General features: G+C 45.0%; 6 protein-coding genes across 15 annotated transcripts in view; 2 read left to right on the top strand and 4 right to left on the bottom strand.

Moving 5' to 3' along the window:
• Positions 1-7,109, top strand: part of slc9a5 (solute carrier family 9 member A5) — a 35,048-nt gene extending 27,939 nt beyond the window's left edge. Inside the window, exons 13-16 of the mRNA XM_048263543.1 lie at positions 354-506; positions 3,117-3,195; positions 3,886-4,017; positions 4,328-7,109. Of these exons, the coding sequence (XP_048119500.1) occupies positions 354-506; positions 3,117-3,195; positions 3,886-4,017; positions 4,328-4,899 (936 nt within the window). The 3' untranslated portion in view covers positions 4,900-7,109. The remainder of the gene's footprint in view (positions 1-353; positions 507-3,116; positions 3,196-3,885; positions 4,018-4,327) is intronic.
• Positions 7,110-30,911: 23,802 nt separating this feature from the next.
• Positions 30,912-93,734, top strand: plekhg4 (pleckstrin homology domain containing, family G (with RhoGef domain) member 4). Of its 5 annotated transcripts, none has more exons than XM_048262748.1 (24): positions 30,912-31,060; positions 42,762-42,959; positions 46,928-47,891; positions 52,600-52,779; positions 53,111-53,234; positions 53,431-53,524; positions 56,977-57,063; positions 57,678-57,794; positions 58,147-58,245; positions 61,013-61,161; positions 66,748-66,886; positions 67,450-67,572; positions 68,035-68,226; positions 82,801-83,786; positions 86,780-87,029; positions 88,391-88,480; positions 88,873-89,097; positions 89,596-89,766; positions 90,154-90,334; positions 90,641-90,757; positions 90,881-91,132; positions 91,478-91,674; positions 92,245-92,304; positions 92,511-93,734. In XM_048262748.1, exons 1-23 carry the CDS (start codon positions 31,058-31,060, stop codon positions 92,281-92,283), a joined length of 4,977 nt encoding a protein of 1,658 aa, XP_048118705.1. In that variant the 5' UTR covers positions 30,912-31,057; the 3' UTR covers positions 92,284-92,304; positions 92,511-93,734. The 5 variants fall into 5 exon arrangements, with proteins under 5 accessions (XP_048118705.1, XP_048118704.1, XP_048118703.1 ...); XM_048262747.1 differs by having other exon boundaries at positions 46,928-47,933; XM_048262746.1 differs by having other exon boundaries at positions 46,928-49,232; positions 91,517-91,674.
• On the bottom strand, positions 92,901-101,965 carry LOC125307028 (BTB/POZ domain-containing protein KCTD19-like). 2 transcript variants are annotated; one of them, XM_048262749.1, is made up of 17 exons: positions 101,230-101,965; positions 100,917-101,064; positions 100,337-100,525; positions 99,694-99,816; positions 99,293-99,497; positions 99,056-99,204; positions 98,841-98,956; positions 98,498-98,640; positions 98,319-98,402; positions 96,732-96,840; positions 95,758-96,346; positions 95,340-95,480; positions 95,089-95,133; positions 94,381-94,532; positions 94,014-94,106; positions 93,797-93,913; positions 92,901-93,410 (listed from the first exon to the last, which is right to left on the bottom strand). In XM_048262749.1, exons 1-16 carry the CDS (start codon positions 101,500-101,502, stop codon positions 93,827-93,829), a joined length of 2,646 nt encoding a protein of 881 aa, XP_048118706.1. In that variant the 5' UTR covers positions 101,503-101,965; the 3' UTR covers positions 92,901-93,410; positions 93,797-93,826. The 2 variants fall into 2 exon arrangements, with proteins under 2 accessions (XP_048118706.1, XP_048118707.1); XM_048262750.1 differs by having other exon boundaries at positions 92,901-93,279.
• A 98-nt stretch (positions 101,966-102,063) lies between these two features.
• Positions 102,064-108,725, bottom strand: LOC125307030 (leucine-rich repeat-containing protein 36-like). Of its 4 annotated transcripts, XM_048262755.1 has the most exons (11): positions 108,540-108,725; positions 108,159-108,243; positions 107,907-107,958; positions 107,432-107,818; positions 105,817-105,873; positions 105,557-105,663; positions 103,107-103,266; positions 102,720-102,892; positions 102,532-102,631; positions 102,352-102,463; positions 102,064-102,180 (listed from the first exon to the last, which is right to left on the bottom strand). In XM_048262755.1, the coding sequence occupies exons 2-11, from the start codon at positions 108,219-108,221 to the stop codon at positions 102,075-102,077; spliced, it is 1,317 nt and encodes a 438-aa protein (XP_048118712.1). In that variant the 5' UTR covers positions 108,222-108,243; positions 108,540-108,725; the 3' UTR covers positions 102,064-102,074. The 4 variants fall into 4 exon arrangements, with proteins under 4 accessions (XP_048118712.1, XP_048118710.1, XP_048118713.1 ...); XM_048262753.1 differs by having other exon boundaries at positions 105,557-105,873; XM_048262756.1 differs by having other exon boundaries at positions 102,352-102,456; positions 105,557-105,873.
• A 3,561-nt stretch (positions 108,726-112,286) lies between these two features.
• tppp3 (tubulin polymerization-promoting protein family member 3) lies at positions 112,287-119,476 on the bottom strand. The gene is made up of 4 exons (XM_048262759.1): positions 119,177-119,476; positions 115,366-115,564; positions 115,021-115,174; positions 112,287-113,414 (listed from the first exon to the last, which is right to left on the bottom strand). The coding sequence occupies exons 2-4, from the start codon at positions 115,551-115,553 to the stop codon at positions 113,223-113,225; spliced, it is 534 nt and encodes a 177-aa protein (XP_048118716.1). The 5' UTR covers positions 115,554-115,564; positions 119,177-119,476; the 3' UTR covers positions 112,287-113,222.
• Positions 119,477-128,387: 8,911 nt separating this feature from the next.
• Positions 128,388-142,632, bottom strand: part of zdhhc1 (zinc finger DHHC-type containing 1) — a 17,042-nt gene continuing 2,797 nt past the window's right edge. The window contains exons 5-11 of one of the 2 annotated variants that reach the window (XM_048262752.1): positions 141,591-141,715; positions 140,824-140,979; positions 139,368-139,489; positions 134,633-134,724; positions 131,957-132,065; positions 131,354-131,462; positions 128,388-129,847 (exon numbers count right to left, since the gene is read on the bottom strand). In XM_048262752.1, the coding sequence (XP_048118709.1) occupies positions 129,423-129,847; positions 131,354-131,462; positions 131,957-132,065; positions 134,633-134,724; positions 139,368-139,489; positions 140,824-140,979; positions 141,591-141,715 (1,138 nt within the window). In that variant the 3' untranslated portion in view covers positions 128,388-129,422. Of the gene's footprint in view, positions 129,992-131,353; positions 131,463-131,956; positions 132,066-134,632; positions 134,725-139,367; positions 139,490-140,823; positions 140,980-141,590; positions 141,716-142,632 lie in introns of both variants that reach the window. The other variant, XM_048262751.1, reaches the window with a different exon arrangement.

Below are 142,632 nucleotides of genomic sequence, written 5' to 3'. Positions count from 1 at the left end.
GTAGTATCATGGTCTCTGTCCCTGAATTTCATTCATGACAGTGAAATAAGTATTTTGGCGTTAAGTGTTAGAGCCACTATTGTTTAACAGTGTAACCTTATTATAATAGGCCGTTTTGAGGGGTTTCCATCGAGTCTTTAGCTGTGCACTTCGGTGTTATTCGGGGTTTTTAGAATCAGAATATGAGCTTAATCTGGTTATGGCTGCTGGAATAAGGTGTTGACTCGCACGCAATCGGAAAGACATGACTCTCACACAATTTAAATTTTGTCTAAATAAAGCCTGAATTTGCATGGAAATGTAGTGACTGATACATGCATGATGCATATTCTGCTCTCCCTCCACCTTCCCAGTACCACCAGTCCCATTACAGCCGGCACTTCATGACGGTGGGTGACCAGGAGCGGCAGGACCGCGAGGTCTTCCAGAGGAACATGCGCAGCCGTCTGGAGTCCTTCAAGTCCACACGCTACAAACGCCACAAGAAAGGCTACAGCCAGAAGAAGGTTATTATACATATATATTTATGCATAGATAGAGAGACATATAGGCCATACACACACATACACACAAACACACACACACTCTCTCTCTCTCTCTCTCTCTCTCTCTCTCTCTCACACACACACACACACACATTCATATACATACACGAATGCACAAATATATGTACAGTTAGGAACAAAATGATTCATACCCCTGGCAAATATTTCAGATCATTGTCTTGCTTAAAGGGCCAATGCTATGAGCCCAAGGTTCCCTCAGTGCCTGAGGGATTCCTTCAGAAACTTGATGTAGTTTTTTTTCCTCATGATGCCAATCAGTTTAATATAATGCTAGGCCCTATTGTCTGAAAAACACCCAAAACTAATACATTACTATAGCTATTCTCCAATGTGGGTATGGTGTTTTGGTGGTTGACATTTTCAGCCCATCCCAAGAAAGACCACTTGGATCATCATGGATGCTGATTATGGATCACTTTTCTACAAATATGCATAACTCACCTTAACCTTTATAATGGCACACTGGACAAAGAATTTAGCTTTTGCTGGATTTTTTTGACCCAGGAACATTCCACCCAGGGAGATTGGCATAAAAAAGAAGCATTAAAACTAAACTAACTAAACACTAAAACAAGGGGCTACATTACACACAATTTTAAAAACCTGGTTCATTTTTTCAAAATATAATCACAATTATCCAAACACCACACTCAATTTACATAATTCCTAGATTGTTTGCAAAATGACACACTTCAGTCAAAACATACACACTTCAGTCAAAACATATACACATATTTGTGAAAATGCTGTTAGTTTTCATTTAACCAACACAGTCCTCAATGATCAATGATGATTTTAGGAAATAGCATGTGCTAGATTTTTGGCTATTGTTATGTACAATTTTTTGACATTGTTATGTAAGGGATAATTTAGACAACAAAAAAAAAAAAATAGTGACAAACCCACAACATTCTTCATGATTAGTTTGAGATATAGGGAGAATGCACACAAATAGGCCTATAAACTTACCAAGCACTGCACAACACTGATGCTGCACACTGAATATTTCAAGTACATGTATTTATTTCAATACTTACAGTATTTCTTATCATAATCAGTTACAATAATCAACCAACAATGAAATCATATAAAATCTGTAAACAAATAAAAATTACTGCATGAAGTACATACACTTTGACTCTGAAGAAAAACTAAGCAACAAGAATACTGTAACTATTCATCATCTCTCTGTCTGCCTCTTCCTCTATCTCCTTCTTCTCCTCTTCCTCTACCTGGGCCTCCTCCTCTACTTCCTTCTCCTCTTCCTCTACCTCCTTCATCTCCTCTTTGAGCTCCCCCTCTCATTCTCACTCTTCTTCTTTTTCTAGCTCCTTTCATTTTTGTTGAAGACAGGTGAACTCACCTGCTGCCTTTTATAGCACAACTGAATGCTGGGTTTTCAAATTAGCACATGTGTGCTTCCACAACTGGTGGATGTGATTATCCAATTCGTTCATTGGTGTGGTCATTGGCAATCCGGGGCTTTGTAATGCCAAGGAAGTAACCTCACAATCCTTATCTGTGTCTAAAGTGTGAAAATGTGTGTAGAGTTTTACAAATCACTGTGTGTAATGTTTTGCAAAAAGGATGAAGCAGACATGTGTGTGTAATGTTGTTCAAATCTGTGGAGGTGTTTTTCTCCTTGGAGTAGAATTTTGCAAACTGTGTGGAAATTTTTATTTTAGTGTGTAAACAATCGTAAAAAACTGTACGATTCTGGAGGGAAAGATCAGGCAGTCTGCCTAGAGACCTGTCCCAATTGGCGGCATTGGACCATTAAAACACACAATGATCCTAAACATACAGCCAAACAAGGCAAGAAATGGTTAACAGAGAACAATATCAACATGTTAGAGTGGACCAGTCCAGACCTCAATCCGTCAAAAAAGTGAGCACAAGGCCAAAGAGATGGCACAGAATCGTTTCTGCCTCAAAATCCGGATTGCTACTAAAAAGGTGCGGTCTACAATCATTGTGGAGACATGTATTCACACATTTTCTGTGATTTTCATTATATTCTTCTATGAACCAATCAATCCCTTTCTGGCCTATGGAAGAGAAAGAGAGGGGAGGGGGGGGGGTGTGCACCACTGTGCAGATTCTCTCCTGATGTGAGTTAAGGTCACATTCACAAGGGCAGAGTAAAGACATCATCCTTCGAGCCGTCAAAGGTTGAGGTTTGTCATGACTGATGGGCCGCTTCACAGGATGTTCTCACCGGCTCCCTCTGGCAGAGATTGCTGATAAACACACTCTCCCCTCGCCCACAAACGCACATGTCTCTGCCTGCCTTGTGACTCAAGTGAAGTATCATGTTGTGCACTGTTTTTTTCCCCTTCTCTCTCTCATCACTTCACTTGAGGTATTCCATTATATAACAAAAGCAGCATTATAATTTGCATACTGTAGCACACAGACACTAACAGAATCAACACCAGGAGTGAGGGTAGGATGAGGGTAGAAAACATTTGTGCATGTTTGTTTGTGCATCCTAATGTTCCCTGTTGCAACATCTGGTCGTAAACCTCCTCGTACTGTCTCCCCTCACAGCGCAGAGGCTCAGATGTGAAAGAAAAAGACCAAGAGACTAATGACAAACCCAGACGTAATGTCAGCTGGCAAGACAAAGGTATGCTGTTTAATTGCCTGAGGGTGCTGTCGGGAAGTTCATTAACTGTGTTCCTCTCCAATAAAAACCTTTCTTACCTATGCTTACGTGGGTGTGTGCTCTTCAAGACACTCAGTGTTGTAAAATGTCTTTAGCCATGGTATGGCGGAGTTGAATTATGACCCATAGGTAAACGTGTGTTTATTTCGTTTTGTATATGTATGTTCATTGCATCTTAAGTGAATGCAATGAAAGAACATAGACCTCTGAAGTTCGCCAAAAGCTGCCATCTTTACCCATATAAGGAGATCCGGGTGTTAATTGAAGTCAACTACCTATGGCAAGTTGCATTGCAAGTTAGCTCTGGGGTAGCAAAAATCTAAGTTTGCCGTCTTAACGTACCGCTCAAGATCACAGGAGCCACTAGAAGGCAGAGGACAAAAGTGCGTTGAGCAAAACGTCTGCATTTAGGACATCTTCGTCCCCACGAGAGTTTAACACGTGCGATAATTCAAAAACCCCATGTTATTTTCCCATAGGAAAAATCACAAGATACCGGATCTCAAAGATGGCAGCTTTTTTGTAGGCGAACTTCAGAGGTCTATTCCCATTTCATTTCAAACCATTGTCGATTTCATGTCCTGCTCCTGTACCCCATTCTTTGATATGATGAACATGTACTTCATTTTCTCTAATGTAACCTTCACTCAGACCCAGTGGCTGTGCCCATTGAGCCAGAAGAGAGTAGAGGTGATCCGTCTGAACCTGAGAAGGAGGAGGACGTGGGGATCACTTTTGTTGCTCGCAAGGCTCCCGACACACCAAAGGAGAGACCCAAATCAGGTGAGCACGTCAACAACAACTCAGCAACAGTAAATGAAGATAAGTAATAAAGTGAAGCCATAGCGCCTTAGCTGAGTTTGGAAGTCCGGTGGGTCCTTATCAGAAGTAGCCTACACTCAGTGTTAGCAGAACAGAAAAAACACTGGAGCCCACAGACATATATTTCCTTTATTGAGGGTGCAATGGCTGGAATTTCAATGTTGATACATCTTCTTGAGAGTAAATGAAGTAAATGCAATTAAAAATGTAATAGTGTATTACATATACACACCTGTAAGGGCGCTATATTTATGACTGAATGTTGTTCTAGTCCCTGCTGCACTGGAGGTGTGCCAGAGCCCCTCCGCTGCCCCCCCGTCTCCTACCTGTGCCGAGAGGAACCTGCCCTGGAAGGGTGGGATGGGCACCCTACCTGTATGTGTGTCCATGGAGGCCACAAAGATCATCCCCATAGACCTCCAGCAGGCCTGGAACCAGAGCATCTCCTCGCTGGAGAGCCTGGCCTCCCCACCAGTCCCCGCAGAGCCGCAGCACCCACGCATCAGCGCCCTCTCCAGGCTGGGAGGTCCCATACGCCCATTGTCCGGGGTGGTCCCCTCGACAGGGGTCGGTGTCGGGGAAAGTGCCGCTCCTCCTGCCCCTAATCCGGCCACGGGTGAGTTCCGGTTCCCGGGTGGAGGAGAGGAGGAGGAGGAGGGCACCCTCTCCCAGCAGCAGCAGGAGATGCAGCCGCTCGTGTCGTCCATGCGGCCGCCCCCTCCTCCACCGCCTGCCCCTCCACAAGGCTCAGCTCGCAGGAGGAACCCCTGTGTCTATCTGAGGAATCTGGTGACAACACCACCAGGCCATGAGCCTTACAGTAGAGGGCCGACACAGCTGTAAGGGCCTCTGTCAATACCCTACATATTCTCTTACCAGCTGTCACGCCACTCATTTGATGTATTCTGTTGCTCATGAGGGGGCGTTCTTAACAGCCTTATTGGGCGACACAACAAATCTTAACTTTATTTTGTATGTTAATGATATGCTTCAGATATAAATTTAGACAGTGTTTTTAAACACAGGGCATTGCTGAATGTGAAAGAGCTTATGTTTATAGATGCTTTAAATATTTGTTAGTCTGACAATGCTCAAATACACTGAATGATATCTAGTGTGGAGAGAGCAATCCGTCCATCATGGAAACACTGGCAAAATGTCCTTTCTGCCCTGTTTTATGTACTTGTAAAGTCCATGTCAGCATGTAAGACCACTGGAAAAATGTCTAGACCCTATTACAAATGCCTTATAGGGTGTGCAGATTAAACAATAGCTTAATTTACACTTTCATATACCCCACAGAGAAATAGGACAAAAGAAATTCTGGCAGAAACTCCAATAACTAAATAGCAATACTTAACTGCTTAACTTTATTCTGGATATTGGCATGCCCATCCAAAACAAAACAAAAGCAAAAGGCTGCAGAGATTCAGGCCAGCCAACCCTCACTGTGAAGTCCAAATTCTTGGGATGAAAGCACAGGCGACTCGCTTTTCTTTGCCGGAGATTGAGAGGGACTGGGGTCTCCATGTGACTTGTGCTGCAGGGCAGCCCCAGCAGGCCTGAGTCTTTCAGCTCTTGCGAGGCACAATGCCAGCCAGAGCAATGAAGCATTACGACCCACTCACTTCCTATCTGTGCCGATAAATTGTAAGGATATGAATTGAAAGGAGACAGTACTACCAAAGCTGCACAACCACTCAAATTCAGGCCAGAAAACTGACAGTGTATTTACTACAGTAGTTATGTTGAGGGGCTGTCTGTTTTCCTCATTACTTACAGTTATTACACACACTGGGATAATCAATTAATTCCCCTCTCTCACTAACCAGAAAGTTGCACTTTAAACCAATTCAGTTTGTGCTTCGTGCCTCACTTTTATTTCTAATGTGTTAAACAAACATCCTTATTTTGAAGTATAAGACGTACCTATTTATTTTACTTTGCTGTTTTTCCCCTCTCATGACTTGCTGGGGAAGATTTTTTTGCACAGCTGAAACAAAAAAAGGTAAAATTACAAAAAAATGTTTGAATGACCAAAGTGTGGGGGAAAACAAATTGAATGTTTTTCATGTGCCATTTCTCACTGTCTTATTAAAATGTCTTTTTCTGTGTGTGTTTAGAAGGTAACATATGACGTCATGACTTTTGGTTAGTGTGATTTAACTTTTGGGGATGGAAATAATGTATTGTGCCTATTGTGCCTACGATCAGTGTGTATTTCAAAATCAAGTAATTGAATAGACATATTTTCAGTGCTGCTGTGTGTGCTGTTAGGTGCCCAAAGCAACGTAGGCTACCCATACCCTTAAAGTACATACTTGGCACTAATGTGAGACATCAGTTATGTGTTCTGCAAGTTTATCTTTACAGATGTTCTGTTAAATGAAAGGAATTAAGTTTTTCTAACATTCTTCAAGTTCTTCATACAACTTCAGTTTTGTTGTTTGAATCACTTTTCCATCAGATTTAAGGAATCAGAACAAATTAAAAAAAAAAAAAAATGGTTTCAGCTAGGTCTACTCATTCAAGATTTTCCAAATATCACAGAAATGTGGAACCTTTTTCACCACAGGCTCCAGTTCATGCCTTTGTATTGTGAGTAAATATCCCCATGTAAGAGCCTTCAGGCATGTAGCCATATTCAACATTGTTTAAGTATGCCAACAAAGCTGCTTAATCTCCGCCAAGCATGCAAAATATATGCATTTTTAGAGAATGTGTGGTGCTCGTGCCTTTTTTTAAAGGGATGAAAAGGTTAATAGAGAAGAGGAGGCCTTGTAATATTTGCTGTGCACTGAATAGGCCTACACAGCAGTTCAGCATTGTGCTATATGAGCTTGTCGCAACGAGAATGGTGGATTTGTCAAGTGAAACCAGAGAATGTTTTTATTAATTTAGCTGTTTAGAATTGGCCATATCCCCAATGTCAGTGCTTTGAGTTAGATTTTTAATTGTTTTACAGAAATGAAACGAAGGATTCATTGTAGCCTACCAAATGGAAATACTGGTTGATGTCCAGAAAGAAAATGAATAAAATGTGTCTAAATTAATACTGTCTTGTCTTTATTAGACCTAAACCATTCATCTTGTCATGCTATCATCAAATAATAAAATGAAACCATAAGAAAAACAAAACAATGATAGACAATGTCCTACTAAAATAACTGCCATGGCAGTTGGAGTGTTTGTCAAAATATTTCAAAGCAGCGTTGAGGCCCAAAGGAGAATTTGATGAATAATTTAATGGTCTTCTCCCTCTGTCACTTAGTTTATTCTCAAATCCCAGTGCTGAGGTAGGGCTCCCCTGGTGAAATTCTTAAAAGAGATTTGTGTATTTATGTGCTAATGTGCCATTTATCCTGAAAACCCGTCAGTACCCAGGGGTGATGAGATCATTAGAGGGAAAAACAAATGTTCATTGGACTGTTATTGTGCTTAAAAGTAGGCCTAGCCCTTGTCTTGGGTGTTTTAAATTATCATCATAGTGATTTTGGTCATTGTCTTAATTCATAGGCTATTATAAACAAATAAATACAACAACATTTTGTGCCACTCTTCTGTCTAATTTTCAATCAACACATTGTGTGCATTTGTTTTTCTATAAATAGCCTCATTTGGCAAGAAAACCCAAAGGTGACACTGACAACTAGTGGCGCATAATATCCATTACATTACAATGAATACATGTAATGTAACGTTTGTAAGCCTAACGTTACATTGTTTTTTTTAAAGAGACATCGCGTTCGGGAACATTCAGAGTTCTCCAAATAGTTTTTGGTCGAATTGTAAAAGTTTAGCACTACAACAACCAGGCTTTTTTGTGCCTACCAAGACTGCAGTGAATCTCTGGAAGGTGCTCAAGAGCCTTGGCAGGTAAGTTACAGTAAGGTTAGCAGATAAAGTTAACGTAGTGCTAGCTTGTTATGAAAAGACACCGGATAAATATTTCTAGATCTAAACGGCTTCCCCTTTTGCCTTTGTAACACTTCTGGGCATTCCTATTTTTCCTCGAGGTGAGTACAGCTCTCTTAACCATCCTTAATGTAAAAATTTAATTAATTAAATTTGACTACCCAATTAGCCAACATTAGTGTTAATAGGTAGAAGCTAGCAGCCAAACAGGTTTCAAGCCTGCTACAAATGACAGTAAACCGCCAAAATAATGTAGGACTAGTACTAGCGGTTAGCCAACAACCTCCGTCTTAAAAAATAACAAAGTAAAACCTTATACCACAATACTGGCATTAACAGTTTTGTCAATTTGTAACAACTTAACAGGACCAGTCTCTGGGAAGTGTATGTCTCGCTAGGTCATTAATTTCTGTACTTTAACGTTAGCGGTAACTTAGCTGGCGCCATAACAATGGTGCACATATCTATAGCTAATTAATCTAACATTAGCATCCTTTTTGCTCGTTGGTAACTTTAGCAGTACTTTAACTGGCAGTGCTTTAACTGTCAAGTTTCTTCTTGATGAACACAGGTTACAATAGTTTTTCTGTGTAAGGGTGGTAATTCCAGTGCTATTAAAGGACACCAGGCAACGTTTTCGTGTTAATTAATCATCTTCGTAAGTTGGTATATAGTTAAATGACTCATTACAGGGCGAATGAAGACTCTCTCATCGCCCTACTGCCTGTAAGAAGAATATCCCACTTGCAAGTTCGGTGTATCCTACCCGCCGACCGAAGCAGGATCAGTTTACATCCTGCATACAGCACAGAGGCAGGCTAACGAAACTCTAGCGATTGTTGAAAACGTGTGTATACTGGCAGAACCAGTGAAGAAGCAGCGAACACCCTTGACGGAAGATGCAAAGAAAAGGAAAAAAAGCTTCACACTGAGCAAGGGGGAGTTTCGTAGAGAAAAAGCATCAAGCTTGTCTGGTGTCCCTTTAAATGGCAGATAACCAAATTGTTGCTGTAAGACAGGGCATATGGATGTAAAAAAGTACAGGTGGTGCCTTGATTCAGTGTTTAGGCCTACACTAAATAAGAGAGCTATCCAGGCCTGTCTGCTCGTGTCTGTTCTACAACATTCCTTTCCAGAGTGTATGGGATGCTGTGATGCCTTGAGGCACATGTCTGTACCCTTTCAATGGGAAATGCCTATGATTTTGTTCTTGTCATTTCACTGGAGGCTATGAGTGTTTTGCAATCACCTCGAGGTTTTTGGAGATCACACCACAGGTGGGAGTACTGTTTGTACTGAGGCTAGGAACTGTATGAATGCAACTGGGATTTATGATTCAATCTCTTGGCACCGTATGTGACCATTTTAACAGTGCATTTTAATATCTCAGAATGAATATTATTTCATGATATGGGTCTATTTCTTTTACACACCTCACATGCACCAGATCTAGGCTACATCTGTGTTCTGCTTATAACCATGCTGACCTTTGAGGTAATTAGGCTTGTTGGAGTGCACCAGTTTCACATAGCTTAATAACTGGAAACACAAACACTGGTCTCAGTGTCTCTTCTGAAATTTGTTACAGCTGATTTCTCAGCTGCTTGCTGCAGTTGTTAGGCTAAAACTTCGTTGGTCCATCTAACACACATTTGACTCCTAGGTCAGTTGACCTTGTACCAAATAAGTTTCAAAGCGTGCATAGACTTCATATGGAAGTCATTTTTGCTAGTCTAGCCAAAGGTGGACTGCTTTAAGTGTCAAATTGCGTCCCTCTTGTGTCTGTCTGAACTGTAGGAGTAGAGAGACATCCTAAACGAAACTTCAAGACTGAAGTTTTTTAGTCATTTAGTGCTCATGATCTCTCTCTCTCTCTCTCTCTCTCTCTCTCTCTCTCTCTCTCTCTCTCTCTCTCTCTCTCTGCGGAAACAGGGGCCATGTGAATTTGGAGTAGGAGTATGACCCAGCCCCTTGCTCCAGACACATAGCCCTGTGTTCCCTGAAAAGCCTGGTACACAAATACCAGATGCTGAAACAAAGTTGATTGCAATTAAAAGTGTATGTCTGAAATGTGAGAAGCATATGCAGACCTAAACTGATACGCATCTGTCTGGCTGGTTGTCCATTTCTAAGTTTGAAGTTTTTAAGTTTTACTTAGGGTAATGCATTATTTTTAGTTTTGTGTTTCATCAGTAATTAACCATTCACCATTCATACATTGTTTGTGTAGGTAATAGCACAAAGATGTATTGTTTTGGCCACAGAAAGTACGCTTCTCATTTTTACACAATTGTGCTCCTAAATCTAATGCATTAGGATGCCCAGTTGCTCTTTTAAAAATAGCCTATCTGATCTTAATCCATCCCAAGTATCAAACGCCCTCCCCTTTTCCTCTGTCATAAACTGATTATTAGGCCAAGCAAAGGTTGGCTGCTGCCTATTTATAACCCTCATCTAAATTACATTTAGGCAACTACTTGAAATCTTATATAAAGAGGGAGATTGATTTATCCTAAACTGTGGCTTAGCCTTACTGTTGAAAAGGAACATGTAGCCTAGCCTACGTCTTAATCTACAGGTACTATGGAATGAAAAGGTATACTAGTCTATATCATACACAAAGAATTGTCTGAAGGTAGGCTTACTTTTTTTTTTTAAGCAGAACAATCTCCCCAAAGTGGATGGTGAAAGCATGCAGTAAATTCTTCAGTAACCCATATTTCCCATGCTGTGATTCAAAGGAAGACATTATTTAGTTGTAATTGTATATCAAAGAGACAAATGGTTTTGCTTTTCACTGTATGCCTCATAGAGTGTAGAGTTACAGGCAATTCTTTTGGGAGCCTGGGTCCCCCCACCCCACCAATGCAGACGTCCAAGAATGAGCCTATTCTTTCAGGGCTTAATTGTGACCCAAGCCGCTGTGTGGATTAGAGGTTGCTGTTCACCCATGCGTACTTGTCTCCCCTATTGGCTGGCCAGAAATTGTTCCCCGGGGTGGAAAGCCTGCTCACATTCTTAACGGATGATTTGTATTGTCACAGAGCAGTGGCGCTATCAGATAGTGTTATCTGCGTGCCAGCCCGAGCCCCAAACTTGAGAATGGTAATTTTCCATGCACGTGGTCTGGTCGTCGTGGACCTGCTCGCAGCTCCTTAGCTGGTGCGACGTCTACTAGAGTTAGCTTAATTCTCCATTATGGTGCTCCATTTGTTAACATTGAAGATATGAAATGACAGGCTCACAACGACTTAACAACAAACCTACTATTTCCGTGTGTCAGTTGCTCTCTGGCTTTTTTAATGGGAGCCCATGACCATGTTGGCCTGTGTTACACTTTGGATAATCACCACTTTTCATTTTGTGCCTGGGACCAGTGTGTGCCGGTTGCATGTGACTGCATGCTAGCCTGAAATGTTTTGGTGTGTGTTGTGCAACAGTACCCCTCCACAAAACCATGCCTCCAGCCTTCCACTCACCTTAAGAGGTATTTGGGGTTGTGGGTGGAAGATAGTTGCTGCCACACAAACACACGCACACGCACACACACACACACACACACACACACACACACACACACACACACACACACACAGTCACATGCACTGGAGGGAGTCAGGGAGGTGGAGTTGAAGTCAAAAGCAGAAGGGTACCTCAGAGAGACTACTGATGTAAGGGGGTCACAGACATTTGGACTGCCTGGCGGGGTCATTGGGTCTGTTCCAGGAATACATAAATAAAACGGCATCTTTAAGCTGCTAAATGTGACTTTAGAGGCTTTCTACCTACAAAGCAAACCTTAGCCTTAGACATATTTTAAAGTATAATGGTCTGTATCCAGCCAACAAAAAGTGGGACGGACCTGTAGACTGACCTCAATCTTTACATTACTCTTTCTTTACTTTCATCAATTACTGTGTCTGTGTGAATCCCAAGGGTGGGTTTGAAGGCTGTCCTTGCCAGTTTGCTTCATTAAGTCTGAGTTATATCACTTGCATGAACCTGAGGCTAAGCTTCATTTGCTGACTACACCAATACATTTAGTTTAGAACCGAGCTGCTTGGACTAGAGGTTTTTATTGGACCCTTAAATTGTTGCATTGTTGAGTTTTGAGTAACATATATGCAATTTATTTCACATTGGAAAAAAAATATGGCAAACTGTTTACTTGAGCCAGCCATCATTAATCATTTGGTCAGCCTTGGCTCCCTTACCATGAAAATGTGCTGAGCCGATGCCAACCATGGCACAGGGGCAGAGGGGTGGTGCATTGTTCCTCACAGGTAGGGTGCAGAGAGGGCTTTTTAATGCTTTATTTACGCCCTGCCAAGAGCTCACCACAGCTTGTACATGAATATTTTTCCTGGCCAAAGCAGTGTTTTCAACCATTTTCTAGCAGCGCATTCTCTTTATGTGCTATCCTCTAGAGATTGTTTAATTGGTTTTGACCGTTTTTTTGCAGGAATCAGCTTCTTTTTTCTCTGTCTTTCAGCTCAATTTATTCAGGAGTTCCTCTGGAGAAATATTGAAATCCTGGTTCAAACAGCACTTTTCTCTGCCGCAAAAACTTGAGCCAACTTTCATTTACAGGTAGGGTTCGAAAAAACATTACACACCAAGTCTATACTTTTGTTTTGCAACACACGCATACCTGCGTTCCTAGCCAGGTCATTAAAGGTGAGGCAACAGCAGACTTGTAGATGTTGATGATAATATGTTCTGTCATATTTGTAATGGCTCAAAAACAATAAAACAATTGAATTCCCATGTTATTTATAAATAAGAGGATTTATTTACAACTGTGATGGTGAATGGATTTAGTGTTATATTTTCAATAATGTTGTACCTCCTTTTTGGAGCATTTAATGCATCTGTGTGTCTAAAAAGTTGTTAATATTTATAGATATTAATGAACAAAGACCCCATCGCTATTGTGTGATTTTCCCCCTAAGGGCAGTCCTCTTTCAAAGCTGTCACTTCTGTTTTCTAAGGGGTTAAAAGGCCTGCTGTGGTTAAAGCTAGCTGGGCTTTTCACACAACAACAGGCACACTTTAATTCTTGTTTCTCCGCTGTAATTGGTGTCTTGGGCACAAACACAACTCCAGCTGGTGGGGGCTGGGTGGTGCGTCTTTGTACTCTTTCACTTCAAGGGTCAGTGTGCTTGTCTGTCTTCCTTACTTGTGCTACAACCTGCGAGCTGTTTTAATTACACTGATGTCAGCCCAGCCCAGGAAGGCTTGCGTTGGGTGCAGGCAGATATTACGCCGTAATCCACCAAATCATTGTTTGTCCGACAGATGGACGGAAGGCGGACAAAAGCACAGTGACATGATAGCAGTCGTCTGACAGGGTTGTTACCTAACAGTTATGTTTTCACCTAAGGTGTAATCAGAGGCAGAGGAGAGCTATCACAGCAATGTGAAGAACCTCTCTGGCACTTTACTGACTATGAGATTTTGAGCAGGAGTACAGTCAAACAAACCCCTCCAGGTTTGCGACCGCTTTTGATAGACCTCTCAAACAAATGTACAGGGACATTTGAATACGATTCCCTGCTTAAAATACACATATCTGGCCTTCTTAGTGAAATCAAGGGGACTGTTCTACCTCTGAGATTAATAAATATCTTTGGGCAGCCGCATCATAAAATCACAGTGGTTGGGAGGTCTATACACACATTGACAGAAGTGTCGACTGTCTTGGAATTTGTCTTCCGCTTTGAAAGCCCTTGTTGGCCATTTCAAAGATTTAATGGGCCTGTTCTTTTTTTTCCGCTACAAGAGCGGTCTACAAGCCTCTCGATGACAGGAAAAGGAGTCGTAGTAAATAAATCTGAAGTGTACTGGGCAAACAATCGCATCCCGAGTGGCGTGTGCGAAACCCTCTAGGTCAGCTTTTTTACACAGGCACGTGCACAGATATAGAAATCTAGATATCGTATTGTCTGTTAAGTTCTATTAGGTGGAATACGACAACACGGCTGCCATATTGGGTAGGGCAACACTTACTGGCAAATGAATGGAGGTCAGTGAGGAGCTGCAGATGTTTTGTGTTAAAAAGCCTTATGAATTTCTTATAAATGTATTAACCGATGGCAGATGTTGTTTTGTATTTAAGGGTAGCTACATGACCAAAATGGATCACTCAACACTATTTGCTAGGAGGAAAACATGTTTTTGACTGCTTTATTTCCTTCTCTGACATTTACTGTAACAGTATTCAGAAAAGGTCTCCACTTTGGCAATTTTACTTTAGAGAAACTTTGCTGTGGTAAAATTTTGACATTCTAAGTGATGGAGACATGGTTCATCTCATATTTGAAACCATCAAAACTGCCCAAGCGGAGACCTTTTCAGAAAACTGTTATATGTCAGAGATGGAAATAAAGCAGACAAAAAACATTTTTAGAAGACACAAAGTACGAAGTTAAAACCTTTGTCTTCACATCACTCCAAAAAGGCATATTTCAGCAATTTTGTGCTTTTACATATACGAGTCCCATGCCAAAGTGCTATGATTTGTACACAACCCACAACGTCCGTTTTCTGTCAATTTCCACTCAGAGACCCCTGTTTCCTAATTGACTTCCATTCTTTTACTACTCAGTGTTGCCCTCAGTAAGGTGGCATCATGGCAACACGTACACTCTAGAGACCAATGCGGCATCTAAGTTCTATATCTATAACCACGTGGCTCCTAATGTTACCGGGACTGTTCAACAGCAGGTCTCGTGTACTGAAAATAACAGACAGGAAACATAGAGAGCGCCCCCCCCCCCACACACACACACACACTTTCAACCCACCCACCCGCTCCAGGCCTCTGAGAACCCCCAGCACAGACATTAGTCTCATCTTGGCCCAAGCAGTCATGCTCGCTTCCAGCTAGAGCCACATGTCTGGCGGTATTCGCCTCGCTGGCTCTCGCTTTTATTGTTGTATTCCAGCAAAGCAGTGTGTGTTGTTTTATCCTAGCCTGCAGGTCGGAGCAGGGTTGGTCTGAAGTCAGGTTGACTCAGGAGAGTGATATGAACTGAATGAGATATAATTACGATGTATACGACGGTGTGTGTTTTTTTACAATACAGAGGAAATTCCTGGTCTGTGAAGTGGAGTCGGACTTTGTGTATTTTGTGTCAATCATAATCCACACAAGGACTTGTAGAGAAAGAAGGAAGAATTACTGAGTGAAATCTGCAAGCTGCAGACTGCACAACTGCAATTGTGGAAAGATTGAGTAATATCAAGAGACTGATTTTCCCCTGTAGCACCTCAACCTTTTCTCCATCCTCTGAAATTAGATAGTGAAGCCATGTTAAAGGTACAGTCGATTGTACACAATTTCAAGTCCATATCCTAACATTTTTTGTCACATTCAGCAATCATCTCCTCACGACGCCAGCTGCTCATTCTGTGAGTACACTTTAAAAAAAAAAAAAAAAAGTCTATGTAGGCGGCCCAGGCTCCAAAAATTGAAAGCAAAAAAAGTGTGGGCAGCCTGTCGCCCAAACAAAAACAGTTTTTCTGGGAATACTGAAGGGAGGGGAGAGTTACCTCTCTGGTGTGTTTCATTTGGTCCTTGGTTAAAATATGTACGTTGTTTTGGATAAACACAAACAAACAGAACTTCCTGCACAATTGCTGACTGTACCTTTAAGACACCCTTGTGTCTACTGAAGATGTTCTTTGACATTTTTAACAAACGTTACCCGTGTTCCTCTTGGTCATGCCCTGGTGATTCACCCACGCATGGGCAGCCTTGTGTTTATGTTGCCATTAAGATGCCCTTCAGAAGAAAGTAAACTTGTTTTGCAGGATTTGGTGCTTTTGTTTTTGGCGTTTTTGTTCTATATGATCTTTGTGGTTTTTGGTAGAAAGCACTCCAGAGAGTCAGAAACAGCCCTAAGCTCTACTTATCTGTGTGAGAACCATAGTTCAGTGACATTTTCTGTAAAATAACCAAACATATTACATTCAGATTGGATAGCATACAGTCAGATTGCATAATATGCAATGTAATGTATTGCCATTGTCATGGTTTTAGCCATCTGATAAGGAGCGTTGGCGGGCGAGGACGGTGGAGCTTATGGGGGAACATCTGTTCCTGTCCGTCTACCGTCCCCGACAAGATGTCTCAGATCTCTAGCACTGTAATGGTATGGGAAAGGTTTCTTTTTTTACTTCTGCTTTTTTGTTGTTCCTTTGGCACCGCTCTCCACACCCTGGCAGTAGCCGGTTTCTCCGCTGTGCTCCGTCAATAGCAGCGGAGCTTATTATGCTAAGGATAATGTATCACCAGGTTGCTCCCTAAAATCTCAGAGAGATGTTCTTCCTCTGTAACTTGTTCCAAAGACCACTAACCAAAAAGACCAGAATGAAAAGCATAGTCTGTTCAGTTGGCTGCACCAGAACTTTTCTCAATTGTTTTTTTTTTTTTTTTTGGTGTCTTGGCTTTGGGAGGGGGAGTGTTTTCTCTCCAGCTGTCTCCTGGTCTTGCACAGGATCAGATAGAAAGATTCACGTGCTGGAACAGGCAAGTGGTGCACTGAGTGGGAGTGGGGGTATTGACGCCCTCAGAGAAGAGGAGAGGGGACGGGAGGGAGGGGGAGAGAGAGAGAGAGAGAGAGAGAGAAAGGGGAGGGAGGGAGTGGGGAGAGTGAGAGACAGAGCGAGGAAGGGTGAGAGGTGGGGGAGGAGCATGTTACGGATGAAGCACTTGCCTGACATTCAGAGCGTGTGGAGCTTGGTGAGTGTATACATGTGTGTTTGTGATTCGTGTTTGAGGAGTTGCTGTTTTTATACCACCCCGTTATCCTTTGTCAGGGGCAGGGGAAAAAAAAAAACTAAACCATACTTTTTGATTTGTCAGCTCCCTGGCTGTGGTTGATAGTAGTTGTTGGGCGCAGGAGTTTGGATTAGTTTGGCGTGCTGTGGACAGGACAGCCCTGAAGAGTGGCAGCCGTGGGTTCCCGTCTGTCGGTAAGTGTCCTGTCTTCCTCACCTGTTTCAGGCTTTCAGCTCTTGACCGGCAACTCCAGTGTCAGATAACTAAGTCCCCATGCCTGTTCACAGCACTGGGTAATTCGCTCTTCATGTCTCTCATGTTGCCTGGAACATGTCACTTTTACTGTTAATTTAAACTTAGCGTTTTAGCTGTACTTTTATGTGGCGTGGATAAATATATCTTTGTAATTAATTTGTTTGATGACTACTTTTATGAACTTTTACGGGTGTTTAGCTTATGTGTAAACTCTTAGATTAAAGAAACTAAAATCTTTTGATGCTGACAATAACATGGCACTTGTAGATACATTTGAGCGTGTTCTGGTGTCTCTAGTGGTTTGCCCTATTTGGCTGGGGGTGTCTGCATGTGCCATTGTTTTAAATAGAAGTGTTGAGAGTGCGGGTGCTGTTGAGGTTCACACACCATAAATTTCCAAGTGCACAGAGTGAGAGAGAGGGAGCTGCTCACGCCTGATGTGAACATTTGCAGATCGCCGAATCTGAGGGGCAGGCAGTAAGTCACCCCTTGTGAAGAGGTGTGGAAAGGGGGCAGGGGGTCCGTGAGCCGACCCGTTAAAAACATAGCGATTTGAAATTGAGGGCCGTGGCCCTGTTGAAACCAGCTGGAGATGGATGGCATGGCACTGCCTTGTTTTGGAGAATGAATATCTGCCTTGGCTGGGGCATGGCTTCCTCCCACACCTTAGTAACCAGCTAAGGCACAGCTTCCTCACCTTGCCTCGCTTACGGCCCACATTTGGCACTCAACACCCGTTCTCTTTCTTCCTCCCCTTTCTCCACTCCCCTCCACCCCCTCCCCACTGTCCCTCTCACCACACAGGAAGAAACCTTTCAAAAATGCAGGGGAGTCATTAGAGAAGACTGCATAGTTCCTGCAGGTGTGTGTGTGCATTTCCCTGGGGTTGCTCTTCCGTGTATGTGTGTGTGTGTGTGCATTTCCCTGGGGTTAGCCCTTCCGTGTGTGTGTATCTCCCTCAGATTTCCGTGTGTGTGTGTGTGTGTGTGGGGTGTGCTGAGAGTGATAGAAGAACTCCCTGTGAACTCCACTGTGCAGAGGGAGCAGATAGAGGGGTTAGAGGTCCCTTACACGGCTGGTTGATTAAGGGTTCTTCCACCGGCCTGCTCAAAGACCGCCTTTGACCCGCACTGGGCCGCGGAGCAGCGGACTGAAGCGTTGTGTGAGAACAGGCCAGAGACAGTTACAGGAGCGGCCCTGGCTTTTTGTCCTTTGTACCATCAAGTGGAAAAACAGGCTAAACATCATTTGCCCCGGCAAATGACGGAAATTTTGTTTTTTTTTGGTTTTCCTTTTTTTTGCTGCAAAATGTTAAACCTGTTAAAATAACATTAAGGGTTGACTGTTGGAACAGGTTTCTGTGTTTCTGACAATCGTGTTGTGACAAGGTTGTCTAATTGCTGTCACCTAGACAGTGGTTGTAAATTTCGTGTTTGCATGCAGATAGGCTGACCAAAGATGCTCACACACTCTCTGCTTAAACACACACGTGGATCTGTGACTGTGATAGAGAGAAGAGAAGGAGGCACAGGATATTACAGCACATCCAGACGGAGCAATACCCCCTGAAATCTCAGTCAATGCTCCCTTCAAAGTTTAATTTCCTCCCTAAAGAAACCTGAACATCTGCTGCCTCCATTTCTTCGCTCGACTCTCAGGGCGCTTTCTGTTGTCCTCTTCCAACTAAACCTTTGGAGTTGCTGCTTTCTCTTTTGGTCCAGAATGTACCAGACCCTCTACTGTGCATGATTTTTATCTCTTCCATTCCTGTCAGCTTAGCATCGGTGAGGGAGCCTCAAGATGAATTGCGCCGTGTGATTTATTGGAAGCTGCATTATTTAAGGAAGTCTTGTTTGCTGAAATGACTCCTGTCGTGGATTCTCCCTTGAAAAGGTATCAAATGTGGAAGCAATTATCTTATGAATGGGCCACTGACTGAGGCGGAATGAGGCAGGCTTAAACCCACTGTTACCGAATGGCCCCTAAAGGGTCTTGAGAGGAGATTGGAACCTCGATACTCCACCATTGACTTTTTCAGCACAGAATTTTTGTGTCCTCCTGACCCGGGCTTCTTCTGCATCGGATTCTCTGCCCCATCCATCAACAACAGCAATGCACTCCACTTAATATTGGTTCCATTGTGCAGGTGGAGTGTTAAGAATTTATAGCGGATGTCATGACAGGAGGTCAAGGTTCAGTTTGCTGTTCACCCCTAGGAGCAGCCTTCCAGCTACATATTTCAGTGATGGTCCAAGCAATCAATAGAGACTTTATCTTTGAGCATCATGAACCATCATCCATCTGTCCCAGGGCCCCCCTGAAAGATGGAAATTATCAAAAGTTTTGTAAAAGGTTCTTTGTATCGTCTTTTTAGGAGCCCTGAAACACACTTTTTCGAAAATGGAAACTTTTCGAATGCCACCGTGACGTTGCCTTGTAGACAGGCAAAACGCAGGTTCTTCATGAGATTCTGTGGAACCTCTTCAAGACACCACCTACTGGCTGGCCATATGTACTACAACGTTTCCACTCATTTTTTTGCATTTCCATCTGGACAATTATACTTCAGGGAACAATGTAATGTCGACGCAAAACTTTGAATATGCAAAGGACAAATGTTTTCAAAACATTTCGTTCTCATGCGGATGAAGCCTCAGTTTAGTCATTATCCCCTCGTCCCCTTTAATTTGTCTTGGCCTCAACTGCCTTATTCACTGGAGACTCTCAGGGAACATGTTGTGATCCTCGCCTATCTACCCAGCTCACTTTGGCAGTTTGTCTTGGCCTTCAGCAAAGACGTTAGCCAGATTACTTATGGCCTCAGTAATGTGTAAACACAGCCATAGACTCTTTGACATTCAGTGGTGGTGAACTCAGTTTTGATTCTGCCCATCGCATCCGGACCCGAATCCCAACAGCTTTAGGTTTGCTGAACTACGGAGCCAAATCCTCATTTAAGTGCGCTTGTGTGCGCTCCAGTATCTGTCTGTCTTTCCACTTTTCTGGAAAAAAAAGCTCTGGTGAGCGACATTTACTGAATGTCCTGAATGTCAAAAAAAGTCATAGTAAACAGTGAATCAGTGAAATGGCTTTTGAACGAAACTGTTTTTTTTTTCCAGGCGGCTTTGTTCGAAGTGCTGGCTGGCCAGACTGGTCTTGCCCCCGCCCCATTGGTGGAATGTCTTCGTCCAATGCAAACAGGAGGAGAGTTGATATGAATCTATGATAAACTGATCTGTACCACTACTGGAAAACAAAAGCGTTTAAAATCCCACCAGGGCTGGGTGGACTTGATCTCTTGGACAAAGATGATGTCACTTGCTGAGTGTGTCCTTCGCAAGACACACAAACACACACACACGCAACAAAACACTAGGAACTGAAACACATATGTCCACAGCACACACGCATGACTGATCTCTTAAGGGGCTGAAGCAGACTTGGAGTTATATTTCTCATTGTATTGATCTGACACAACAAGTTTTATGACGGAGCTGCAGCTCATTGAAGCCATGGTGACACGCTTTGTTTGGCTTCCGTCTTCCTCATTCCAACTCGCAGACATAATACATGGTGTGGGAATACCCGGCGTTATGTTTCTATGGAGTTTGAACATTTTGTTGGAAGAAAAAAAGGGCCTCGGGACTGATTTTAGATGTTACCCTACAGTATGTGTTTCTCCCTGTTACAGCACATCATTAGTTTTACAAGCTCAGTGTGTCTTTAGTTACAGAGTGGAAAGCAGTTGTTATGCACCATGTCCAATTCTTAGGAACAGCGTACATTGTTATTTCACTTAAGCTTATCAGAACAAAAATACAAAAGCTCCTCCTCACATCTGGAGATGAAGAGGGAGTTCTAAATAGAGTGATTGACAGGCTCCATTGTGTATTTCATGCAAGCACACAGACACACATACACACACACACACACACACACACACACACACACACATCTAATTACAAATACTGATGTTTTCAAAGTCTCTCTTTGGAGATGTGCCCTTCAAAAATCATCCTGACACGAAACAAAAGTCCTTATCTGTGGGTGGAGATTCAATTGTCACTGCTGGAGGAGTCCTATCAGAAAATCTTTACCTGTTCAGCAGCATCTCCCTCAATAACAATGGACACAGCGAGAGATATTGTTCTATCACTGAGGGCCTGTCAAATCCATCACTGACAGTACTTTGCGATTACATCCAAAGTGTTAAATAGCGAAATAAACGATAGAGTGGAGTGGAAGAATGACATGCTCATTGTCCAAAGCAATATGACAGAGGGCCTGTCTGCGCTCGCAGCCTAGACATATTTATTACACACTGTCTGGAATAGCCAGCATAATATCATGGCTCAATATCGTTCATAAGTAATGTAACCTCGCCTCCACGTTCATTTATCAGTGAGTGTTGGTAATGAGTGGGTCGATGAGGGGTGCTTCATTAGATATTCATGAACAGAGCCGGGTTGTCTGCGACGAGACTGAGGTCTGGGTCATTTCTCTTCCTGCTTCCATCTTCGTTGAAAGCGTGTGGGGTGAGAGGTTAATAGACTTCCAGGGATCCTATTTAATGGTTCACACTGTACCTGCTCCCCTCGGAGGCCTGTGCTGTACACACAAACATTATTACTCACACAAGGGCTGTCATAACAGAAACACATGTTTTCATCATACTGGCTACTCAGTGTCATCTATCAGCCTGGCTGTTTTGTGTATGTGCACTTGTGTATGTGTTTTTAACAACAACATTGAAGGTTTTATAGATGAAGATAGTTCATCTTCAACTGCATCATACATGTATACAATTTGCATGTATGAGGTCATAGTATCAGAATCAGATATTGAAGTTGCTGTGAATATTTATTCATTACCATTGCCTCTAAAATACATAGGGAATTGAAGACAATACACTCTAGGTTCAACCCTTGAGCCTAATGTATACTATATGTGGGAGTTATTTTTTCCCACATTCAGATTGAATGGAGTAGATTTAGGTCAGTGTTACCAGTATATTTATTCTTGGTGACATGTTTGTTTTAAACAAATATGTCTGTTGTGGTTACAGGTGTGTTGGTGCATTGATAAAACGCGACCTCACTCCCTTAGTCTCTGTGTTTGCACAGCTTTCAACATCGTCTTCTTATGTGTCCCTATGCACGTGCTCAGACTGATCACATGCAACCTCTTGATGCCATATGGCATTATTACCAGGATTGCTTCATGTTTGAAAAGAATAATGTTTTGTTGTATTGCTAGGCCTTAGTCTTAAGCTTGTGTATTGATTCCGGCTTCCAGTTGGGAAGTTGAAAGTTGAAGTCATATCAGGCCTGTCTTTATTTCAGCAGCAAGTGGTCTGTTGTTACTTCAACTTTGCAATTTTAAATCTCCCTAGACATGTCATTACCACCATAAAGAAAGCCAGTTGGGATACTGTTGACAAAGGTGTAGGCTAGTCTCGGTTGATTTACCTTGCAAGCCACATGAGGCTTATTGTTGTATTTATTGCAGCATTGGCCCATGTGATATTTAATGCACTTGTGACCGCAACATGGTAATCCTCTCTTTGTTGAGCTTATGGTGGACAGAGGAGCGCAGACTCCTTTAAAGTTCACATTTCCACCAGCTTGAGTCAATAGGAATGAAGCTGGGGACGCTAACATGGTGGTGTCATGACTTTATCGCATGGATATCCTCACAACTCCCTGAACTGAAAGCCCTCTCTCTCTGTCTCTCTCTCGTTACCTCCCTCTCTCTCATCCTCTCTCGCTCTGTCTCCCTCCCTCTTTTCCTCCCTCTGTCCTTCCCTTCCTCCCTCTCTTACCCCCCACCCACCCCTCCCCACCCTACCTCTATCTCTTTCTTTCTTAGACTGTCAGGAGTCCATAAGCACTGTCTGTCTCCTGTTTTTAGGGGGTATGTAAACCCCGGCCTTGAGAAGACCAAATATTTGATTAGTGTAACACCCACTCTCAGAGGACTTAAACAGGGGGCTGGAGGAAGCATGGGATGAGATGGGGGATGGGGATGGGTGGATGGATGGATGGGGGGAGCAGGTCCTTTGACCTTGATCCCAGAACCCCCTGATTAGGGGTGAAGACAGAAGGAGAAGAAATGCGGAGGAAAGATGTAGCCCTGAGAAATTAGGTATTTTCCTGCCGCCTTTTAACTTCTCTTACACAAAGCCTTCTCAGCGATATCAACAGCTTAAACACTAATCTGCATAGAGCATTAAATTACTCGGGGATTCGGGGCTGCAGTGATCATGCTGAAGGAACAAAACTGAAAAAATATTTTTTTTTTTTGTAATTTCTTTAAATACCAAACACAATATGGTATGCATTATGTAACACAAGTAAATGGCAGTTTTTTTCTTTTAATGGTGAGTTTAATGAATGTCAGTAAACAGAATAAGAGGTTAAATTCTTGTTAATGAGGATTATGCCGGAGGGTGGGACTCATCTGGGACTCTGTTAAACCTCCCTAAAAGCATATGCTGTCTCCAGCCATTCTGTGTAGACTCTTACTGCCAAAGCATCTCTGTTTCCTTGCTTATTGAGCAGAGAGTTCTCATCTGCCAAAGAAACCAGTTGGGATATTAAACAGTGAAGACAATGTGGAATAACTTTGGAAACTTTTAAACAGGGAAGCTCTCTGTCAATTGACTGCAGTTTGTGGCATAAAGTGAGTATGAGTAGCATTTGTTTATGTGAGTTGTATCTGTATGTTTCTCACAGGAATGTCCTGTAACATGATAAACACCTTTCCACATGAAAGGTGCAACAAGTGTGTGTGTGTGTGTATGTGTGTGTGTGTGTGTGTGTGTGTGTGTGTGTGTTTTGAGTCCAAATGCCAGGAATTCTTCTCTTGCAGATAAAGGGCTCAGTGTCTCACAGCTGCTAAAGCCCCCTTAGCTTCTTTGTGACCTAGGCTAATGGTCTGCCTCTCCCGATCTATCTCTTGCCTGAAGGGGTCAGGTATGGACACCATGCGTTTTCTTGGCGCGGGTCTTACTGTTTTAGCGATCTTGAGAACTTACAGGCCTGTGCACTATGTCATGTCAGTACATATCCCAGCCGTTGGTGTCTGTCTTTTGTTTGAGGACTCAGGAAAAAAAAAGAAGCTTATTTAAGAAAAATGTGAGAGACCTCATAGTTACCCTTCTCAATAATGCAGTGAGTTATGTGTTTTGTTTTCTCTCACTCAGATCAACGGTCTTCCACTTATCTCCTTCTATTATAATTAATATCCAAAAAGGCAGTTAGGTCCGTAGTCGTGAATTCATTCTAATGTTGAAAAATTAGATTAGGGCTGCCTCCCTTGTCTATTTTTGAATATATCAGTGCCATTGGTGTGGCTAATGTCCAGAGAGTGTGTCTGAGTGTTTATGAAAGGAACATATGGCATTGTTTATAAACGCACCCTTTTCAATATGCTGCACCAGCGCTACCTTTTGTGTGCTTGCATAGCTGAGTGGAGGTCGGTCACGTTTGTTTTGAGGCCTTTTTTCTCCACAATTGCATTAGCAGACAGCATGTGTCTGTGTGTGTGTGTGTGTTTGTGTGTGGTGTGTGTGTGTTTCTGTCTCTGCCCTGGTTTAGATCACCCTTTTTGGCAAGGCAGTGAAATCTAATTTCGCCCATGCCACCCCCCTATGAGCTGCAGTGCTGCTAAAACCCAATGTAACATGTCAGCCCTGACATATCGTGAGTGAATTAGGCTTTCATTAATGGAAAAAGAGACAAATGCCTCTTTTGGTTTTGCCCCTAATGGCTAATTGGCTTTTTGTGAGGTAGAACTGGAGTCTTTGTTGTTGTAAAAGAGCACTGAGGTCTTTGTGCAGTGTTTGGAAGCAATATTAAAACTGCACCAAACGTCAACTAATTCTGATTCAGTAATAAAAACCTTTCATCTTCTCTTTCTGTTGTTTTTGTGTTTAAAACTTTTACTGAAAATTGCTTTTCTACATTTAATAAGTCATATCAGCCGTTTTTGAAATTGGTTGGTTAAATTGGTTGTGTATCTGGATAGCTGTTCATGTGTATCGTTGGAGTCTGGAAAGGAACACTTAGATATCCATGCCAAATAAAATATGAGCTTTACAAAAATATCTCCCTTGGGCGTGTTGACATCATAAGGAATATTTTGTGGTAGTCCTGTTTGGTGTCCCAGTGCGTGAGTGTGGCAATTGCCCGACATCTGTTGCATTCCAACGTAAATAACTACCCTGCACTGTACTGTAGCTAGCTCCGAAGGCTCAGCCTACTCATCATATATGGTTTAGTAGCTTACATTCCATATATACATGTTGTGTATATAACCCACACAGAGGTCTGGATTTCAGAGGTCAGATGCAGTATTGCGATCTGGAAAGAGTACTAGTCAGAGATAGATATAGCAGGCGGGTGTGCCCCACCAGCCCTGCAGGTCAGGGCCTGAAGCCTGAAGCTGTCACTCTGCAATTCTTCTCCTGCCCCCCCCCCCCACCCCGCTCACATCCTTACTCCCCAAGAACCACAGATAACAGATCTCTCTGACACGTCTGGAGATGCTCTTTGCATTCTCTCTTGATCTCTTCCAGAATCTTCCATCTCCTTCACTTTTCCTATCCCACACCAGCCCCCCTTCTCTCCACCTGTGCCCTTCTCTCTGTCTCTTCTCTATCATGCGCACTGGATGCAGATTGCTCTCGTCTCCGTTCTCCTGTCGGTGCGTGTCTCGGCTTAAGCCTGCCTATAATGAAGTGTGACTTACAGAAAGCCATGAATTGCTTTATGCGCCATTACCCCTTGCACCATTTATGCACCATTGCTCTCTTTCTCTCTCACACAAGCGCACACACACACACACACACACACACACACTCTGAAGTTACTCTGACCACCCTATGCCTTATCAGAGTGCTGTAAGGTGTACACTGTCTTTATCTTAACAAGCCTGAAATCAGCCTCTATCTGCTCGTCATGTAAGCAAACAGACAAACAAGTGCCCGCACACCCTCACTCTCATACAAAAGTAAACAACCGCAAAGTGCCTGCAGGCCTGTAAATACACTCAAACAAAACTTAGAGAAACACACACCAAACACTTGTTCCCTGTGGCCTGCGCTGATTTCTCCATTCCCAAACGCGTGCCGTGGGCCTCCAATCAGCTCTTTGGCTCCGACAAACGCCCGTGTCTCGCTTGCATTATTTATATCCCTCCAACACGTGTAAATATACAGTCCATTTCACACAGTCTATGCGTGTCACGCACGGCTTACGATGCCGCGCTCCCGCAGGGCATGTCCAAACAGTGTCGGCGTGGTGATGGAGCGGGGGCCCCCGCCGCTTTCAAACGGACAGATTTAGGGGCTCAAGAGGAGCCAGGCTCGGGCCTGCACTGCTGAAAAGGTGGCAGGACTTTATGTTTGCGCTGAGAGAGAGACCGAGAGAGAGGCTCACGGATGAGTGAAAGAGCATATATTTACACCGGGGTGGTCCTGCACTCACAGGGGCCAAGGTCTGCCCCCCCTCCCTGCTGATATTTATGTAGCACCAAGGTCTTCCCAGACAGACAATGAGTGAATAATAATCTTACTCAACGTTGTTTTGTTTTTTTCCCCCCTTCTTCTGGAGAAGGTGTTCATCATGCAGCATGCAACCACCACCTTCAGCTCATCAATAATCTAACCTCTATAGCTATCCAGATCCAGTAGTCTGGGGTTTCAGCAAGTCTTTGTGTGTGTGTGTGTGTGTGTGCGCGTGCATGTGTGTGTGAGCGTGCGTGAGCATGCATTCGTGCGTGAGTGTGCGTGCGTGCGTGTGTGTGTGTGTGTGTGTGTGTGTGTGTGTGTGTGTGTGTGTGTGTGAAACGGCATCTTGTGAAACGTGTAATATTTGTGCATTGCAGCTACTGAGGCCAGCGTTCACTTTTCCTCCTGCAGCCTGTGCCAAGGGCTGCATTTGTGTTACATAAACATCACCATGCATACTGCTTCAGGCTCACCATGACAGGGATCAAGGTTGAATTCATCTGCCCTTGTGATTTAGTAGACTCCCTATGCAGGCTGTTTCTTTCCCTTTATGTGGGGGACGAGGGTTAAGATGGGACGCGTTGGGTTGCAGACATCGGATGCGCTTTAATGTAACAGGAAGTGGTTGTTCTCCCCTTCAGCTCTAAAAGAGAGACCATATAACATGACATGTCACCTATTCAGTCCAGGAACAATTGGCGTGTCTGCTAGTTGCCCGATGGCGAAAAGGACACTTCACCTCACAATGGCCGAGGCTGTCACAGAAACCAGTCTGTTTCCTTCTCACTGGTGTCATACTTGTGGGTGATTATGTAATGTTGGAGGACCGGTGTAGACCTGCCCAATGTACAGCTTTGTCAAGAAACGTACATAGAAAGACAAATGTGACTTATGCAACGACCCTCACAGCTCCATTAAGTCAGTAATCTTTCACTGTATGCCCTACAGGAGTGTTTCAGTGTAACTGTTCAACTTATTCACTTGCTGCATTTTTCTCTGCTGCTTATTTTATTTAAGCCTGTTGTTAAGATCTTTAAGTAAGTCGCTTGTGTACTTAACAAATATAAATTAGCAAATATAAACAAAGTTATATTTTTTATACAGTATATATAAAATGTGTTGCATAATTATATTATGTTAATTTACCACACAAGCACTGGCTGTATGAAATAGAATTAAACGTACATGGCCAGTAAGGCTAATTTGAATGCCTTACGCCTGATGGCATGTATTGTTGTCATGCAGCACCTTCTGAGTTATTCTAAGACATTTTATTTTTTATTCCTGTCAAGTGCCACTAATGGTGTGGAGGCCCTTAGGGCACGTGTTTGCAGAGGCCTAGTTAAAATTAAATGGAGGTTAATTAAGGAGCGGTCTTACAGTGCCGGAGCAGGGCAGGGCAGTGTTTACCTCATGGTCCAGGCAGCCAGTGGACTGTATAAATAGACTGTCACAGGTCTGAGATCAGCACGCTAGCCTACAGACCTACATATCTGGGTTAAATAGGCTGACCCTGGCAGAGTTGCTGGCTTTGGTGGTATATTTTCATTTGGTTGAAGGTCAACTCGAAAAGGGGCCCAGGATGGGTTGGGGGTTCCCAAAGTATGTGTGTGCATTTGAGTTCATCCTTGAAGTCATTGGCTCTTATAGAGTCATTCCTTTAAATATTTCTGAAATTTTATCATATATGATATACATCTCATAGACAGCTCGAACTAAGTTCCAACAATTAAAGAAATGCACGGCACCTAGTCACATGAATGAAACACATGACAAGAACACTTTGTGTCTTCCTTCCTTGTGTCTTTGTGTCTTCCTAATAGAATTTAGTTGATTGACTAGAGAAGGACTTCTGTTGTGGAAATGGTCCTGCTTGACCTGACGGCAGGTATCTGACCATCACTCTGTGGCCACAAAAAAATTGAAGAAAATTTTTTTTTTTTATTAAACAACTTGAATTTATTGACGGTCTGTTTTCCTTGGTTACCCTCTGTAACCTGCAGGTGTCTCAGTCACCTTCAGATTGGTGTGTGTGTGTGTGTGTGTGTGTGTGTGTAGTGGTTGTGCTGTGGTTGTGCAGTGGTTGTGAGGCTTGTGTAGCTCCATGAACGTAAGTGTGGAAGCAAGAGGAAAGAAAAGGCCACGGGGTTCATGAAATCAGCCACCTTATCCTCTCCATGGCTGATTAGCCTGCACTGCCCCTTACCGCCACAAACCAGCATCTGCCCTCCACTCCGCTCCACACCAAAGCTCCAAACCCACCCTGGATTTGCCTGATCCTGAGGACCTCTAATCGTTTGTTTTTATAAGACCTCCTGGTCCTGAGAGGTGACGTCTGCAGAACAATTCCTCAGGTCACATTTTGGTAGGTGAAAGGAGTGCTGGAAGCATTGGGGCCCACGTATTGGACGTGCACGTGTCGACTGCGAGCCGAGGTTGTTATGCTCGTGCAAACCCATCACCCGATTCCCCGAGTAGTTCCAGGTGGCACTCTAGGTCTAGGTCATCTTATCATCACCTTTTTGTTTTATTACTTTCATATGCAACTGGGGCAAGTCTGTTGTTATTTTTTATATGCAAAGCAATGCATCTGTCATCTGCAGCTTAATGTGCCATTGGATCCCGCTTTCAGTGAAGAATAGGACAAACAGGGTGTGTGTTTCTTCAGCATTCCGCTCAACACTGATCCACTTAAAAAAAGAAATCCTGGGGCTAGAGGTTTGGAGGATTGTTTTTTGACCAGCCACCTATTACTTTGCTCCCCTGTACTTAAGAAAAAAGTCTGTGTGAAGGAGATGTAGGGGCAGACAGAGGGAGAGAGGGAAAGAGAGAGAGAGAAAGAGGTAGTGCAGGATAGAGAAAGGGAGTGAGAGAGAGCGCTAACACAAGTGTGTCTTTGTAGGGGAAAAGTGAAGTGTGTGTGAGGCTGAGTACTGCTGTGCTCTTCTAAACCGCAGCAGTCATCTCTGTAGTGTGTCTTGCCAGCTCCGGCCTGGGAACCCCCAGAGGAAGCCAGGTCAAACGGGCGGGCTTTAAATCCCTCGCCTCCCCCCACTACTCGCCCTCGGCTTTTGCCAAGAGCTTACCCCGACCCAAACCCCAAAACACCTCCCGTGCCCCTTCACAGTCCCCCTTTGAACGAGTCTTGGATAGAGCTGCCATATTGCCAATCAGTCAAATGCAGACAGTCTTGTTCTTCCCATCTTGTGGTCTGTGAGCATTCAGGCAACAGTCTGAACAGTTGTTGAACAACAGTCTGAACCCAGCCGGTGTGTGTCTTGGTAGCTTTTTAGCACAGGCTTTTTCTGTGTTTGTTTATGTCTGTGCTTCATCTGTTGAGGTACAGTTGTGTGTGTTTGTACCTTTCAGACAGGCATGTGTGTGTGTGTGTGTGTGTGTGTGTGTGTGTGTGTGTGACAGCTGTTAATGCAAGCGTGTAGCCCATGTTTACATGAATCTCCTTATGTTTCATTGAACAAGCCCATGGGATGAGGGATGGGGGAAGAGAGGGGGGGTACCTCCTTTGGCCATGTGTTGCTGTGTGTGTGTGTGTGTGTGTGTGTGTGTGCTTCTGTGTTCTTGTGTTTAAATTAGAGCACTTGTTTGTCTCACACCAGCTCATAGACCTGAGCATGGTGGGGTTCAAATGAAGTGTGTTTGAGCGTGTGAGCAGCAGGCATGTTTGATGCAGTGCAGATCAAAGGCGGGTCGGGTCTCGTGCATGGTCTCGCCCTCACTATTGCCTCCTCTCTCTCTCTCTCTCTCTCTCTCTCTCTCTACAGGTGTCTAATTTTACTGCAGACCTGTTCTGCACTGTTTTCTAATTTTACTATTGCTTTCCCCTGTAAGAGGAAAAAGCTGTCCTCGCTTTGAACAAAAACATGATTTGCATTCCCCAGTGGTATTTTACTACTGGCACCTGGCAGGTCCTGGACACTCGCAGGCTTCCTCTAGTACAAAAGAAAAGAAGTGAGTGAAATAATTCCGAAATGCTGTCTATAGTCTAGCCAGCGCTACGCTTAGCAGCTGAACCCTGAAATGTGTTCCGGAGTTCTGTGGACTTTTCAGAACATTAACAGTGACAGTTTAGTGATTTTTTTTATTTTCTGAGTGTGTTTGCGTGGGCTGTATAGACCCCCGTGTTGGGCCCCACACTCACTACCACTACCACCAGCAGCAGCAGCAACAGCAGCAGCAGCAGGAGCAGCAGCAACAGCAGCAGCAGCAGTAGGAGCAGCAGCAGCAGGAGCAGCAAAGTGATCGAGTGACTGTGGAGGGAGGGGCTGCAAGACATGGGCTGGGGCAGGGGAGGGGCCAGTCGTGGGCGAGTGACAGGCAAGGGGGCGGGCTCTACCATGTGAGAGCTGCTGCAGTGTGCGCGAGTGCTATCATTGAGCCAGAGACCTGCAGTGGGTGAGGGAGGGACAGCACTACACAGCGCGGGACAGCTGTGGCCTTGGCTACTGCAGAGAACTGGCAGAAAATGACCCAACTGAGGAGAACTACTCTAGCGAGAAGGACAGACTTCACACACAATGGTGAGTGAAGAAGGAGCCGGAGTCTGGAGGGAAAGTGCTGTGTTCAGGGTGGTGTGTGTGTGTGTGTGTGTGTGTGTGTGTGTGAGGGAGAGAGTGGTGTGAGTGTGTGGCATTAGGTGCTAATGGTTTTACCTTACCGGTACACGGGGGAAGGGCGGTATACGGGGGAGGGGGGTGCTTATCTGAGGTGCTTTAGTTAACAATCTGTGGTTAAACTAGCTTAGCAGAGACGTATGAAGGCAAAAGTGCTGTATAAAAAATAAAATGAACAGTAGCGCAAGTTTGAGATTAAGAGATATTGGAGGTGTTTGTCCTGTGCACTGTGTATCTTTATTTGAGTGTATAAGTTTTGAGATGTTAGTGTATGTTTTTGATGAGTGTGTGTGAGTGTGTGTGTGTGTGTGTGTGTGTGTGTGTGTGAGTGTGCAGAATCTTGAGTGTGTGTCCTTGAGGCAGGTAAAACACTGACTCAGGAAAGCTGCGTTGGGATTTTATTGGTTTTGCCCAAGAGAGCTGTGTGTGTACTATATGTGTTGTGTTGTGATATTTTACTGGATAGGCCCTGTGGAGAAGTACTGACTCACAAATGTGCTTGTGTGTTTGTGTAATGCGTGCATGTGTTTATGTTATCTGATTCCTTTTCTCACCGATGTACAAGCACGGTCACTAAAAGGTCAGCTGTGGACAAGGGGGTGAGACGTGAGTGTTGCTGATAGGTATTGAAATTCCCTCACTGAGTGATTGAGATCCAGTAGAGGAGGAAGGAAAGAAGAGAGAGAAAAGAGAGTTCCATTCCTCCATTCCGCGGAGGAGTCCGACGGGCTTCCCTTCCTCCCCAGATTGACAACGGATTGCTCCATCGAGCCGGAGGAAAAACAGAGGATATTAAACTGGTGCTGAAGAAAAGAAAGAAAGAAAGAAAGAGAGAAAGAAAGAAAGAAAGAAAGAAAGGCAGACACGCTTATCACAGGGGGGGGGGTCGCTCCCCCTGCACAGCCGGGCAAGAAAATACTGACATGTGTGGATTCAATTTAGGCGTCCTCCTCTGTGTTTGGGTTAACAGGCCCAGAGTAGAAGCTGGGGTTGAACTGGGTCCTGCAAAGAAAGGAAGAGAAAGCGAGAGAGAGAGAGAGAGAGAGAGAGAGAGAGAGAGAAACGAGGGATGATGTTATAAATACCTCCATATTTGTGCATTAACGGGTGCATTCATCAAGCCTCCTGCGGAGAGAGAGGGGGAGAGATGGAGAAGCCCTGCTTGTGCTGAAAGGCCCCAGGAAGCCCAAAGCTCCGGCCCACTGATCCACATCTTCTTACAGAGCGACTGGGTCGGAGGAAGCTAACTGAAAACAAATGCTGCTGCACAGCCCCTAAAGGGTCTCCGTTTCACCCCTGTACAGTGCTGCGACTCATGATGTAAGCATCTTTAAGTAGTTTCCTTTGTTCGTAACTACGTTTTTTTTCTTCTGCCTCTTTCTCTCTTTCTCTTTTCTTCCAACCTTTACTTACTGGAGATTGGGAGATTGGCTTTGGAGCTGTGGGTGATTCTCGTCTTGCTACCCCAAAGGACTATCCTATTTGGGAAAGGGTCATGGGGTTATCTGGTAGTCCTTTGCCTGATTTGTTGTTCTTCCTGCGGGGTAACCCTTGCATCATTTGATGCCTGTGTTTACTCATTGGACGACGGGATAAGAGGTTTCAGTTCATCTGGCTCCCCGCTGAAAGGGCCCAGTGATCTTCCCACAAGCGTTACACTTTAACTTTTCAAAGGATGGACAGTTGTTTCGACGGGGCTTTTGAAGAGCGCTGGGAGAACAGCGGCGCTACGTATTGCTCACTCCCTCAAGCTGTGTACCGGCCACAAAGGACCCATTACTAGCCTTGCTCTGACATCAAACGATACTCTGATAGCTGATAACTGACTATCTAAACTCAATAGCAAACATCCTGTTCTGTGTGTGTGTGTGTGTTCATATGTATATGCATGTGTGTGTGTGTGTGCGCACCTGTGTGTGTGTGTGTGTGTGCAGTGCTGTTTTCCCTCTCACCAGCAACATTAGCACATCTCTGTTCAGGAGCGGCGCTGGTCTAGCAGCACACTGCTGTTTATTTTGCTGATGTGGAGGAATGTGCCTCATGCTGGCAGCCAGATCAGACCTGTGAAAAATGTTTGTGTATAAAACCCTGATTGCCATAAAACACGGGGCTCAAACTGCCCTGTGGCCGGGGGCTTTCGTGTGTCGTAAACAATGCAATCTCAGTGTTTGTCTACGGAGGATGACTGATGCGTGTCTGATACCTGTGTCATGTCATGAACATGAAGTTTTCCAACACAAGTTAGTGTCACATCACAGCCTCTCGTTTCTGGCATCGTCTAGTAGTGATATACTGCCAAGGGGTTCAGCAGACAAGCTGTGAAGGCCGGCCACATGCAGCGGGCCAATTTAGCCCCGTCCTCTCAGCCGTTTACAAGCCTTACCCCCTGACCCCAGGGGGCCATGCTACCATCTGCAGCAGGAATGCTGAGCTGCCCAATCTGCACTGTGACATAGCGGTTGCTCTTATATGGCCCCCATAAAGATAAGAGGCAGATGAGGTCCGCACACACGTAATCTGTATTTTTCAGATGGAATTGGCATAAAGCGCTTTGAGCGTGTGTGTATGTGTGTGCGTGTGTGTATGTGTGTGTGTTTGAATGTGTGTGTGTTTGTATGTGTGTGTGTTTGTATGTGTGTGTGTTTGTATGTGTGTGTGTGTGTATGTGTGTGTGTGTTTGTATGTGTGTGTATATGTGTGTATGTGGCTAGAGTAAGTGGAGGGAGGCGGTGAATGGAAACGTGTCACCGCAACTTTTTCAGAGATGCGTATAAATCATGTTAGGAGGACCCTCTGAGCCCCTCTGGGTCTGCCCTTCCTCCACTGAAGTGGCATGCAGAGCGAACTAAAGACATGTGGTTTTGAGAGATGAAGGGAAGGACAGAGAGTGAAAGAGAGGCTTCCCCAAATCAGCCGTGACATTGTCGGGTGACAGTGATCGATCACCTGAGCTTCTGTGCACTGTAGGCACAAAGATACAGGTTTTAAAAGTGGAAATCACGTCAAGTGCAAGTGTACACCCCACGTTTATTGACACATAGTCTCTCAAACATACACACAGACGCCAAGGCACTGTGTGTTATATGCACTGATATAGTCAGGCGCCAGACGGTGCCCAAGACTTCCAAGTGCTGACCTTCAGCTTTAATGTGAGAGTGTTAATTATGGTGCATAAACAACCTGGTCTTTTAATGCATCTAAGAAATATGTCTTGTGTGCTTATTCAGGATTGTGTGTTGTCTCTTGTAAAGAGAGGCATTCCTCGTTTTCTTCTTCTGTGCCATATTTAGCCAGTGCGCTAACAGGATAACTCACTAACCCACTTTTGGCCTGTTAGTCACTTCATGTTACCCTTGCTATAAAAGAGAACTTCCTGGTATTATGAGCACCAGGTAGGATTGAATAAAGGTTCTCATGTATAAACACAGTCCGACCGGATAGGCATGTGAGCTCCAGGAAATGGAATTCTCCATTTGTTCTGTGGTTGGTTTTTAAAGCATTTGCCTTTTGGAACAGAGAGCAAAGGTTGTGAGGGAGCTAGTATCGACAAAATGAACTTCAAAGGCTGTTACTAATGTCTGACAGATAAAGTAAATGGCCTAATCCCAGGGATCTGTTGTTGACCGTCTTTCAGCATCTGTTTTTTCTCTCCTGATCTTGGCAGTTTCAGTTTTGTGTGGCAGAAAGGTGAGCCTGTGTACGTCTGTTTGCGTATGTGTCAATAGTTCATCTTCATTGGAGTTCCTGAAACAGAGATACAGTCACACCCTCATGTGGCTGGGATGTCTCCTGTTTCAGACTAGCCTATTCCCTGTAGGTACACTATTATAATCTCTGACCTATTTTTAGAGGTGAAAAGGGTATATCTGTTATCTGGGAGATAACAATGTTAAGAGAGCTTTCTCCACAAAGACTGCAGATAACAGGTAGGGAAAGTTAGCCAACATTTTTCTCCTTTAATATCTTACTTACTGTGTGCCCCAGTTTGAATGACACTGGGCTTAGTGTATGGTGTCTGACATTTCCAGAAGGCTTACATCTCCCATGACAGGATTCACATGCTTTTTTTTTCTTTATCTTTACACATAGCAGGAAGACTAGGGCGTTAATCTAACATACAGGATATTGCCAAAACCTGTGTGGTTGTTCATCTAAAAAACAACAGGCAGCTCTTTCTGGTAACCACCACAGCTTGGTCGCGTGGCTAGCTCTGGAAAACTCCAGCTGTGTGAGGTGATGAAGCCTATCATGAGCGAGCTGGGGACGCTGATGATGTTTATAAACAGGCAAGCCAAATGCCCACGCCAGACCCCCCACATGTAGGCAGTCTCCTCCTTTGTGACCTTGTGTTGTCATATCCTGCTGAGTTCAACTCCAACACAGCCCAGACACAGAGCTTTCATTTCTTGGAGACACTGTTTTCAATAGGGCAGACATGGAGCCAATCCATCACTGGAAGAGGGCCAAATGTCAGAAGTTGTTTTGTACAGCGTCAACCCGCTTATGCAAAGGCTTTGATCTACCGGGGGGCATTAAGGTTATGCTCTTGTGTTAGACTTAAGAGAAGAGCTTGAGATTGGAGTCTTAGAAGGCTTTGGTCGATACCTCTATCGGCCTACCGATCTGTTGAATGGTTTGGATTATGATTAGCATATCATTTTCAGGGAACACTGACTGCTGAAGGGCCCTTCAATCCTCATCTCTGTGGTTTTAATGAGACTCTCATTAAGTGTTATCTACTTACCTAAAAAACGAGCGAAACATGGCATCCTCTTGTGGGTGGTAGGTTTTCAACATCTTGGTGGATGACTCGTAACAGTTAATTACTCCGCTTCCCCAGTGCCCTGATTCTCTTGTCAAAAGACTTTCCTGAGAAAGATTCTGCTAACGGCCATTTCAAAAGATCTCAGTGGCTGCGGTTTGCCCTCTTTTCTTGATGAAAGCCTGAATTATTTTATCTGAGATCTCCATTGTTAGAAGTTCTCGTCACATGCTGCTTAAAAAACTTGTCTTATGCCATTTTCTGTGGAGAGGGCCGCCTCAGAGAGGCACATAATGGCCCCTTTCGATGCCCCAAAACCATGTTTTACCGAAGGTCAGACTGGCCCGGGGGCAAGCTTGGCGGTGGCCTTCGTGAGAAAAGCCTCCTGCTTTTGTCTCGGTAGAGTCGGTCAGGCTGGTGTGCACACAGGCCAGTCAGTAGTGAGTGGTGAGAGGCTGCGAATGAGGGCTTTATCATCAGCTCCTGCATGAAGGAGCCGACCCGACCCTCCACCCGCCACCCCTTTACACCATCAGCAGGAAGCCGCCTTAATGGCTGTTCCTGCTCTGCGAAGTGTTTTGGGAATTAAGACATGTGAAATGCCACTGGATCGACTGAGAGAGGAACAAAGAAAAATGAGGACTTGAAGTGGGTTTGGTTAGATAAAAATCACCAATGTTTTTGTTTGAATGGGCGACTTGTGTTGTTTTAGAAGAAAAATAAATCTGCGGGGTGAGTTGTAGAGAGGATCTCAGGGCTGACTCTCATCAGCCCTTCTTCATGGTGTTTGGTATCAGGGAACCAAAACAAAGGTATTAACCATGAAGAAGTGAGCAGTTCCCGCGTGAATTCCTGACCTTTTTTTCCTTCTGGGTCTTGATTTGATTGGACTGATAGTTTGGGTTCTTTTAATGCCCAATTCTTTTCAACCTGATTCACGCTTGGAATTTATTGGACGTGTTTCGCAACTTTTGGCTCTGATACAGAAATTACCGCAACAGAAGCTGCAGTCCTACATCCAAATGGGATAATAGGCGTTATTACTTTAACGTCAGTTGCTTCAATGCAGTGATTACACTATATTATATTGGTATAATTAATCAAAAATTGGTATAACAACGACAATCAAAAACATTTTTTTACTTGCATTCCTGCAATATCATACTTCAGTGAAAACATTTCACCACAGTTCTTTGTCTCTTCTTGCTCTTCTTTCCACTAGAATTACAGTCACTTTCATCATAACAGTGGCAGCCTGCATATGTGGGCGTGATGTTTATGTAGGTTTGTGATGAATGCTTCGGTCAAAAAACAGAACACACCAGAAGCACGGGTTAGTTGCTTTCAGCACCTATCCTGAAGGTTTCCCCCTAAAAAGACTTTTCTGCAAAAATATCTCTCTGGGAATTTCTTTTTGTGGAAAAATGTCTATATAGAGACATCATTTGTCAAGTAAGCCTTTCTGGACTTGATGAAATATTTCCTGAATAAGTTGTTTTTCTGACCTGCTTGCTGTATTTAAAGGAAAAAGTGATTTTCCAGGTGGGATTGACCTCGCTGGCAGGAAGAGCAGCAACCAGTGTGTTGGCGGAAACATGGCAGCTGTTTGATTTAAAGGCACAGATCCTGTGAGGTACGAGAGGGTCAGCATCTGCCTCACCCTACAGGAAGCATGTCAGATACAAGATGGACACCCAACCAGGGCCTTTCCATCATATCGGGTTGGCATCAGCTTGTGTTGATTAGCGTGTGGTTTTTTGAAGGCCTTTTGGTGCTCACGTGTTATTTGGCCAACTGTCCCAGAAACCGCCGGCTGCCCTTACACACCCCACCCCCCCCTTCCCAAAATGAACAGCAGACAGAATTTCCAACCTGCTGTCCACTGTGGCACGCTCTACCCTTTGTGCAACAGCGAATCACTATTGTTCTGAAAAACAACTGGCAATATTCTATCCCTTTCATCTCCCTCTCCACTACTCCCCCATTGGCTTCTTTCTTTCTCTCCTTCTCGGCCTGATGGACAGCTGGCTGGTGCTGTCACTTGTGTGGGGTTAAAGGGCAAGTCTCCAGTGGTCTACCCCCAAAGCAGCTTGTTGAGGTGGGTAACTGGGGTGTGTTTTTTTTTGTTTTGTGTGCGCATGTGTGTCTCTCTTGTTACCTCCCAACTGTCGGCGATCAACTTTTTTTTTAGCCATAGGCAAGTTGCTGCAGTAGCCTTGTAAAAATGCAAAAGGTCTGATTGATGTTAGGATCATGTCATTTGTAGGACTTAACAGCAGTCTATACTGAACAGAGGGATCATGCAACAAAGTAGGTCTTGTTGAGTTACGGTTGGCCTCCAGATCTTACAGACTGGAGTTTGTGATGTGGAGATTCTTTCGTTTTGTTGTTCTCCTACACTCTTTGTTTACAGTGCTTTCATGTGCTTTTGAGGTTTGGTAGTAGTACCACAGCCCCCTTTCATACACCCATCCTCCGACCCACACACAAATGCTCTCTTTCTTTCTCTCTCTCTCTCTCTCTCTCTCTCTCACACACACACACACACACACACACACACACACACACACACACACACACAAGCCCATTTTGAATAAAGGGTGAATCACAGCTCTCTGAGGGATAGGCTGCTATTGATTATTCATTGAACGGAGTGTAACCTGGAGGGGGTGGGGGTTTGGGGTTTGGTTGGTTAAGTAATCTAATAGTGTTCTGGCCGTGGCACGGGGCTTGTCTGGTGAATAAGCATGTGCTTGGTTAGGCATCTCTCCCAGGCATTAGCTCAGCCTAGTGTTATCATTGCAGAAAGGCTGCCTGTTTCACTTGAAAGGTCCCCCCTTAAAAAAAAAGATGGAATTCGGAAAGGTTCTGTGAAACAGAACCCGGGTTTTTCGATCCACGTGCAGACACATGCAAATCCGCTAAATGCATTTCAAGATTCTTTGAGCCACAGAGTCTGAGGGAGACAGTTTGTTTTTGAGGCCTGAGAGAGACACACCAGAAGCTCTCTCTCTCATAGGCTCATCTGACGACGTATTTACCCTGTAGGCATGGATACAGAAGTACAGCATAATGCCCGTGGCGGACATTGCCCAGATTTCTCTAAACCGTCTCGCAGAAATGCATGACAGAGATCGGCCGTGCGGTTATAACAGCTCTGGAGAATATTAAGCAGTCTGAGTGAGATTCCCTCCAAATCCCACTTTTTTGTGGGTTTTTTCGTTCTTCCTCCCAAATGTCTCTCCGCAAAGTCTGCATACTAGTATGAATTCATCTCGTGGGGTTGCAAAACTCGTATGAAGGTGTCCAAAGTAGAGGAAAATTTTGTCAGTACCTCTAAAAGAGTAATGGAGGAATGTTGTATATTTGACTTTGGTTGCTGAGTATGTTTGCCTTTGCACGTTTTAAGGGGGAAGTGCATATTGATCCCCATTTCCTTCCTGTGCAATTATCTAAAATGTCCAAGTCTGACCACACAGGAGTTCCGATCATAAAACCTCAAAAGGTGGGGGTTGTATGCCAGAGTGGGTTGTTGTTTTTTCACTCAAAAAGATACACCAGTGCTCGTCAGTGTGATCACTCTAACGAACCACACAGTGATTGTGTGCGGTGGCCAGTGAGTGAGAGTGATGGGAAGGGGTGGACAGGTTTATATGACTGCTGGACCCATCAGGGAGAGACATGAGGCTTGGTCTGGCCCCGTTTGGGAGAGAGAGAGAGGGAGAGACACAAGGCATGGTCCTGCCCCGTTTGGGAGAGAAAGAGAGAGAGAGAGCGGGGGGGAGGGGGGTGCTTGAATTAAGACCTAATGATCAAATGCATTATTTAGAATTTCTTCGAGCCCTGGGTGGGCTCAGAGAACTAAGCTGCCTCCGACAGCGACCCTGTGTGATGGACGCTTACTTGGCACTTGACTCAACAGAGCCAGGGAGAGGGAGCAGGGCAGGATTGCATAAAGGAATCTTCTCTGATTTCCAGACTTTGTTTTACCCCTCTGGAGCAGGGAACTGGAATCTCATTTAGCTTACTGGAGCTTTGTACTGTTTGGCTGTCCAATGCTTTCCCCCTCTCTTTTCCGCCTCTCTTTTGTAAGAGCTACAGAAGTACAAAGTGTGTTATGAAGACCAGGACTTGCCAAATTATATTTTAGCTCAAAAAAGAAAGAAAGAAACAAAACAGTGAATGGATGCAGATGGTTTTTATCCATGGCCCCAAATGGCCACTTTTGCTGAAAAGTCTGATAAGGATCAAGATAGGAACCGGATGAGCCAAATGAGAGTGTGCTACTGATGGGTGTAGATGCGCATCAGTGTTCCCTGCTTGGGAACAGTGGACAGTGAGGAGGGGTCAGCCCTGCATTAGTCTAATTAAAATGTGCTGAAAGCCTCGACTTCCAAAGCAGACCCAGGCTAAGATCTGCAGAGACAAACATGGCGAGTTTCTCTCTCTCTCTCTCTCTCTCTCTCTCTCACACACACACACACACACACACATGCAGACACACCCCCACACACACACACACATGCACACACACACACATACACACACACACACACACACACAGACACACACATATCTACCCAGACTGGGCTGAGCTCTAAGACACCTGATGGCCCCTCCTGCTATCTTCCCTCGCTTTTGTTCCCTGCGGGTCTTGGGCTCGGCGGATGTGGTGGGGCAGCGTGCTGCTGTTATCTCTCCCCCCTCGACTCAGTCAGTCTGGGAACTGATCACTGTATGCCCGCACTCAGCCCAGCCATCTGAAATAATAAAACACACACACACTCACACACACACAAACACACACACACACACACACACACACACATACTCTCTCTCTCACACACACACACACACACACACACACACACACACACACACACACACACACACACACACAGAGTCCAGGAGCACAGTCTTCCACGATGAAGGACAACTACTTCCTCCTATTAGGCCAAAGTAAACATTCGCCATTGTGTTGCACGGCACAAGCTGATTCTAATTATCTTATGTCTATTTAACTTCATCTGCCATTAACTTTTCAGTGGTTCAGTGGTTAATTGCTAACCTGTCTACGGAGATTGATCCCTGATGTCTGCAAAGAATTCTGTGTGTGTGTGTGTGTGCGCGCACACTTACTTTGCACATAGCCCATATTGATGGAGTTCTGCATACACAAGATAATGCCCGTTCATTGTTGTCTATGAACGGTCACACGGTTGGCCTTATCTGACACTGTTGCGTCTGCATTTGTCTGGCAGTCTCTTTTTACCCCCCCCCATCTCTCTATGGGCTGCTGCATGCATGTGGGGCATTTCCTTTTCCAGAGGGGATAAGAGCAAAAACCCCAGGAATCCCCAGAACAAAGCCGAAAAAATCCCTCCTTCCATGTCGAAGCATTTTATTTCTTGTTGTTGGTCTTGTTCATATGCAACAAGAAAAGTAAAATATTGTACAGGTCCACACCTGTCGTGTGCTAAGACAAAGTGCAGCTGAGCCACTCATTGCCATGTTCTCACTCGTGCGATAAGTACACACAGTCCTTCCTCACCGTTCTCCTCTCGCACCAGTCAGCACAGTCTGACGCAGTCCACCCGGACCCAGAGCTGACATCCAATCCTCCTTCTCCATGTCTGCCTGTCCGGATGCCTGTGTCCATGTCGTTTTTTTTTTTTTTTTTTGTGGGGGAAGGGTGGGGGGGAATGTAACGTTTTAATGTCACAGCTCCTAACTTAGACAGCCGTTTCACTTACATGAGTGTTTGTTGTCATGGCGTCGGCTGTTGGGCTGAGATGATGAGTCACATGAAAGTGGCATGTGTGTGTGGAGCATTAATAATGGCTGGCTTTCTGTAGGATAAATTATGTGTGTGGCAGTTGTGTGGCGAGATGTGGGGGGCAGCGTGTGTGTGTTTGTGTGTGTGTGTGTGTGTGTGTGTGTTTGTGTGTGTGGGTATGTGTGTTTGTGTGTGTGTGTGTGTGTGTGTGTGTGTGTGTGTGTGTGTGTGTGTGTGTGTGTGTGTGCGTGCTGAGGGGGTACTGTGGGGTGGTAACAGAGAGTCAGGATCTGTGTTCAGACAGCTGAACCTGTCATTGGGTTACTAGTGTGTCCCTTGGGAACCCCCTTTTTAGGGTAAAGACTAACCCAGAGCCAGGCTGTCTACTTCAGAGAGAGAGAGAGATGGAGAGAGAGAGAAGGATAGATAGAGACAAAGAAACAGAGGACAAGAGTGACAGAAAAGAAAGAGATAGATGAGGAGTGCGTGTTGAGAGCGGAGAAATTCAAAGGGAGGAAGGAAGAAACATTTACCCGCAGAGGGGACGAGAAAAACGATTAAAAGCAGCCGAGAGAGCCCGAAAAACCACCACCACAAGATCCACTGGCCAGGCCTGGGCTGGATCATGGCTTGCAAGCGAGTGAGTGAGCGAGTGGCGCTGATATATTTAGCCGGATCTGGCCTGGTTCTCTTTGGCCCACAGGAGTCACGTTTCAGTCGGAGAGTCTGTCTTTAACAGCACCTTTGGGTGCCATGACCAATTAAAAGCAGCCATCTGCTTTCTGTTTTGTCCCGAGATTGAAAGAGGTAAAGCACTCCGCGTGGATTAAATTATACCATAAATCTGATTAATGCCACTGTCCTGATGGGCTTTCAGTGGATAATGTGTATTTATGTGTCTCTGTGTGGTGGCTTCTTCATTATTCATTCACTGTCTGAGAGAGCGCGTGTGTTGGTACTCCAGGGATCAGAATGAGAATCATATTGTATATTTACAATTATGTGCATGTATAGCTGATGTGGATGTGCTTGATTAATTAGAGTTTTATGTGTTTGTTTGGTTGCTGTAGGACTCTGAGTCTCTGGATAGCTGCATCCAGAGCACCCTGTCAGCGCTGTACCCCCCCTTTGAGGCCACCGCTGCCACGGTGCTCTGCCAGGTGTTTGATGTCGTGGAGACAACGTACCGTGGCGACGGCCTGAGATACCTCATCGACTTCCTGGTCCCGGCGAAGCACATCCTCCAGAGTATTCAGCAGGATGCCTGTGTGAGTGCCTACATCCCAACACCTCTCACCCCTCCACACACACACACATCCCCCCCACCTCTCCCTGCTCCACTCTCTCTCTCTCTGTGGTTTGTTCCCTGTGAGTAATACTCCCAGCGGTGACTCACCGTTGGTGAAACATGGCCTCCAGCAGGAAAAGACCCTCGCTCACCTCTGCCATCGCAGAGCTTGTCCCTTTTAGGGGCCGTGCACACAACGCCGTTTTTTGTGAAACCGGTGAGGTTTTGTTAACGGTTACGCCTTGCATGTACACGACGCCGGCAGTTTAGGAGACTGAAACCGACAGCTTTTGACACCGGCTTCCGAAGTGGGAACTTTTGAAACCGCCCGGCTAACTTTAAGCTGTGTAGGCGCCTGTAGGTGCGAAGCCGGCAACTTTATGTGACATAGCCCCACCTTTCAACTCAGCCACGGCACTCGACCTGACATGTTGCTTGTCAAAACAAACCAAACCATTTATTTATCATATTAAATTTTTTTTCTTTCCCCTGTCATGATTTATGTGCACAATGTAGCCTATCAGCCTTTAGTGGCTAAGTTGGAAGCACACGTTAACTTAACTTAGTTAAACATTAGCTTACTGCATGTTAGTGTTTTCTCCAGTGGTGCTCAGACCTAATGCAATGCGTAGGCTAAGCATTTGAAATTTCACATAGCAGTCACATACCTTGAAAATGAACTTTATTAGTTTAACAGTTGAATTGAAAACCAGGTTGTCTGTAGTCTCCTTATTTCATGCGACTGTTAACCAGAGCACTTATTAGACATTCTCTGGCTTAACAAACTGTTTCAACAATGTTTTCTTCTCTTTAGCGATTCCGCGAATTTATCGTGAAGCTTCTGCACAGCGGCGCCATCGACTGGTCTGGCATATGCACTACAGCACATTTAGCCGGTTACACCTCTGTGTGTACACGCGAGTTATTTTTTTGCCGGAGTCGTTAAAGGTGTGAAGGCGGTAAGAGAAAATCCACCCGGCGGTGTCGTGTAAACGGCCTCTTAGTCACCATTAGTCACGGGAGAGAGCCTCTTCATCTCCCAGGTGAACGGCACCCAACCCTCCACTCTCGTTTTTTTTTCCTTTCCAGGGCCACGCTCTTGTCTGATCATGCCCAGCTCCAGCCCCTACATTGCTGTTTCGTTTGTCATGTTTAGTTAGGTGAGCTGGCGTGCCTGCTGCTGTCATTAGTCATAGGGGTGTTGCTAGTCAAACAAAAGCTAGGAGCTAGAATGTCCCGCCCCCTCCCCTCGCCACCCTACTCCACCCTCTTTGTTTTGGTTATCTGAGATGTGGGGTTTGAAAAAACCCATTGCCAGCCTTAGGGAAACAAAAGGCTTTTCAAATACCTCGATCAGGCATCACGTGCAGACTGCCCCACATTGCCATGTTGTGCTTCAATTGTGGCCAACCCTCAGTTTCAACACCTCATCATCATGCATCCACGTCTGCTAGCTATTTATACTCCCACTTGACCTCCACGGTGGTTTTGCTTTGCAGTTGTTGTATAGGAGCTTGATGTGGGTTTTACACCCGCTCTGTTGCATGTTGCGCTTAGCATTCCCCTGCATTTAAAGACGACAAAAGCTGACCTCGCTCTAGGTCTCCCGTCAGGCGCTACGCCGTTTTTTAATGGCTGCTAAGACGAGCCTTTTAAAGGGCACCTTGGAGAGATCTGTTGTTTCCCCTTGGCCTGTCAGAAAGAGGGGGCTGTCAACGGCTGCCTTTTTATCAGACTGCAGAGAGTTCTCTGCGTGACACCCTATCTACTCAAGCTGAGCCTCCCTCGTTGGCCCTAGGTGTCACCTTATATGCACGGGGAGGATTTTAGAGTTGAATAGACTTAGATGAGTTCATTCAGACGGTGGAGGAAGAAATAGAAGAAGAGAAAAAAACACATACAATTGCTGTGTCGAGTTCTCACCGTGACCTCGAAAGCGTTTCTCTTCTCTTTTTATCGGGCCAGCCTCTCATGAAACAACACGCCGGGGCATCAAAGCCGGTCGCACCGGTAGGAATTAAGGAGCGATTTTTCTCACCCTCACTGTCATCGGCTGTCTTGCTGCGCGGAGACTGTGTGATGAAAAGGGGGCAAGTAGACACGTTGTTTTGTCATGCTAAACATTTATAAGCATGGCTTTTATACGAGCAGGGTGAGACTGACAAGAGCAAGGAGCCCCACACTGCCTGTGGAGACTCAGTGGCATGTGAAGGCCAGGTCTATAGTCGGTGGTCTGAGGTCCATCAGCTCCCCTACAACCGCTTATTTTTACAGGGGACGTCAGAAAGAGGCATAGAATGGATTCACTGACCCTGCTAGATCAAACTGATTGCAACTGGGGGATAGGGGTGGATATACGTTTGCCACCTCTTTCACTCTTATTCATTGCACAAGATCAAGAACGTAGAAATGAGAGCACACAAAGGGAAGGTCTGTGGATAAGACATTTTTTTCTGCCCCTCACAGTCAGACACATTTTGGAAGCTGTGCAGTCTTGGGGAGCAGGTTTGGAAAAGGGGGGGAGGGAGTGGGGGAGGGGGGTCGACAGACAGGGAGAGAGAGAGGCTGGGATTTGTTCCGGAGTGCGCTTGAGCTGAAAGGCAACCTCGGAGCGGAAATCACTTGACACAGGGTTTGTTTACACGTCCCTCCTTTCTGGTGTCAGCGTGCGCGAGGCCGGGCCGTCTCTGTGAGTTTAGCCTCTGGCACTGTGGGAAAACAGCCCGGCTTGGCACCTGAGGTCAGGAGAGCACCTCTGCCACAGCCTCCCACCTCCCAGCAGTGCTCATTCAGAGTGGGGAGACGTTGAAGATGTGAGTGGGTGTATGGGGGGTGGGGGGGCAGTGGTTTTAGGGGCCAGTGGTGTGGCGGTGGTTAGCTGGGTTATAGTGGGTAATAATGGGAACCAGAGGCTTCACATGTCTGAATAAAAGCCTTTTCACCCTCCCCCTTGTATGTGAGTAGCCCTATACCATCCAAGGCCACTGGCCTCTGTCCTCCCAAGAACTATTTCAGGGACTGGCTTTTCAAAGGAAACGGGTCATTTTTAGCCCGACCCGGAGAGTCAGTTAGGGCTCCGACAGACGATTCCATTTCATCGTTCGAGTCTCTGCCCGGGACCTATTTGCATCACGTTCCACAGCGGGGACAATGTTACACTGAGAGCAGCGAGTGCCAGGGTGAGAGAGCAGAGGAAGAGAGGAGGGTGGAGAGGAGAGGAGGCTATTTTTTGCTGTTTACCATGCTGTTGCTGAAAGAAACAGAAGTTCTGGAGGCCGAAGAAACAGGTCAAGCTGTGCAGAGTCTCTCCCCTCACTGACTTCAGTGAAAGAGGGGAGACGGCCCCCTAAGAGTGCCCTACTGGAACAGATTTGGTATAAAGGATTCTATTGTACATTGTCACACAATGCTCAGCTGAAAATATCCACGTCACTGTGAAATGTGCCTGCCTCTTGCATGTTATTTCCCATCATCAGGAACTCTGTAGGTTTCCTGTGATCTGTAAATCTAGTTACTCTACTATAATGTATAAATTGGATGGCATCCTAGAAGCATGTTAAACATGGCTTTGTCTTTGATTAAGCCCTTATTGCATTACCAAATTCTGACCGTCTAGTCTAGCTTTCAAGAGACATATGATATCAGTGAGCTTTTTGTCTGGCCTAGTCTCATGCTTCACGACCTCTACACGGCAGTCCTTTATTGTGTAAATCCAGGCCTCATTAGAAAAGAGGAAAAAGCATGTTATGGTTACAGTTACACTTCATTACGACGGAGTCATAGCAACAGCTAAGAACGTGAGTCATGTTTGTCAGCGAGTTCATTATGAGGGTGCCATTCACACTCATGGTTGATTGAGTTTGTTTTAAACACAATTTATAGTGTGCTGCTTTTACCAGTAGACCGTTTCAGTCACACCACTCTTGTTTGTGTCTCTTGTCCCTCTAGTTTCCCTACTGTGGGTTCCTGTTCCGTCACGAAGGCTGGCCCTTGTGCGTCCACGAGAAGGTCATAATCCAGCTCTCGTCCCTCGACCAGCGTGTGCTGAAACCAGGAGACTTCTACCTGCAGGTAGCGCCAACCCCGAAGAGCAGCCCGCCGCGCATCACCGCCAAGTGCCTGAGCGTGAACGGGCAGTATGTGGAGGAGCTGGAAGTGCCTGAGCTAGCCTACACCTCCATCTTCACCATGGCCTGGCTGGACTCGATCAACCAGGAGCGGACGGGTGCCGCAGCCCTGCAGCACTGCCTTCTCGCGGCAGACAGCGACATCTTCCGCGTGCCCTGGGAGGATGTGGTGCACCCTGAGTTCATTAGCAGGCCCAAGGCGGCGCCCGAGTTGCCTGCGGTCACCCAGAGCAGAGAAGGGGATGGGGATGAAAGGGTGGGTGGGTTAGGGGATGAGGAGAGGGACTCCATGTCGGAGCAGGGTAACAAACCTGCGGTGACAAACACAGCGCTTTTGATTGACAGGACAATAAAGGACAGTGGCCGGAGCAACGAGGTTAAGCTCCTCCCGACCCTGGCTCCCTCAAAGAGGGACAGTGTGGAAAGGGCCTCTACGGACGACTCGGAGGGGGAGTACGTGGAGCTGGCCGAGATCACACTTCCGCGTTTCTCCCCTCAGAAGGGCTCGCTAACCCAGTCTATAAGTATGAACTACAGAAACCTACACAAACCAAGGACTACGGGGCTCTCGCCACCCAAGGCTAAGCCTGTGGAGACCCCTCTCAAAAACAGCGCTTGCTCGCAGACCATGATCTGCACCATGCTCATAGAGGAGAACTTGAATGACTCTTATCCTCCAGTGGTACTGACCCCGACCACCCCTGCAGTATCAGACACTCCCACCCCCGCTGAATCAGCGAACGAGCCAAAGCCGGATGGATCTGGAAGCGTCAGCAGCACGGAAGGTACCTCTTCTGCCGATAACTCCACACCACGTGTGCCTGAGTGTGAGTGCTCTGCGTCTGAACAGCCAGGTTGCAATGACTCGGCACCATCTGAATCTCTCATTTTCAACTGCACACTTGACACTCACTCTGACAGTGCAAATTCACCTGTAGATCAGATCCTAGAGGGTCCTGAGGTAGCTAGCAAGGTAGAAACATGTGAGGAGGGGCCCTCACTCGACCAGGGTAGCAGTTGTGGTAAAGAGTCTGAAAGTAGTGTTGAGGAAGGCGAGAAAGACAATTGCCGGAAAGATCCAGAACCTGTGCGCGTCACTGAGGCTTTGCAAGAGCAGACAGGCGTGCAGGAGCAGAGCGCTGAGGGTCAAACCAAAACAGACGCACTGAATGAGCAGGTCAACTCTCCTGTCGAGCCTGTCACTCCTCCGCTAGACACTGGCTCGCTCAGGAGCAGCAGTCCCACCTCAGGAGGCCCTGAGGGGGAGAGAGTGGAGAGCGTAGCCTGTGCCCCCGTTGCCCCTGTTCCCCCAGCTCAGGATCGGGTTACAGCCAGCAGCCAGCAGGGTCAGGAGAGGACAGAGCCGGCCGAGGTACACCTGGCAGAGAGGGAGATGCCGCGTAGAGCAGAGGGGAAGGAGCAGGTGGAGGAGGGAGACGGCAGTGGTGGGGTGGGGGAGATGACGGAAATAAAGACGGAGACGCCACAAACGGGTTTGGGAGACGTCGCAGCTGCCACCTCTGGCGCCATCGCTGCAGAGGCGGCGGCAGCCGAGGTGGCAGCTCAGGAGGAGGGTACCGTTCCTGAGAGTGTGGGTGAAGAGGGGGAGATAGGCGAGAGCTGCCAGAAGGAGGTCAAAGAGAAAGAGGGAAGGGCGGAGGAGGAGGAGGAGAAAGATGAAGGTTTGAGAGAGGAGGAAGAGGTGGAGAAGATAGTCGAAAGTGAGGTAGGTGAAGAGCACTGTGTGTCTCAGAGCAGTGTGGACGAGGAGAGTGCAGTCACAGAAAGTGTCCCGGACAGTGAGCAGGAGGCTTCAGGAGGTAACTGCAGCTCTGAGACTAAGGCTGAGTCGGAGGTCGACACGCAGGTCAAAGGCTCACACAGCCCCGACCCACACACGGGTGGGCACGCACACACAGCCCAGACACCAGCAGCTGCTGAGGAGGAACAGACATCTGGAGTGGTGGCTGAGGAGGCCCAAGAGAAGGAGAAGGAGAAAGAGGAGGAGGAGAGTGGGAAAGTGGAGGAGTCGAGTCAGGAGTCTACCCAGGTTCCTGCTGTAAATGTCTCCTGTGGGGAGCCAGATCAAGAGGAGGCTGTGGACCCCCAAGTTCAGCATCCGTCAGGTAGACCTCCTGAGGAACCCTTATGTCTTCCCCACCTTGCCCTGTAACTGCACTAAGACCCTTATTGCTTATCTACTCCGTAACTTCTTCCCTTCTTCGCTGAAGACTCACTGCAACAAAACCACAACCTGTTTAATTTCCCCCTCTGCTGAATGATCTACATCCTGTTTTCCCTCCTCCTGCTCTTTTTTTTTTCCCCCTAGTCCATCAGCTCCTCTCCTTTAAGTGATGTGGTAAAAACACCTAATCACTCGTTCATCACTTCATCCTTGAATCCTCCCATTTCTTCATTCCAGATTCTGTTCCTCCTTCTCCTCTCTTTTTAACCCCTCCCATATGTCATGATGTCATGCCATCATCTTCAGTAGTCTCTCTGCTGTCTTGATCCCCCAAACTCCTTCGCTCTTTATTTATATCTATTTCCATTGCTGTAGTTCTTATTACATAGTGTATTACATAGTGTGCTTTTGTTGTTCAAGGGTGTTTAATTTCTTTGTTTGTTTTTTTTTGTTTTTTTTGTTTATAGTTGTTTTCATGTATTATCTATGATTTTTTTTGTGTCATGCTATGTAAAAGCGTTACGCAATCACAACTCATGCTTCACTAACCTGTTATGACATTGGTGTCATATAACACGTCAGAAAGCATGATGATGACGAAGGTTATCGGATAGGTGGAGGTCTCGTCATCCTTTGTTCAAGGACATCTCATCTGTTTCTATACAGAGCCTACTGTACAGCTGCTGAATGCCTTACTGTATAGAGGTGCTTTAGACCTGGTGTAGTTGTAGAGGAAATGTAGTTTGTTGCCAGTGTCACTTTGATTCAAGTCATCTTCCTCCAGGTGGGTGGTTGTTGAGCCCTTTGAACTCGTAACCACTGTTTATTATTTCCTGCTATATTGTTGCCACCATTGTTATTACATCCCACCTTAAGTCATCCGGTGTTATATAAGCTAAACCGTATGCTACTCGTTAATCACTTACCGTGAGACAGTAAACGTAACACATATTTAAGATAATGCATTTTGTTCAGGAAACTAAACTCATTGAACTTAGTCTCATGGTCATATCACAAGACTTATTTGAAAACTCACCTAAGCTGTATGTTTGTTGATACATGGATGTTTCCTAATCCAAAAGCACAGCTCAATTTTACCAGAGGCTGGTCAAAATGAGCTATCACCAATGCTTCTCTGAAAAGTCCCCATGGTCTTATATCTGGAAAGAGACTTTTAAGGTCTCTAATTTATATCCCCCCTCTGTGTTAAAAGTGGGGCCTATAATGACAATACAGTCTGTGAGTAGGGCTGTGATGGGCCTGACAGATGTAGAAATCAGTATAGGGTAACAGGGATCAGGTTGAGCTTTTCCATAGTAAAACTAAAACGCTTCATGCATAGCCGTGCCGTGTTGCTCGCTCACCAACACACAGAACACTGGCACACGTCCTCACCTCATGTGATCTATATGGCAGACATATCATACATGCATTCTCATGTATATTAGTTATCCCCTCTCTTTATGTCTGGCTCCCTCTCTCTTTTTCCTACCCCCTCTCTCTTTTCCCTACCTCTCTCTCTCCCTCTCTCTCTGTCTCTCTTTCTCTCTCTCTCTCTCTCTCTCTTTTTCTCTCTTTCTCTCTCTCACTCTCACTCTCACTCTCAAACAAACGCACCCCTATGCCAATCCACTTGAGCCAATCGATGTAGCATAAAATCAGTATAAATGTAGCAGACAGACTGATGTGGGCCCGTCCACCTGCCTGTAAAAACAGTGGAAGCAGGGGTGAGAGGGCTTAGTTACCCAGCCAGTCCACCCACGGCCAGGTGAATGTCTCCCCATGTTTGGCTGCTGAGACTCCGTCTGGCTTACTGCTGGGAGGCCCCAAAGGAAACCGCTGGTATCGCTTGCTCTATCAAAACACCGGGAGCTGTGCTGAAGGGGAGAAAAACTGCCATCTACGGAGGGGGAGTCTGAGATCGGCCGCAGGGGGCTCAGGGTGTAATGGAGTCCTGTTTGTCAAATTCGCTGGTACCTTATCGTCTCAAGGAATAACATTCCTTCTAGTTCTTTCACCCAGTCACCAAGCCCCTTGCCTCAAATCCTCACCTTAAGTATTTTACCCAAAAGCCCCCTTAAAATATGGGAATCTCAGCAAGATTGTGTCTCGGGATGATATATCCCTGTTTGTCTTCGTCCTTGTTTAAGCTGTTTTATGGCTGTACAGCAGTATTTGGAATTTGCTGGGCCGATATCATCCTCCCACCCTGTCTTGTTCCCTCTGCGTTTCACCTTGGACGCTTTTATCGTTCTGGACAGCACTGTTGATCTCCATATCTCTCCGCTCCTGCATGCTGTTAGGCCTTCTCGGCCTGGCCTTTCCCAGTTCCAGTGATCAGCGCCTGGAATGTTCTAAATTATTATTATTATTATTATTATTGTATGTGTGTGTGTGTGTGTGTGTGTGTGTGTGTGTGTGTGTGTGTGTGTGTGTGTGTGTGGCTGTGCTGTGCTGTGCTGTGCCGTGTGCTGGTACAGTATCTTTAGACCCCTGGACTTAACTGGACCTCTCTCTGTGCTTGATGGGGAGGATTTGTAGATTTGTTGGGGAATGTAGACTGCCTCATTCCAGTGGAGCTAATGTTAGCGTGCTGTGTTGTGTTGTGTTGGGCTTTATAAGATGAGTATTACTCTGCCTCTAAACAAAGACAATTTGTTGTAGATGCATTAAAAGTGTAATGGCTCTTGCGTGAGCCAGTTAGTCCATATACTCACACTGGTAATCAAACTAATTAGGGACAGGGTGGGACTAATGACTAGTTAGTGCATTGTCTTGTTCTCTCGGATATTTGGTCATTAAGATACAAAGGACACAATCTGCCTAAAGACATCTGCCTAAATATCTAACAAAGACTTCCTACACTGTTGGGTAAGACACATGTGGCTACTGACTTGTTGCTGCAGGTCATTTGGTTGGATTATCAGTTGAAGGTTGCTCGCACGGTAATTGACAGCATTTATGTCGGCTGGATATCTCTTACCGGTACATGCATTTGTGGATCTGTGGATCTGTGTCTTAAAGAGGATTTGAGTTTTTTAATATGTACTGTAAGGTGATTGTCTTTCCTGGGTATGTGTGGACGAGGCTTTGTGTGGGGTGGTTTGTTTGTTGTTTTTGCTTTATCCTAAGTAAGTATGGGCAGATTACAGTGTCTGTGTGTGTATGTGTGTGTATGTGTGTGTGTGTATGTGTGTGTATGTGTGTGTGTATGTGTGTGTGTGTGTGTGTGTGTGTGTGTTTGTCCTTCTTTCATTTTTCTTTCCATGTCTTGAGAAGTCAATCACACTCCCTGTCTGTCTCCATAGCCTCCAGTCCAGCCGAAGAGCCGGCCAGTCAGGAGAGGCCAGTCAGTGAAATGAGGCCTAACCAGCAGGGTCCTCCAGCCCCCCTCCTCCCTGCAGCCTCCCTCAAGAGCCAGCCTGTGCTCACCGAGGCCCACAACATCAACCCAGACGTGCTGAGCTCAGGAGTACTCTGCCTACCCGGTAGGTACACCTGGGGTCTCTGTATAGTTTCCTTTTCTTGTTTTTAGTGAGGGTTCCCATGGTGCAAAGAGTATTCAGTAGTTTGGTTAGTCGTTTACAATTTTCATTGAGTGTTTCTGTACTGCTGCAGGGATTAAGGAGTATATTCAGTAGTTCAATTTTAGTCATCACTTGTGTCCATTAGGAAAAACTTAACATGTCTTTGCTAATTCCGTTTTTCTGCTGACACCACAGCTGAAAAGGAGTGGCTGTTTCTGTGTCATTGTTTGGGATATATATATGTGATCCCAGTAAGCCAGGCTGAGGGTTATTTTTTCATCTGTCATAACAGGCACTACAGATAAATCTGGACATGCTTTGGTGACTGTTACAACAAGAAATACGATTTGGTTAAACCCAAACTGCAACAGTGGTGAGCTTGTGAGGATTATGGTCTACTTCTACACCATTCTCAGGTAATGCCATCACCTTTGGAGCCATTTCAAGTCCCTGATCCTGCCCACAATGTGCCCATTGAAATACCAGTGTGTTTCCCATTGCCAGCAACAGTGCTCCCTGAAAAAGCAGAAAGTCTCAAAACTTCACAAGGGACATACAGATGTTGGGGTGAAACGTGCATAATCTGATGATCACATTTCCCCTCATTCACAGAAAAGAAGTTCGTTCGCTGGGTTTGACAGTTCTAGTAGATGCCCGTCGGTGTTCACCGGTGCCTGCCCTCTTCAAAGCTTTTAATATCCTGCAGGTAAGCAGTCATGCATCACTTGTTGACAAGTAGGTCCTATACAAAGTCATTGGGAATATACCTTACTCGTAAATCTATAGCAATGGCATGCTTTGGGTGACTGTTAATAAACCAGTTTAGCAGCAAGTGTGCTTAAACATTGAGTGCTTGAGGGATGTAGAGACACATCCAATAACCTAAACACTCAGCCATCTATGAATCATATGTAGGCTACGTGATGTACATCATATGTATTTCATCTATGTAGGTGGTAATTTATGTGGATTTGCCTCGCCGTATTGGTGAACAAATGAGAGTTTGTCTCTCTCTCTGGCTCGGTTCATAATCTTTCCCGCTCTCAGCTGCATTTGGTTAGGCAGGATTAAACAATAGCTTTAGCTTTGATTAGCATTGCTGCCATAGCCACCGCACCGACGCGAAGGCCGGGCGGACGGGCGAATGAGGCCCTGCCCTCGTCTCTGAAAGGCCCTGACTCATTCTTTCTGGGCCTTTATGCTTGTGCCAGCGTAGCTATAGACATTCATCTAAAAGCCTTGGCTTAGCCCACAGGCCTGTGGATGCCAACTACGGATTCAACCAGTGAAATAGTCTGATTGCTGAACGGGAGAAAAAAGACAGCAAAACAAAAAGCAGGGCAGTGTGTGTCTGAGAGGAAAAACAAATTAGAGAATGTTTTTCATCAGGATACTATTTACTGACTATGTATGTTCTCCAAGCCAAGTCAACTGTTTTTGAGGCATGTGAAAATTTCTTTGAGGAAAAATGCCTTCAGCCAGAAAAAAAGACCGACATGTTATTAGTCAACTGGTATACTATCCTCTGTGTGCGATATTACTCTTTATTATGTCGGTCAGCGGAAAAACCAGCACAATAAACCATTCATACTTACATGGAGGTGATACTCTCCTGACAGAATGGAATATTTACACAAAATTATCTTCATGTATGATGCATTTTAGGAGATACCTGAGAATAGCACGGCCTGTCCCTAGACTATGTCTAAAGCACCATGTCTCTGTTAACTATTGAGACTAGGTGTGTTTTTTTAAGAGCTCAGACTTTCTTATTGCAATATAATTACACAGCCCAGAATTACATTTGGCATATTCTACGTCAACATAGCGTGGGACTGAGACGTCTGTTTTGGCGTCGAGAGCTTTGCTGCACTGCAGTAGGCATGCGTGTGCAGAGCGCGCCCTTCATCCCATTCTAGGTCAGCGCTAACAATGACAGAGGAGGCAGCAGAGCCTCCCGCAGTCATCAAAGCACACGCCGGGATGAGCCCTCAGGGATTGGCCCTCTGGGGTGACCCCCACCCCCAGCACACACACACATTTATACACACAGACACACCCACAGACACACACACACACACACACACATACACACACACACACACACACACACAAACACACACACACACACATATGCAGCATAGAGTCATGCTCACCCACATGCATAAACTATTTGTCTTTGACCCCCATTGTCCACATATACCACCATCAAATTATGGGCCCCTTCCAGCTGACACCGGGCTTTTACCCGCATGTTCCGCATACTGCAGTGTTCTTAAACTGCAATTCACCTCTACACACTGGATTTGCTTGTCACACATAAGAACATAGTAAACAAAACGCTTTTGGATATGCAGATGGCAAAAATTAATGCCAGTGGTTGTGTATGCAAAAGATTAAGTGAGTGTCTGAAAAAAAATAATAATCGTTACTCTGCCTTGTAATCCATAATATATTCAAAGCTTTATCCAGGATCTAAGATAGATGTTTTTTTTGTACCTGGGAATTGTGTCCTTAACTCTCAGAGCAGTTAGAACATCTGTTTACTTTTACAGCAACAGTACACACAGGTGGTACAATCAGTCAACAACAGACAATGCATTACCATGCCAGTTTACCCGCAGGGTACGCTATCACACTGCCCATAAAAAATGTGTGCTGTAATGTATTTTCTCCATCATAATTTCATGCTCAGTCTGCCTTTGTATTTCGATTTGGACCTGTTAAACTTAAACAAATAATCATTTAAACATGTCGCAACAGGAGGGAATGATGTGTGTGATTGGCACAATGCTTGAGCATTTCTCTGTTATTATCAGGGTTGACTCTAAAGCAATGTTCCTTCTAGAGTTCTTTCTGTATTATGCCAAGCGTGGGCGTCTCCAGTAATTTTCAGTGGCAAGCTGACACTGATGCCTGCCTACATTAACACATAGTAAAGGCAGTCTGGCATAGACTTTGTATCTCGTCATATGCCTATGGGGAGTGAGTGCCTGCAGTGATCTTGGCTTCCCTGTGTATAGAAGTTGCTCACGTCAGTACACACTAAAATATAGTTGAGACTGAGAGAATGGAAATTTAAAATAGAGTCAACAGTTAAGGCACCATTTACAGATGTGCCAACGGGGGATATGTTGAAAGGCTTTGTGTGTGTGTGTGTGTGTGTGTGTGTGTGTGTGTGTGAGCAAGAGATTGTTTGCATAGGTGTATCGACATTTTCATTCAAATTGTGCTGTTGGCCGACCCCTTTGTTTGCCCTGAGCACACCTCCACGCCACCAGACATGTATGTGGGGCAGCTGGGGCTTCATCCATTCATCACTGCATCCTGAAGATTAATGCGTCCACCCGCAGATGGCAGGAAGACATGGAAACACACCACCCTCTTAGTAATAATCATGAATTTACAGCCCACGGGTGCACAGCTGACAAAAGCCTCGACAGCCCTTGGTAGATCTGTCCTGAGGGGCCACAATCAGGGAACACTCATCCATGAGTCACTATGGAGTTTGAATAGACGGAGGTCTGCTGTCTGACAGAGAGAGAGAAGCATTAGGTTCCATGCCAGGAAACTTCAGTCAGTGGCGCAGAGTATTGTTTGTTTGCCAGTTGTTATGAATTTCTTGGATGTGTCTTTCAAGACTGCTGTACAGTAATGTGTTCCACGATGAGTGTGCATGTGTCTGTGTCACTGAGGGGGAAAACTACAGCCTCTGGAGACTCCTCTCTCAGTAGTTTTACGGGCTTTTGAGTCATGTAGGTCTCATGTCGGTGTATCTGACCATTCTTTTATTGGCGGATGTGAGACTTCTGTACAGACTTCAGTTAGTGTATGGGCTTTGTTCTTCTGTTTTACAATAACAGATCACACAAGCTATAGAAAACAATATACGATCAATAAATGTACAGCTGTAAATTAACCTCAAGGATAGTGTGAGTGTTATTGTAGGCCATGTTGACTATGAACTTAACCTCACCAAGACCCTTGAGCCACCTGTAGTTTTTCTAAAATGAATATCTTGAACACTGTATTTTCTGAAATGAGAAAAAGGGTCACAGTTCCACTGTTTTCTTTTATTTTGAAACTACACATTCTCTCTCTCTCTCTCTCTCTCTCTCTCTCTCTCTCTCTCTCGCTCACGCTATCCTCTTTTTTTAGGACGCTATGCCAGGGTGCATCCATACAGTGCTTTTGCTGGCAGATAGAGATTTAGCCCTTCGTATGGAGAAGACCCCCTCTATACAGGTAAGAGGACAGAAAAGCTTACACACTAACTGTTGGTCACCCAGTGGCACAATAGAGTAGGCCGTAATGTAGATGAAATGCAGATAGTCACTGTAATTGGCATCAAGGTGGATACAAAAATTGTGCAATCACTATAAAATGATATCTCTGTACTGGTCAGCTCTCAGTCTGTAGTTGCTGGCTGTAGACTCTGCTCCCTCCTCTCAGCCCCCTTGCTCTGATGGAGTGCTATTTAAAAGACCAAGTGGCTGTGTTGAGTGTGTGTTATTGACTTCCCATGATTGCCAGGCTCTGAGGACGTGCTTAACTCTGGCACACTCCGTTCCAGAGAGGTCGTGGCATCAGAACAGATAACAACATTTATAGCTTTTCGATTCATGTGCAGATGTTGTGGGCTTAAAGTTAAGAGAGATAACCTCTTTTATTTATAACAACCTGCATTTAAAAGCCACAGCACTCTCCAGTCTATCTGCAATGTTGTTGTTGTTACTGTAGAAACTGAGGATGCCTCTATATTTCTCTCTCTCTTTCGCACGCCTGTGCACGTGCTCTCTCTCTCTCTCTCTCTCTCTCTCTCTCTCTCTCTCTCTCTCGTTATCATGTGTGTTGGACAGCTGGAGCTCCTCACCTCTCTGAAATCCCTGCACAAGCACGTGGAGGCCTCCCAGCTGCCCACCGAGTACGACGGCACCTTCCCCTTCTCTCACGCCAGCTGGATGTGCTTCAGAACGGTGAGAGGCTTCAGTTGTGTTTACTATAGGAGTTGTAATCAGCTGAGGCTGTGAGTCCCGTGATAAGAAGTAAATAAATGGGTTCCTGTGCTTTTGAATTGCCTGTTAGGATCTGGGAATAGGGATGATCTAAAGATGTATACATCAAGTAGTACCACAAATTGTTTGTGTTGATGACATGTTTGTGTGTGTGTGTGTGTGTGTGTGTGTGTGTGTGTGTGTGTGTGTGTGTGTGTGTGTGTGTGTGTGTGTGTGTGTGTGTTTGTGCGTGTGTGTGTGTGTGTGTGTGTGTGTGTGTGTACATCTGGTCAGCATGTGTTTCTCATTTCCCTCTCATCTGCTTTGTTTCCAGAGACTGGAGCAGCTGACCAGTAACTGTCAGGATGCTGTCAACCTCCTCCAGAGCACCATCTCCAACCTGGAGTCCACTCCTCTGCCCCCCACCGCCGAGGTAACGCTCCTGCCTTTCAGAGGCCCCTGTACTGCGCTCAGCCTCCCTTCATACCAATGTCCACTAACTTTAAGGCGGGGATCACATTAGCAAGCGGCAGCCGCAAACGCAATACAACGTTCAGACCATAATAAAGTTTTGTCTCGTTCCTAAGCAACATAAACGGTTTGTCAATTGAATACGCTCGCGTTGCACTTTGAAAGTTGAACCAAGTTCAACGCTCAGCTCGCTCAACGCTCAGCTCGCTCAACGCTAGCGTTACGCCAGCGCTGCCACCGTTCCGCTGCCGAACCATAGAGAACAATAGGAAACCTGCCGCTTGCCGCTGGCTGATATGATCCCCGCCTAAAAGTAGCCTTTAAGACTCGTCGGCACGCTTATGTGGCTCCCATTTACCTTTAAACGTTTCTAATTGTTACATGTCCTCCCGCTTCACATCACACCGAGTGTCGTGCTCCATTCCCAGCGTTAAGTAGCTCCAATGAAAACGCGCTGACACTGTAACACTTTTGTCCATCCAGCACAAAGCTCAGAAGGCTACTCTGCTTCTTGGCTCGGCCAGCTAGCTTTCTACCTCCCACGATGTGACTTGAATGAGGGTGAAAAAAGGGAAAAGCGTTTTAGTTGGCAGGTGCTGACGTTAGCTCAGTCTAATCTGTGTCACTGGGGCTGTGGCTAAATTTACCCAGACCTGCCGCAGCCACCGAGCCAGGAGCTTTTATTACAGTCTGGACGAGGATGCCTGTTAATGAAACAAACCTCTGGAGAGGGCCTGTAACAGACCTGGAATTTTTGTATTCAAACGTTGATTTTTTCCCTCCCTCCCCTCGCTGTGGGCTGCTCCTGCTGCGGCGGTGCTCTCTCTCTGTGCTGTCTGCCTCTCTCTCTCTCTCTCTCTCTCTCTCTCTCTCTCTCTCTCTCTCTCTATCTCTGTTCCTAGGAGCCAGTGATTTAATTAAAGATGGAGAATTCATGTAAATAAAGTTAACAGAAAAATAGAACATAAAAGTGTAGATATGCAAAGGTTCACCGCAGCCCTGGCATGGCCCTCTGGTCTGCTCTAAATGCTATAAATGCTGGGTGATGGCACACTGCCGGCCTGTGCATTGATTATGTCGACCTTACGTTTACGTGGCAACACGGGTCAGCAAAGGACACAAAGCGACTCTTCAGGTCCGCAGGGAATAGGCTGAAAGAGCGTAGTTGGGATGTGGGGGGGGGGGGGGGGTCTGAGGCTTAGAGAGGCCTCCCCAAGGGGACAGTTATCCTTTTTAGGCCATCTCTCCCTGTCTCATATTTTATTTTGAAGGGAGGTGGGTGAGCGGTGGCTCCCTTAGTCCCCGTCATCCACTTTCACAGACTCCTGATCGGGTATTGATTCAGTGAGTGCTCAAAATAAGAACCTCTGCATTCAGGAGAGCAGGGTCCCCTATCTTACCTTTCAAGGACGACGAGCCAAGAAAAAAACCCAGCCTGTTTGAACATGTTAGGCCATCAGGTCCTCCTCCTTCTCTCCCACTTCCCCCCTCCTCCCTCCCTCTTTCTCATCTCTCTCTCCTTCTCTCTCTCCCTCCCTCTCTCCTCCCTTCCTCGGTGGGATTAGGGGGCCCTCGCCCACCCGTCCTCCAGTTCCTCCAGGCTGTTTTTGCTGACAGCACACACACACGCACACTACTCTCAAGATGTAAGGTTCAGAGAAGCAAGCTTGCATTGGGGAAGCACGCAAGTCTCTGCAGCATGTGTCCCCTGAACGCATTCAGCGGTTTCTATTCTGAGCACATACATTCCAAACAGGAGAGCACAGACAGTAGCAGGTGTAATTAAAGTAATTATAGCCAGACTGTAACCGTCAGTTATTCCCTAACAAAGCATTTTTTATTACTTATGTCTGCTGATGAAATCATTTGAGTTTTTTTTTTATGTACTACTCAGCGTTTGATTTAGACATTTACTTTTTTAATTATCGGAGCCAGTCGTCCCATCTGTCAGTGTGGTTGATTGTTCTCCCAACCTCCCGTATCGTTTTTTTTTCTCAGCTTGCACACACACACACACACACACACACACACACACACACACACACACACAGTGTAGTGTAGTGTTTGTGTGTTGTGTGAGTTGCTCTTGCTGTCAGAAGACATTTGAGCTGACTGCTGCTCAGCCTTGTGGCAGTAAGTCAAACAAATCCACGCAGCTGGCTTGGAATTGGGGCCACATCCTGTGAGTTATCGAGCTCTTGGGTCTACTGGGCAGGGTGTGGCTGCTGCAGTGTGAAATCTCCAAGCTCAGAGACAGAGAGAGAAGGGAATACTGCAGATTTGTTTCAGGTCTAATCGGCAGGGTGCTACTGATAGTGTGGAAAACATGACGCCTTCCATGGAGGCCATGTGTATAGTATGTAAAGAGAGACTAGTGTGTGGAGAAAGGTACAGTTTCACATTTTCTGTCCTTCAAACTCTTTTCACTCTTGTTATATAAGAGAAGGCCATGTTTTCGATCCCCTTTAAGTGAATTTGTGTAATATTTGTGTTGTGTCGTGTAAGTGCCAGATTGCCATTAGTAATTCTCCAAGTTATATTTAGGATAAAAGAATGAAAGGACCAAAGATGTTAAGGGACTTTGAGGCCGATGTTGCCTCTTCAGAGTCTTCAAAATGTTTTGATCCTGCCAGATTTCTTTTGTTGATTATATATAGATTATATATCATGCAGATAGCTACAGATGGAGAGAGTTACAAGTGACCCTTCCCCTCTGTCCCCCTCCCCAGGAGGCGCAGGTGCTGCTGGGCCGCTACAGGGATCTGATGCGCAGCGTGCTGGAGGACAGCCGGCTGGTCCGCCTGCAGCTTGAGGGGGGGGCGTCCCTGTCCCGCCTGCGCAAGGAGGAGTCCAGCGTCAGCCTCACCGAGGACTACAGGTAACCGTGACGCTCAATCACAACAGACCACTCATAAGCAGAGCTTGCGGTATCTGTCTGTATGTCTTTACTCCCTTCTTTTTTTCCTCTTAAAGCAACACCAAAGAACTTTCTCTCTGCCGCACGCATGCTATTTGTTTATCCAGCACCGGCTTTGCAAATAACGATGTCCACAGACAAGGTAGAACTTACCATGACTTATAAAAGTACGATGTATTGCAACATCAGATGCAAGTCAAATTTGTAGTTTCTTATGTCTCATTCCATCGAACTACAGATCCGCTACCCGATCAGGCAAACTTACACAGTGCAGTTATAGCTGATAGAGGGGCGCGAAGCGAATGCAGAATTGCCGTTCACCCTGTTACGAGTTGATGAACCACGGAAACAATTTTGGAAACATTATTTTAAGGTACAAAAAACTTTGTTGTTGCTTTAATAGACGTCTTAATACCTTATTTCTTCCATGTGACTCTCATACTGTCCAAGTTGGCTGTCATGCTATCCAGCTTGTTCTGTCTTGTACCTTCCATCACTACCTTCCCTCGCATTATGCTGTCATCTCTTTTCCTCTCTTTGTCTCTGAATTGATTCATTGTGTTAGAATGAGAAACAGCAACAGTGCAGTGTTGAATTGGCACAGCAGACATTGATTAAACCTGAATTAGGACATTCGGATTGCAATGTGCAGTGTGTAGTAAACAGAACTCTGCTCTCTCGGCTCTTCTTCTTCCTCTTATTCCTGGTTCTGTCTTCTCCTTCTCTCTATCCCTCTCTGCTTACGCTCGCCTTTCTTCCATCTGCTTGACTTAAATGGACCGTTACAACCAAAATCAAGATCTGCTCTAAGCAGTTATTGCTCAGTGGACCACAGCATTGTTTATGAATGTTATCCCCGTCTTAAGAGCAACGGAGACACACCTGCCAAAACAAAAAAGATTGCAGATACTTTGGGGGGTGCACACATGCTTAGAAAAAGAAACAAGCCTGCCGGCATGAGGCAAACTCTTTCTGTAAATGTGTGTAAGTGTTTTTCCTCTCCATGGGCCAAGTGGAACACTCTTATCTGGGCTAGCTCCATTCCCTCTCTCTCTCTCTCTCTCTCTCTCTCTCTTTTCTCTCTCTCTCTCTCCCTCTCTCTCTCTCTCTCTCTCTCTCCCTGTCTCTCTCTTGCTTCCTCTTTCTCTGTCGTTGAGATGTTCCTGTTCCATATCAAAGGCTCGCTGATATATCTCTGTTTGTATGCACTGCCCATAAAGCTACATCCTGTAATAGAGTCAAGTGCACATGAAGGCTGGTTATTGTGTACTGCATGCTTATTTTAGCTAAAGCACTTTTCCTACGTAGCCATGACCATGAAGTGCACTTAGATGGCAAAAGTATTTGTGGAAAGACATGAAAAATATCCTGATTAGATGACATGCAAGCACACACACATATGCAAACGCATACACAAACACATGCAAACACACACATACACAAAGATAAGAATGCAAACGTATATACACAAGGGCAGTGTTTCATCAGATGCCTTAGATGCCATCAGATGAGTCAATGCTGGTGGGCAGTGTGTGAGGATAAGCACTATATTCTCCCAAGCTTCCTCTTCTTATCAAAGTCAACAATGCCTCTGTGCCCTCCTTAAGCCGACCTGTGTCTTCTTCTCGGCTCCTCTTCGACTCGTTTAAAATGGGAGTGCTGTAATCATACCTGCACACCTCCCTGTGAGCACCGGCTGTTCTGTTTGTGTTACCTATCCAGCGCAGCATAATAGAAGCTTACACAGGTGTGTCTAGAAAGCTTGATAGCTCACAAAAGACAACAACACGTTTCTCTTTTTGTCCTCATAATGCTCCCTTGTCCGAAAGATAAAAACAAAGATTTACAGAAAAGAGTCGTTAGTGAGGTATTTCCGCTTGTGTAGCGAGAGATTTGGCATGGAGACGTGCGTGTGCTCCCAGACAACCTCTCCTCCCTCGCTCACCTCACCTTTGGTCTTCACTGGCCTGTCCTGGAATGTGCCTTCACCTGCACCTGTTCTGTTTTCCCATCCACTCACACACACACACACACACACACACACACACACACACACACACACACACACTCACACAAACTCACACACAAATTCACACATCTCACTCCTGACACATTAACCCACCCCTCTTTTTTTCTCGTCGGGGTCTGGATCCCTTTTTCTCCCTCATCTGCCCCCCTGTGTACTGGCATTGGTTTAAAGTGGCTGGGTCGCTTTATGCGAAGCTTAGCTCTTGTTTTGGATGAAGTCAAAACGGATGGGGGAGATAAGGGAGGAATTCCAGCTGTGAGTGACAGGTTGAAGAAACAGAATTCTGAGAGCAAACGCTTTTGATGTGGTTCTCGCCAAGGTGGGCTCTCCCGTGTGAAGCAAAAAAAAAAAAAAAGAAAGAAAACTTATTTGAGAACAGTCCTCTTTTATCCCTCGCTCTTCAACTCGAGCGCTATAAGCAATCCGAAACCTGAATGAGCCGTTATGGCCATCAACCATTTACCTGGCTCAGGGAGAGGAAAACTGGGAAAGAGCTAAAAACTCTAAACGCTAAACCTGAGCTTCTTTTCCACTTCTCAAGTGAAGGTCTTTTTGCTCATTTTGGTTATTCTTGGATGAGAGGTGACATACCTTCAGTGATTCAGCTCCTGTCATATGATTTGCATTAGCAATTCAATGTAGCTGGGATCCTGCCTGAAGGTATTTGTTAATGTGCATTAATTCTGATAGTGTGCATGTGTGTGTGTGTGTGTGTGTGTAGAAGGGGGTGATAATGGAGTTTTTTTTAATGGTGTGTCCCTCTGCCAAAAGTTTGAGTTACCCGCTGTTTTACACAGATCCCTTTAATAAAGATACAGAAATTCCAGACCCAACTGCACCAGCCTAGAGGGGAAATCAGTAAGCGAGCTAGGAGACCTTTGCCAAGTCTTTTGCCCTATTTCCCCCCCCCTACAACTTGACTCACTTCCGAGCATTGAAAGTTTTCCACGTCAACTCTGGCTTTTCTTCATCCAAACAATAACCCTAAACAACTAAGGGCATGCATTACAGTGATTGCAGGTCTCGTTCAACTAAGTGGGACTGTTCCATGTTGACTTTCATCTCCAGGAGACCCATGTGACTATCTTGATCTCTTATCTCTCTCTCTCTCTCTCTCTCTCTCTCTCTCTCTCTCTCTCTCTCTCTCTGTCTCTGTCTCCGCACTGACCACTGGAATGCCTTTGAAATTGTTGGCAGTTTGCAGAAGGGCACTGTTTATTTTTGGGTGTGGAATATGACTAATTCGACAATTATGGAAGGGTGCGGCCGTGTGACACCAAGCCCACACCACTGCCGCTCAAACCTGCCTTTCCTGCAGTCGCAGATATAAACACACTCTCTATCTCTCTCTCTCTCACTCTCATACATATACACACACACACTGCCCACTGGTGATATCATACCAAAACTCCTGGGTTGAGAGGGATAACAAGAGGATTTCATCTGAAGCCAAACAATGAACCCGACCACCAAAGCTGGGTTTGGATTCTGAGGATTTACCTCTTTTTTTCTAAAAACTAAAGCCCTGTCAACCTCGAAGAATGTTACATGCTTCAGCTACAAGCCGTCAATACTAAACAAACATTTTTTTGGTTCTAACTTGTTATTTCAATCAAGGTCAGAAGTCTACTTGTTTAGCTGTTCAAATGAGCCCTCCAGCTGAACTGAAAAGTTCCAAAGAACTAGGCCTTCTGTCTGGTTAACTGACATTAGATAAAGCTCTACTATTGAACCAGTGGTCCTGTGATTATCACCCGTAGCGTGAACGACTCATTTGCCACTATTGATCTTACCACTGCTCCCAACTATCCGAACAGAGAGCCGTGACAGCCGTCTCCTGGCCCAATTACACTGGTTAAGTTCCGCTGGAGTTGTAAAGTAGAGAGGCAGCAGGTTATGATTTGTAATGTTTTTTTAACCAGCCCAACGCGATCTGTGAAGCTCAAAGCAAAGCAAAGCAAAACCATAGAGATTGATTATCAATTCAAACTTATCCCATTCTGTTTATATTATCCGGTTCCTTTGTAAAGCCCTCAGTCCGTTAAAAAAAGTATCCTTTTCCCCCATCTGTAACCTCCCAGGTTGTCTCTACATGTTGACACTGCTACTTCCTGCTGGCACCTCTTCCTCTGCAGCGCAGCCAGAGCATACATACAGTGTCAGTGATGGAGAAGGATGTCTTCAGATTCAGAAGCTTGAACCATGGACAAAGGCCCTGATTAACAGAGCCGTCCACAGCTAACACTCTCCATTAGCATGAGAATTGAGCAAGCAGAAATCCCCTCCAGCGGTGCAATCAATGCAGTGTTGTTCCCACTCTGAGGCGCTCGCCACAGTTTGAGGCTGAGGTTGAATTCCTTGCATATTGTGTGTCTGGATGTTTGCATGTCTGGATGTGTGTGTGTGTGTGTGTGTGTGTGTGTGTGTTTGCATGTATTTTGAACAGCAGGGGGCAGAGCTAATCCAGTGTGACTGCTTAAAGGACAATCAATCATTGCGGGGGAGTGATTCATCAATGGATTTTTATTTAAATGTCTGTATTAATCAGAGCCGCACCATTACACCCAGGTCATGCCATGGTACTTCCGTGCCCGTTTGTAAACGGTGATTTATACATGTAATAAAGGAATTGCTCATAGCCGGGCTCAGTTGGGTAAACAAAGGGCAGGATTGGTAGGAATGCTCAACACAGTACTGAGCTCTGTGTAGCCACGCTTCACAAGAAATGAAGTCATAGCTCTACTCATCAACCACAGGAATCCTTTACAATGTGCTCAGTCATTGTGTATTGCTGTACTGGGCTAATGTTTCCCTAGCTGTGCCCCGAAGGAGAAGGATACACACACGCACACACACACACACACACACACACACACAACCTACACACACACCACACACACACACACACACACACACACACACACAACCTACACACACACACACACACACACACAAATCTACAGAAACACAAAAATCACACTTAAATACCACAGCAGGGATGATAAAAGGCAAAAATGAAGACATGTACATACAGTACACTCACACTAACAGACTCCAGACTCCACCACACAACATACACACACAGGCACCTACATATACATATCCACACAGAGGCTATCAGTAGCTGCTCATTTATTGCGGTGGAGTCAGTGCAGCTGTCTCGTGTAGGAGCCGCTGCATTTTCTTAGTGAAGTGAACCAGTCAGGCCAGCTGCACAATCACGCATAGGCCCACAACCAGTCACGACATGCTTTGTCTCTTCAGCATCCAATCGTTGCCCTGGTTTAAAATGTCACAACCAATGACGCTCTAACCCAGCTACTTCTCCACTTTGTAACTGATTACACAGTACAGTACAACTGAACTGTTGTTTTTAGTAAACAGGTAGTATCTGCAACACGTTCGAAGCATTTTTAAATGTGTTAGAAGTCTTTTTTTTTAAACCAATATCCCTTTCCTATTTTCTGGGATGTTGAATGTTTTTAACATGCTGGGTGTCGTGCCGGGTTGTGTTGCAGAGATGCTATTGAGACAGTGGGGCAACTGTACAACCAGGTGGATGAGCTGGTGCACAGACTGGTGATGCTGTCCAACAAGTGCACGCAGGAGCTGGAGTTTGTCATGGAGTTCAAAAGCCTGGAGGAAGGCTTCAATGAGGTAAGGAGAGCTAAGAGGGAACTACCTCCCTCAGTGACAATAGGTGCTATCACATTCTAAGACATTTCACTTAAACTAGCATGTTTTTTTTTCTCACTCAATGACTGTTTTGTGTATCTCATTATGCTTCTTCACCCTCTTTCCTATATTGTATTTAATTATATCATGTAATATTGAAAATGTCAGTGAATATGGTTAGTGTGCTCTACATAGTTTTTAAAATGGTTGGTTTTAGTCAAGAGCATGTTCAAGAATGTTGGCACAGATGTGTTGAAAAGGGCTCCATCCCAAAGGCTAGGAGAATGCAGAGCCATGGGATTATCTTGTGTAACACAGAAAAAGTCCTCTAATTTCAGCTCAATTAGAGAGGGGGCGGTTGCTTAATACACATCAGCAAGGCCAAATTATAGACAGCTGGATTGGGGGACACTAGTGGGACGGGGGGTTTCTGAAGTAAGACAGGGGAGGTATGTAGGTTACCAGATGTGCTGTGTCAGTTGTTGCTTCACGGAGGTCTCCTGTGTGTGTTTGTGTGTGTGTGTGTGTGTATTTGTGGTCATCAGGTGAGTCACTGGATCAATGAGGTTGGGGAGAGTCGTCTAAAGGCCCTGGGGGAACTTGAGGACTCGCTGGATCAGCTGCGGAAAAAGCAGGCTCTCTTTCGGGACTTCTACGCTGCTGCATATGTACGTGAAGTTCCTCCTTTCTCTCGACTGTCAGTACACTGACATTTCACTAGAAAAAACTGGCGTGTCCATTTCCACCAATTCTTCTCTGCTCTTTCTCCTGAAGAGAGATTTTTCAGAAGGATTTCCTGACTCTTCACTGTCACCAATCACTTTTAGGGTGGCTGGGTTCCAGTTTAGCTGGACTTTCGACTGTACAGGATATGTTAATGCATCAGTTTTGATTGAGTAAACACTTCAAACAGATGTCAGATTTCAGCACCATTCATGTTCCAAGGCCATTTTCATTTTGTAGGTGGCAGTTATGGAAAAAATACTCGAGATAAAGTACAATACACAAGAAAAAGAATATTAAATAATCAACATATGCTTCTCTAATACTACTGGGTACATGAACCTATGAAGGTGATCAGGTGACCTGCATAATCACTTGTCTATCTGTGTCCCTTGTTTTTTTTGCAGGAGCACTGTAAGGGTGGGGAGGCCTTGCTGAAGAAGCTGGAGAGATGGGAGGACGTGTCGTCGGCCGAGCTGCAGGTGTACGAGGTGAAGGTCCGCTCCTTTTGGGTGCACCTGCAGGACTTCTCCCAGCGCGTGGAGGATACCCGCGACAAAATCGACAAGACTGTCAGGCTCTACGAATTCTTTGATAAGGTAAGACCTGCTCTCGTGTGAGGACTTTTAACTCACGTGCACTGCATAAATGCTGTACTACCCTTCGGGCTGTTATTGAAGTAGATGCAAGCATGTTCTCTGGGCAAAAACTGCATGTGTCAGGTGTGACGACTGCTTTTAATTTTAGGGTTTAGGTTGCAAGCGGCAGGTAAACACTCTCAGCCTCACAAAAGGGCAAAAAAAATTAAACTAGAATAACAAGTCTCACTGCCGTGAGAAAAAATATTATCACTCACCTTGGATGAGATGATGGTTAACATTTGGTGAAGATTTAAAAGCAGCTTAATGCCAGTCAGTGCATGTTAAGGATGTTTAACAATATTTAAAGTATTAACATTCACAAGCTTTCTTATGTGAAGTTGTGAACATGTAAACGCCAATATGGAGATAACTGTGAAGGTGCATTGATGCACCAGATTTTGTACTACACAGCAAAAGGCCTGAACGTGTCTGAGGAAGTACAGTACATTGCTGAAGGCTTTGGGAGGTTAACAGATGCCCTGTCTATTTGATAGATGAATGGGAAAGCGTCAGATGGTACCCTGTTTGACATAGGCCTTGTTTCAGAGAAAGCTGAATTGTGAGTGAGGAGGTGTCCAGCTAAACTGTGCGACCAGAGCAGTGTGTCACTGGGATATGTCTGTCTGAATGTCGTCGCAGGGTGACCTCACAGTGATGTCTGACAATGGAGCGTTCTAAAATTAGCTGAGAATCGGAGCTGCTTGTATGCCTCCATTGTCTTCATATGGCCGGTGGTCAATGAGAGATATGCCCAGCCATTCCAAAAAAAATCTTGACTGTGAGAATAGGGGTGAAGATATTCCACAACTATAAAACCTCAGGTTGAAAACCCCTTTCTTTGGGGTTGAACTACTAGATTGGTGTGATTTCAGTAGCAATTTTGTTCATAGAGCAATTTTTCTCAGACCAAGTATAAATGCCCATTGTTTGCAGGCAGTCTGAATAATGGCATTGGTGCATGCTAGAGACAGAGAGAGAAAAGGAACAGCATGGTAGGAAGAGACAAAAAAGATTGCTATTGAAATTGTGTGAAGTGCTTCCACAATTTCGGTGTGCATTGATTATTGTATTGATTTGTCTTTTTTTTGTCAAAGCTCACTTTGGCTCATTCTGAGGTTTCAACCTGCCTCTACAAGTGAGACATCTGGAAATTAAATTTTGACATCAATGACATGACACAAGTTGTGTGAATGTCTGAATCTTGAATTTCAGAATTTCTCTAAAACTGTGTACTGTACATACAGTAATTTCCTGTGTATTAGCCGCATTGTGTATAAACCGCAGGACAGTGTTTTATGCAAGTAAAAAAAAAAAAAAAACATTAAATAATATTACTTTCTGATCATTTCAACCATTTAGCATGAAGAAATTCTACATACATTGCTATAACACAAAACCTGCAATCTTCTCACCCTGCATGTGTGTACACCGTAACTCAGAAGTTGTCCTGCCCTGCGTAACACTGCGTTTGCGTATGTCCGATATGTCTCGCACCCCTGTTGGTGGTCAGTGTCCTTTATCACCAGCCCACTCCCCTCATGGCCTCTCCTTTGAACACATGTCTTCTCTGCCAGGCTGTGACAGCTGGGAAAGGGCTGACCAGTATCAGATTTTAAAATTAGCATAGTTACAGCGCTTTCTCATATCATGCAGGTCAGATCACTCGCCCTTCATGCACTGCCCCTCCCTAGCATGCCACCCCAAACCCCCGCACACCCCCCTCCGCCATGCCACAGCGACCTCAGGCTCCGCTCACCCAAGCCTCTTCCGCCATCTGTTGGCATATTGAACCGCCGTGTTTATGTGAAGGGAGATATTTAGGGGCGATAGGATAACAATGGAGCCTGTGTCTGTCCCACTCATTTCAGCCCCACTGACACACGTTTTTGCACTCGCGTTCATGGGGCCTACTGCAACCCTCAAACCTTGCTTATTAGCCGCATAGGTCTCAACAGGTTTGTCAGATTAGGGCACATGCTTATGCATCATGCTTTGCCAGCATAATAACAGTGCTTTGTTTGCGTATGGTAATGCGGAAGGGTTAAGAATGCTAATTCTTTGGTAGGATTTACGCGGCGGGGGTGTCACTTGCTGCGACGGTGCCTTCTGCTTAAGCCATGTATGCATGTCCCGCTCTCAATTCTGGGGAATTTCCTTTTGGTTGTTGTCTGGTGTCACCATGCGCCGTATCTCTATGATTGATGTGAGCTGCTGGTCAGTTTTTTTTTTCTAAATTAGAGGACACATGGAGTACTGGGTGGATCCATGTGGTAATTAGGCCAAGTCAGCAAGACACCATTGAGTTTGCGTTGCTGCGTGAGGTTTTTGTAGAGCTTGGGCCCTCTATGGTTTGTTTCATGTGTCGTGTCGGATGCAAGCGAGACCCTGTAAACCACAGTGTTATTGTTCTTCTGGATGTACATGTATGGGAGTGTGTGTGTATGTGTGTGTGTGTGTGTTTGCACAGGAGCAGTCATGGAGACCGATGAGACCAAAGACTAGGGCTTAATTTGTCACTAATGACAGCCTAACCCAATACAGAATTAGAATGCAGCAGTTGGACCATCATGCCTAGCAACCAGACCCCACAAAAGACCGGACAGGGGTGGGGTGGGTGGGTGGATGGATATTTATATATTGGTTATTTGACAGCTTTATTGACGACCCTGTGTGCTTTGAATGATGAATTGCTTTTACAAATGAATATTGAACAAGGTTGTAGATTTTTTTAATAAAAATATACTTTAGTTGAGATTTTGAAATACATTAGAAAAATATGAACTTCTCCTCAAATGTACAGTGACAAAACATAGACTATACAAAACAGGTCATTGTCCTCAAATGTCAGTCTTGGGTACACATACACAAGCTCACTATAGGATTTGTGACATGTATTCTGTGACAAATGTGGTGTTATCGACATGTCTGTGGAGATCAACTTCAAAGACAGCAGGAACTCACAAAGCCTATGGCAGGGCATTCAGGCCCTCACGGACTACAAGCCCGCGCCACAGAGCTGTGAGAGCAACATCCCTCTGCTCAACAACCTGAACCCGGGCTTTTTGCTCGCTTTGAAGCACAAAACAGCACCTGCCCACAGAAGACCCATCCCCCTCTACATGAGCAGCCCCTGTGCCTCTCTGCCGACAGCGTGAAGAGGACACTTGCTGCTATCAACACCAAGTGAAGGCAACAGGTCCAGACAACATCCCAGGTCGCGGCGCTGAAGGACTGCGCGGGGGGCTTAAGGATGTCTTCACAGACATCTTTAACACTTCCCTGAAGCAAGCCATCGTCCCCATCATGTTTCAAAGCTGCCACCATCATACCTGTACCGAAGAAAACTGCTCCATCCTGCTTCAATGACTACCGCCCTGTGGCACTGACACCCATCATCATGAAGTGCTTTGAGCGGCTTGTCATGTCACATATCAAAGCCATTCTCCCCCCACCCTGGACCCCTTCCAGTTTGCATACCGAGCCAAGCTGGTCTACAGAGGATGCAATCTGCTCTGCCCTCCACCCAGCCCTCACCCACCTGGAAAAAAGAGACTCATATGTGAGATTGCTGTTTATAGACTTCAGTTCTGCATTCAACACCATAATACCACAACAACTCATCTGCAAACTTGACAAACTAGGACTCAGTACCTACCTCTGCAACTGGCTACTGGACTTCCTCTGTCAGAGGCCCCAAGTAGTAATGTTGGCAACAATACCTCAAGCAGCATCACACTGAGCACAGGGGCCCCCTGCGTGCTCAGTCCGCTGCTCTTCACCCTGCTGACGATGACTGCACTGCAACCTACAGCAACAATCACATAGTGAAATTTGCTGACGACACAACTCTGGTGGGTCTCATCACCAAGGGCTTAATGAGACTCAATACAGGTTGGAGGTCGACCATCTGACCACGTGGTGCAGGGACAACAACCTCCTGCTGAACGTCAGCAAGACCAAAGAGATTGTTGTTGACTTCCTGGAGAGGTCACACCCAACACCTGCCACTGACCATCGACGGTGCTGTGGTGGAGAGAGCGAGCAGCACCAAATTCCTGGGGTGCACATCAGTGAAGACCTCTCCTGACCACCAACACTGCATCACTGGCTAAGAGAGCTCCGCCTGTACTTCCTGCGAAAACTCAGGGCGAAGCAAGTGCTCCACCAGCCATCATGACCACATTCTACCGAGGCACCATTGAGAGCATCCTCTCCAGCTGTATCGCTGTGTGGGGCGGAAGCTGCACTGAATACAACAGGAAAGCCCTGCAGCGCAGTGAACACAGCTGGAAGGATCATTGGTGCTTCACTCCCCCCCCTGAAGGACATTTACACCACCCACCTCACCCGCAAGGCGACCAAAAAATTGTGAGTGATGCAAGTCACCCCGCTCACAATCTGTTTGATCTACTGCCCTCTGGGAAGAGGTACAGAAGCCTGCGCCCCCAAGACTACCAGACTCACTAACAGCTTCATACACCAAGCTGTAAGGATGCTGAACTCTCTCCCTCCTCTCCCCTCCACCCTCAGCTACATAACATCCTGGACATTGGACCCACAATGGCCGCCTGCACTACTCCACCTGCACACTTGAACACTTGCACACTTGTACACTTTACAACTTGGTGTTGTTGTCCTGAAAACACAACACTTCTGCTGCTCTTACATAACTTGCACCACTATGCCACTTTCTTTATTACTTAGGTCAAACAGTATTTTATAGTATTTTACAGTATTTGCACTAGTATTTTATTGACTGTCTATGCACAATTTCAACAAAATTTTGCTGCTCTTATTTTTCATTATTATTATATGTGCCCTCTTATTTACTTATTTACTTACTTTTTGTTTTTTACTTGAATGTTATGTTTGTCTGTGGACTTAAAATTGGTCAAATATGTCTTGTCTTCACCGTGGGATAGTGAGAAACGTAATTTCGATCTCTTTGTATGTCTGGAACATGTGAAGAAATTGACAATAAAGCTGACTTTGACTTTGACTTTGACTTTGAGATAGCCCTGCAGCTAAGCATGCCCAGGAGAATCAATTGAGAAAAAGTGACAGTTTTCGCTATGAGGAGGATGGGGTCTTTGTTGAGACCATGCAGAACCATGCAGCGATAGTGCCTAAGGGCAGGGGCTGGGCATCCTCCCTGGGCTGTTCTGCCCTCACTGTCCCGTCACGTGTTCGTTCACTGACCCACTCAGTGCTCCAGATGGCCTCTATGGAGGTACAAAGGAAAGAGGGGGGCGGCGAATCACTGGGATGATTCCTCACAGAGTTGATTCGAGGACAAAGGGTCTGTGGCACATCAGTCGTGCCCACTGGACCTGCAGAGTGTCAGACTGAGCCTTGGTGTCGGAGCCACTTAAACACAGCCCATTGGCCTCAGGTTAATGCATGACCCTGCCCTACAAAAAACACAACATGAGCGCTGGAAACATTAACTTTTAAAGCATGTCTGTCAGAAATCTCTGTGTCAAAAAGTAACTCTAAATTCTAAATGAAAGTGTTACAAAGGGTGCTGTATGTGTGATGGAAGTTTCGCTAACAGAAAAACGGAAACTTCCCTTACATTAACATAACACAGAGCCAGTATTTATTTAAGTTCAATGCTGAAACCTTTTCTCAGTTTCATTGCTGTTGAATGAGCTAAGCTGTCATAATTCGCTCTGAATTCAGTGAGGTTTGTTTGCGCTACAGCTGAATGGGTTCATTGAAAGAAGGGTCTGGGTGTTTTCTTGTAGGAAGCCAAGACATACACATTGATAAACAAGAGGAAACGGCACCTCTCTGTTGAAGGTCCTCTCGCCAAGCTCATTATTAATGATTGCCAAGCACCTCAACCCTTCACAAAAGAATTTAACCCCTAGCCAGCGTTTCCAGACCACATTAGTCAAACTTCTTTTCCTAAAGTACACACACAGGGTTTTTCTCACACCAGTGCTGGCATGGTCATTTTTCTGTGGTTTCAGAAGGCAATTGTAAGTGCATATACGGGGGCTTCTCTCCCAAGATATCGATATGGAGAGCTGGAGTGCTGTGTAACAGCCGGCGAGCGGCTGTGTATTGATCAGGACATTGATACCCAGTGTCTCTGAGGAGCACAGTTTACTCTGCCAGGCTCCTGCCACACTTCCTTCTCAGCAGCCGACCACCGAGGAGAATTAGCATCTGAAAGGCCCAGCTAGAAGTCCCAGTGACAATGGCTCAGAAAATGGAATCATACCAAGAAAACTTCCCACTCCACTTCCCCTGTCACAAATACTCTTCTTTCTCTTCTCTCTCTCTCTCTGCTTGCACTTTCTCCCACAGGATTTGTCCGCTATGTGTTTGGAAGTGTTCATTGGTTGTTTACCTCCAGCAGCGAGGTTTGAGAGCCCGGAGGGGATCACAAAAATTCAAACTTTAATGGACCATTCTTCCACAGTCCCATTTGTCAAGCCATAACAGTGTGTACTGTGCATTGAACAATAAAAGACAATGGGGTTTGGCTTCAGATCATCCATCAGCGCTGCTACTGTAGACTCACACACACACAACCTCTCAGCTTATTGGGTTCAAGGAGTCCAGGTAGCACTCCAGTGCCAAGTTTTGCTTTCTCTCACTCCATCTTCCCTTTGGCCACCCCCCACCCTTCACTTAAAGCAAGTGGCTTTGTAGTGTCGGCGACAGACACCCTTCCCATCCCCCTCCCCACTCTCCCCCCCTCCTCTCCCTCTCCCTCCCTCCCTCCCTCCCTCTCCTCCTCCTCTTCTCAGCTAGCCCCAGTTGCTGGGGCTGGCCCATCTGGTATTTGGACTAGCATTTGCCTGTGAATAGAGGGGAGGTGGGAGGAGGTGTGCATGAGTGGGGAGAGCGGGCGCCAGTGGCTCAGTGTGCTCCCAGTAGTCAGTGTGTAGATCTCACAGGATGACCGCTGCAGCTCCCTGTCCCGCTCATGGGACTAACGGTGCCTTACCCGAGCAGGAGCAAGCCCCCAGCCACGGAGAGGTAGGACTGCGCTGCACAGAGCTTCTTTCAGTGGTTAGGTAGAACTGGACCAGAATGGAACTATCAGTGTAGAACTAGTGCTGTGTGTGGTTTCTTGGGCTCGTCTTGTGTTGTTGTTGTCATGCACTGGCTTAATCCTGTTTGGGAATATGAAGAAGTTGTGCATCATCTTTGTTTGCCTTCTTCTTACTTTAGACTTTGTTCTTTTAAGGTACTTTCGTGTTAAATTTCAGCCAGCTTGCACTGTGTCTGAACTGTGTACTTGGTGCCCTTTCTTGTCTTTAGTGTGTAGCGAAGCATGGAGCGGCAAGTGGTCAGGAGGATTGTTGGGGGCAGTGGGTTTACTATCGCACAGTCACTCCTCTATCTTGAGTTTACTAACTCTCCCTCCCTACCCCACCCCCATCTATCTTCTCCCCCCTCTTTAAGCCTGTGGGGTACTTTTAAATGAAAGTTGGGGAGAGAGCTCTGTGGAGAAGCCAGCTGTGGTGTGGGTGTTAATTACAGTGTGATGTTTGAGGGTGTTTGCTCAGAGGGACTGACCAGCTCATTTCCATTTTGAAAATTGTACAGCAAGTCTGGACTGCTGCTGGGATATTGCTGCCCCCAATCAGCCTGAGGCCACCAGAAATGAGTCTTTCCTCTTCTTCCTGTCCTGTCTATTATCACTGATAAAGCCAGGGCATTGTTTAGTCACATCATGATGTGTTGATTGCTTTACAACACCACAGCCTGTGGGGACTGCTAGTGCTCTCCTGTTTCTGCTAGGCCTGATGTGAGCCTCTCTGCTTGATATTACACGGTGAAGCCAGCACAGCTGTCGCCTGTCTGTCCAGGAAAGGAGTGAGTTTTGGGGGGTAGGGTTTATTGCGCTGTGAGCCATATCTCAAAGCCAGGTGTCCTCCTGACGAGATTTGACTTTCCTCTCTGATAAGAGTGCAAGAGGAGGCGGTGAAACAGAAAAGCAAAGAGAGAGAGTGAGAGTGTTACAGATGAGAGAGACAAGAGAGGGATACAGATGCTAAGGAAGGAAAAGAAAGGTGAAGCTAGTTTCCACACAGAAGTTAGCCAATTAGTGTTGAGGTGGGAGGTAATAACCCTCGCCATGTCAGATCCCTGGTTAGCTACATCATTAGCCAGTGGCTCTCAGGCAACGTGGTCCATGACAGTTATCCATGCCTCTGTAAAAACCATAATGGCCATAATGGATGGGGACAGGAGAGTTTCCCTCCAAGTGGGGGTCTCCACTGCTCCCTTTCATCTGATTGGGCTGGCCTGAATGCCCACGGACGGCTGAACATGCTTCTGATCATGCTGCTTGACTGGGCTCGAGGCATGGATCCCCACGGGGCCGCTGTCTCTCCCAGGAGCCCCCAAACACAGATCCGTCCCCACCCCCTCCAAATCCTCCTCCTCCGCCACCCCAGCCCCAACGGACACCAAGGGACTGGCCTCTAAAGGACAAAAACAAGCCCCATGCTCTTTTAATTAGGCCTGTCAATCCATTGTTGCACATTGACTGGGGGCTTCCTGCCACAAAGTTGTGTGGACCTACACTGTTGCACAGGGGAAAGCTGGGGGTGAGCACCTGTGGTAACAAAACACTGCACGGCCCTGTGCAAATCTATGCAGCAAGCCCTGCAATGATGATGATGATAAACAAACGTGCCCCAGAGGCAGAACCCCCCACCTACCAAGAGGAAAAAGACACAATGCAAAGCTCAACACTTTTTTTTTATAAGAGCACAGCTTGTTAATGACATGTCAACAAATCACTGGAGCAAGTTTACCTCGGACTAATTAGCCACCTGGCTGGCATGTGTTGTGAGAGCTGTTAATAATGAGGTTGGGCATCAAAGCTGCACTCTGATTGTTGGGAGGACTGCATTTTTGATTTCAGCTTCTCCTCTTAATGGGAACTTTACAAATTGGGCTAATCCACAATGCATTAAAACTATACCACACCATTGATCACCCCCATTGTGTTCCATGTGCTTTGCATTCCTTGTGCTTTACTCATGGGTTTGGAATGAGGGGTTTTTCAAATGCTAAATCTGCAGACAACATATTTGTTGATGTCAAGTAGCCAGGCTTTCCAATATCCATCTCCACTCAGTGGGCAGTGAAGCCTCTTTTTTGAGTGAAAGGAGGAAGGAGAACAAAAGACCCAACTCACTTTTGGAGGCCTTAGGTCCCTCCTGTCCTAGTCCCTGTCCCCCCCCCCCAGGGTGATAAAATATCAGGGTGATATTTTATCATGGAGGAAAGGGGGTGAGTGACTTAATAAGCGGTCTTGCTCCCCTTTTTAGTGTCTGAGCTGGCCTCATAGCGCTCAGTATTGTGAATCAGACTGATTACTGACAGACCGATGCAGACCAATGGTGCTGCTGGCGTGTGATTGGCTCGCTCAGCAGGCTTTGGGTTCCCAGCCCCCTCTGAAGGTTCTTTAAACCCCTTCTCCCCCTTCCCACTCTGCCCCACACATCTGAAGCCCCCCTGTTCTCAATTATGAACTCAAATGCACACTTACACACACATGCACAAACTAGGCTAACTCTCAAAAGTATTTTTATTGTTCTTAGGCCCCCAGACAAGGTCATGTAAATATCTGGTTTCTCAGTTTGATTAAATTGAACCAGGAATGACCTGCTGTGAACAGTAAGTAAACTGCTGTAACTTAGAGGTGTTATCCTTGTCATAAATTTGATAAGGAAATCTTACAGGAGTCATGGTCCAAGATCAGTTTTCCAAGATCAGGAACAGGACAACAGTTGCTATCTCACGGTAGTCAGTGACTGATTGAACATAAAAGTCATGGCAGTTTGACTACCAGAATGACCTGCTGTGAAGTTCAGACTGGATGGAACAGACAGCATTGAACCCCATTTCAGACTGGATGCAGACAGCAACCCCATTGCACAGGCTTCGTCTGCAGCCACATCATCAACCCCCCAGCCTCCCCTTGTTTCCTGCTGGAGTCGTAAAATCTAGATTGAGTGCATATTATTGTTGCTCACGTGATCTAGAGGGCCCCCGCACATGCCTGTAAGTTGGAATCCCGTTCTTAGCTTTTTTTTTTTCTTTTCTTTTTTTCTTCTTTCCCAACCATCATTAGCCTCAATAAAACCAGTGAACCATTCTACAATCAGAAACCGCTACCCCTTAGCACCCCCCTCCACCCAATCCTTTCACCGTTAAACCGCCTCAATTTGTTCAGCATCTGCTCCTTATTTACATGTACTTGTACCTCCAGTAATTGCCCATCTTTTTCGTTTTGACTGTGCGTCCTGTTTTATTATCGTTTGTGTTCCACAGTGTCAACAGAGGTTAGTCAGAGAGCGTTCGCTACGCTGAAAGTAGTCCTGACACCCTTTAGACTCGGCCCATCAGGCGACAGTTTTGTCAGATGTGGAAGTGTTGTAAGTGGGGGGTAGAAGAGAAGATAGGGGGGTATTTTTTTTTTTGGGGGGGGGTTGGTTTTTTCTCTAGAGAGCAGCTGCCACTGATGGACCCCTCTTTAGCCTGTTCTGCATATCGAATTAGATTATCTAGCACACTCCATTTCAAAATCAAGGTCCCTTTAGTAACAAAAAGTGTGCTCGTGGTGGGGGTGGGACAATGGTGGAGAGGGGCGTTGGGACACGCATCTGTTGCTAGACCTCTCCCATCACCATCACTTTTGTGCTTTGTGTGTGTGTGTGTGTGTGTGTGTGTGTGTGTGTGTGTGTGTGTGTGTGTGTGTGTGTGACTGTGTGTGTGTGTTTGGATAAGTGTGTGTGTTGTGTGTGTCTTGTGTGTGTGCATGTGTGTGATCCATTTGCTTATGCATGCCATCGCTCAACACTCTCCTGCAGGCCATCTCCACAGGCATTGACATTCATAAAGCACCAGTCAAAGACATGGGAACTTCTCTAACGCAGCAGACACGTGCATATGTTAGCTGTCAGCCAGAGCACAATGTGCCGCAAACAATGCACCCCAAAGAGTTGTCTCAGCAACAGGCAGCCACCCATTCCTTGGATCACTGGCCCCAAAATAATCTGGAATAATAATGCAAGAAGTGAAGTCATTGGGGTGCTACTTATCATACAGGTGCCAGCCAGTGCAGTGACGTTATTTCATTTTTCAGAGATGCCTGTGCTGCTGGCAGGAGCATTCCTTTGCTCACGTCTGCCTGGAGAAAAGCAGCTGTTGCGGGACAAAAGGATTGCAAACGAAAACACAGCTTGGCCTTTTCCCTTTAGAATCATTTGCCTAGAATAAACAGACAGTTATGAGCACAAATCAGCAGATTATAGAGCTTTGCATTACATGCACCATTGTGACTCATAATCTGGCTGGTAAACCACATCTAACAGTATTTTTGTGTGGTAACGTCAAATTGTAAGTGGCGAGTATCGTTTTCAGTCTTTTGTAGTGGTCTCTCTCCAGTGTCATGACTCAGATGGAGCGGTGCTATTCCCACAGCTCTCACTGGCCTTCGGGCCCTTTGTTGAGTTTATTTGTGTCTATAAAGTCCGTTCAGTCACTTCATAAAAAAGGCTCTAAACTGGAGGAGCGAAGAAGAGGCTCTTCCCTTGAGTCTCACTGGAGGTAGTTCAGGCTTGTTTGTGGTCCGTCACGCTGCATGGGCCTTAATTAGAAAGGCCTGCTCCTCTATCTCTCTCTCTCTGTCCTTTTTCTTCCTCTCTCTGTCTCTCTTATTCTCTTTCTGTGTGTGTGTGGCCCAACCTCATTTCCTGAGGACCAACACAGCTCTGGGTTCACCTTCCCGTGCCATCCACCAGCCAGGTCACACAAGCCCCTCTACCCCAATTAAAGGACCGGAGTACGGGACACGGTGGAGAGCCTCTTCTTCAGCAAGCCCTCCACCAAGGCTGGGAGGTTGTCAGCCTTCCTAATGGGGCCCATCTGTGCCTACTCCTCTGGCCGTCATGAATAGAGGTGATTCCAGTCAATAGTGTTTAGCCAGCGATGCCCATCGCATTACACTGCAGAGGTGAAACTCCCAGTCGAAGCCACTGAACTCTGACCGAATGACATAGATGCCCAATTGCCCTCAGCAAATGTGCTGATTAAATTGAAGAATGATGGGCTGTCATCCGTTAAAGCACCGAAGTCGTGGGATGTGAATGTGTCAGGGCACGGTAACCGGTGGAATTCCAAGGCTGCATTTTCTTATTAGGCAAAGCAGGCAATGCCCTTTTCGTGCTTTTGAAAGATACACCCATAGTCTCGGAAAAACAAATTCTTGTCGTGACTGAGAGATGAGATCACAGATTGCCTCCTTTTGTGCTGGTAAGAAATAGAGAAGAAAGGAGTTCTTTTCAGTATTAAAAAACCTCCACTCGACCCACTTAGCTGGCTGGAAGTTTTAATTTATCCCTGTGTACAAAAAGCTCAAGGCTTGGCAAGGCCCATCTCTCTCTCCCCCTCTCTCTCTCAAACACACACACACACACACACACACACTCTCTCTCTCACCCTACCACCCAGGTCTTTTATGACTCTGCCCCCTCCTCCCTCTGTCCCTCTCCTCTGTGCTCAAAAGAGTGCAGGCCCCTTTGTGGCCGCCTAAAAGCACCGTCTTTAGAGAGCAGCGCACCCAGGCCTCCTCTCAGGGCTTTCTCTTCAGGCCCCCTCACCAATCAAACACTCCTCCCCGCACTAACCATTCACACTTCAAAGCCCCCCAGCTCGATCTGCCATTTTAAAGATGATGTCATCCACAGCCCTTTCCCTCGCTGCTCTTTCTCTCCAATGTGCCGCACGGGGCGGAATCAAATGAATTGTTTTACTCGTTTTACCGTCTCCCTTGGGTTTTTTTCACCGCGTGAGAATGCATGAAGAATTCAAGTCAGGTTTGATGAGAGCGATTTCCCCTCGTGAAGATAAACGCCCAGTCTCACCCCTGGTGCGGCCTGGGCCGTCTTTAGGTAGCCTCTTTGGTGAACTGCCAGTTTGGCCATGGAGACATTCCCATGCTCTGTCTACACAGTAAGCCCAGCCCTGAAACCGTTAAACTATTTCAAATAATTTGTGAGCAGGGTCTCTGAAATTCATTATGCCTGGGCAGCGGCAAGGGTCATACCTTCTTTGCCTCACAGTATTTGTCCTCTCTCTCTTTCTCTCTCTCTCTCTCTCACCCTCTCCCTCTCTCTCTCCATTCTCCCTGGCTCTCTGTTTTTGGTGGTGGCTGTCACCCATTTGTAACCGGCATTGTTAGCGCGGAGTGACCTCTGTGGACCTCTCCATGACTGCAGTAGCTTGGAGCTGCGGCGCTGAAATGCTGGTATGTGGCCGCCGTGTCACCTCAGCCTCCCGTGGGGGTCACGCTCTCTGGCATCAGCGGAGACAGGGCCTCGCCAGGGGAGATGTCTGCCGAGTGCGGGCTGCCTGTAGAAGTAGCACCTACCAGCAAAAAAAAAGGGTGGTAACCTTGGGAGGACAGAAAAGAAAAGCAGAAAAAGAAAGATGCTCTGTGTCAACAGAGAAAGAGAGAGAGAGGGAGAGAGAAGCTTCCTCCCACGGAGAGAATGTGAGAGGAATTTCTCTCCCTCCCGCTCTCAAGATGATGGCTGGAATGTCTCAGTGGACAAGTTCTTTTTTGTGGATCGCAGCAGTGTGTATGTGTGTGTGTGTGTGTGTGTGTGTTTGATGTCCTCCTCTAATCCCTGTAGAATTACCCCAGTAGTTGCCTGTGGAGAGTATCCTTGTGTGTGGAGGGATATTACACACACTCTCACTCTCTCTCTCCCTTTCTCTCTTTCTTTCTCTGTTCTTATTTTACGAAGGGGAACCCAGCATTGGCCCAAAACTGTGACGGATTCTTACAAAGGTGTGAATCTTACGGGCTGCTTGTCCCAAGAGGCTTTCAGAGCCCTTGGCTGAGTTTGCTGGGGATTTATGCGTGAGCAGTTGTAAATTTGGATTATATGTCGGAAAGTAGAGATGTTTAGCGCTTCTTAACTGTAGGTCTTCTCAAAGCGGCCTTGAAGAGTGATCTGTGCTGGAGCTCTCTGGCTTTCTTTCTCTTTCTCTTTGACCATTTCTTTGTTGGGGCTTCCTCTTTTAGAGCCCCGGGTTCCATCCTGTTCTCTCATCCTCACCCACAGCACCGAGCAGAATTGCCTCCACTGTGTGGAGAGTGTGTGTGGAAAGTGTGTGCGGTGTGTATGTGTGTGGGAAACAGAGAGCTCTTCCACCACCCATAAAAGCTTTCTTGTCTCTACTCTAACACGCGTAAAGAGTCCCATTGTGGGGGAGAACCCTTCTCACTCCTGTAATTCCTGTCGTTTTCCTTATTTCGTTCTCTTTCTTTCTCTTTCAATCTCTGTCTTCCACCCTTCGGCTGTGCCAGTAGCTGTTGTGTACATGGTATTTTCTCATATCATATATCATCTCCTATCATTTCAGATATCATTGCATATCTCCTAATGTACTCTTTCTTTGTGTGAAGACTTGATGTCCTGTTTGTGTCTGTGTGTGTGTGTGTGCACGTATTTTAATGTCTTCTCCTGTCTCTCTGTGTGCCCACAGGCATATGAGTGGGCGCTGGAGGGCATGCGCCACCTGGCCTGCGTCAGCATGGAGGACTGCAGCGTGCCCGAAAAGTGCCAGGGCGTCATAAACTACCTGGAGGACTACCGCGGCCAGCACCCCCCGATCCCCGACCCGCGCTTCCAGGAGATGAAGGAGCTGGCTGGGGAGCTGAAGAGCGAGCAGGGCCTCAAGCAGTGGAAGTTTGCCTGGTCCAAGTGCCAGGAGACCAAGCAGATGTTTGAGAAGAAGCTGGAGGCGGCCTTGCGGACACGACGCTCGCTAACCTCGGATCCTGGTGGCGGCGGCGACGGCGGGACGCCCAGACGCCTCTCTGACGTCTCCTCCCGCTCCCAGGCGCAGGACCGTAGCAGCAGCTTGTCCTTCTCCTGCAGAAAGGCGTTTTCCGGGGCCTGGGGCCGCGAGCGGCTGTCCTCACAGTCCAGTCTGTCTAGCGCCGCCTCCAGCCCATGCAGCCCTGCAGCGGGGGCATGGCTGGACCCCTGCAGGACCCCTGTGGGCAGCCCTTACTGCGGCAGCGATCAGCGCGTGCCGCCCCACACCCCTCTCAGCGCCCACCGTCTCACCCGCAGCACGTCAACCGAGGAGTCCCACCCCCTTCCTCACCCTCACCCCCGCACCTCCTCCACCTCCTCCACGGCCTCCTCCTCGTGCTCCTTTAGCCCCGGGCTCCCCTCCCTGGGGGAGATGGGCCACCGGCGCGTGCTGCGCAAGACGCAGAGCTTCGACGCGGCCGGCCTGGAAGCCTCGCGCTACGGCACGTGCCAGCGGACTCTGAGCGAGCCGGCGCGCCGTGGCAACACGGGCGTCTTCATCAAGGGCCTGGAGGTGAGCAGCACGGAGGTGGCCGACCGACCCTACAGCCCCCGCCTGACGGCCGCCCACGGCTGGCCCAACGACAGCCTGCGCTCCGGAGCCTCCAGCTGCAGCGGCAGCCCCGTGCCAGAGACGCGCGCCAAGGGCAGGTGGGTACCTCACCGCGCCGTTCTGCGCCCCTCACATTCCATACCTCGCCGGTCTCTGCGTGTTCCACATCCTGTCACGTCATACAGCCCCACCACATACCATCAGGCTGGTGCGCTGTAACGCGACTCCTGACAAAACACCACAAAACTCGCCATTGACCCACCACTTGCTTACACTCTCCACACTGCACACACTCCAGATGGGCATGTTTGAAGGCAGTCGGTTGTACATTTGGGCTTACTTGCCTATGGATTGGAAAAAGTGAGACAGAGAGAGACCACAAAAGTGTGCGTGCCTATGTGTCGTGTGTGTGTGTGTGTGTGTGTGAGTTTGTATATGTGAGCATTTGTGTGCGCACGCACATTTTCTGTCTATGTGTCTGTGTTTTGTGTGTGTGTGTGTGTGAGGTGACCATATAAACTGCCTAGAGGCTCCAAAGCTTCTCCTAATGGCTTTTCCAGCACACTGAGCCCCAGTGCCCCCCCCCACCACCACCACCTGTGACCCTCTTAGAAAGGCCCAGTGCCCCTGATTGCTAATCCATATGAGAACCTCCGCTGGGCTTTGATGTCCCGCCTGTCACGTTTGTCTTCCGCTGGTTTACAGCCAAAGCAACTTCAGCCCAATTAGACCCCTGGCCCAAACCCTAGTAATTTTTTAAGAGAGGAGAGAAAGGCAGGGGGGGGGGGGATTGTGGGAACTACAGAGTAGAGTGTGAACGTAGAACGTTTTTGTTTGTTTTTTTAAAAAAAAAAAAAAAAAAGGTTAAAAGAAAAAAACTACAGGGGACACAGCAAGAACAATGGATTTCCCATAAATCACAAAGCATAAATCACCAAGCCGAGGAGACAGATTGTACCACAGAAGTGGAATTTTTGCTTCTGCTTTCTTTTTTTTCTTCTTTTTGTAGTTGTTGGCATTGTTTTGGTGGTGGATAGATAGGGGCCAGTTTGGTCTAGTTTCCTCTGAAGGGATGACTTAATTTCGGCTGAAATTGAACCTCCCTTCCAGCATTGAGACGCTCTGCAAGATGAAGCGGAGGGCTAAAGCAAGATGCGTGCTTTATTGGAAATGAAATCTGAGCGAGGCTTCCCTCAGAGCAGGCCTCGGGACGCTCACTGAACTCTAGCTTGATGGAGCGAGACTCCCAGGAGGTTGCTGTCAGTCCCCTTACACACACACACACACACACACACACACACACACACACAGAGTGTTTCTGCTCCATGGTGGCGTCGGAATGTTTGGCTTCTGCAAGGCAAGGGTGCAAGGGTGTGAAAGGAGCACAAAATCATCTGTGTGTGTGTGTGGGTGTTCACAGATTCGGTAAGGACCCAGTGGGACAGAGAAAATGTATATGAGAATATTGGTAGTCATTGTAGGGAGAGTGGACACTGTGTGTAAGAGAGAGAGTGTTAACTTATCCAGCCTGGTCTGTGTGGAGGAGCAGGGGGAGAAGGAGGAGTAGGGGGAGAAGGAGGAGTAGGGGGGGCTGCATGTCTGTGTGGAGGTGCAGGGGTAAAAGGTGGAGTAGGGGGGGTGCGTGTCTGTGTGGAGGTGCAGGGGGGAAAAGGAGGAGTAGGGGTGCTGCGTGTCTGTGTGGAGGAGCAGGGGGAGAAGGAGGAGTAGGGGGAGAAGGAGTAGGGGGGCTGCGTGTCTGTGTGGAGGTGCAGGGGGAGGAGGAGGAGTAGGGGTGCTGCGTATCTGAGGGCTCTGCGTGTGTGGTCACAGGCTACGGACGGTGGCGCCCACACATGCGTTTTGACCAGCCTGTGCAGCCGCACTCTATTTCTGTCCCACTCTCATCTCAGCTGTGTGGACTCCGTCTCCGTCTCCTTCCCCTCGTCTTGCCTTTTCCTTCGCTCTCCCTGCTCGACTTGCTCCTGCCCAGCACGCCACCCTGTCTGTCTGTCGGCCTGTCTGTCTATCTGTCTCTCTCTCTGGTGTGCGTGGCCCAGGCCTCCACATGCCCTCTCTGCAGGCTCCATGTCTGGCCTGGCCTGGCTGCACTGCAGCAGAGCAAACTGGAGATAAACACAGCAGACAGATGCCAGGGACCCCATAGCGGGGGGGAATAAGCCGTAATGTCCTCCGAGGCTGAGATTAGCACGCTGCTCGCGCCGTCAACACAGCCTTTCGCAGCTCTGGCTCCATAGCCAGGACAGGAGACACCGTCCACCCTACCAAAACACACAGAGCACGCTGTTCTCTGGCAGCCCCCATCACAGCCTGCTGCTGCTATTTGTGTGGGACTCAGATGACCAGTGGGAACTAAGGGAGGCTGAGGCTGATAAGTTGTTTATGTTCTGGGCTGTAATCATATCTTTTGACCCTGCTCCTTAGCGAGACGTATAATCTGATATCATTTTTTCTTTACGCTGACCAACCTCCTGCTTTAATTTCTGTGGCTGTCATACCAGACTGACCATTTGTAAGTCTCCAAGGCGAGCAATAACAAAAGCATTGAGTTTCATTGTCAAGATTAGCCTGCCTATTAATCTCCTCAAATTCAGTTAAGGAAGATAATAATAAGGTATTAGATTGGTTGCCTGATAATACAATTCTAAGTACTGATAAGACAAAGACATGGAGCCAACATTGTTTTCCTGTGGCTCCTGTGTTCTGTCTGTATCAGAAAACCATTTTGTGTTTGTAAATGTTTTTATGGACTTTAATTGGTTTATTGAAAAGGTCATCAGTGTATTCAGTGCATCAGATTATGTTAGCTTTCACGTTGCAGCAGGATTTTGCCTCATGGAAAAGTTGTTCAAGTGTTCTTGAATTTATACAATTTATTTATACATTTTTGTGTGTTTTGGCATGTGCATTTTTGTGTGCTTTGGCATTCTGCAAGTACAAAATACACATTTAAATGCATTATGTGTACAGGATTATATGGGTGAATACAGCAAATACATTTCTAAAACGAAACGATTGTAAGGGTCGTAACTTTAGTTAGTCATGTTTGTGTCCGTCTACCTCTACCTCACAGTAAGCTGCGCCACATCGTGGACGAAATGGTGACGACGGAGCGGGAGTACGTGCGCTCGCTACGCTACATCATTGACCACTACTTCCCTGAGATGGAGCGGGCCGACCTGCCGCAGGACCTGCGGGGCAAGCGCAGCGTCATCTTCGGCAACCTGGAGAAGCTGGTGGACTTCCACAGCCAGTACTTCCTCAAGGAGCTGGAGAGCTGCTGCAACCACCCGCTGCGTGTCAGCCACTGCTTCCTGCGTCACGTAAGAGCTCGCTGGCCTTCACCCACACATGTGCCCACACACTGGCACTGGTGAATATGTATGCCCATGTATTCACCCACATATAAGGCAGCAGGAAGTTGCATACTTTATCGTACACATAAACAAGGATCACAGTGTGTATTCCAGATGACATACTTATCAAGATCATGGGTACTATAGACTTGTTCCAGTTGGAACTTAATGAAGACAAGGGGGTTAGGTGGTTGAAGTTTACAGTGATTAATAGCATACTTATAATCAAAAAGAGATCAGAATCAACATTTCTGTAATATTTATTTCAACATTGGCATATGGAAAAAATATAGTAGACAAGCTTCTGAGCGTTGAGGGAAACAGAGGGTCAGATCACCCCATGCTCATTTTTGCTGTGACCCCCCTCCTCTCCCCATACTTGGCGGTCTTACCTGGGCTTATTCTCTCAAGCAGAGAGCAGCTGCACAAACAGATGGGGAAGCGCCTCTTACCCAAGTCCGCTCTCTAGGTGGCTCTGGTGTTGGCAGTGCGTCGACCCACCCCTCAGCTCAGCCTCCCTCCCTCTTCCTCCCCCTCCCTCTCTCCCCTCATCTCATACTGCCCCTCGCTCCCTCTCTCTCTCTCCCTCTCTCCCCTCATCTCATACTGCCCCTCGCTCCCTCTCTCTCTCTCCCTTCATCTCATACTGCCCCTCGCTCCCTCTCTCTCTCTCCCCTCATCTCATACTGCCCCTCGCTCCCTCTCTCTCTCTCCCCTCATCTCACACTGCCCCTCGCTCCAGGCCGTGGGGCTGTCTCAGAACTACCAAACACGCTCAAAAGGAAATCAAAGAAAGCCAGATTAAGCCAGAACTGAGAGGAAAAAGAAAGAAAGAAAAATCGCAGACGTTCATGTGCCCATGGCTCTACATCCGTCTCTGTTCCACCCTCATATTTGTGGCCTGACTGCTGGCTTGAGTGGAGCATTTTGATTTAGAACTCTGGGGTTTATTATACTGATTTTCCACAGCAGAGAACGCAATGGAAAGGTCAGACACTAATACAGACTCATCAAGGAGAGAGCTTACAGCACAGAGCTGCAGTAGGAATGTTAAAGCAACTTGACAGGTTTTTGGCAAGGGGAGTCACTTTTAGCGTTAGGGCACATTTTGCATGAGCGTAAAGCAGACTGTAAAACAATTTGCCCCCTATCACAAAAACTACTCTGCAAAAATACAACTGACGTAGCAAAACACAGCAAATAAATGTCTGTTTTTACTTTATTGCCGATTTCCCTGAGAACAAGGGAGGGTATTCTTTGGGTCAAAGGGAAAATGTCTGGTTTGCTGGATGACTTCTGAAAATATTGTCTTTTCTCATAAATTGCAGCAAGACCAGTTTGGACTGTATGCCCTGTACAGCAAGAACAAGCCCAAGTCGGACGCTCTGTTGGCCAGCCATGGCAACTGCTTCTTTAGGGTGAGTGACGACTCCAAAGCCCAATGCACTACACTGCATAATATCCTCACCATGGCATGTTATACATGGAGGCCCGCCATAGACCTGTGCAGCACAAGGCCGGCCATTATCCAATATCCACAGAGCCGGGTGGACGCAGACACGTTTGTTATTTTATTCCAACTCAATTGATGAAAGACCTTTTGCATTTCTTATCCTCTACCTCAGCCAAAACCACTGAGAGCACACCAAAGGTTTATATGGGTGACTCAGTGCTTTGGGGAATGTCTGCTTGGTCAGTATTCGAGAATGACACAGAACAACAGCGAACCCGACTTCAGACAATATAGCTAACCCTCAGTCTTAACTTCATCTGTCTCCTGTTTTGACTCCTCTCTCTCGTCCACCCACAGCACAAGCAGTTGGAGCTGGGCGATAAGATGGACCTGGCCTCGTACCTGCTGAAGCCTATCCAGCGCATGAGCAAGTACGCTCTGCTACTCAAGGACCTCATCAAGGAGGTGAGCGAGGCCCAGGAGCAGGAGCTGTGCTACCTGTGCGCCGCCGCCGAGATGGTCAAGTTCCAGCTGCGCCACGGCAACGACCTGCTCGCCATGGACGCCATCCGCGACTGTGATGTAAGTTGCACCTTATGCTTCCTAGCTTATGTTCCTGGTAGCGCACAGCGCTGGTGTTATATTTGTGTAAGCCCAGGAATAAAGATAATAGACATTAAATGCATGGGTTCCCATGAGTCCCATGAGGACGCTGAGTGGAAAACATACCTTGTGTCTGGAGGATCAAAATACAAGTGCTCTACAGACAGACAGGAATGTGTGTTTTATCACAACCAAGGCATGCAACCAGTAACATAACCTGTTAACTTCCTGAGGGCTTTCCAGTTTGACTGCTTATAACCTTACTGGTAAAAGCATGTTGTTTTCAGTTGACCTGACATATTTGTACTTTCACTGTACAACTGTTGTTTTGAGTTGCTATGAATACACCACCCCATTCGGATAAGCCTTTCCCCATCTGTTGTGGGCAGAGCCCCCATTTCTGGCCATCAGGTTGTGTTTATGATCAGTATAAGGTCAGATGTAAGGCTCTCTCTCCCCCTGTTGCTGCCCTGGCAGGTCAATCTGAAGGAGCAGGGCCAGCTGGTGAAGCAGGACGAATTCACCATCTGGTACGGGAGGAAGAAGTGCCAGAGACACGTCTTCCTGTTTGAGGACTTGATTCTATTCAGCAAACCCAAGCGCATCGAGGGAGGCCTAGATGTCTACATCTACAAGCACTCGTTCAAGGTAAGATCTATACTAGAACTATGTATGGAAATATCAAAACACAGAGCACCTGTCACTGTTTGTCTAAAACTGCAGTGCAGTAGCATGTGAAAGTGTTAGCTACAAAGCTAATTTTCACGCTACCAAAACTCCAGCCTCAGCAGAATGTAGGATAATCTGCCAAGTGGGATGCCTCAGTACATCTGCTGATCTCAGCAAACTGAAGAGTAATTCCTTAAAACTCAATTGAATACACACACACTCACACACTGCAATCCTCTAAAGCAGAGTGCTTGCTTTTTCTTTACAAGCCAACATCATGTTATTGTACTTGACCTCAAACCTCAAACTCAAGCTGAACTGTTAATTAGGACGACCCTAAACAGAATCCTCTTGATTGTTCTACAGACGGCCGATGTAGGCCTGACGGAGACCTCGGGTGAAAACGTCTTGCGCTTCGAGATCTGGTTCCGCAGGAGAACTTCAAAGAACCAGACGTACATTCTGCAGGCTGGCACGGTCGAGATCAAACAAGCCTGGACCTCCGACATTGCCAGGATCCTGTGGCAGCAGGCCACCCGAAACAAAGGTGACTTATAGAGACGGGGCTCTCCTATTTCACCTGGCAACCCACAACCCCAGCTCCCCAAAAAACATGTTTTATTCAGACGTTCAATCCTCCACTGCCCTGGGCCAAGGGGGAACGTGTCGGGGGCTGCGTGCTATTTGAATCTCACAAGGATTGGTTTACGCTGAGCTCACAGCTATGTGTCAAGCGTTTAATTTAAATGCAAATTCTCTGGTGCTGCTCCTCGAGGGTGCTGCTCCTCGAGGCTGCTCCTCTTTTTTTGCGTAGCACAAATTGACAGTTTTTTTTGTATCTGCTCCACTGCAGAGCTGCGCATGCAGGAGATGGTGTCAATGGGGGTAGGGAACAAGCCCTTCCTGGACATAAAGCCAAGCGATGCTGCCATCAACGACAGGGCTATCGACTACATCATGAAGGGCAGAGGTATTGATTTTTATTTTTACGAATATTATCATCTTTTTTACTTTGTTCACTGTCTACATTGTTTACATCATTCACTGTGTTATTTGTTGACATTGCTCATGAGTCCCATCTGTTTTGACCAAGGAGCCAGAACACGGGCGTCCATCGCCGTGTCGCTCTTCGACCACTCCAACCCGTTCAAGCGGGCGGCGTCTGTGAGCACGTCGGTGAACAGCGGTCCCCAGGCGGCCGGCGGGCCCCCCTCCTCCACACTGCTGGGGCCCCTCAACCTGCACATGTACAGCAGCCAGTCGCTGATGCCCGGCGAGCGGCTCATCAGCTCCTGCATCGAGGAGGACGAGCTGGAGCATGAGACCAGCAGCCAGCCCTCCATGAGTACGTTAGACGTTACACTAAAACAACCGGCACTATTAGAGCTAACAGAGTAAAATAGCAGCCCAGCTCCCATCATCCATTAAGGAACAAATATGTTCCACAGTTTAACCTTTGAAGGGGGCATTGCTATTCACACAAACCAACACTAGAGGGAGTTGGGCCTTGCCTAGACAAACTCTGATAACAGTGTGCACAGCCAGGGTCAGATACAATGAAGAAATAGTCAGTAAACCACAGCAAAAACTATGCTATAAGTATGCATTTTGTCCTGTTTTATATCCATTTTGTACATTCATCCTACACTGTATCTGACCCCTGTGCTGATTCTGTGCTGGCTCCCCACAGCCACTGAGAGCTCAGGCTCATCCTCCCAATGTCTGTCAGGTGGCGGCTCCAGTGGCTCGGACAGCGGCTGCGTGTCCAGCCACCTCCCGGAGGCCCTCTCCGAGGAGCCCAGCTCGCCCTGCGAGCCCTCTTGCTACTCAGCCGTCACCTCGCCCGTGGAGGACAAGCCGCGCTTCAACAGCCAGTACATTTCAGCGGTGAGTGTGTGTGTGTGTGTGTCTGTGCAGTGGTTGTGCTGGCTTGCTATCCTTGCTATCAGATTGTTGTAAACACCATTGTCACTTTGGGCATGTGCATCCTGTGCTTGCTTGGGTGTAATGAGACTATTTGATGTGACATTGTGCTTTGTCTTGGGATCTGATCATCCATCACAGTCAAAACGGTCTCTACCTAATTCTATCTTCTTCATCACTACTCTCCTATAAAGGAGGCCCTCTTCCCTCTAATGCGATTAACTCAGACTGAACAATAAATGTAATTAGTTTTGCCTTGTTGATGGCCGTGACGCCGTTGTTTCACCTGCATCCTTTGAGCATGAACGATGCCCTCATGTCATCTCAAACCCTTTTGTAACAGGGGGGAAGGACAGAAGTTTAATTTTATTTACACAATTTACTAAAATTAACATTCACTCACACACACAAAGACAACTGAAACCCCTAACTGTGACCGTCTCTGTGTGGGTCAGTGTCCTTGGAACATGTCAGAACTCCTTTAACATTCCCTTAACCCTCCTGTAACCAGCGCTTCTCTCCTTCCATCTACAGAAAGCAGCTCAAATCATAGGCCCATCCACTATAGTGTGATTGCTGTAATCCTGATTTTGAGTAAGTGAGGCAATGCTTTTCACATGTTTGGCTCACATCACCCATCTCCCTCCATCATTTTAATGCCCATTGCCTAGACAACCAAGCATGACCATATGGAACAATTTCTCCACGCTGTTGTTTTTTTTTTTTTTTTTTTTTTTTTTTCATTGGGAGCATGAAAGACAAGTACAGTGTATAACTCTTGCCCCTGCCTGTTTCTCCAGGTTTAGTATCCAGCTGTTTTCACCAAGAAGACAATGTCAGCCTCAAGGAAGAGGGGGTCAAGCAAGTATTTATTGTTCCTCTGGAGGCCAGCACATGTCATCTGATCTCATCTCATAGAAAGAGCTGGGGATATAGCACTGTTTTATTAAAGCCACTTTGAGCTTTCATAGCTTTTATATCTTTTTTTTTTTATTTTTTTTTAAGAAAGTTGATTTTAAAATATTCTTGTATTTATCTTCTTTTCAAAAAAAGTACTGGCAGAGTAGTGTTGTACTGTACTATACCCGTAACTGTAAATAATTGTAGTAGTTTACAATGCAGTTCTGAACTGTTTTCTGTTTTTTTTTTCCTTTGTCTGTTCTTTACCACTTATGCTGCAGACTGCAAAATGACAAAGCAGAAATACACCCTTTATTATGAAAAGGTTCTCTCTGAGTTTGGGTTAAGAGTCTAGTCTACTCTTTAACAGTTCTATGAAAGCAATATGCCTCTCTACTCTGTAGGCAACATGACACAACATGACACATTTTCAGTGTCTTGGTCATCATCCCATGCATGTCTGTTGTTTTTTTCACACGCAACTGACCTGTGGTCAGTGCCCCTGGGTTCTTATCTGTGTCGGCGTTGCTGTTGCCGTGACGAGGCCGTCGTGTTTGCCGCTGTTGAAAAGCTTTCCTGATCCACTGCCAGCCTCATGTTCAGTGCAGCCAGTAGTTGTCGTGAGGGGCTTAATGCATCTTCCTCTCATCCCAGAGAGACTCAGCCTATCTTCTTTGTGCAGGAGGGATGTGATGACAAGAGGCCTGGTTACAACTTGTCCTTTAGAGTCATAAACTTTCATTTTTTCCCCCCATCTTTCATTGCACTGCTTGCTTTCTTTTCGTTTTCTTTGTTGGAATCTGACATTTACAAAAATAAAAACAAAAACAATCTGTACAGTGTCTGTAAATAGTTGCACCACTTGGTGCTTTGTGATTCTAGTGTTTAGGAGAGAACTGTGGTAACTTTGTACATGTATGTATTAACCAGCAAAACCAGGGAATCACTAAAGTGCCATTCTTAACTGCAACAGGGGAGACAAGAAAGAGAAGAAAAAGCAAAGGAAAAAAATAAATCAAATTTCCATCTATAGCTGGAGCATGATTGTGTACTCAAGTGTCATATTTCTTAATCCTAACAAGTTCACACATATTTAATAAAGATGGATTGCTTTGTATCTGTAATGGCGTGTTCTTTTCACTCTCTTATCTGTCTGTCTATGCTAGTTGGAGTTTTGACCTCATACCTGTAGACGGCCTGGGCTTGTTGCTGTGTCTTAAGGAAACAGGGTTTCTATCTGGCAGCAGTGTCTCTCCAGCTGCATCAGGCACTCTGTGTAACGTCTTGCCAGCGGCAGGGTGAACTGTGTAGATCAGAATGAAACAGCCGTCTCAGATGACCTGTTGGGTGTGACAGTGTTCTTGGCATTCTCAGTGATACAACTCCAATAAGCAGTAGCTTACGTTCAACCACTGCTGTAACTTCTCTCTGGTCCTATGCAGCTTGACTTCGATGAGGCCCAGTAGCTCTTGCAAAGAGTCTTTTATCTGATCTGTCTGTGGTGAGAAAACAACAGGTATTAAAGATGATCTCTGTGGTGTAGCCTCTGAGTAATGTGCTCACTCTTAGAAAAGAACTGACCAGAAGAGATACAATAACAAAGTCAGTATATGGCTTTAATCCTTCAAGGATCTTAATGTACAGAAATGGTCAGGTTATTAATTAATCATAAATCTTAAAACCAGCTGAGTTTTATTATATTACTGGATGTTGGCATGTTACGCAACAGTATGACCAGATTATTACTTTACAGATCAGTAATGTCCTCACCCAGAGGAGATAGATCAGATTGGCTAAGTTTTGAGTGCAATTTGCTGTGTCAAGCTTCTTCGAGTCCAGGATGATACCCGTCAGGAAAGCATGGCCCTCTCGTCCGTACACCATCTCCTCGTAAGACAGATTGAAGTGGGCGAAGGCCACATCTGGAAGGTAAAAAGATTCAGTTGTTTACCACACACTATTGCAGGAAATACCGCAGAGTCTTTCCAGAGTTTGACTTTGATTCTTCTCCTCTCCAAACAGAGGAGGAGAAATCAAACACAGAGGGCCAGTCTAATTGGTCGAATGAATAATTCATACGAAAAGCCTGTGTGCTTGCTTCTCCATGGCTCCAGAGCCAAAAACTAAATACTCTGTAACGTCAGTGCACATTTTTGAAGAGCCTCAATAGTTTGTTTTAGCTGTCTGTGAGGTATTTTCTCAAATATATGACCTTTTAATAATGAAAGGAGCAAAGCTTGAGGTTTAAAGGGACAGGATGATGGCATGAAAAAAATCCTATCACTCCCCCTAGTGGTCTAAATCTGTCTTGCACCAAAAATAACAACTTCAGCTGTCACGGAGTGAGTTGTTATCCTGCCCCTGAAACATGATAGTCATGATTTTGGTCAAAACAACCAGTGCTATCTCGTTTCATGTACTTTTCAGTTCTTTCCATGCAATAAGTAGCGGCACTTCATCAGAAGCCAAGAGACTCACCCTGGGGATCTCCCATTGCAGTCGCAGTCACATGCGGATGGGCAGCTGGTTGGACAGATATACATAATTCATTTATCATCTTTTAAACATGGTGCAGACAGACTGGAATTTCATTGAGCGACTTTTCCAGAGCTAGAGGAAACGGAGTTGTCAGTCTTCTATAATAATATCATGGCAGCTGCAGCTGGACGGCAGTTCTGTTTCCGCAGTGCGGAGTCCAGAGTCCAGTGTCCCATGTTGTTCCTACTCACTGCTGTCTGGAGGGGTGCCCGCGTAGATGACGCTGTGGGTGAAGAAGCCACCTGGCTCCCCTCTCCCCAGGACCGGGGGGTGGGTCAGCTGGATCACGCAGCCCCTCACGGGAAGACTCTTCCAGCTCCACCTCTCTCCTCCTGTGGCAACACAAACACAGTTACAGAGACGTTTCCTCCAGCTCTTCCTTTTCATCATTTTCTCCACAGATGATTTGTAAAGAGCCACAGAGTCACAGGTACAGCCTACCTTTACCTGTAGTATTGTTCCAGCAACACAGTACCACAATACTATATACTATAAATATATTACACCGCTCTATAAATACTGGTAATCTGTTACGTTTCACGCATATGATTAAGGATTAAGATTACTCATAATATGGGAGATGTGGTGTGGAGTGAGCTTGTCCTAGACCTGCTGCTGATACGCTGTCTTCTAGTGGTGAATCGGATGACCTAGCAGTGTGGCCTGAGCCGATGGGGCTCGTAGGCCCCGGCAGCCTCTTGATCTTCAGGTTGGGCCGACTTCTGAAGGTCTCCTCCAGTATCTGCACCAGCCGCTCCTTGGGGATGGACTCCTGCTCCGTCCTGTGCGCCGAGGCAACGTGCTGCTGCTGCTGCTGTGTGGACGCCGAGATGTTGCTGCTGAGTCTCTGGAGCAGGCTCTCCAGGCAGGTGCCGCGGATCTTCTGGAGCAGGCTCCTGATGGAGCTCGAGAGATCGCCAGTGGCACTGGCGGCGTTAGCTGCATGGCTGGCACTACTGCTGGCTGTAGAAGGCCCACCGTTAGTGGTTTGATTTTCTCTGGAAGTTTCTGAAAGGCCTGGTAAGACACCTTGGGCTTGCCCCAGGTTCTTGCTTTTAGGGGGACTGTGATTAATTGGTGAGGAAACAACAATAGGCTCCTCTGAGCTGGGTCTACTTGACGAGTCTCCCATCAGCAAGCATGAGTAGTCTGGGCTCTCTTGCAGCTGTGTGTCTTGTTCACTGAAGTCCATGCTCTCCTGTGAAAAGTAAGGGATCATACACATGCTTTGCCAGTCTATCAATCTCCATCTGTTTACTGTGTTCTTGTTTTTCCACACGGGATCCCCACAGTAAGTCAGATGAATTAGTCAGGCGACTAAACCTGATCTGTGATTAAAATGTTCCCACAGACACCCACAAGGATATCCCGCAACAGTTGTTCATATTAAATTCTGTGAATGTGGCGGCACTTATCACATTATATCTGTAGAGCACGGGAGCTTTAATTTCTTAGAGCTGATGGTTGAATTTTTGCTGACAGTATTAAATGATATGAAAGGAGCTGCACCACCATTGCCAAATCAAGTATTACCACACTGTTTGTATTTGATATGGAATTATGTGAGGCAGGCCGGAACAAACCTCATCAGAAGATATCCCCAGAAAGCAGTCTTCGTCCAGAGACAGGGATTCAGCCAAAGACGAGGAGGAAGACCCATCACTGCTGTGGACCTTCCCTCTACACCAGGCCCTGAGAGTAAGAGCTAAGTGATGAGGGCTGCATAGACCTATTTAATTTTGCACTGAAATGTTTATAAGAAAGTGCATATAAATGTATGTGGAGAAATCTTCAGAATGGACACAAGGGGCCCTATCATGACAGTCTAAAACGCATGGTCACTGGCGAAAAGCTTATTTAAATTTAAGTGGGATGTTCAGTCCACATTTGGAGTGTTTTCGTTATCAAACTTCGGGCGGATGGCGCTACAAGGCGTTCCTATTTTTTTTTCATAGGTCCTAGGTTTTCAGTCAAGGGTGTGTTTTGGGCGTAACATCATTTAAATCAATGAGAATGACATCTGTCATTCCCTTTAACAACACGCAGCGCAATATTAAACAGCTCATCGGTATTTTCATAGTCAGTGGCACATTTGAAGGAATCTGCTTGCACACCAGACCGTATGGAACAGTTATTCCACTAAACCATGCTTTACAAAAACCTAGTATAGTATAGCCTACACACATTTGCACTCGTCTATTATTTGAACTTATTGGAAAAGTGAAACTAACTTCACTGTGGCGTCAGTTAATTACTTTCACTATTGACTGACAGTGGGTTACCATTGAAAACATTGCCTTGGAAAAAGCAATACTATAATGACTAAACTATAATGTTCGAATGACTGAATAAAAAACGTTTATCCTGCAGAGGAGTTGCTTACACCTCGTGACAGTGTGTCTTCAGCTGTGCTTCATATTTGCCTCTCCGTCATTACCAACGTGCAAATGATGGTGAATACTGTAACTACTCATTGTGAGATGTATTTCGTAATATCTTTATTCTAATTCTGTTTCCCATTGTAATCGTGTAATTTGTAATGTTTTGCATGGATATGCGCCGGTGTGCGTTTGTGGATGAGAGAAGCATGGTGCGTTGTGCACCCGCCCATATCACTGTTGATAATGCGCTCTTAATATAACATATAAACAACTCGCCATGAACTTCTGACCAGGTATCTCTTGGTCAGTGGCGTAATGCGTTTTAGGTAGTGTAAGATAGCGATTTTTAGACAACGCACCAGATCCCTCCTCAGGTCGTTAGTTGCCACATCCCTTGGCGCGTTGCTCAAAAAAAGAGACATGTAAAATAAGAATTTAAACGTTGCGCCAAGAAAAAAACCCGTTTTCCGCCATGCGCCAGGTGGAAAATAGGGCCCAAAATGTATCATATTACACAATATAGCTTGCACTACTTCTGTGGACTGCTTTCACTACCTAAGAATGTCTACACAAAAATACAATTCAACACAAACAAAATAGACATAACATTGATTATGTACTGATATATATACTGTATATATATGGTACTGTATATATTTGCATAGGTTATTTATTATTTTTTTTTCTGTACAGAGACACCAATGACTGGAGATAAGTCCTTGGGTCCTTCTGATTTTGAGTGATGGTCAGAGTGACATTCACCAGAGGTTAACATGATTAGTCCATCACCTGTAGTCTGAGCAGTCCTCCAAAGCTCCAGTGAGGGCTGGGATCTGGAAGGCTTCAACCTCCTGGCAGAGCAAAGGCCACTCTCTGGAAAAGATCAGCACAGACATAACTCTGATGACAGTGTTTGACATAGGGATGGATATTTACTCTACAGGATTGCCTTAAATATGGGCCTTTACCTGAAGTCAGCTGGAAGTAACAGACGACCAGATCTGAGGAAGTTTAAGATGTGACGGAATATTTGCCCGTCACCTTTTACATGCAGACTCTGACCAAAGCAGATCCAGGTGACCTTACTAGAGTTAGACAGCAGCTCTGGATACTGAGGGGAGGAACAGAATTGAGTAGACATGACCGGAGCCAGACATGTTTCATACATTGTAGTCAAATGGAGAACCAAACCACTAACTCACACAAATGTTCCTTGTGATTTATTTGTCATAACAAATAAGCAGTTTTAAAGCATAAGAGGCAGATTAAAAGACATTGTTAAAGCAAAAAACACTGTAACATTTCACGTACCTTCAAGAGAGTCTGCAAATAAGTGGCGTACCAGTGTGTTCCAACGTAAACTTTTACAATTTTATAAACCGTGCATGCCGCCACTGAAGCAGACCATGGCTTTGCAGTAAATACACCTATAAAACAGTCCCGGGAAAAAACACCATCCCAGTGTTACAGGCAAGGAAAACCATTTTTTAACAAGACTCTTGGTTTAACTTTGTGCAATGTCTCACTTTTTGAGGTTTTCCTCTTGTGCAGAAACTGGAACAAGGCCTCCTTGAAAGCCTGGTAGGCCCCATCCTGCCCTTCCAGGTACTCGCATAAGCCAGACAGCTGAGAGGCCTCCTCTGTCAGAGGCAGACAGCATGTTCCCAGCCAATCCCTGAAACAACACCAAACGTCATGAGGAAGGAGTGCCCCTTTCATTGTATATGCATCTCAGAAATATTTTATCTGTGAAGTAGCCTTACTGCACGTGTTGGAAAAGAACTCCAGAGCCTGTTACGTACAGTCTGCTCCCCTCAAGATTGCTGTCTATGTGAAGCTGACCCAGCGAAGAATCAGGGTACTTCACTAACAGGTCAAAGGTCATGATATATAAAGGCTGAGCAACAGATTCCGAGTCTGATATTTGGGGTGAATCCAGAAGTATGGACGAAGAGTCACTATTTATCTCTGAGGGAAGATAATAGATGTTATTAAATGTCACAGCAGCTGGAGTACTGGAGATAAACATCAAGTACTAAATTAAATCAAGCTCCTATTAAATGTAATGTCCAGGGACACTCTGAACTCTGAAAGGGAACAAGTAACCCCTACTTCTCAACTAAAAGACCTGTGGTCTTAATGAATTCTGTGAAACGTGTCTCACCACATTGTTCCTGCAGTGCTTCCACGAACTCTGTCATGCCAACCATTTTTGCCTCGCTGCTCAGCAGCTCGTAATCACCGAAATGCTCTGGCAGTAAGATCTTTCCCGTATGCAGGAAATTAGCTGTAATGAAGCAAAACAAACCCAGGTCTTTCTTATATCAGCCACTACCAGCTGCTAGCACTCACTTTGTTGATCTATCATCACCACTGACAAGGCATATGAATGGAATGCCTATCTTGAGACTGATGGATAAGTTGTATTGAGCAGAAATGGACAAAAAACATTTAGAAAAGGATAAAAATATAACTCTACACAACTACAGTATGGATCATATAGAATGTGTAAATACTCCTGTGTTCATTCCTGTCAGTGTCATAGACTCACAGTATTTGTTTTGATAGCCAGAAAATGAAAATATAATTAAATGTGCTGAAATATTCTACAGCTATCCATGCAAGTCCACTCCTGAGAGCTATATGCACTGACACGTGGCAAGTAGGTTTTCAAAAGAACATTTACAATATAGACATTGTGTGACAAATAAGTCAATCTGGTAGTGGTAGCCTACTGTTTCAGTCAAAGATGACATAAAATAGGCACAGTGGGCAGAGATGGCTACCGTTAAAGTGAGGGAACTTGCCTATGAACCTGAAGAGACGGCTCCCACATTCAATGATAGCTATATCATCACACAGCCACAACAGGTTGTCCTGTGTCACCAAGTTGGGATGTAATCGAAGCTGCTCCAGTGGAATGAAGCAGTACATCACCTCCTCATCATTGTCCACCAGAGGCTTCCCCACCAGTCCCAGAGGTATGGCATCATGCACTGATGGAAATTACAAAAATGCATACAGATTCATATGAAGTCAAGAGATGATTACAGTAACTAAGAGTCCATAAAGGTAACTAATGATTAAGGTATCTAGACATTAATTTAAGTTCAATAATTTCAGAAAAATAAGTTCTGTAGTTGATGTAACAAATATAAATGCAACAAATATGGAGAAATAACAGATCTTTACCTATTTGTTAACTTATATGGTAGGCTATATGGAATGGCTAATAGGATATTTCAAGCTTTCTCTATTATATGCATGATTTTGTTTAATTTATTTAATGTGGGACTGACACATTTCTTGGATTGACTGATCTGGTACAGGACCAGGTGATGTTATTTCATGTATGTCTGGTTGCAAACAGCAGAGGGCATTGCTTACCTGTGAAAACCGGGCTGGCCACAGATTCAGGTTGTTTAGGATTACAAAGTCTTGTTTTCCAGTAATACATAGCAGCTCTTTCTGTGACCTGTAGGTCAACTGGGCGTGCACGTAGGAAATGCTTGCCTGACTGACGGTTTTCTAACGCCTTCGAAGAAAGAAATGTATTGTTTACACACTTTAAATGTTTGCTTCTTTTGTGTTAACTGTAGGTTCTACGGGACCACTGACACAAGCCGTTAGCCGTGAAGGTAGACTGTTAGCTAACAGTATGATAAAGTTATCTCTTTTTTTATATTAAGTTATCACTCACCTGTTGCAATGATGTAAGACGTAGGGTTGATGACAGCTCATATAAAATATTGATCTCAGATATGCAAGAGGACGCAAGTTTACCAGTGTGTATATAATAATGTAGGTGTCTGAAGGTGAAGCCATCCCTGTCTAGGAATAATCTTGCGTGATGATTGAAGACAGATTCTTTCAGTAACAATGACTCTTGAAAACAGGAGAGTCGGCTTATCGGAATGGAGTACAAACATCCACCAACATTGAAGATGCAAGTTTTGGTGTCTTCTTCTGCCATGATGACAAAGGTGTGGTCTCTGCCGCAGCTAAATTCAATCTCAACCCACTGAAAGAGTAATATTAATCGGAGTAAGTTGAGCGATGAAAGATAAATTATTTCATTGAAAATATTTAGCTAATGTAACAGTTACGTTAACATTAGCCATGTTAGCTATTCAAGCCAAGTTCCCTAGCAGCTAAACTAGCTGTTAGCTAGTCATGCTTGCCGACGCAGAAAAGGAAAAATCACTTGATCGCACATCAAAATAGACGTATAAATGCACAACCTATTTAAGACTTAGTAATGGTAATATATGTTGTTTAGTTATTCTAATCATATATATAACATTAAAAATATAAGATGCCACTTTTCTCTTTCATCATTATAAAAAGCCGTTTCAGTATGGAACGTGCCATAGATCGAACTGGTGTCGCGTGCCGCCTGTTTAACAGTGTCATCCGATTTCTGAGCATTTCTATACCGAGAAAGCTGAGATGTAGTGCTAATATTCCTTCGCAATCAAGGTAAGCAAATAGTTTGTTGTGATTCTCAATAACCACAAAACACTAGCAATGCCTATTCACTTTATTTTATATAGTCTCATCATAAGCGTCTGTAGGCAGGCCGTCCCCATCATCAGGCGGTGGCTTCATGGCTTGTCTTCCAGTTCTTGTCAGAGATAGGCGCTGTAGAGACCTGTGGAAGATATTCTGACATTTGCTAATTCAGACATTTTATGTATTTTAAGGAGAAACATAATTTTGTAACTTCGCAATAAAAACATTCCCACCACTACCCTCGTAAATTAATAAAGTTCTCTATATTATGTCTATGGGTCTGTCCCCATCACTGCTGGACCAGACCCACCTGTGAGTTGCTTGTAGGATGTCCATTGAGTCTTTTAACTCCTTCAAATGTTTCTCTTCAGCCTCCAGCACTTTCCCTTGCAGTTGCAAACAACTCTGCCATTGTCTGTCAACTATTAAAAAGTCAGCCCCGGATTTGTGCAGAATCTGCCTTTAGAATGAGAATTTTTTGAAAACTCACTGTTATTCCAGGAGGAGTTGTCTTCTCTCAACTTATGTATCTCATGCTTTAACTTGATGTTGTCCATCAGGGCTGTGACAAGCTGTTTCTGAAGACATGTCTGGGTAATAAATTGTAACAAAATAATTAAGGATTCACCTCAGTACTTCATGCGGATATGAATGTAAAACTTTAATAACCATACAGACCAGTTGTGATTTCTGGGTCAATGTCCCCTGCAGATGACCAACTTCAGTGCAATCGTGACTCTTTTCTCTTTTCTCATGTATTGTTACACTTTCATTACCACCTACGTCCCTTTTCTCCTCTGTCTCTTTATGGGAGGATGACTTCAGTTTGGAGAGGATACTGTAGGCTTGTTCTGTATAAGAGATGATAATATGGTAATAACAACGATAATAATATTTGACTTGTGTGCATCAAACGGCATTATGGTGTCAATTATGTCCTCATTGCAACTGGTAGTGTATCAGTACAAAATACTTGATTTGCTAAAGTTGTTATATAAAGTATAACATTGTCACATGCTACATTATGTCTGCAGGTGAGAAGACCAGTATGCATGCAGCCCTCACCTAGAAAGTTGGGGTTGAGATGAAGGGAGAAGTTGCCACTCCAGTGCCTGTCGACGAGATCCAGTAGGCCTCTCAGTACGGCAGACAGCTCAGAGATGTGGGGAGGGAGTAGAGGACTATCACACAGAGAGCTGCTGCCAACCCCCGACAATCCAGACACCTGAGTAACGACAGGCCTACGGTCAACAACTGCCAGGTGAGTTCTGATATTTCCTGAATGTGGAAACAACATTTTCCTACCAATGTCTAATGGTCTAAACCAGTGGTTCTTAACTGGTCTGGCTTTGGGACCCACAATTTCCCATGTTCATTAAGTCGCGACCCATATATATATATTTTTTAGCTTTCAAGCCAACGGATATGGTGAGCTACATGGTAAGACGTGAAATACCTGTGGGCCTACTTGTTTGGAACATGCTGATGTTTGGCATTACATTTGTGAGGTCTTCAACTCCTGATGTCACCTTTCAAAGTACTCAGGTTTGCTTTTGACAGGGGTGCTTAGTTTCCATGTAGCATTTTTGTTTTGATAGTTTCATGCTCTCATGTGCCAGCAATTCACTGCACACCACACACTGGGGTTTCAGTCCCATTTTTTACTCAACTTAAATTAATCCATGTCCTACTTCAAATATTTGCGGTCGTAGCCTACTTGCGTATACCACTAAACTGATGTCTATCATGACCTGTCACATTAACATTGTCTATGTCCATGGCAACGGCTGATATATGAATAAAATCTATGAAAATAAAGGCCTGATATTAGATCTGATAAAGTAACACTTAAAATGGCATTTTTTTTAACCCACAAGCTCTGCGACCCACTTTTGGGTCCTGACCCACCAGTTAAGAAACAGTGTTCTAGGGGAATACTCCCATGCATGTGTTTGATGTTGTCCATCAAAATGTAATGAAACAAAGCAAAGTCAAATTTGATCAAAGCTTAGACAGGTTTAGTATTTAGTATACTAATGTTTTGCAAATGCCCATTCTCAAGTTGCAAATGCAAATTCCCCATTTTAATGATTAGAGCTCTCCCTGAATCATGGTTTCTGAGGGGTCTTAATAATCTAAAAAAAGTGTACAATCTAGGGCTGGGACAACGCGTCGATATAATCGATGACGTCGACGCAAAAAATACGTCGACGCAAAATATGAGCGTCGATTCGTCAAGCATAACGTGTGTTGTTAAATATTTTTAATTTTACACCTTCAGTGTTTTCCATACGTTGACTAATCTGTGGCTGGGCACCACGAAATCAAAACCGGCCACCACACATTGATGTTCTATGTTGTAGGCCTACTATTTAAATTAAAGATAAGATAAAATAATTTCATTGAGCTGCACATTTTACTCACACAGCCTTTCCTCGCCCCGCCCGCTCTCTTTCGTAAGGAGCCTGCTGCTCCTCCTCTGCATGTGCATTTAACAAAATATTCACGATTGTTAAAGGATTGTTGTTGCCACATAGAAGCACTGCATATAACACAGTGGGCTAAATTGCTATTAAATCCGCTTAGCATCGTGACCATGCTGCACAAATTTGTTCAAAACTGCTGCATTAAAGTTAAAGTAAACTCTGCTAAGGTCTTATCACAACATAGTACATTGAGGAGACTAAACTAAGTTAAGTTAGTGTATGCAATCAAGCAGTATCTCAAAGTTAACGTTAGAATACTGTTTGGATGTCAAGTTTAGCATGCTTACTTGCAGCTGCTTGCATTCGTTACTCATGCAGGGCTCATTTTATTGACTGAATGTTTGCAAAATCCCGATGTAAATGAAAAAGTGTTTTCCAAGACTCAAAAGTGCTTGTCCAAAGGAGAAGAACGAACCGTTATTTGAACTAACTACGGTATGAATTGCACCCACACATCAGCAGCCTTTTAACTGTGTTAATGTTAATAGCAAGGATTCCCACACGAACGTCTTAAAATGGCAGTTACTCAATTAGACATACACTACTGAACTTTATTGAATGCTACCTCTGACTAAGAATGCATTGCTTTGCACTTGTATAGTCTTTTATTTTGGAATCTTAAGAGCAATAAACATATATTGCAATGTTAAAGAATTCATGTTTTTACATTCAGATATGTAAATAAACATGTATAGTTGCTATTAGTGAAGTAATGGGGAGATAATCGATAATCGAATCGAATTGAAATCGAATCGGACTGAAAAAATGAATCGTTAGATTAATCGATGCATCGAAAAAATAATCGCTAGATTAATCGTTTAAAAAATAATTGTTTATCCCAGCCCTACTACAATCTAATAATATTAATATTATTATAAAATAACTGGGTCTTTAATATGTTTGTAAATCTCAATTAATGTGCAATTAGCTAAATTTTAATGATTAGAAATTTCCCTGAAACCATGTGCACCCTCCAGTAACACTGTTGGTGATCTGTCCTCTGCACTTGAGTCAGCTGATAAGATAGACCTTGCTGGTTTCAGTGGTTTCCTCTTGACTGTGAGTCATTGGTTGTGATGTAACGATCTGTCTGTTGTGGTCTAAGGGAGAAGTGGGCTGCTGTGTTTTCTTCAGGCCTAAGGGAGAGACAGATGCTGGTGGAGCCATTAAGTTGATAGTTTTATCTTCCACACACTGCTTTGGCTTTAGTGCGCTGGTATAGCCTTCCACCTCTAGAGGTCTGTCTTCAGTGAGATTTGGCTGAAAGGCATTCCACAGCTGAGACTCACCACAGGCATGATAGGCAATTGCAGATCTATCTGGAACAATAGTTGCTATTTCCAGATCTGCAGGAAGAATGGGCACATGACAAATTATTGTAATGGAATGGCAGAGGTGGAAAAAGTATGAAAATATTGTACTCAAGTAAAAGTACCAATACCTTGATGAAATATTACTCAAGTACAAGTTAAAATACCTATCTGAAAATGTACTCAAGTAAAAGTAAAAAGTAGTTCATTTAAAATGTACTTTAATTAAGTTACTTAGTTACTTTTTCTTTTTGGGGGGGGGGGTACCAGAACAACCAGTTTTACCAGAGACTTTCTAATGAGGAGATACAGCACTCAAAAAATCCTCCATAGTAATGCATGGGGTTAGTTTGTAACGCAGTTGTCTACACATATCACAACCCTTCCGTGGCAAAATGTTGACATGTGAATACATTGAGCCAATCATGTGGTGTGTTGTAAAATACATCGAGCCAATCATGTGGTGTGCTGTGAAGACATCGTGTCAATCATCTGTTGTGATCTCGCTGCTGGAGCAAGATTGGTGTCCTGAAGCCTTACACAAATGCATTTCTGCTGAAATAGATGCACGATAAGTGCCCAAAAAGTGTTGCAATATGGCCGCTGAGTGGCGGTACGATTCATAAGGTAGTCTATCTTTTGTTTATTTAGTTGAGCATTGCTAGTAGTGGACCGCTAATTGTTGTGCTGCTGGTGCAATGTCTTTCTCCAAGAAAGCCAAGTCAGGTTACTAAAAACAAAGGCCAAAACAGGAAAAAGAGAGACATCAAAATGAGGGGAAACAACTGCTAATAAACTTCTTTCCAAAGAAAGGTGAGCACAAACGTCAAAACACAAAATCCTATGGTGTTTGCTTGAATATCTCCGCAATCATTGGTGCTAAAACGAACTGAGACAACCCATTGGAATAGCGGAAAACTTTCATAGGTTAGGCTAATCTGATGCATCTCGTGATCCAGCTCCATCTCCATCACTTTCAGAAAGACTGCATGGCGTCAGCTTGATTCATGTCCTGTTGTAGGCTACATGCTGATCATTATCACTAGGCTAGTGGTTTAGGGCGCGATTTTTTTTTTCTCCCTTTCTGTTTTAAGTTAGTCTTAACTTTTTTTACTCAAGTAACGGATGGGATTTTTGATGTAGCTGGCACAATACTTCACTCAAAAAGTAATCAAGTAAAATTTAAAATACCGATTTTATAAACTACTTAAAAATACAAAATACACAGAAAAACTACTCAATACAGTAACGTGAGTAAATGTATTTCGTTACTTTCCACCTCTGTGGAATGGTAAAAACCTCTTGGAATACATGCTCTCTGGACAGATCAGGTCAATGAAACCTCTTCCTCCCTCTGCAATTATGCCCCCTTGTGGCTAAATCTAGAATTGGTAATTTTGTCACATGTGGAAGCTCAAAGCACAACACTACTACTAATAATACTAATACCAATACGGTATGTTACCACCTCATTGAACAAGACACAATCATACATTGTGCAAATCTGTACACTCTATCACTTAAATAAATAGATTAAATGGGAGTTAATCCAAACGCATGGCTGTTGCCTTGTTGATCCTCTCTGCTTGCTTACCGGTGGTGAGTTGAAGTAGTCTATTGATGCTGGCCTCCATCTCTGTCTGGAAGTGTGCTATGCTATTGAGTGTGTGCGGAGCAGCGTCTAACGTGAATGACCACTTGTTAGGGCTCTGGCATTTAGTCTGTGTTTGCTCACTAAGATCATGACCCTGAAGTATCTTGTCTGATCTTTCTGGAGAGGGTCTTGTCAAAATGGCCTGTTTCTTTGAGCATGTATCCTCCTCCACTTGACTGGTGCTATCTATACACAAATCTTTGTGTGAAGTCTTGATGTTTTTGTAGTCCTCGAGAAAAGTCACCCTCCGTTTTTCTTTCGGGCACTTGGGAGAAAGAGTCGTGAGCAGTGACGACAAGTGTGTGGCTCTGGGAAGTGGTTTGTATTCTGAAACACAGCAAGACTAGAGTGTAACCCTCTTGAAATCTAAGCTAGACACACTTACCAAAATCTTAGAGTCAAACAAGGCCCTTACCTTCTGTAAAGCTTGCAGCCTTAAAGACTTTTGAGGAGTCCTGTAGAGAGTCCTGAAATGTAGTAGGTATATTTGTGTAAATGTATGTGCAGCAAGTAGCAGCCTTTTTAGTATGATTGAGAGTAGCAAGGCAGTAGCATGCATTTGTGTGTGTAGCAAGCTAAGGTGTGTGTGCTTACATGCATATGTCTTTGTTTGTGTGTGTGTGTGTGTTCGTGTGTGAGAGACAGAAAGAAAGAATAAGTGTCATACCTGTGTGGAGCTAGCTGTTTTGTTAGGTAAATGTTTCGCTGTTTTGAATTCTCCCTCTGCCATTGTGCTGTGTTGTATTTGAACTCTAAAATAACAGGATCAGTTGGGGTTAGTATCAGTCTCCCTCTAAGTGTACACAGACTTTTCCAAGCTTAAAAACAATGGCAGTGTTACTTTGTGCCACCATAACTTGAATTTCAATGGATTGGTGTCCCTTGAAGATCATACTTTGTCTGTCTGTTTGCATTGCTTTGTCCTGTTTTTCATATAAAAGACGATCAAACACAGTTTCTGTGCCCGACTGACTGTCTTGCTCACTTGAACATAATGATCTCCCTGACTTCCTTGTCCTTTTCAACTTCCATTATCACAGCATCTCACCTCTCAGTGTCTGTCTGAAGATCTTTTCTCTCTTCTTCGCACCACTGCCTCTCATTCAGAGCACAGCGCCTCCCGCATACTCAGTCTGCAGTCCTTGACAACAACTTGCCCATTTAAAAAAAAAAAAAAAAAAAAACTGCATGCCATTATTAAACAACTTATGGCAGAAAGGCCCTCGTCTGGTCCCAAAACCCACACTGTGAAAAACAAGCTTTGCTTCCTTGCTTTGCTGCAAGCATTGTTGGTAGCCATGGGTACGGCGGCGAGGAGCCAAACATCGGTGTAGGTGAGGGTGTGGACTCTTGACAGATCTCATGAGGAACAGTTTAGCAGGTAAAGCCATTTAAAGCCGAATCCATGATTTCATTTATTAGCATTTACCAGTATTTGCTTTTCAAAGAAAACGTGTGAAAGTGTAGCATTTTAGTCATACATATTCAACATTCAATAAATATTCAGAAGGTACATTAATATCTCAGAAATTGAATAGCACATATTATCAAGCATGGTTATATGGTTGCATATTAGCTCTGTAGGTAGGTTTACATGGATGCTTTTATTCCAATTAGAATCGGAATAATGGCTCAATCGGAATAGAAATTACACAAGCTTGATCGGAATAAAACTGCTAATCTGATCAGAATTTTAATCGGAATGAAAGAGGTGGTGTATTCCGTTCCTATTCCGATTGAATAGCCATGGATACAGTCAATTGGAATAGTTTAATGCCCTTAGCGAGTACACAGAGTGACCTTTGCAATGCAACACAAACCTATGAATGACAGTGTAGTAATACTGATTATGTCAAAATCAGCATGGCATATTACTCCTCCATATCCAAATCCCACTTTTGTCAGAGAGCACATTCCGAGCTTGCTCCCTGCAGATTGGCATGTGTGTATATTAGGCGTACTGCTCTTCTTTGGCTCGCAGGGCACGCGTCATGTTTAGAGAGCAAACACAAGGCCTAGTCAGAGTTTGGGTGGATGCTCATATGTCAAAAGTAAGCCTCACTGTTCCTCCTCAGATGGCCTGCTCTTGCCCCTCTTCCACAAAAGATAAAAAAAACCCTCACTGCAGGTGCCTGTTATTCTTGCCGAGCTGTGCGTGTTTGGAGAGCAAACACCTGTTCTCCAGGGAGGATTATTCAGGAGTCAGGCATGGCTCTGACTGAGTAGGTTAGTCAGCTCCACCATGATAAGGCTCTGCTCAGTCAACACTGGGCATGCCCAAGGTTGCTAAGAACTCATTGTGTGTGTGTGGAGAGATTAGGAGAGTGCATGTGTGTGGGACAGTGTGAGTTTGTGTGTGTGTGTGTGTGTGTGTGTGTCCGTGTCTGTTTTAATAACGTTGTTGTGAGTTGTGAAATGTTATGGGATTGCACCACATATTGCCTTCTGCCATCTATTACTTGTTCACTTCTGGTGAAGAAACATTGATTTCATTGGAACACTTAGCAACATGTTTGCGCCTGTTCTCACTTCTCTTTTTATATTTTGGCACTCATGTTATCTTATGTTTATTCAGCATTTGTGTACTGCTGTTACCATCTAAATGGAAAATTTCTTTAACATGGCCTTATTTGACACAGCTGTTTAATTTTCTTTTAAATTAAACAGAGAACAGTGTTGCATTAACAAAATTGCAGACCTAATAAAATAATGTTTTTCTTGAGTTGTTTAGAGGGCTTTTAGAGCATTTTGTTTTAAAAGTGCTAAAAATTGTTTGTTCTTTATTGGCTTTTGCATAATAGAAACAGTCGTTCATTTTCTGGAATGCGTTTGTTACGTAAAACTAAACTAACAAATATAGATGAAAGAAAATGGAACAAGTTTATTTCTGATTAAACAGCTGACATCATGTTCATGTGCATGTGTGATTGGGCTGATTTGAGTGCAATTTGAACTGACACCCGACCACAATGATTACACAATTAACTCTTTCCATTTTAAAAAAATAGAAAAATGCGTATATTAGTGGACCAAAATGTATCCCTGTTCCTAAAAGACCATGCACTTTTCTGAGGCATCCAGAGGCAGCCATTGGTGGATTAGTATTCGGTCCATTTGACCTCTCCAGCCCCTTATCACAAGCCTCGCCCAAGGGGGACTCTCAGACAAACTTAGACTTGGAACCCTCCCCATGACCGAGCCCTCATCGGCATCCGTCGAGTGAACTGCTGCCGCTGCCACCCCGGCTTCCTGGCCCGAGTGAAAAGTTCTAGTTCTGTCGGCTTAGAGATAGAACCGCCCCGGGCTGTCTTCAGCCGACATGTGCAGCCGCTTATGTCAACAGAGGCGCCCAGGTCTGGCGCAGCCTGGCCCGCCGCAGGGCCGAGTTAGCAGGTAATTAATCCGGCTGCGTTTATCGCAGCCACCGCTGCCGCAACAGCCTGCGGAGCAGAGACGACTCGCCCCCGATGAGCAGAGCACGCTTGACTCGTCTGCGATGCTATTCATCAACCCGCGACGGCAGGCAACAAAGGTTGGGCTTGAAAACGGATCGCCCGGTTGCACTAGATATGTTTTTGATTAGAGGCTTCCAAGGAGATGTCCCAAACAAGCGTTGCCATGAAGTGCGTGTGTTTGGTTACAAACAGTGGAGGGAGAGGAGGACGGCTGGAGCCAGGTGCCGAAGTGTTATTTTGTGTACGGCTTGGGCTGCCATGACGACAAGGGACCCGCGTCAGCTTCCTGTTCCTCTCCCCCTGCAGTTTTGCTGGGGCTGCTGCGGAGCGACCGAGGTCTGCTGCTCCACTCGGGCTGGGAGAGAGGCAGTGCATGCCGCTGGTAGCAAGACTGGTCACACACACACTCTCTCTCTTTCCCTCATACACACACACACACACACACACACACACACAGAGACTCACACACCAATGCCCACCCAGCTTGATGTTATTGTGGAACATTAGACCCTGCTAGTGGGCAGTGGAGAGTGTCTCGTCCATCCTCAAGTCACAATTCCCTCCTTGTGGCTGAGTGGAACTGGCAGAACACTGAAGCCCTTCCCTACAGGGCGGACCATGGCAGATGTGTTATTTCTGTGTCCAAATGTTTCTCGCGCGGGAGCACTCAGGCAGGTTTGTGACTGTAACCTGAGATTATAGGCTGTTTCTCTGACTTCCTACATTTATTGAGGCTTGTCCACTCGAGAGGGTCATAACTGACTGACAAAGTGTACTGCAACTGGTGAGTGGACGGTTGTTCTGGTACACAACAGCCAAGCAACGAGGAATGAAATACAACAAGGGCACAGTACTGCCCGCTGAATGTCAAACTGACTAAAACAGCAGAACAGACAGTGAAAAGTGGGCAGAAATCTAATTTGGAGAAATTCTTAGCTTGTTACAACCCCCAACCCCCTCAACTTTAGACTGTGGTTATTTTCTAATTTACTTAGAAGCGATTATGGTAGGCTGTAAATTGCTGAATCACTGTTCTTTTTTTGTATCCTTATTAGATTTCGCATGATGTCAGTACTTCACTCTTTGTGAGGATTTAAGCATTCTTCAGTCATTTGCTGTGCAGTACAAAATAAAAAATTCTCAGTTGAATTTTGATTTGTTAAATGATTACCTTATTGGTTGGCATTACTTCAGAAGAAAATTCAGATAGGAATTGGAATTTCTTTCCTGTGAACATTGTTTTCCATGCTACATTTGCTATCATCTGTTATTAAATGTGAACAGTGAAACAGGTCGGAAGAAGAAATCTCATTTTATAGTGAAAACTGTAACACTCAATATTTTATATGCAACAACCAACTTTATTATCTGTCATACAACATGGACTGTAAACCTGGCCAGAATTATTAACACACAACAAAAGTGAAAAAAAAAAAAAAAACTTTTTGATAGATCTTCACTTTGAATGCATTTGTTTTCCAGTTACAACTTCTCCAGAGCACAAGTAAATGTCAGGGAAAAAAACAGAAGTCAAATTTATAACACATTGAGCATACACAAATATTCTGAGGGAAAACATGCTGTGTTAGCTATTATATTATATTTGTGGAATAAAAAGCAAGTTTGAAAGTAGAAACAAAGCTGTAAGACTGAAGTCCAGTCATCGTGCTTGCCTGGTTTGTGGAGAATTTATCTTATTTGTCGCATTCATCAAGTGAATAGCATATAATGTCTTGTTATTCAGACAAAAAAAACTGCTATGGGTCACATCATTTGTTTGTTTCTTAATTGCATTCCTGTCGAACCTTTGCTGTACAGACATATTTAGGGGGGTTATCTACACATTTTTCATTCATAGACACAGTGCGCACATTTCAAGCTGCAAAATATGGGTTCATTTTAAATCATGGTTTAAATCAAATGGTTGAGATTTTAAGTGGAATCACCCAATTTCAACTTATTCTCCTGTTGAACTCTAGGCTTCCTTGTGCTTCCCCACCCTTTTAGAGTACTGGTACAATACCTCCTAGTTAGACAACACTTTGCAGCTGTAGAACATCTTCAAGATTCAAAGATTTGACAATCACCACATCCTAGTTGGTCAGGGGATCATATCCCCATTGGTCAGCTTGGCGGACATCTTACGGGGTCAAAGTTCGGCTGTTTTGGTCCAGACCTAAATGCTGAAGAATGAGTTCCGACCTTTTCTTCTGCTTCCTTCCTTCCTTCCTTCCTTCCTTTGATCTCTGACTCGATCGATTGGCTGATCGTCAGGCCTACTTGGCCTTGGTCTTGTCGTCGTAGGTGCCAGCTTCCTTGTAGGCGCCAACGTAACCTGTGTTCTCCACCAACTCCTCCCGGCCTGCCTTGCCTTTGCCCTTACCGCTGTCGTCGAAGCGCTCCTTGTGAGAGCCTGTGTACTTGGTGGTGTCTGTCAGTCTGTCAACTGCTCCAGTTTTGGCCACTTTCTGTAAAAATGTAAAAATAGTAAATCAGTAAGTGATGAGTAATAACATCACTGCTGAGGCATTTATTTTGCACCATTTGTGCCAATGTGTTTATGAGATTTATGTAACCTACTCTGTAATTATTTTGATTGATGTGTGAAAGACATTATGAATATATGTGCGGTTTTCCCTGTTTATTGACTTAGAAACTAATTTGCCATGGTTTATAGGTCGTCTCTAATGAGTGTCATCTTTTGCAACACTCTATGATCTTTTGCACTATCATCAAGCATGGCCGTTCTTGTCTTGCCACCATCTCTATTCTTGCAGTATGTAAATCTGTCAGTACTCCTGAAACACCATCTGCCAGCACAGACTGTTGTTGTGGGTGAGGAGCAGATGAGAGCTGTGCGAACAGAGCCCAGGAAGAGACAGAGAGATGACCTGCTCCTGAACTCGGCTGTTCAGATGGCAGAACAGGTGTTCCGCTACACTCACCATATTATATTGGTGTGTTGGTTCACTTGGGCACAAAAGTGCTGATCTAGATATTCACTGCCCTCTAGTGTCTTTAAATTACGCTTCTGTATCTGAAGTATAGCAAAAGATTCTAGATTCTGCTAGAAAATTCTGACAGATAGAAAAGGTACCGGTAATTGAATTTCATCACTCCTGTGTCAGCAAAGACCCTGTATATTTCAGCTCTTAAGAAAGAACTTAACATTATTGTATCCTCCTGTACATAAATATTAAGAGTTCATAGGCTACGGAGATTGTTCCCTGATGCAAGGCATTTACTGAACCCCTGATGCAAAATCTCACTTTGGCATCCCCACCGTGAAAGACCTCAAACTCTTAACCTCTGACATATTGCAGCTTCAGAATCGTTGTGTCAAGTTCGAACATAGCCTTCAGGATTTTCAGCTGTCACAATAACCGCGAGCCGCCACATAAATCAGGCCTGGCGTGTCATTACCGATGATGTCACCCGTTATGAATTGCTGTGGAAGTGAGCCTCGCCAAAGCACTGAGGTGGTTTGGATGAGGTAGCAAATTGGAGAGCAGTCGCCTCAATTATCTTCCCTTGCGATCCGGCGCCTCTCTGCCTCTCACCACCGCGTGCACATCATCCCCGACCTCTCTATCCTTCTTATCCGAAGTACACACTCTCATGGCTCTAAGCACCCACGGTGATTGACACCAATTACGGGGCTACACGTCTGTCTGGATGCGTGTTATGGAGTGGAACAGTAGCACATTCAGGTGTTATTACTTTTTTTTATAGATCCAGTATAAATGGTTGGCAATGTTAAGTTTTCTCAGGTGGTCAACATTAGTGTTATTATGTTAGGATTTGTTTTATGTGAGCAACAAGAGGCTAATGTTGTTACGTATAACTGTATTACATCTTTGGACGGATAGGTCTATTTACAGGCATGATCAGATAACAACAGCAAAATTCACTAAATGTCCTTTGGGATGAATACAGTATCTATCTGATCTAATCTATCTATCTAGCCCCCACTATTATTCTTTTGAAGTCTGTTCTCTTTTGTCAGACCAACATGTCAAGTACAATAGTGATGCATTTCATTAAGTATTGTAGATGCAACTTTGCACATCTCACCGTAACTCCAGCATTGGTGGGCTCCTTTCCTTCTATCAGCTGGTACATGGCCTTCAGAGCCTCTTCTTTGCTTTTTCCTTTGAACCGCTTGGGTGCCAACTCTTCCAGAGCCTTCTGGAACTCTTCGTAAGTGATGACTCTTGACGTCTTTGCTCTACCAATGTGGAGAAGCAAAATAAGCCGTCACAAAAGTATACCCTTCCCCATAAATGACATGGCTGTCTTTATTCATGGCAACTCACAACTTTTTTTTTTTTTTTTTTTTTTCTTGTTTTTTTTTTTTATATCATCCTAAATAAAATAAAAATGTGTAATTAAATGTACAGACGAAAGGGAGGAACTCACTTGACTTTTGAGAAGACGATGTCTACATCCACGTTGGTGACGTTCTTGCCGTCAATGACCTTGCAGTCTTTGCAGAGCTTGGCCCAGTTTTTGCCGTTCAGCTCCTTGCCGGTGGCTTTGGTGTCTCCGTGGATGGCAAACTTCTTGAAGGAGGTCAGAAGCTGCTCCATGTCTGTGCTCTCAGCCATCCTGCAAAACCCTGACAAACAAACAAACAAACAAACAAACAAACAGCTGAGCACAAGGTCAGCAGGCTACTCAGACCGAGTTATCACATCAATCACCACCACTGGAAAGCATAGCAAATGAGTAAGCTAACGGGATAGCTAGAAAACAATGCTAATGCTAATGCTAGCTCAGATCCCATGTCGGCGTTTGTGTCAGTGGTGTCTGGTGTGAAATCGTTGACTCAAGCGAAACCCTAGACTGAGTGATGCTATGTGAATGGGTGTTTATACACGGTGTCACCAATTCACCACCTCACTACCATCCAGGAGAGATTTTTCATCATGCTAGTAATAAGATGATATCACTCTTACACACACACACACACACACACACACACACACACGCTGCTGAAAGCAATCATCTAATAGGCACATTTTACACACAAGGTGAATGGAAGTCCAGAGGCAGCTGCCAACAGTAACACATCATCTCGATGAGAAGCGCTCCTCCTCCTCGAGGCTCTGATTAGGGGGCAATGTGGTGTCAAACAGCCTCTTAATCACGCAGAGCGTGAGGGCTGTTTATTCATCAGAGGGGAGGCGCTGTGTAATGAAAGGGCAGGGCCCGGCAGACTCATGTGAAAATCGCACTGCCCTGAGCAGTCTCCTTCTCTGTACCTCTCTCTTACTCTTGCTTGTTGCCTTCCTCTCGTTCCCATAGTAAAGTGGTGTGGTGTAAAGTGTGTGTGTGTGTGTGTGTGTGTATGTACTGTAGTCCTGTGTGAGACATGACCTCACCCTGTTTTTTTTTTGTTCAAGTGCCGTACTTTTGCTTACACACGTGGTGTGGTGGTGATGCAATCCCAACCAGACCACGTTGCCATGGCAACCTGCAGCCAGGAATGCCCTCACAGGCCTCTGTCAGCCCTGGGCCGTGCCTGCTGCTCAAACAACCGTCCTCACACACACACACACACACACACACACACACACATCCACAGAGTGAGTGTCAGCTGTCACTTTGAGTGGCGAAAACCAGCAGCTCTTTTTTACTGTCAAGTGCAAGCTTGTAAGTGTCGTCTGCTGATGGTTTGATTGTCCCAGTGAAGTTCACAGGGGTTTCTGTTGTCGAATATTTGAGCATGGAGCTCAGCTACTTGGCAGAGTGGGGCTCCACAGAGAGGTGATGAGGAGGTGTTGTGGCAATGGGTGGGCTTGGACTGGACTCAGTTCTGGTGGGAGGTCCACCCACGTCCATCTGCGCTCTCTCTTTTTTTCTCTCTCTCTCTCTCTCGCTCGCTCTCTTTCACACTCACTATACACTGGACATTCTTTAAATGTTGTGAGTGTGTACGTTTTTATTAGATCGTATGTACGTAAGCTAGAAAGAGAGAGAGAGAGAGATGAAAAAACAGATTTCTTGATAAGCCCTATCACTAAATTAACTAATTACCACACATTTGCACTGCCATTATGTTATCATAGCCTTATCAGTAGAAATTAATGACAGGAGGAAAACAGACTGACACTGCGTGGCCTGTTTGCTCTCTGAAAATGGCAGTGTTTTCTGCCAAGTCTCTGTAGGAGTGAGTGACTCTCCTGCCATGTGATGAGATCTGATGGCCTCACAGCAGTGCCCTGCCCAGACCAGCTCTGCCCAGACCAGCTCTGCCCAGACCAGCCCTGCCCAGACCAGGTCCGGCAGCCCATAGTGCCCAAACACAGGCAGCGGCAGAATAAAGAGCACATTGTGAGTGCCAGCCAGCCTCCTCCTCTCTTCACGCCTCTGCCATGGACCGGGCGCTCCACAGGCTTTCACTTTTTAATCCTGTGGATCCTGACTCTGTGCGCCTGGGCACTCCAGTCGTGGCATTGTGTGTATTTTAGAGATTAAGTCCTCAGGAGCTGCAGGAGCACATTGGTTTGCTATGGATAGCAATTGATCAATTTAGCCCCCACTACCCCCACACACACACACACACACAAAAGAAATATCTTAAAAGCTAATCCAGGAAAACTGAAGAAAACTAAGGCTGTGGGAAAGCTATAGAGAGAAAGAGAAAGAGACTGTTTTGATTGAGTTTGTCAAACATCCGTACCGAATTAATTCAGCAAATGAAATCTAATCAGTTCCACTGTCTCAGAGAACTCATGCTGTAATGTAACGTAATGGAGCTCAGCTCCCCTGGGCTGTTAGTTTGGGATATCCAGCAGAGGGGCTCCTAGTCTGGAAGCACACACTGCTGGGCTGGGCTGGGGTTGGTTTGGCAAGGCCGATTGTGGAGCACCAGACACTAAACCAAAATCCCATTGTTTTTTTCCACCCTTGAATGCACTGGTAGTGGTTTAGACTTAAGCACACACAGCGACCAAGAGTGTAAATTCAGGCTGTGTGTGTGTGTGTGTGTGTGTGTGTGTGTGTGTGTGTGTGTGTGTGTGTGTGTGTGTGTATGTTAGTTAAAGGAGGATAACTTTGTTCCTTGACATACAGTACTGTATGTAAGGCTTCATGGTCAACAGAGGGCTTGGTCAGGTATTGAGTTTCATCACACATGTATGTCCCCCTGTGTGCAGTGTGCGTATCTGGAGTGCCTAAAGGGATTGCCTCATAGCTATGCTGCAAATAAGGGAATAGTATCTCGAGCGTGTGGAGTGTCCTCATCAGGACAGCTGTGTGGTAAGAACAGATTAAAGGAGATGTCATTTCATAATCAACTTTGGAAATCAAAAGTGTTGCATTGCATTATGATAGTGTGCTATCCCCACCCTCTTTTAGAGCAACTCTTTCACCCAACTCCTACTAAACTGTACAGCCTCCCCATGCATCAGCCAAGTCTGAAATCAATGATAGAAAACACGCTATGTAAAAAAAAAAAAAAAAAAATGAAAACAGGCTGAGTTAGCTTCAACTCGTCTTTCACTGTGACTGTGTATTGGTGGTGCTGTATACCTGTGATTGCATTGATAAGCAAAGCAGTTCCAGTACAAAAATATATATTTCCTTCCTGTTTGCACATTTGCTGTTTGTAATTGAGATTAAATTGCATCTGGTAGAATCAAAATGTTTTGGTATTAAAGTGTCCTCACAGCAACCTGATATTTAATATATCTAAAGTATTTAAAGTGAGATACTGACAATAAAGATACCTAGTATGATGTAACAAGCAAATCAGTAGACAAATCAGTAGTTAACATTAATATTTTTCCAAATTTGTTCGAATCGTAATGTCAATCGCAAATAATTCTTGGCAGCACGCAATTCATTTTGTCTGATCAGTGGCATTACAGCATACCAGCACACATAGAGTGCCATAAAATCACACTAAGACAAGCTCCAGGACACTGCACTCCAAAAACCACTCTGCTTTTTGTTGAGTGCAAAAGCCTTGAGTGATGGCGTACAGCTCCGACAGCATAGCAATGAATTATTGATGCTGACACAAATCCGATGGCTCACGCTGGAAGCAGTCGTTCATCTCCAGCCCTGGAGTGCATGCATGCGTCTGTGCAGTCTTAACCTCGGTGAGTGACAGCGAGAGAGGAGGCAGCGAGAAGCAGCAGCTACCCCTGGACACACTCACTCACACACACATACACACACTCACACATGCACAGCAAGGAGAGTAAAGTCCCGCAGCTCTTACCTCTGCAGACTGCCCTGGGCTGCTGCTGTTGCTGCTGCTGCTGCACTGGTCCTGCACTGCACCCGTCCTGTAAACTCCACCACTCATATGAGCTTTAAAGGGCCGAGGGCTTGTTATCATCTGTTTACAACTGTATCCATGGAGACATCCTGTTTAACATCAAGGGAGGGCAATAAAAGAGGGAGAGAGGGAGGGAGAGACCAAGAGAGAGAGAGAGCGAGAGAGAGAGGGGAAGAGGACAGAGAGAGAGAGTAGAAGTCTGTCCTGACACAGCAAGTGACCAAGGTCATTTATCAGACGGGGAGAAGGATCCCCCTTTTTCAGTGCCTCAGAGAGGGGCAGGGGGTGAGCCTTTAAACAGAGCCCCTGGGTGGGGTTGTAGGGCAGTGGGGTGGGGTGTCGCCCCACCTCCAGCAGAGTACTAACACCTGGCCCACACATTGAGAGGGGTGGAGGGGGGGGGGGGGGGTTGCAGTCATGACCCCCACCCCAGCCCTCTCATACTATCCTCCTGCAGTCGTGAACCCATATTTACACCCTGCTACATGCCACTCCTGCTGCCAGTGACTGTGCACAGCATACCTGACCGTGGGTGGGACGTCGGCCTTCATATTTTAACACTGTCTGACTAGATTATCAAGGCTGGGTGTTTGTTAAGTTGTGATGAATTGCATCTTGGTGGAGCTGGTTCAGCAGAGTAAAGCTGGTTTTACTCCAGATACGAGTAAAAACAGAGCATATAAAAAAGGTGTGGGATTGAAGCTGTAAAAAAAAGAAACAATAAATCTATGAAAGTACTCGGAAATGACGCTAAGAAAGTCTAAACTGAATATCTGAATTATCTCCAATATCTGAAGCAGTGATTAAATATTTAGGGCGATACAGCACTTTAAGGAGAAATAATTGTCAGTCCATCATTGTATAATTTCCCACACAACTTTTGTCATATATGGGAGTAGGAAATAAAACCTTGAGAATGCATATGGTGCACTGTGTTGCACTGTACAAATGTACAGTTAAATACTTCACAAAGTATTTACTTCACGAAGTGAACTGTTAACAGTGCAGTGTAAAGTGTCTGAAGGGATTTTGGGGGCTGTGTGTGTGTTTTGTTTGGGTGTGATGTGAATGGAGCCTTTTGGGCGTTCCAGCCTGTCTGCTCTCTTTCCCTTTCCCTGCCCACTCACCAGCCCTGGCCCCCGGGCTCCAGGCCCCAGACCCCAGCTCCGCCACACCACGCAGCATCTGCCCTCCTTTTTCCAGGGCTTCCCCCTCTCTCATCTCCCTCTCCGACGCTCCACTGCACTGCGCTCTGCGCTCGCTCACGCAGTATTAAATCCTGGGCACGAGACTGAAGAGCAGCCCCCCGGCCAAATATGATCTAGTGCAGCATGATGTCATTGAGAAAGATATATACTTTTAATTATCTCTGGTTCTAATTAGCACCCCCCACACACACACACACACACACACACACACACACACGTACAAACACGCACCAGACTCCTTAGACTCCCCCAAATGCACAGGGCTGTAACTGTTCTCCTGAGTTAATGGTCTGTGATGTTATAAACAAATCCTGGGTTTTTTGCTGCCTCATTGATTTCCTCTCTTCCTCTCAATCTTTACACGTAATCACTTTGTCTTTTTTTTTTACCTCCGCCATCTTGTGTTTTTTCTTTTTGTCTTCCAAAGAAAAAGGGCAGTTTTTTTCACCTCTGTGAATCATAATCTGGAGCCTCATTTACACTCCTTACAGAAGCAGAGGCAGAACGCTCATAAAACAGGAGCGATGAGCGCCATTAGTATCTTCAGAGAGGTGCCATGTTCCAGTCCCCCTGTTTATTTGAATATGACAGATCTCTCTCAAAACTGCCATTACACTATGCCAACTTTATATCAAGCTGTAAGACTTTTATCTCCATTTTTATCTCTTTTCAACAGCTGTGGACTTCATGGGCTGTTAAAGGTTGCACTACAAGGTAGTAAAAATTACAATGGTTGTTTACAGGGCAATGGCAACCTGGTGCACAGCACAGGCCCGCAAGCGGTTGCTTGTTTTTTTTATGATGGTGTACCCTAGTGACAGTTACGAGGAGCGTCAGATGAACAGAGATGACTGGGCATTGTCATAGATCAGCGCTGACATTTACATGCCACGTTTCTGCTACTTCATGTTGCCAAGGACAATAGCAAACAGTCCAATAGCTGTGATTCAGCTATGCGTTGGCAGCTGTTCGTGTGATGAATACAGTGTAACTGTAACGCTTCAGCCTAATGCATAGACATGGAGGCACTGGCTAGGGTTGGAAAGACGAGCCCTTTTGACAACTTAGTTTTTCTAACTTTTTGTTAAATGCCTTGAAAACTTAAGCATTCATTGAAAAGAATGATAAAGATATGACTCACTTCTTTTGCCGTTCATTTCTCATAGTCCCTTTTTTTATTTGCCCACATATTTTATTCCCATTTTCTCATTGATCTGTAATAGCACAGCTACTTTTTGGGGACTTGTCTAATTACTGGTTTTGAAAACCACGAGAACAATCCTGATCCACAATGGAATGCATGTGTTCTGAAACAGTGCCAAGATTACATCCTTCCTCAGGAGATTCCTGTCGTGTCCTTGTATGACTTGAGACAGTAAGAATCTGCATGGGGAGGATCACGCTTAGCACATTACTTAACTGTCGACAGCATGTATGTGCGCTTTATTTCCCAGGGGATTTGCATGCAGACATCCAAACCCCCACTGTTTGTTTAGTTGCCATTCGAAGTAATGAGCTAATGAAGTCATCTCTCGCAGCCTGTGTCCTCGTGTTTCTGGGGCGTCGGTGAAATGAATAAATACGCCATGACAGGCTGACACAAGAGCTGAAATTGCACACCACCAATTTTAGCATGTGTGTGTCGTGGGGGCTGAGGGGGATAATAGTTGGGCAGGTTTGAATCTGGAACAGCGACTCGTATCAGTGTAAATGTTTGGGTGCCCACAGAGCGCTGCAGCAGTCTGCCATTGGGCAGGTTTTATATTCCAGCCACGTTGTAATTTGGATTAGGATAATGCGGCTAAGGCAGGCCTCATCCGTTACACTAGAGGGATGTTATGACTTTTATGAGGAAGCAATAGGACTACAAAAACTCATTGTCAAAGCCTGCCCAGTTTGGCAGAACAATAGATCATTTATGTGAGTGTGTATATAGTGTGGATATATATGAAAACACACAGACACACACACACACACACACATTGTCTCTCTCACAAACTTTAGACACCCATGATCTAATATCCTGAATTGTTCCTGTTAGATCAGCTGAATGCTTTTGGGACATGAAACTGGATGGATTGATTTGTTTTTCTGCCCGTTCATTGTTTAGGAACAAGCTTTCATCCAGCTTAAAACTGGTCTACGCCGCCTGTAAACACGAATTCATTTTCCGACTTGCTTTTGAAAGCCATTTGAATAGATTCTGCATAACAAAAGGGCTCAAGGCCAATTTGTCCATCTATTTCCTTACACCCTTTCCCTGGAGGCAACATCTGACTCAAAATACCGTTACATTGAACAGGTATGCTTTATTGCATTACAGTTTCAGTTGTTTCACCTCACTTTTCTCTTTTCCACCTCCTTTTTGAATTGGCATATTGTTTTCAGTCATGACCGTACATAATGACGACTCAGTACAAAACCATTCATTATACAGTACATGATAACCTTAACCCTAGACAGACAGACCTGGGCCATTTCCAGGGGATTGTCATCAGTGTTTGTCCTGTCCCTCTGTTGTCACAACATTTTGTTGCTAACGAGTCTAAGAAAGCCAGAGAGGCTGTAGAAATATGCTGTTGTAATGTTTGTTTGAAGTCGAGCTATGGCTTTGACCATTCTCATGTCGTCTGTTGAATCATTTGCCCTTGATTCATTTATGCTCATACTCTGTGTATGTACAGTATGTGCACATTTTATCTACAAATAAATCTTATTTTGTGATTAAATGAAAGCATTATAAGCTAATGTTCTCTCGGCTTAAGCATGACTTCACAGGTATGACCTCACCGTCTAGTACGCAGGAGAGTTTTATACCTGGGTGGTCCGATGCTGGTTTATCAGCATGCTGAGCTGAGGTCGAAATATTATCATTAATTGCTTTATTTGCAAAAACGGGAACATTATACAGTGTTGGTATGAAAACAAAAGCTTAATTGTCATTATATAGTTTTTTTGTGAAGTCAGTTGGCTAACCGACAACAAACAGCAAAATGCTACACTATAACTTGTGATATGCCACCGCGGAGTAACTGTTGGTAAGCCTGGTTCAAGGAAGGTTTTGGCATTAGCCTGGTTTCTTAATGACTCTCCCAATGTGCCCATGTTTGTGGATATCTGAGGAAGTGGTCACAACTCTCATGTCACGACTCACGAGTGTGTTTATGTACGGAGATGTGGTGAACCTTAGTGGGCATGAGTAATACCCCTCGTTCCTCCTCTTCACTTGTTTAGCTTTTCCTTCGTTTGGTTGAAAGAGCGCCATTCTTTGCTCATTATTTGGCCATTTTAGGCCTGTGAGGGAGGAAAGGAGGGATACGGGGGCTGTTAGAGGAAACAGATGTCCACCTCTGTGTCTTTTGCTTTCTCTCTCTCTCTGGTGAACAAAAGGTCTGGAGTCAGGGCCTGGACCCTCACCCACCACCCACCAGAACAACTGGGCCCAACCAGAGGGGCCAGGGGAAAGGCTGGCCCATGGAAAAACAATTACAGTAGGCTGGGACTTCCCATGATGTCCAGAGCACAGTAGTCCTGTCCATGCCATTATGCTACAGGGAGCTGGGGGGATTAAGGGGGGAGGGTCAGAATATGGCATCACGAGAGCATTTTGTTTGCTGAGCCGTTGCCACGGCAACGCAGACCATTTACCATCCCACTTCTTATTTATGTATTTTTTTTCCCTCTTTTTTTAGCGAGAGCGAGACAGACAGATGATGTTTCTAAGGGAACAGTGTTGCAAATAGTGGGGCTGCTCTGATAAGCGCTGCTATCTGACCGGGGCACGTGTGGCGTGAGAGCACATGCCGAATGTTTTATGGCTTTCATAAAAGTGAACCTGTGCAGAGCATGACCACGGCCATACATAGCCATATGGGCTCCAGCATAAAAACATCTGGAGAGAAGAACGCTATAGCATATGCCACCACATATTGTTCCAATTTGCAGATCCCAATTGCCATTTCTCAAGACCTGAATGACTAAACGGTTGAACTCGCTTGGTAACAGGATGGATGGAGGTCTTAACAGAACCCCAGAATCTCACAAGACCAGGCGTAAAAATACAGGCTGCAGACCAAAATGTACCAAAGGAGTCAATGAAGGATAGAGGCAATTGTCACCAAGAGGAACAAAATAGAAGACGTAACCAGAAAAACCTCTGAACCAGTTAAACTAGTTTTTTAAGGTTAAGGTTTTTCTTCCTTGTGGCCTTACAAATTTGCCCACTATATGATTTTTTAATGAAACGAGATCAGGTGAAATTCAGCTTGACCATAATTACACAATACAGTAAGAAAAACACATTTGTGTCTGGGTTTCGAGTCACTGGGACGAATTCAAGCTGTTGCAGATTGGCAGTCATCCGTGTATTAATGCTCCTGACCCGGCCATAATGGAGCAGCCAGGCAGGGGAGGCATGCAGTACATGCACTTGTGGGCATCTGTGTAAAAAAAAAAACAGGCATCGTTCTTAAGCAGCCACACACACACAAAAAAGAAGTCAGTCACAAGGGTGGTGAGGGGTGTCAGACCTGTCTCGGTCTTCAACCGCAAGCTCCGCTTTCAAAGAGCCCTCGGATGTCGACATGTTGTGCCACATGCCGCTTCCCTAGAAGGCTCTCTGATTGACAGTGTTATGGTGCCGTAGTGTTCCGTTGCCATGGAAAACGCCCTCACTCACTCGCTCCCTCTTTCTCTCCTCCCAGCAGTTGCAGGGGGACTGTGTGGTAGCCAGCTGAGGTGGAGAGGGGACAGTGCCAGAGCAAACTATCTGTCCCTACCGAACAATACACACTATAAACAGAAACCCTGCAACTGTCAAGGAGGAAGGAAAGGGGGGTGCGAGGAGCAAAAAAAAAGACCCTACAGAGAGGCCCCGTAGCACCCCCAGAATGAATATAGTCCTCAGTGTCACTATTAAACCATGGCAGTGATTAAAGATACGTGTGGTCAAGCTATCAAATGCATTTTATGGGAGCTCCACGACAAAGCCAGGGCAGTGGACCAGTGTGAACATGAAGTGTTTTTGTGGAAAAGAAATGGCCCCCCTTCTCTTTTTGTCGTCTCAGCTGGAAATGGGATCTGTAGGCCCCAAGGCCTCGGCCCCTCTCCAAGCTGGAACTGCTCCTCGGCAGGCCAGGCTGACGTGACCCATCAGAATGAAAGGGAATCACCATTAGCTCTGTACATGAAGCATCATACCATTAAGGTGATGGCAGACTTGCTGAGCAGCAGACTATTTAACAGAGTTAATATGATAGGTTTTTGTTTTGCTTCGTCAGGGGAAATACTGTGTTACTTCAATAAGCAGGAGCAGATCGTTACAAGAGTGCTAGCCTGAGTTCTAGTGTTAATTTCGTCAGACGAGACTAGAGGAAATATGTTCGTCAACGACCTTTTTTTTCATGACTAAGACGAGACGATGACTAGACGGCAGTAATGTCCTGAAACACTAACTAAGACTATCTTAAGATGCATTATTGTTGACGAAAAAAAAGACGAGACTAAAATGTTTTGCATGAAATAAAAACTAAGATAAATCTCTCTTCATTTTCGTCTACAAAATGATAAGACAGAATATCTAGCTGTTATGTTTTAAAAATATTCCGAATGAGTTCATACGTTCAGCTTTCCTGTAGGCTAGTCTACGTGCTGTTGCTGCAACCCTGTGGCTGCAACACGAAACTACATGGAACAAGAACACTGCAATTTCTGCCAGAGTTAGCAAGATAACTACCTAAGCTTTATGCCACAATGCTACATACCCAGAAGTTGAAGCTTCTCTCATACAAATTAACATCCCCCAGAATGTCCATACGAAAATGTTCATCATGTAATGTCAACTATTTAACTAGGTAGACTGATGATGCAAAGTTTGCTAGCAAGTAAGCTAATATGGAAAGTTCGCTAGCAAGTTAACTCTGGCTAAGAAGGAGAGTGTTTGGGGAATGTGTTGTGTTTGGGCGCATATCGCCATCTAGCGAGGCGGAGTAAAACATACTCCGGGTTTGGCCTATGACAGTGTTTCTCAAACTTTTTCAGTTTCAGGACCACTTAACTAACCCTAGCTAAAAAAAAAAAAAGATTAGACCTACTTCAACAATAGCCTATAATTAGTCTACACAATAGGCCTACTCACTGAACCACCTTGCTTATTGTCTTTGCACTTTGCTTATTGTGTGGATTCATACTGTATGATTTAAACTGGCATATCTTACATAGACAGTGTTGCAGAACTGTTTTTACATACAAGTTGGTTCAATATTGCAAACAACTCATCTATATTATATTTTACCACGCCTGCTCGGACTACTTGGGATAGCTTATGGACCACCAGTGATCCCCCGACCACACTTTGAGAAACACTGGTCTACGAATATGACAGTGGTCCAGTCAAATCTTTTACTGTCTATGGTCAAATCCCAGCCGAGCTATAACTGTAGCTCGACTTACCTGTGTATGTAAACATACTGACTGAAAAAAAAATCTGAATGAGTAATTATAACAGACGAGTAGCCCTGTGGACACACAATATTGTTGGAAAATTGAGATGTGTGAAACACTATTTGACTCAAATGGTAATCAGAAAAAATTTGTTATAAAAAAAATACTAAAATGTGTTGACTAAAACTGACTAAGACTAAGATACCTTTAGTTTTCTTTTGACTAAAACTAGACTAAAATGACGAGACTTTTAGTCGACTAAAACTTGACTAACAAAAATGATATTTGAATGACTAAATATGACAAAGACTAAAAAGGACATTTCGTCACAAGACTAAGACTAAATTAAAAATAGGTGACAAAATTAACACTACTGAGTTCACTGGATAGCATTGCAAAGAATAACATGAATTATTTATGCAGCTTTGACAAAAGTAGATGTTGCACAGTGATTTTTGTATTCAAGAAGTATCAGCTTCGTGTACTATAGGGCCCCAACTCATAATTGTTTATTGTGTCCTGAAAAGTGCTTGTGAACATTTTTTTTAATCTCCGTCAACAACAACAGCATGTTACATTTATATAGCGTTTTTCTCGACACTCAAAGCGCTTCACAGATAAGGGGGGGACCTCACTAACCACCACCAATATGTAGCACCCACCTGGGTGATGCACGGCAGCCATTATGCGCCAGAACACTCACCACACACCAGCTTGAGGTGGAGAGTGAGGGAGTGAATGAGCCAATTACAGTGGGGGATGATTAGGGGGCCAGATTGAATGAGCCAGGCTGTCGTTCCCTGTCTTTCCTTAAACAGAAGTGACAGAACATGCTGTAATTTTGAAGGGAAGCTACTTAAAATTGCAGTAGTGCAACACTCTCTAACACTGTTATTTACACACCTTGACGGCTGGGAGATTGAAAACAAAAGTACCTCTACCTGTCTAAAACACTGCACCTCCCATTGCTAGGTGTTGACAGTGACCGTGATGCTTGCTTGATGAATATCTCTTGATTACCAGTTAGCCCAGTGCTTGTAATTGCAAAGCCCAGTATGAATGGCTCATGTGTCTTCTCCTCATGTACTTAGACTCCAGAGCTCTTTTTCATGCTAAGCCTTTGAGAACAGGTCTTTAAGTCTGCAGAGTCTTATCAATGCAAGTGAGAACACATGAATGACTTGTGGGCCTTACTTGTTGAGAAGTCACTAATGCTCTCTGTCTGGCTCCGATGTATTTTGCGTGCGATCGTTGTTGCCATCGAGACGGCGCAGCAACGGCGAACGAACGCATCGTGGGGAGTGAGAGGGAGGGTGCAGAACAGTACAGCTCTGCTCTGCTTGCTTTGGCCCCGGTGTGAATATGTGAGTTTCATGGAATGTTGATTCATAAGAATTGATTGCCTGTGAAAAAGGGACAGGTGTGACTCCCAAATCCAGCACTTGAAAATGAGGCGAAACGGAAAAGGCAAAACAAAACAAAACAAAACAAAACACCAAGTGTGCAATGCTACACCAAGTTATGGTTTTATTGTTGAGTTTTGTGATGAGTAAAAAAACAATTGACAGGTTTCAAAAGTGGAGGCATCAAGATAGAAATGGATGGATTAGGTCAATTTATAGTCTTCCACCCCAAAGACGAATGATAAAAATCAACACTCCAGTGAGCGCTCAGGGTGCCCAACCCTTAAAGGTGTAGGTTTTTGAACATTCTAAGTTCCGCAACAATTGAAGGTTCTAAAATTCCATGTTGAATTCAATGAACCCAGATATTCTTTAGTGTTCATTTCCCAACATTCCCGTCACATCGGTGTGACGGTACTCCTTTAAGGGTTAACCGACTCCGGTCCCAGATGAGAAGCTAATCTATTTAACTCTTCAATGTCCAGCAAGCTGACACATACAGTAGCCAGGCGATTTCAACCTTATGGGTTTCACTAATGACACACACAAAAGCTTGCCAATGCAGATGGATTGAAAAAATATGATTTAAGGTAGCGTGGTAAAGTACAGAAGAAAAAAAAATCATAAAAAAAAATAAAAAGACAAAAAAAAAGATTGTGCAGTATAACCTTTGGCATTCAACATTAAATATGAATAAATATATTTTCAAAAAACAGTGTAATATAATCACTGGGGAAAACTGTACTTGTGCAATGCTACAGAATAGTGAAATGTATAGAATGACTATCTATTAGTACCTATCTGTGTCATAACGTAATGGTTGTAGTGGTTAATTTTTAAAATGAAATGTCGTACTGAGGGAGAGGGTCAGCTGAAAACACCCAACTCACACTCAGTGATACTGCATCCTTCTGCTCTGCAGTGCTTGCATAGGTGCTGTCTGGGTGTTTAGATTAAGTGCTACGGCTGAGGGGACTGTTGGTTGTGTCCCGTCTACATCTTATCAAAGAGTAGCTGCCCTTGTGTTTGCCAGAAGCTCCCAGAGCAGGACCTGGGTTGTCCTGTCCCATATTCCCTCCGCCCCCCTCCCCCAACCCCAGCACTCGTTCGATCGCTCCAGGAAGCGAGTCTCTGCTAGGCCACAGACGTCCCTGCACTGGAGCCCAGGGGTCGGGGCTCATCCAGGCTCCTCTTGCTGGACTGCTTGCGTCTGCCCCCCACGCCCCCACTGCTGCTCCCAGTCTCCTCCCCCTTAGGGACGTGTCGTGGCCGGGCCATAGGCTCTCCGCTTCCCCGGCTCACGAACACCATGGGCGGCTGCGGCGGGGCCATCTCAAACCGCTGCTCCGCCAGCCTGCGGGACGATGGCGCAGCCTTCCGCTTGGTCCGGGGCTGGGGGGAGGGCGTGGTCAGAGTGGTGGAGGTGGAGGTAGAGGGAAACAGCAAGGCATGCTGGGAGGACGCAGGGGTGGTGGCAGCAGCGGCTGCAGTGCCTGAGGTGGAAGCCAGGGCGGCGCTACCGAGTCGCGCCAGAGCCACGGGGATTTCCTCCAGGGACTCTGCGGAGTCAGAGTGATACTCAGCGGGGGGGCCTGCTGCCTGCACAGGGATCAGTGGGGGCAGCGACGCACGCAGGGGGAACGCTGGGAAGGGGAGGCGCTGGCTCATGGAGGCTACCACTGTGGCTGCAGCTACAGAGGGCTCTACAGGGAGAGAGGAGGGCAGCAGAGGAGGAGAGGGGAGGGGAGAGGAGCATAGAGGACAGGGCACAAATGACTACACTGTATACAAACACACACATACACACACACACACGCAAACTGACACATGAAACCACCATAACACATCACTAGGAAACAGAGAAGGTGCACAATTCCTCGAGTAGATTATGAAGGCAAACAGGTACTTTGTTAACGCAAATAAAAAACATTCCAACACTGTACCATAAAGGTGAAGCCTGTCTAGTCACATACTTGTCCAATGCCACTATAAATCACAGTAGATAATAACTCAGCACTAAAGTAACTTAAACTACAGTCAGAACATCTCTCTTCAGATGCCAGACACTAAAATAACTGACATAGCAGGTGGCTTTCAATAGACCCTTTCAACAATAAAAACAAAAACAATGCTTGAACGTTCTATTTGGGCCCCAATCTACTTCCTCTGCATTAAGATAACATATGGAATGTTAAAACGGAAGTCTTGTGGGGCCAACTATGATGCTGATAATGGAACTCTCTTGAAAGGGTCTATAGAATAACTGCACACTAGTGTTGTTAAGCTATGCAAAGTGCTAAAGGGCACAAGCTGTTACCATAAGAGCATAAATAAATGTCAACCCAACATCAAAACACAGGCAAGTGGACGCCTTTATCAGAAGGCGTCAGCTGCATTCTGGGCACTTATCGTACTGCACTCTGGACTAAAGTATGACAAAGAAATGCCATAGTGACAAGGTAACAAGGCAACACAGTACTGAAAGCATGCTGGCACCCAGACTGATTGCCTGCCATTCATAACACAGGTTATCTAAACGGTAACAGTGGGCACATGTTTTGTAGCTATACTTGGTTGGCAAAGCTGCATGCTTGCCTTTGACGAGAGGTTCTCTTTCACAGAGCACATACTGACAAAGTGTGGTCTATGCCAGTGGTTCTTAACTGGTGTGTCGGGACCCAAAAGTGGGCCTACAGGCACTTTATGTGTCTTACCATGTAGCTCACCGTACCTGTTGGCTTGGTTCACTAAAAAAAATATGTGGGTTGCGACTTAATGAACTGGGAAGTGGGAAGTTAAGAACCACTGGTCTATACTGCAAGTTTTCTGAGATAAAAGTATAAATACGGATATTTTGTTATCTTACATAAGTAATACATGCACATAAATAAATATTTATCCATTTTCTTGTGGCAGTGAATACAAATAACACATTTTCTGCCAAGAACCTGAATAACCTGTCTAATTAGCAGTGATATATAGATAAAGCCACCCATGTTTACGAACACAAATCATACACAATCCTGGTGCACGTTCGTGGCACTGATGAGGGGGTGCAGTCTTACCCATATCTGCTGAGCTGTGTGGCAGGGCTCGGGTGGAGCTACTGCCGTTCTCGGAGGCCCGGTCGTTGATCACCTCGGCAGGGATTTTACGCACCTTCTTCTTTTTCTTCTGCGTGGCACACAGTGATACAGTAGAAGGAATCAGAGGGAATGTCCTTATTCATCACATTAACATTTGTTCATTAATTCGTATCCAAAGCGACTTCTAATGAGGCATAGCATTCAGGTTTAAGTGCAGAGGCCTCAGAGAAACAGTACATACCAGTTAACCAGAGGGTAATTGGGGCTTAAGTTTAAGTAAAACCAGAGGATGCATTCAATCAGTGCAATCAGGCCTATTCAGTGCAATCTCAATGCTTCAAAGCTTTGACAGTCGAGACTAAAAAAAACTACAGGGGACTTTACCTTAACTGTTTAACAGTTTTAAGCCAAAGTAAGATAAATGTCAGATCACAGGCAGTTTCGGCTTTTAGGGGAGATTCAAATTGCTCTCACATTGGCTGGGGTGGCCTTTATCTTGCACTTTGAAGTACACAGAGAAGCAGGTTGCTCTTAGGCCGACGGGTTATGGCAGACATACGGTAATTAATTGTGCGTTCCCACCTGTTTAAGAGGGCGTGGGGGCTGTTTGTGCTCTATAGCGTCAGTGGGGAGGGATTCAATATCCACCATCCGACTGGGTGAACTTCTCACCCGTCCGTTGCCATAGAACCTGTGAGAAGAAGGGTGGGGAAAGGCAGGTCAATTAGAGGATTTGCCATGAGGTTCTGAGCTTTAATGTTAGACTTCAAATAAACCCTTAGAATGACTTCATTTCTGTCTGCATTTCGTCACACGTTTAAAATTTCCTTAGCGTGTATTTGTTCATGTTGGGGGTGGGAATCAAACAGATGCCCCTGTGATTTTTCCCAATCGCATTTGAACTGTTGTTGAGAAGATTGCTCCAAACCCATTCCCAACAGTTTCATATATACACTAAAGCCAGAATGTATGCCACAGTGTTGTGGCCACTCTCCCCTGGTAAACATGTTATGTTTCTGTGATTCACATTCCATGCAACAGAAGGTGGAGTAGGAAGAGAGTTTGGAAGAGACCCCAAATGCTATTCAAAACAAATAAATAAATCCTCACCAGCATTTCCTAAACTTGTCACAGCTCTTTGTGCAGCTCACAGTAAATACTAACCCTGTCGCTATGTCTGACCAACAAATAATAACCCTGTGGCTATGTATGCAATGGCCAACATTAAACAGGTAGCAGCTGACTGGTAGTATCGGTGGGTGCCTCATGTATGCACTTCATCAAGCATTATGTTATAGCCTGGGAAAACCCAGGCGAACCTTTGGGAAATTTGACTTTGCTCTGCAGGTCCGTCTGGCAAAGAGGCCATTCACTTCCATTTCCAATGTTCCTAAAACCTGGTATGGGCACCACAACTATTAAGGCGGTTAATGAGATAAAAACAGTTTTTGAGAAATGCTCGTTTGTTGAGATGTTTTTCCGTTGCTCTGCGTATGTCATCTCCTTAATTGCTCTGATTGGTTTTAGGTCTATCCAATTGCATCCAGAGGCATTTTGATTGGTCCGCTGGTGATGCCCCTTGGAAATGGGAGGTGAATTAACCTTATTTCAATTGAGATAATGTCTGGTGTTAACCGGTCTAATTATGTTACAGAAATGTTGACGATTTACCACACCCCACACAAGCAACAAATATAGATTTATTTTGAATAGAAATGACTAGCCTTCCCCTTCATGCAGAGTTGTAGACTAGTTTTCTAGACATGCTCTCACATCGGTTAATGCCCACCTCATGATGTAGGAGCACATCACTAATGATCTACAACTGCAGTTTCTCGTTAGCAATGTGTGTGTGGGGCCAACCCCAGTGTCTGGCTGTTGTTGTCGCATGGAGCTCAGTTGGACCTGGGCCTAGATTGTAAGAGTAATGACTTGTCTGATTTTAGCACAGAACGATTACGAGTGTCATCATTGTGCACATTGTGTCCCCTTGAAACTCCATGTGTCATGAATGCATTCACCAGGTAGACCAAAGTCTAACATCTGCACATACTTATTAACAAACATAACTAAACTGCATATTGTGTGCATATGACCTTTCAGAGAAACTTTCACTCAAGAGGTCAAACTCGACAACAGGGTTTTCCTTCCTTTTCTCAATGGCATTAAAGTCATGGGAAAAGAATTCCGCCTTGCACATTTTGTTTTTGCAAAGAAAACAGTCACCATGACAACAGTGAACAAGCCTATTTTGTCACTGGTGTTATGAAATTACAGTTAACGCTGATTTCGATTTACTCCATGCCCTTTAGAACATGTGCAAGCAGGATGTGAACAGCCTCTGAACTGAAGATAAACTCCAAATTACAAGCTTAAATTAATCTGGTACACTTTTGAGGTGTAGAGCCCCCCCTTCAACCACGGATTGCTAAATATACATCGTCTTAAGAGTGATGCTTGCCTAGTAAACGTCTCCTGTAAAGGCCTGATTGTAAATAAGAATCCGCAAGCCATAAATTTCAGGGGGTTTCCTCCCCAAAAAGGAAGGAAAACAAAACAAACAAAAAAAAAATACTCATAACAGAAGAACTTAAAACTCTGACAAAACACACTGGCTGGCAGTGGCATTGCACAGCCCCAACGATGCTCACAGTTACTTTCCATAGAGTATGGCTGGTGTTTCAGAGCTGCGCTTTTAATGGCCAAATAAAAAGCCTTTCATTTTCTCCTTGACTTACTGCCAGTGCTTGGGGGTGTTTCATATGACCCATCACATAGACCCTAATACCATAATTGGCCAATTGAAGTAAAATAAATATATGTATGTGTTACTTTTTTAAAAGCTAATGCTAGTCTTCAAGTCATTAAGTGTCCATTTAAAGAGGTATGGGTGGATTTGGTTAAGCTGACTTCTTGTTATAGTTTCAGAAGCAAGTTAAGGCAACAGATTGAACATCAAAAAGACAAAGCAGCGTATGTTTTTAGGTAATACATCACAACTTCCACTTGACCCTTGATGTCTTTCCCATTGTCTCTTTATTAAAAATGGGTACAGGTCATAGCTTAATCAAATGAAGGAAACACTGGTGGTACTCGTCAATCAAACCACTACAGTTTTGTCTTGTCCTTTAGTCTGACCCTGTGTCATACGTTTGTTCTTAATGTTAATATGACTGTTAGTTTCTGGCCATTTCTCCTCTGTGTTGTTTTGTACTGTGGTCAGTCTGACTGATGTGGTGCTGGTGTGAAGATTCTTACTCTGCGGCTCCCTCTCGAGATGACATGGTGGTGGGGTCCTCCACATCCATCTCTGGGTTTGTGTAGCCAAGCGTCCCAGAGTAACTCACATCCTGTCGGACCAACAGGAAATAACAACAAAGATAAGGCCATCCTTAAAAATATTTTCGTTTGCCGTAACCCGACCGACCCTGTCAATTTAGAACCGACCCAAATTTTTTTTTTTTTTTTTTTTCCCCTTTTAGTCCGACCGACTTGCGGTTGTAAACTTCGTTAATACCGACCGATTGTTTTTTTTACTCTAAACAACCAATACAAATGCAATAAAATAATATTTATTTTAGTAGGCCCAAGTATTGTGAATATAAATTGCCTACATGCAAACGTGGCTCACTTAAAAAAAAACCTGTGGCGTCATCTCTACACCATTGGTTTTACGCGATGTCACACTATGGCCTACGCCGTTTCATTCACACAAACTGATAACGCTTTTTACTTGGCACGGTTCTGGAAGAACTGTGGCCAGATCTTTTTCATCCCTCCTCCCCTTAGTCTAACGTTGACCGTGTCGGAGTATTGAAACTGGTTGTGGTCTATTCAGCATTTCTCAAAATATGGGTCCGCAACATGGAGACTGCTGGTCCGCGGAGTCGTGGAGTGAAATTAGGCCCAGTGCTTCATCTGATAATTTGCTGCGCAGTTGATCAAGAAACCGCGGATCGACGAAAAAGAAAACGTTTCTGCTATCGATGTCATTAAACATGGAGCCCTACAATTAAGTGGTGGTATGAGCATTCATTCAGTCGCGGCGTCTGCGCGAGAAAACTGAAACTAATCGATAACGTTGGTATCAAAGCTCCGCTTCAACCTGTTGGAAGGCTATTTATTTATTTAACGAAACTTAATAGAACTGGTTGTTTTTTGGAACTTCCTTAGAAACAGAGCAGAGACTTTATAATACACTGTATAGCATTGAGTATTGTATAGTCAAATTTCAATATAACGTGGCCAAGAGCTATTGTAGCCTTCTTTCTGGGTACATGTAGATGAGCCCTATGACCCAAAAGTCTGCCATGACCGGGCCTCAGGTCAAAGAAGTTTGAGAAAGGCTGGTCTATATAACCTGCATCAGAATGAGGTTTGCAATGGTGCGCCTGAAGGCACGGGTTGAAGACCCAGTCAGTTACGTCACGATATGCACATTTGTGTAAATTCATTCCTACGTAATCACCATGACCAAAATTGTACTTTTTTTTTTACTTTGAATCTTGAAAAAAAAAAATATTGACCTACCTACCGACCCATTTTTATTTTTTTTTTGGCTGTTACTGCAAACAAAAATATTTTTAAGGATGGCCTAATAGTCGATATGTCATTGTTTCTTACCAACTCAACTCTAGAAAGACAATAGACCTTTCTCACAGCAGCCATTTTGGCATGAAATACCAGGGCAAGCACAGGTGTTACTAATGCTAATGCTTTAGTGAAGTCTCTGTTCAATTTCTGTGTAGCAGAATCAGAACCTTAATTAATATTATTAGTAACAGCTGGGCCTGCCACATATTTCATGTCATAAATGGCTGCTGTGAAAAGGGTCTATTATGGGAATTGTTATTTTTGATGGAGTGGATGCTCAATAGTTAAAACAATGTTGTATCATTCTTTGTAAAAGCCTCATGCTTGCTTAGAGGGTGTATCAGCAATTTTAGGCCCAAAAAAGGCCCAAAGATAAATTATCACATTCATCTAATCTTTCCTAACAATCCCCTAGCTGCCTGCCCCATAAGAAGGCCATCAAAAAAACGTGTCTCTGTAGGCAGCCTAGGCTCCGAGATCTGTACACAAAAATAATTGCTACCAACGAGGGTTGGCAACCCACTCAAAGGCAAAATAAAGTGTTTCAACCAATAACCGACGAGATGCGTGTTTAGGAGAGTTTTAATTGCACGGGAGGGAGTAGCGAGCTAGCTCTCTGTTTTGTTTGAACATCAACAGAAGTGACATACAGTATCCCCGCTACTCTATTGTTCTGCAGGTAAAAGCACACTATAAATTAGTAGAAATATTGTATAAGCACAGCAGAGACCGTGAAAATGGGGGACATTTAGTGCTAGTTAAATCAAATCCAATGTTTCTTACAGATGTGATTTCCCCCGGGGGGGGGGGTTGAAGCATTGCAACTGAAAAATGGCCCTAATGTGAAACTACATGATTATGAAAGCCCATTAGACTTGCGTTATGTTCCATTTACAACTGATGACCCCTCTGCACGGAAGGAACACCCACAGCCATGAGCGTAATAAATAACTATCTGCCCATTTCAGCATCCATTAAAGAGCCGAATATCAAAATGAAATGTGTACCTGACTCTGCACATTATGGTGTACAAATCATTTGGAAAAGCTCTTACACCAACGTAAAAACATCTTTATATAACAGCACCCTGCACAGACTAATGCTCAGCAGAATTCATAATGGTATTAATAACAAGGTCTGTGACACTTTCCAGGCTGATTTTAATGTCTTTTGCCATTTATATTGATTCCGTCAGCGGTGGAGTTGTTCCAGACACTGAACTGTATGTGCTAAGCCTGGCAGCTAATATGGCCGTGAGTATGGTTTGTGTTAATGCAGGGGTTTCTGCAGGGCTCCTGTGGGACCAGAGATGCGTGTGTGTGTGTGCGTGTGTGTGTGTGTGGTGGCCAGTTGTGAAAAGCACGCTGTCTGACTGCCTTTGTAGACCCCTTCCCAAAACACAGGTGGGTCCACCAGCTGGAATGGCCTTCTGTCACAAGTGGCCCCTGCCAAGCCCAACACAGCGTTACCATGGCTACCCTCGCATTCTGCAGAGAGCAGGAAAGCAGCCCGTGACCAGAGGCCAAGGAGGCGGCGGGTGAGTGTGTGTATGTGTGTGTCGGCGGGCGAGTGTGTGTATGTGTGTCGGGATTCTATGGCATTGCTTTGTTAAGCCTGTACTGTACTTCTTTGAAGTTATGCATGTAAGTGTAAGAACGAGAGTAAGGTGTTAGAGAGGCACCCTTTGCGTTGAGTTTGGGTGGAGTCCAGGGAGGGTGACAGGAGGCAACCCTGCCCCATTAAGTAGACAGGCCTGCAAGAGCAACAACCAGCTCTGAGGCGCTGTGAGGTCATGCACACACAAACCGCCAGCACTTCATTGCTAGTCCTAACAAACACAGACAGGAGGAGGGGAGAATGCTGAGCTTCACACACACACACACACACACACACACACACATACACACAGACGCGCACAGACATGAAGATCCACAAAACTGTGTCCTCAGTTTTTCTCAGAGACTTGTCAAAGTCTGGCAGTGCAAAGACACATCTGCCCCATCATATAACTGCTGTGACTTGCTGAAAGACTTCACTGCCTTATGGTATTTCAAAAAAATCTATTTGCCCATTTGGCCAAGACTGGTGTCTGGGCAGTCCTTAAACCATCTAGCCTGGAAATACCCATACAAACCTTTGGCAAATTTGGGATTTGCTCTGCAGGTCCGTTTGGCCAAGAGGCTATTTCACACCCAAGTTCCTGAAACCCGGACACACAATTACAGTTGCTAATCTGGCATGGACGTGTATTTTCTTTGGAATTGAGTAAACAACTGCATTTAAAATCTTCGCTTACAAGATTGCTGCACTTCTGAAACAATTTGGTAAGAGTTTAATGCACCAGTTTAAGTTTAATTTCACTGCTAGTTACACCCCTGCTGGAAGTCACTGAATCGCGTCAATGAATCCTTTCCAGTCCCTCTCCTCAATCTTTATTTGGGTCTGGTGTCAACGAGACTATAAGCCATCTTGTCTAAGCTCTGAATTTTAAAAAAGTTTTCTAAGATAATGTTTGAAATTTGGCCTAGTCCATCCACTTGGTGTACATCATTAGTTCCATGACTATTCAAAAATCTTTAGTGAAATACCCACAACCTTTTACGACCTTCAAGTATACAAAACTGTGCTTAACTCCACAGGATGGGACTAATTATCAAATGAATATTGAACACCTTTCTCTTTTCCTTTACGAATAGGCTATGTAATACAGTGAGTATTGTATTTGTGTAACCCTGTAACACATTCTATTAAAAAAAAGAAAAAGGTAAAAGACCTTCTTGAAGGACATGGTTCTAGTTCTATTACTCCCTGACAGGATGTCCACACATGCTATTATCGCTCAATGTCAGAACACTTGGAATGTGGCAGCATGGAGCCATCGTCTTTGGAATGGACTCCCATCTTAGAATAGAAGTGACCTCATGTTCCCCACTGACAGACTTTCCCATGCTTGCTCCTCTCCCACACGCGAACGCCCCCACCCCTCCCGTGTTCCCTTGGAGTTCCGTGGGGAGACTGCAGGGGGGAAAGGGTTGTGCTAATTATTCTGGGAGGAGCAGCAATTGCTTTGGTGTGTGTGCTCGTTACTGCTTTGCCTCTTCACCATGGTGGGTCACCATGGCACTTGGCGTGTCTGTGTGCAGCACCTCCGTGTGGCCTTAGTCATGGACCAAATTAGCGACCTAGTCTCCACGGTTAACTCTTTTCTTATTTTCAAACCTGGTGATGCACTAAGCATTGGTGGATGGAAATTATAATGACAAACTTGACTGAGAGCATTAACCACTTCAAAACATCACTTGTACATCAATGGATGCGGAATTAATTAATGACATTACCATGTTACAGTACATGTACATTTTGTAACATGTAGATGTAAGTAATATGTAGAATTCATTACCTTCATTAGACTCATCTGTGGAGGCCCAGGGTCATTAACAGAGCAGCCTTTGTTTGAGTCTCTTGCCTCCTGACGATGCCGCTGACGCACAATGTATTCATATGTGCTGAGTCTATTCCACACTGAGGATGAAAACAGGATGGAAAACAGTAAGCAAGCTGGACTTCTCAGATACACCTGGCATCAGTAGGAGTGCCTCTGGTTTTGACAGCTACCAATTGCAGCATTGTGAATGGATTAACAAGTTGCTGCAACACAGAGAGAACAGTCAAAAATACAAGAGCAAATTGGCATATGTAGATGTCATTTCCAGACCAGTAGTTCTTCTGACCCCTAGTGGCTTTAAATGTAATTGCCGCCTCCAATTACATTGCCAACAGGCCTCTCTGTTCTCATGGCAACACACAATATGTGAGTGCAACATCGAGACATGAAACAAACAGTCCCCAGTCTCAATCACATGGCTAATCATTGGGCACATATACTGTATCACACAGGAATAAATTCACATGTTGGCTCTAACAAGGGCCCGAAAAGAATAATGACCTGACGTCCTGACAGGAAACAGAATCTGTTTTAGACAGACACTCAATCAGCATGCTCAGAATAATTAGCATGTATGGTATACAAATACAAGCACCACTGACTATATTCTGTTTTTTTTTTTTGTTTGTTTTTAAACCTGACTAAAAAAAAAAAAAGATTTAACAGAGTTCAAATGAAAGACCTGTGAACTAGCTGAAACACTTCAAAAACTGTGGTAATAGATAATTATTCCATTGTCCGTCAAGTAGATAGAAAAAAAATGTCTACTAAGAGAAAGAGCTGCCTGTATTTATTGAAAGCTGACATTTGGGAGAATATGGCTTGGGGAAATGAGGCATTCCTGTTTCAGTCCTCTTGTGGCCATAGCAACAAGACAAGGAACATAGCTGGACAGAAACACAGAGCTCTCCTGACTACGCCTCTTGGATTTCCTGTCCTCACTAAGTCACCAATGAGACAGAAAATGTTACACAAACACACATACAAAGCTAATGAAACTTGGTATCTGTAAGCCAACAACTATGATTATACTTTTAGTACTGCATGTTTCGATTTTTCGATTTTGAATCAGCCCCCAGACTGAACTGCTATTTCAGTGTTTTATCGAACTTCTTCAGGCACACCAATGTTATCACAGTCTAAAAATCTAACAGTAAAATGAGCTAAACAAATTAGCTTTAATGTTGCCACTAAAATAAAAGAAAAAGAGGTGGACTTAAATTATATAAGCTAGCTAGAATTGAAGATACACTAAAGTTAACATAACTCTGTAAGACAACATGCCCCCTATGGTATTCCCATCTGTAAAAAAAAAATGTTGTAGCTCTACAGCAAAGACAAGCAATTAGCTTGTTACAACACTGGTGTGATCACGGGGAGACAGGTGCAGGAGAGGGAAAGGAAGACTCACTGAGGTAGATGTGGAAGCAAAGCAGGTGTCCCAGCAGCAGGGCCGAGAGCAGGCCTAAGGCGACGGTGATGCCGGCCAGGGCAGGGATGGCCGGGCCAGCGGTGGTCACAGGGGCCACAGGCAAGAACACAAACCACACCACCGACTCATTCTTCACTGGGGAGTCAGAGGGACAGAGACACAGGGAGGGACAGGGTCAGCACGGGAAGCAGGCAGTCATGGGGGCACTGAGCTGGGGGGTGGACGTCAGCCTTGAACCAGAACCTCATTGCGTGTAGGTAAAAGTTACAAATATGGCTGCCAACAAAACACATCAATGTCAACACTATACACCTCTATGTTAGCAGTGATCAGAGTCTTAAGTTTTGGTCTTAAACTACTTAACTAATAGGACACAAATACACAAAAAAACCTTAAGTAAAATAAGTAAATGCCTTGATTAATTCGGTAGATCACATGTCCATTTCCCATTTGAGACACAGCAGATGAAGAAATAACCTGGAACATGTGAAGTTTTATAGGAAAACAATGTGTTTGTCCTCGTTACTGCTATGCTTCACTATTGCGTTTGTATACTTGTACAGCCTCTTGGCAAAGGTACAATTCCTGACAAATGGCGTATATGCATTACTTTGACCGAAACGAAGGCTGGTTAAGACCCAGGAACCTGAAATGAAATGCAGTCTTGCCACACATGTGGCATGGCCTACTGCAAGAGCATGATGAAACAAATGGAGTTGCTTTACAAAATCCAAAAAGACACCAACCTTGGAAGTGTTTGTCTGAACGCAGTTTTGAGGGATCCAAAAAGAACTCGATGAACACATAACTGGCGATGATCACCACCAGAATTATACCAACGAGAGCGGAGATTACACTGTTCAGAAATAGCCTGTAATAAAAAGAGAAAAGTAAGTGTTTTAGAAAATGCAGCATATTGAAATGACTCAATGAGGGCATGAACTAGAAAGTGCACGAGACAACCAGCCCCAGATGCATGTTTTGACAGCTCAAACAAATCACACTTAGTCCTGAGACTCTTTAGTCTTTAGGGACGACACTGCCTTGAGGGAACAGTGATGCATGCGTGCATGAAAGTGCTTAATCAACAACATCAATAACATGTTCTTCTCTGTTTCCTCTCTTCTGTATGCCCTGCAGTTAACATTCGCCTGGCTACTTGTGCAGCACGAGGCCCGGCCCAAAGTCCCGCCTGAGCTCAGTGCAACAGGGAGACAGTCTTGTGATGGAGCTGAAAGACCCTGGCATAACCACCAGACTGCATGGCCTGTTCCCAACTTTCCTGGCCACAGTAAGTGATCAACTCTCTGATTCACTGACCATTTGAGTGAAGGCGAAAGAATTCCACCAGACACATTTTGCACGATAATAAGGCAGAAGACCCACTGCTATATCCACTTCTTTGAGAGAAAACAAAACAAAAGAACAAAAAGCCAAAAAAGACAGCATCTGAGATACCATCTCCCTCGAGAATGATTAAATAAGCACTTCTGTTGGAGACTGCATTTTATTTAAGGCCATGACATAGTTTAAAAATAATTCAGGTCTTTGTGGAGTTCTCTTCACTAGTCCTAATCAGGTGGGTGATGACTCAGTGTGTGTGAGGCATTATGGGGGAAAAAATGTGTTCCTGACCTAGTTATGGCTAGTATTGTGATTTAAAAGTAAGACTGCAATATTCTTAGAGAAAGTATTTTTGGGGATAACGTATACTCTCTTCCAGGTATTGTTAACCACTGCCGTTAATGGCTTGACAGATTGATAAAATGAAAAGGTATTTGTTTGAAC

Source organism: Alosa alosa, chromosome 14 (genome assembly GCF_017589495.1).
Source record: "Alosa alosa isolate M-15738 ecotype Scorff River chromosome 14, AALO_Geno_1.1, whole genome shotgun sequence".
NCBI lineage: Eukaryota > Metazoa > Chordata > Actinopteri > Clupeiformes > Clupeidae > Alosa > Alosa alosa.
The sequence above is the reverse complement of the archived record's forward strand: the minus strand, read 5'-3'. Positions and strand labels throughout refer to the sequence as shown.

Excerpts from the sequence above, each read along its gene's own strand:
- plekhg4 (XM_048262743.1), top strand. Across the intron at positions 90,335-90,640 it reads GCAGGCCACCCGAAACAAAG|AGCTGCGCATGCAGGAGATG; the intron begins GTGACTTATAGA and ends GCTCCACTGCAG. Across the intron at positions 91,133-91,477 it reads CAGCAGCCAGCCCTCCATGA|CCACTGAGAGCTCAGGCTCA; the intron begins GTACGTTAGACG and ends GGCTCCCCACAG.
- tppp3 (XM_048262759.1), bottom strand. The coding sequence starts at position 115,553 with ATGGCTGAGAGCACAGACATGGAGCAGCTTCTGACCTCCTTCAAGAAG. Across the intron at positions 115,175-115,365 it reads ATCGTCTTCTCAAAAGTCAA|AGCAAAGACGTCAAGAGTCA; the intron begins GTGAGTTCCTCC and ends CCACATTGGTAG. Across the intron at positions 113,415-115,020 it reads CCACCAATGCTGGAGTTACG|AAAGTGGCCAAAACTGGAGC; the intron begins GTGAGATGTGCA and ends ACATTTTTACAG.
- LOC125307030 (XM_048262753.1), bottom strand. The coding sequence starts at position 108,221 with ATGGCAGAGGGAGAATTCAAAACAGCGAAACATTTACCTAACAAAACA. Across the intron at positions 105,874-107,431 it reads ACTACTTCAACTCACCACCG|ATCTGGAAATAGCAACTATT; the intron begins GTAAGCAAGCAG and ends TTCTTCCTGCAG. Across the intron at positions 102,893-103,106 it reads TCTCAACCCCAACTTTCTAG|AACAAGCCTACAGTATCCTC; the intron begins GTGAGGGCTGCA and ends TCTCTTATACAG.
- LOC125307028 (XM_048262749.1), bottom strand. The coding sequence starts at position 101,502 with ATGGCAGAAGAAGACACCAAAACTTGCATCTTCAATGTTGGTGGATGT. Across the intron at positions 98,957-99,055 it reads CAAGAGGAAAACCTCAAAAA|GTGTATTTACTGCAAAGCCA; the intron begins GTGAGACATTGC and ends ACTGTTTTATAG. Across the intron at positions 95,134-95,339 it reads GGGCACCCCTCCAGACAGCA|CTGCCCATCCGCATGTGACT; the intron begins GTGAGTAGGAAC and ends CTGTCCAACCAG.